This window comes from Schistocerca piceifrons, chromosome 2 (genome assembly GCF_021461385.2).
Source record: "Schistocerca piceifrons isolate TAMUIC-IGC-003096 chromosome 2, iqSchPice1.1, whole genome shotgun sequence".
NCBI lineage: Eukaryota > Metazoa > Arthropoda > Insecta > Orthoptera > Acrididae > Schistocerca > Schistocerca piceifrons.
In genome coordinates, this window is record NC_060139.1 from 174,224,223 (window position 1) to 174,368,401 (window position 144,179).

General features: G+C 40.2%; 1 protein-coding gene across 2 annotated transcripts; it reads left to right on the forward strand.

The window, feature by feature from the left end:
- The first annotated feature begins 24,702 nt into the window (after positions 1 to 24,702).
- On the forward strand, positions 24,703 to 73,710 carry LOC124775082 (DCN1-like protein 1). 2 transcript variants are annotated; one of them, XM_047249888.1, is made up of 5 exons: positions 24,703 to 25,053; positions 25,166 to 25,379; positions 25,463 to 25,631; positions 26,782 to 26,995; positions 68,958 to 73,710. In XM_047249888.1, exons 1-5 carry the CDS (start codon positions 25,051 to 25,053, stop codon positions 69,141 to 69,143), a joined length of 786 nt encoding a protein of 261 aa, XP_047105844.1. In that variant the 5' UTR covers positions 24,703 to 25,050; the 3' UTR covers positions 69,144 to 73,710. The 2 variants fall into 2 exon arrangements, with proteins under 2 accessions (XP_047105844.1, XP_047105845.1); XM_047249889.1 differs by having other exon boundaries at positions 25,301 to 25,379.
- The last annotated feature ends 70,469 nt before the right edge of the window (positions 73,711 to 144,179 follow it).

Below are 144,179 nucleotides of genomic sequence, written 5' to 3' on the forward strand. Positions count from 1 at the left end.
CTGGGCTACGGTCCCGCACACCGTTAGGCCGTCTTCCGCTCACGCCCCAACATCGTGCAGCCCGCCTCCAGTGGTGTCGCGACAGGCGTGAATGGAGGGACGAATGGAGACGTGTCGTCTTCAGCGATGAAAGTCGCTTCTGCCTTGGTGCCAATGATGGTCGTATGCGTGTTTGGCGCCGTGCAGGTGAGCGCCACAATCAGGACTGCATACGACCGAAGCACACAGGGCCAACACCCGCCATCATGGTGTGGGGAGCGATCTCCTACACTGGCCGTACACCACTGGTGATCGTCGAGGGGACACTGAATAGTGCACGGTACATCCAAACCGTCATCGAACCCATCGTTCTACCATTCCTAGACCGGCAAGGGAACTTGCTGTTCCAACAGGACAATGCACGTCCGCATGTATCCCGTGCCACCCAACGTGCTCTAGAAGGTGTAAGTCAACTACCCTGGCCAGCAAGATCTCCGGATCTGTCCCCCATTGAGCATGTTTGGGACTGGATGAAGCGTCGTCTCACGCGGTCTGCACGTCCAGCACGAATGCTGGTCCAACTGAGGCGCCAGGTGGAAATGGCATGGCAAGCCGTTCCACAGGACTACATCCAGCATCTCTACGATCGTCTCCATGGGAGAATAGCAGCCTGCATTGCTGCGAAAGGTGGATATACACTGTAGTAGTGCCGACATTGTGCATGCTCTGTTGCCTGGGTCTATGTGCCTGTGGTTCTGTCAGTGTGATCATGTGATGTATCTGACCCCAGGAATGTGTCAATAAAGTTTCCCCTTCCTGGGACAATGAATTAACGGTGTTCTTATTTCAATTTCCAGGAGTGTATTTGGATTTCGTCCCATCCCATTCGCATATGGAGGGTTGGAAGAATGATTGTTTAAATGCTTCCATGTGTGCTGTAATGAATCTAATCTTGTCCTCAAGATGCGCAAGGGAGTGATACATAGGGGCTTGTGGTATGTTCCTAGACCCATTATCTGAAGCTGCTTATTGAAACTCTGTAAGCAGACTTTCTCGGGATAGTTTACATCTATTTTCAAGAATCTGTCAGTTCACTTTCCTAGTCATGTCATTAACACTCTCACACAGGTTAGACAAACGTGTAAAGATTTGTGCTGTCCTTCTCTGAATACATCCAATACCATCTGTTAGTTCTATTTGGTATGGGTGCCACATACCTGAGCAGTAATATAGGAGTATTGGGACAAAGCGTATTTCTGGCTCAAAGTACCATTATCCAAGATGGTGGCGACGACATCATCCAAGATGGTGGCGGTGACATCATCAAATATGGCAGCCATGACGTCATACAAGATGGCGGATTTTGGCGGGAAGTTCGAATTTTGGTGGGAAGATAGGTCAATTGGGCTACCTCCACTAACCTAACCCCCCTCCCCTCCCCCAGAAAAATGGCGGGAAGTTCAAATTCCAACAAGTTAATGCATCACACCTCTACTAAGCTAAGAAAATCGTGGGATAGGTCACTTGGGCTACCCCCACTAACCTAAGTCCCCCGACCACCACCTCTTCCTAGGAACTGGCGCCAAGATTGAGTTTTGGCGGTAAAGAAAGGTCACTTAGGCTGTCTCTAGTAACCTAAGAAAATGGCGCGAAAGAAAGAATACCTGGAATAACCTCAGTCACCCGATCGCCACCTCCTCCTAGGGATTCGTGGGAAAAAGACTCGACCAGTGCTGGACATAAGTCTTTATTTTGCATGCACCAGTCTTTATTTAAACAATTTCATGCAGCACAGCCATCCAGTGTGTTCACCACAAGGTTTGGACTCCAACTGACCTAGTACACAGTACCAGGAGCAGAGGGCACTCTCATCTGTGATGTAATCCAAGATGGTGCGGGGAATGGAGGGACGTCAGCCAATAGGTTGGCAATATTTGGTGACGTCATTGTAGGAGATATAGGCGAGGCTCAGCAGCTCTGGGACCTCAGTCTTGTCCCGTCAGCAGCAGCAGAAGAAGAACAAGAACAATGAAGTGCCAACAGTAGTAGCATTCCAGCACAGTCATTCTGAACAGGATTAAATGGAAAAGTAAGTACCCCTTATCACATCTTTCTCTCTCTCATTAGCCTTACTATTATTATTACTGTTATTATTCAAAGTTTGCACATCTAGGTCCATGTCTAATCATTCCTCGTCTTTGATCAACAGGGTCGAACGCCAACATGACAAGCTCTGCTGCCATGTCCAGACCTGTATCAACCTCGGCAGCCAACTTCCCGAGACCTGCAGCAACTGCCTCCACTGGGTCTGAACCAGTAGCGGCCATGTGGGATCTGGTAGTGCACATAGCCCACTTGATGGAGCAGGACAAGGAGTTGCTGTTATCCATTCCACTCATCAATTTGTGTGATGAGTACACATGATCTGCCCCCAACTCATTGAATGCTGTCGCTGGAGGTGTTAAAGAACAAGATGGAAGTCAGTACTGGTCACCACCATATGACCCATCCCACCAGAACACCCCTGTGATAGTGAAACCACAGAGTGCAGATACTGTGGATAAGAAGGCGTCGAGTGCACCTACACTTTTCACCTCCACATACAATTTAACTCCCAGTGGATCAAAGCGTGTGAACATTGCTATGGAAGCGCATCATGTCTGGTGGTTGCATGCGAGAATGGAAATATATCCAAGTGTGTTAAAGTGCCAATTTCCGAGTTTGACTGGGATGATATTTTTTGTGCAGAGCGCTACATCAATCAACAAATGACTACTGAGTATTATCCAACTCGTTCTCCCCCAGACATTCACCTTACTGGTGTGACACTTTCTATTACAACAGTGTATGATGACTGTGCATTATGTGTGAAATCGGGTGACAACTGTGTTTATCTAAGACATGCCTCAGTTACGAAGTTATATGATCTGGACACTGCCATATGTCATGCACTGGACAGACTGAACCATTGGTTGCCTAGCATAGACTCTGCATACAATGATGTCGTAAACTGCCTATGTGTGCATAGTGTACATGTTGACAAGCTTAAGCAGCATCTTTGTTCGCACATGAACGCAAAACCTAAAGAGAAACAGAATAAATGTGTGTGTGAGAAACCTGAGTACTGTGAGGCACCTATTGGCTTGAGGGAGATATGTGCTGAATTTATTGCATATCAAAAAGCCTTATTTGGTAAGTACTGTACAGGTGCGAAGAAGAAGAAGATACATACAGATTGTAATGATATTCCTGAAATACTACACCCCGTGTATGATATTTAAATAAATAATTTATGTATATATAATCTCACACCATGTTTGTGTTTTATTTCATACCTCTCTCATTATAATCAAAGTAATACAATTATTAATTTTTTTCAATACCATATGAGTTACTGAGATGATCATTGCTCAAGTTACTCATCATGGGTAAAATATGTAGCTGTTTTCACTGTGTAGTCAATATAGCTCAGTCGGTTAAGTGATGGAGCTATAGTGGCTACACATACTATTAGTATCCTTTCAAGTGTATTTTTCTATATATGTCAACTATTGCCTGTACCTGGCATAGTTATTATCATGGCAGGCTGGGTGAAGCACCCTCGCCACAAGGACTTTGTCAGTGACTGGTCCTGTGAAGATGCAACTGGAGACCTGAAGAAGAACAAGAAGAATGGAATTCTCCTTCCTGATAATATACGAGCAATTATTGTAGGTCCATCCAATTGTGGGAAGACTAATATCCTCATGACTCTGCTAACACAAATAGATGGGGTCCAATTTGAACATGTTTGTGTATTCTCAAAAATACTGTTTCAACCCAAGTATCAGCTATTGCAGGAGATATTCCGTGGTGTAGATGGTGTTACATACATGACATTCAGTGAAAGCGGTGATATTCCTCCACCTGAAAAAGCAAATACAAACACCGTCTTCATATTTGACAATGTTGCTGTGGAAAACCAAGACCAATTTCAAAAACACTTCTGTTTCGGTCGTCATATGGGTGCTGATGTATTTCATCTATTCAAACATATTCCCGAATCCCCTAACAGTTGGTTAGGGATAACGCAAACCTCATTATAGCCTTGAAACAAGACAATCTGAATTTAAAACACATTTACCAGGCACATCTTGGAACGGACATGTCGTTCAATGATTTTGTAAAGATATGTGCTGATTCCTGGAATCATTCTCAGTATGGGTTTCTCGTTATTGATAAAACAAGAAAACTGAGTAATGGTTGGTACAGGCGAAACTTTCAAGAGTTTTTGCATATATAGCACGGTAAGAGAGGTTAGTACATCAGTATACGCTACACCATTGATAAATTCGCGGGTACATCTACTTCTCAACCCAAGAGGATGGGTGTACACAAACAGAACATTCTCCTATACGTGGATGCGAAAATTCAGGATTGCGCATACGTTGCAGGTATGTGCAGGGAAGTAGAGACGTATTAGCAGACTCTTTTGAGAATAGTGAACTCATTAAATGAGTTAGTTAATGAAGTCGGTAAGAAAGTAGCTGACTTAGCTGAAAAGGTTCAGGCTATTGAGGGGAAATTATGGTTACTGATGTTAGGGCATATTGATCGACAGCAAACACTAAAAGAGACCTTTAAGCCAGTTATTGAATCTCTCCGACAGCTCTCAACAAAAACAAAAACACACGATAACGAGGGTGTTGCCATTGACGAAATCATTATTCGTCACACCCCCAGTCAGATAGAACATTCGGCGTTAGCAGGGGAAAACCATACATGTTGGGTACACATCCTTCAACTGTAAATGATGACACAATACAGATTGGTGATAGTCGGTTTGAGAGAACACCCAGCTTAATCAATTTTATTTTCCTAAGACCTACCAAAAAACCTATAAATTATTCAGTTAATGATAGGGAAATGTACCGTGAAATACTGCACATGACTGGTTACATGGGATCACGGAAATCCTGAGCAACAAGAAATATAAAACCATTATAAAACCAATACTTGAAGGCGAAAACAACAACAGCAGCAGCGGTGATGGTATTGATATTGAGCGTAAAGCAGTGAACAATCGAATCCCTGAGTATATATATTGTGATGACACCAACGAGCTAATAGATCGACTATGGCTCATGGCATCAGCTGCTGCAGGTAATACAGCTCATTCGAATGAGGTTGTTTCAGCAATCTCTGAGCTTAGAGCGAGAGGTATCATCGAATAAGTATGGAGACAGTAGTTCGAGAACTGCATAAACCAGCACACGAAACATATCCTTGCAGGCATGTTATGATTAAAGGTTTGGATGACCTGTGGCAAACTGATCTTGTAGATATGAGGGAATATTCACATGTGAATAATGGATTCAAATATATTTTAATGGTTATTGCCTGTCAAAACAAAAACAGGTAGAAACGTCGCGGATGTTTTTGAGCGTTTGATACAGACAGGAACAAATCAATGCCCAGACAACATCCAAACCGATCACGGTGGGGAGTTCTACAATAGGGATTTCCAGACCGTGATGCAGCAGTATGGAATACATCACTACTCGATGTTCACTCACCTGAAGGCAAGTATCATGGAGCGCCTGAACAGAACAATAAAAGGTCGAATGTAGATGCGTTTTGACCTACACGGCTCATACAAATGGACAGATATCCTCACAGAAATAGTTGCTCAGTATAATCGAACCAAACATAGCACAATAAAAATGAGACCAATCAATGTTAGTGATAATGGGCTCTTGGATACGGTGTACTATCGCATTAAGATGTTGGATCCACGCACACAGAAATTTTATGTAGGTGATTTGGCGTGTATCTCAAAACACAAGATGGCATTTGAGAAATCATACCTACCGAACTGATCAACTGAGATATTTAGTTTCAAAGGTGCAACGAACTACCCGGCCGGCGTGGCCGAGCGGTTCTAGGCGCTTCAGTCTGGAACTGCGCGACCGCTAGTTCAAATCCTGCCTCGGGCGTGGATGTGTGTGATGTTCTTAGGTTAGTTAGGTTTAGGTAGTTCTAATTTCTAGGGGACTGATGGCGTCAGATGTTAAGTCCCATAGTGCTCAGAGCTATTTTTGCCATGAACGAATCCTAGAACTTATATATTGAAGGATAGTAAATGTGAAGAAACTGTAGGCTGCTTCTACACCGAGGAGATGCAGAAAAGCTCAGAACCGGATGTTTTTCTCGTGGAGAGAGTCATAAGACATCGGGGAAGTAAAGCACTAGTCAAATGGCTTGATTTCCTGCTACACAAAACAGCTGCATTGATGCCGAGGATTTGCTATATAATGGGCGAGCATAGTCCACAGCCACCACAGTAGCGTAACATGCATGCTAGGAGACACTTTAGAGGAGATGGTGGTATACTAGACAAACTGCCAGTGGAATTACTCATCCCTGGATGTAACTACTGGAACCTGGGACAAAGCTTCAGAAACGCTTGGTGCGAGATGATAAGGGGGTTAATCTGCTCGACGAAGCGTGCATGGAACACGACATTGCATACGCTGCAAATAATGATCTATCAAGTCGTCACATTGCAGATAGGATTTTAGCTGATAAGGCTAAGGCGATTCGGAGAAGAAAGGATATTGGTGTAGGTCAATGCATCACAGCATTTGCAGTTGATAAAACCATGAATGGAAAAATTAAGTTGGGTTTAGGAGTGATGAATTTCAAGTGAGTTATGAATGCTGCATGTTGTGCACTAAACAAGAAGAAGAACAAGAAGGGCAGGAATCAGGGCTGTTTGAAGAACTGTGTCCTGACAGCGATTGAAGTGTACACAGAGGATTCTGGAATAATAGAGACATTCTCTGCAAACATTGCATCACCAAGATCTTTCAAGCAAGTGAGGTGTGCAAAGACAAGGAAGAGCGCAAAGTGGTTAACACATTTCTACCATGGAATTCACTGGGATGATCGTGGCATACCCTATAAAGATATGTTGACTGTGATTAAATTATTCGATCACATGGACACTATCATCTACGTGAAGGGGAAGGAGAAGATCTCCTGGATGCATCAAATCTTTAAATTTGTTTCTATTCAAGACTTGGAATTCTACAGCTGGCCTTCTATCCATCGATTCAAGAACATGTATAAAAAAAAATGCTGTTGTATCTGCTTATGAAAATATAAAATTACTTTTAAGTTGGATGGGAAATATATAATCTTTTCTCCCCTAACAATCCTTGTATACTTTTTTCTTTTTGACACCTATGTCCTTAGCAAGTAAGTTTAATCATGATACCATACCTGCTTCCATCTATACATGCATTCCACTGGAACTGTCTGACTCACAGCTTTTGCGTGCTGTCACCAGGGGAGGTGCACACCTGTGCTATTAATAGGTGCGCCTTCACATTCCTCAGCCCATGCCTGCAGGGAAGTCTCTGAAAATGTATGTGTTAAAGGCGCTCTGTCATGTAGCAGTACATGCAATGCTGATGTAACTGCAGAATGTTCGCAGATATATTTTAGCAAAAACATAATGATTAGGGTTTTTTAAATAAGAACAGTAATCCAGAATGAGATTTTCACTCTGCAGCGGAGTGTGCGCTGATATGAAACTTCCTGGCAGATTAAAACTGTGTGCCCGACCGAGACTCGAACTCGGGACCTTTGCCTTTCGCGGGCAAGTGCTCAAGAACAGTAATGTAGGGTAACGAATTATTTTCCTTTATTGATTTCAATTCAGTTCTTGGGTTTACAATTAGTTAGATAGTGATGTGCAATATATATATATATATATATATATATATATATATATATATATATATATAATTCTGAGATGCATTTCAGTTCAGTGCAGCGATACTCTTAACTTATTATAATTATTATTATTACTAGAACGGAATATTTTTTTCCTTATAGAGCCCTACTGAAAACTAAAAGCGGTATTGACTAACTTACTTACACGCTAAATACTATTACTAATGAAATTCCATCCAAACAGACTATATTGAACCTAGCTCCTCTGTGAATTAATGTTCTCCTACTTAACTAGATGGCTCTAAATTTTTGTTTTGTTTTGAGGTAGACATTTTCTGTGAAATAATTAATTAATTGAGTGACTCCAACATAATAAGACAAGTTTATATATATATATATATATATATATATATATATATATATATATATATAATTGAAATACTTTAATAACATCAACATTTAATTGGATGGTTCCAACTTAACTGCGCAGCTCTAAATATTTTTTGTACTGGGTAGCTCATTTTCCACCATTTCCCATAATAACAACTAATTGGGTGGCTCTAAACTGTCCAACCCAAACAGCTGTACTGAAGAAAAAAATATTTGGTTGGAAATAAAACTACTTTCACTTGATGGCTAGCGGTAGGTGAAGCTTAAACACTATTTACCCCCCTCCCCTCCACACACACACACACACACACACACACACACACACACACACACACACACACACACACACACACACACAAACATACATGAATAATGAGAGAGAGAGACAAAACAATATTTTCTGTCAGCACATTGTATGTATAATTATATATATATATATATATATATATATATATATATATATTAGCAATAATTTTTTTATTTTCCAGCATATATATATATATATATATATATATATATATATATATATATATATATACACCCTCACCTAAGCACACACACTCACACCACGCATAACTCACACAATCAATGATTACACTACGATAAAAGAGCCATACTATTTGATGCATAAACCCCCTCACCCCATTCACACACTCATTCTCTCTCTATCTCTCAATCAGAGTCCCCCACCTGTACTTTTGCTTCAAGTGAATAGCGTGAGTATGGGAGGGTTTCCACCCCATACTCACAAATGACTCTTTTATCGTCGTGAGGAGACAATCCGACTTCAGATTGCAGTACAGTGTACACTTCGTGACCTAGCGATCGAATACTAGTTTGGCGAACGATGTGTGGATGAGCGCCTTGAATTCTGCGACCATACAGGCACTGCAAATAGTCTTCAACCGTGAGAGCTCGAGATGCCGCTTGTCTAAAACCCTTTGCCCGCCTCTGGGTTCCCCTTTCTATTGTCTATTGTACAATATGCATACATTTTGGACCCATCCGTGGGTTATTTGCCTTAGCATGCCTGTGAACGCATTGATGAAGTCCCCCACAGATCCTGCATTCAAAAAATAGAAGCATTGCAGCATCAGTCAAAAGTTCGATGCTGCGGCCCGTTTTTTTGAGCATAGCATCCCAGAACAACCCAGGTTCCGTGTAATAAAAGGCTGGGTCCAGAGAGTACGTGGCCATACATACACTCTGGAACTTCTCGAAAACATATGAAAGCAAACGCACGTCTGTGTCGATGTATAGTCTTACATATACTCCCAAATTGGGGATGTTGAGTTCCCACCAGACATTCACGGTATGCTCATAATCTGCTGTAGTTACGGCATCACCTGTGAGAGTACTGGTAAATGCAGATATGTCAGGAAGCCTGGTTTCATTGAGTTTTGCCATACAATCAACATACTTGCATGGGAAAACTCCTTTCCTAGTCGCAAGCTGAAACTTTTCCTCATTAGGAAATGCAGATCGAGTGATATGCATATCATTCTGAGGTAAAGTTTCAACGAGTTTCTGGGGTGAAGTCTGTATAAAGCGTAAAGAGTCAAGGAAGTGGAGCGTAATTTTTGGCGGCATTCGTTTTGAGAAAGAAATGTACTTCCCAACATCTTCCTGCAGGACACTGACCTGATCATTCTTCATACCGAAATTAGCCAAATGCTCAACGAGAAAATGAGCGTCATACCCACTCAAATTATGAAAAAAGACAGGTATGTGCCATGGTAACAAATTGCATGCGTTATGAGCTGCATCGCAGAACTTTCCTGTAAGATGGCAATGATCTCTACAGGGAGTTTCCGATTTTCTATCTAAATGTAGCCCAAAAATATGAGAATTAATCGCCTTTTCATACAATTCATCATCTTCCTTTGATTTTGTCATGGGAATGCTGGTGCTGAGAGCTTATCAACTTCCCATGAAAGGTTTTCAAGCTGAGTGAGGAGTCAAACTGCAGGATCACCTCCAACATAAGACTCGTAGTGATTAAGTTTAGAATCATATCCACATACAACGTGAAATGCTGCCGCATAAGGTACGTGTTTTTGTGTGAAGGTTGTGTGTGAGGCTAAGGGGTTCCCTTCACAACGAGTGATAGGAACCAGCAGGCATTCAAAGTCGGCGTATATAACAAAAGGGCATCGCTGCTGGTGGTGAGCATTTTGAAATTTAATGAACTTATGTTCTTCTGTGAACATAATGACACATACCGGATCCTTGGAAGCACAATCTAATAGATGTATCACTAATAACTCTTCTGATGAAAAATAATTCAGACACCTTAAAAAAATATGCTTTGGATGATGGCTAGTTGATGTTTGGGAGGAAAGGAGTTGGAACATGTCTTTGATCCAAGCATAGTGATAATTATCACCTTCAGAGAAGAGCAGAATGTTTACATGCAGCTCTCGCTCACCTGCGAATTTTGAGAAATGGAGGGGGCCGACGACGGTGTGCTTGTGTTGCTCATCTGACTTGCTTTTCTTCTCCAGGCCATAAATGTGAACCAATGTGCCGCTTCTGCGCCTCAAGTTTAGGTATGTCCTGGATCTTTACGGGGAACTCTATACCATAAAAGTTATAAGATGTCTTAATATCATGGACTTTGTAACTGTTCAGACACTGCACATGTTTCTCGTAATTTCTCTCACAAGCCAGGATTGACCATGCAAAACTAGCATTATCATACTGATTTTCGACATTAATGCATGCCTTCTTGTTTGCTACATTTTCAGGGAGCTTGATATAGCTAGACCCTCCATTTACTGGATCATAGACATGTATATGGATGTCAATGTGTGGTATATGGCTGACTGCTTTGGCGGACCCATGTACTTCCATCTCGGAAAATCGGGCCATAATAGTGCTCAAAGTGGATTCATGATACCAATCAGCAGTGGATGTGCTCCAAGAAATAACGCCATTATCACCCCATATATAGTGTAGAGTTGTAGCCTCCGTATCACCTGGATGTTTAGATGGTTGGTTCAACTCACAGCATAATAATGCGCTGCATTTAATGGCATTAAATCTCAGATCGTCTAGGAATTTGAGGAGCTCGGTCTCCAAGACAGGGAGGCATGCTTCCAAAAACCCGACGGGTTCGTGGTACCTCCCTCCCGGATTCTCAATCCTTGTGAATGAGATGCGCCCCTCAAAAGCCCTAGCAACTGCTGAGTATTCTAGAGGGGTCATTATACCGTTATTCTGATGCCCTTCAGTATCAGTAGGATGGAGGAGAGCACTACCGCTAGCCATAGGATGATCAATACTACTAGTACTACTACCACAACTAGGAGTCCATCCCATCGATGACTGGGCTGGTGAGGGTGCGTCAGCTGTAGGGAGGGGTATGCGCCTTGGTACACACACCTTTCATTGATGGCAGGGGCGAACTGTCTGAGGAGACGGAGGCGGTGATGGTCGGTGGGAACAACTGGGCTGCAGTGATGGCTCCCGGTGTCTGATGTCCTCATTACCAACTGGTAAGGTGGGGAGACAGATGCCCATCTTCATCTTCTGCCGTCTGAGTTGCCCATGGGCGCCAGAGGGCTTGCGGTGGTGAGGGGGCAGGTGCTGCTGCCACCTCTCACACAGCTGTGATCGGCACTATATACAGCGCTGTGTGTCTCTGTGGTGTGTGGGTAATTCCCGCCTCTGCAACCACCACTCTGGATACACGATGTACTTCGTGTGATATGCCTGTAACATAAATAAGAAAAAAATAAGTTTAATGATCTAGATTTAAAACAGTAAATAATAAGACTAAATAATGGTAATTGTTTGCTGGAATGATAAAGTTCAAAAATATTCACTTTCTCCACTCTGGCTCCATGGCTTGAGCAACTCATCAGCACATCCCACCCACTCAGGTATATCCTCCGCCTCATCTAAAAGGGCCATACACTTGCTCCTTTTGGATTCCTCTTCTTCATCTGCAGTGGCCGCCATCTCATGAACCCAACAGGGATTTCACCACCGCCTTGTTCTGCTTGCACCACACCCTCAGCACCTCCCTCCCTATGCATAGAATCATCTAGAAAGAAAGAAAAGAATATGTCTCAGACAGCTCAATGTAGGCACTTGGAAAACCAATATATATTACACGAAATTATTTTATCTAAGAACTATGTTGTACAAATGTACTTACATCTGCACTGTGCTTCAGCCCTCTCAACCTCTAGCTGATAGGCTAGGTCAGCTAACATGTGAGGGATGAATTCTAGAAAGACGGAAAACACTGGGTATAGTATCCAGTATGGAAAAAAATCTCTGTAGCATACACACACACACACACACACACACACACACACACACATGCACACAATCTGTTAAAGGGCTGTGGCCCAAACAGATATTTGACAAGCAAACACATAACGCAGACATAGAATCTGTTAAAGGGCGCAGCAGTCTGTGGACTGTGACTCAAACAGATATTTGACAAACAAACATATAACACAGACATAGAATCTGTTAAAGGGCGCAGCAATTTGTGGACTGTGGCCCAAACAGTTATTTGACAAACAAGCACATAACACAGACATAGAATCTGTTAAAGGGCGCAGCAGTCTGTGTAGACTGTGGTCCAAAACAGATACAGCAGAAACAAACATTGAATACAGACACAAAATCTGTTAAAGGGCGAAGCAGTCTGTGTACTGTGACTCAAAACAGATATTTGAACACCGAAAAAGTACTCACCAGGTAATTGATATTAATCTCCTCGGTGGCGCTTGAGGCTGCTGCTGCTGCTGTTAGTACGCTTCATGACGTGTGTGACCTGGATGCTGTCCGTCATCCACCTTCGAGACAGGGGGCACAACAGCTTCTCATCTCATTCCTTTAGTAGGCACCAATGCTTCTAGCTCTTGTCTCATAAACAGGGGCTGAGAGCCGACACCTGCACGCCAGAAGGTACTTCAGATGGACCTTAGTGCAAATCTTCAACATCATTGAGTGCACTTTGGAGATTGATACATAGAACTGGATGCCGCTGGAATTCGTGTGGTCAACGACCAACCCGTGATGTAACAGCAGCTACCTGACACTTTACTGTGCTGGTAGTACCGTAAATCGAGTGCACGCCAGCATTCAGCTGCTGATGAGGTGCTGCTCTGCCACCCAGGTTTTGGAAGACAAATCAATGTGTTATTGTCAATGATGTTTTCTTGGTGCATCGGGCATAACTAAGTCCTCACAACCGCCTTCGGCCTGGCTCTCTCCTGACGATTGTAGAAGTCTGGGACCAGCCCCCTATTTATGTCTTTTAGGATATCACGTTGAGAAAAGTGCGAGTTGGGTTTCGCATGATCGCTGTTTTTGGAATAAATGCTGCTTGGCATGAAGAAGGTCATTCTGTTCGAGATACCTTATAATGTTTGAGCTCAAAATATGTTCTAACAGTCTTTAATAAATGGATGTCAAGGATGCTGGACAGTAGTCTTGTGGATCAGTTCTACTACCCATCTTGTAATAGCTGTGACCTGTGCTTTCTACCAATTACCAGACATGGTTATTTATTCAAAGGACCTACAGTAGATTATCGTTAAAACCAGGGATTAACTCAGTGGCAAATTCAGTACAGAATCTGACAGGGATTCCTTTCGGTCATGGAACTTTGTTCAATTTTAACGATTTCAGTTATTTCTCAACGCCATATCTGTTTCACTTAACTTTTCTATGATACGAGAATTAAATTGGGGCACTACTCCTGAGTTTTCGTTTTTAAAGGAAAATTTGAAAGCAGAAATGAACATTTCTGATTTTGATTCGCTACACATTATATAAGTTCCTTTCTCATTCACAAGTGAGGGGACACTTACATTAGCGGCGCTACCAGACTTTACATACAACCAGAGTTTCCTTTGGTTTCTTGAATGATCGTTTGACAATGTTCTGCTACGGTAGTCACTGAAGGCATTGTGCATTATTCTTTATAGCTAAACAAGTTTCACTCAGCATATCTCTATTTATAGCTCCTTGCTTTGTTTCATGCCGATTATGCAGCAGTCTTTGTTTCTTTGGAAGTTAATTTCCTGTGATTGTATGCCATGGAAGTTTCCTCACATCATGAACTGTTCTACTAGATACATATCTATCCAGTACATAGTCAACTCGATCCATAATTCCTCTATGCCCCTTGTCCTGTGCTAAAACTTTCTATTACCTTACTAATATATACCACTACTGCATTTTTTCTACTATTTGATTTAGCTGCACTTCGTACGTTGATAATAATTGTTGCCACAACCACCTCATGGCCACTGATACCAGTTTTGAGATGTACATCCTCGAAGAGACCAGGTCTCTTTATTGTCATTAGATGTAATGCATGTCCATCAAGGCTGGGTTTCCAAACTGCTGCAACACAACCGTTTTTCTCTGAAACTGTCCACTAAAATATTTCGGAGGACGAATGCAAATTTCCTTGATCAATTAATCATCCAGTTACACTGCTCTGAAATTGCAGATCCGGATTAGCATTGCCAGTGACTGTTTCGCTTCACTATTTGCTTTTCTGTCTTTTTATGTGTTTGTTGGAGGTTTTGAAGACCTAAAAGCCTACAAGTTGGATGCACAAGATAAGGTTCCTTTTAAGAGAAATTTGCTGTTATAAAAAATTGTTGGACTCTCGGCAGGCGCCCAGCTGCAGGTAGTGGGGCTGGCCTTGTGTTTCTCCCGGCTCGCTGTCTAGGAGGGTTCCAGAACACGCATTCCCATGTCAAAAGAAACATGGAATTCTTCCCAAGAGCCTCTTAGCCAAAAGAGTTCTCTAGGTAGGTGTGGTCTCTCTCAGGGTTAGTGAATGTTCGTTATGACACTTCAGATATGTTCAGTTTAAACTTTTATGATACAACCTTCTAATTTGGTCATGCTGTCATTTTAGGGAGAGCCCGCACTTTTGTGCTGTGCCTATGTGTAGAACTTTTCATTTGTCAATTTCAGTACCATGTCATGGTATGGGAGATGTCTCCTGGTTCTGGCTACTCGCCTCTCAGCAATTGTGTGAAGTGAAGTGGGATAAAAAAGCGTAGGATATTGTTTAACGCTATTACGTATTTTTCATTCATCGGAACTCCGAATCTCTGTGCTAACTGGTCGACAATTCTCATTTCTGGTACCAAGACTGCCGAGTTTCAGATGGCTTAGTGTTAGAATTTCCTGCAGTAATTAATTTATCTTAGAGTTTTGAAGAGTAAACGCTTCTTTTCAGGTTGTTGTAGAGTAAACTCTTTGCTTTAGGCTTTTATAGAGCAAACAGTTCAGGTTAGGCTGGGAGAGATGACTGATAAGACGAGCCTTGCAAGGATGTCTGCTCTTCAGCATTAAGTTCAAAGAGAGGGCGAAAGTCATATAATCCAGCCGCTGCCGCTACCAGATACCTAATCCATGTTCCTTGTGCTTAGGTAAGATGAGCTATCATTGTACCCGCCAAAGTCGTTCAGACGGACAGCTATTACGCTCCCTTCACGAACCGAGTGTGTGTTGCTAAAGTCGCATATAGAATGTATCGCTCACAATGCATGTTTTGCCAATCTTAAGGTGTTCGTTCCTGTCTTTCCGTGTAATCACTGCTTTTAACTTGAAAGGGTGCCTAGTGGCGGGATGAAACTAATACCCTGATTTGAGTAAAACCTGTATCTTACTGTTGTGAGGATACAGACCACGCCCGGAACTGTCTCTCTCCCTACTACACTCAAGTATGTCTGCATACAAAGGAATATATTTGGCCCTGTCTTTAATGACACTTCATGAATTGACCCTCTCTGCCAAAAATGTGATTAAATTCAGGGTATTCTAATGTGATGCAATAAATGCTCAAATGATAGTGGGATTTATTATCAGAATGAGAGTTGTTGATTTAAACACAAATGAATTCAGTCTTCAGGTATTATGACAAGTTGTGGTTATTCAAACACATGACAAGTACAACAAGTTTCCATGAATAATTAGTTGGCAAATTGAATTGGGAGCCTATCAAATGATTGTAGTCTCTCTCGTCATCTGTGAGTGGGCTGATTACCTTAACAGATAGCCAGTTCGCCAAACTGTAGTAAAGTGAACGATTAACAGATCTCATTCGTAGTATCGCATACGAAAATTAAATCAGTTGTGGACACTGTGTGGGCAAGAGCGATGTCAAGGACGTCAAAATAACTGTGTCCCTACTTTACGGAGCTGTCAAACACTTTACCAAATGCCGTGCTCGATTCGTGTGGAGTCAGCTATCAGTGATGGGGTTGCACTGCAGTCTGCAATCAGGACTGCTGACCACCCTCATGAATTGTGGCCATGGATAATGTTGTAACATATCACGATATCAAACCCAACTTATGCTGACTGGCAGTCCGGATCAGCACTTACAAAAACTCTGTCTGGGCTTCTGAGTGAGTGAATACTCTTAATTCGATCGATCACCAGTCACTACATCATGTCTTCTCTCTCCAGCAGTCTGGAATAGACTTGCTGGAGAAGTTGCAGTCTCTACATAATCCCTGAAAACATTAAGATGCATCAACCCCATCAAGCTACACGGCTGCCAATAATGGCCAATTGCGGATCTCAGTGCCATTCTTAAGTGTACCAATCGCCGCACACAGCCCCTCCAAAACACCATAAATAATCCTTTTCCAATTGAGTGGCGTGTCTCCAAAAAATAGTGGCACCTTCTTACTCCGGCAAGCATCACCAGTTGTCTACCAATCAGCTTGCTCTTGCTCTTTTAAAGTAGATACAGGAAGACCACGGCGTGGGAAGAGTAACTGACACAGCAATATACTACATCTGCATGAGGCACCTGCTTTGCAGATATCCCATTGTCACCAAGCCACGAGTCTAAGAACACAACAGTGCAAAGCTTGATCGCCCTGCCCAGGCACCACGGCGTCGCACTGGCAGATTCCATGGTATCGTTGTTGCCTTCCCTCGAGTCGAGACCGAGTTGAGGTTGCGTTTGAAAGACAGTGTTCCTGAAAACCGCTATTGTCGCCTCAGCCCAGTGGCGGATACAGAAAAACCTCAAGGAGGGGGCGCTAAAAATATTTTGACCTACCTTTACTTTTACTGTAATAAAAAATGATCAAGACACATGCAACGTTGAATAAAGTTTTATTTAAACTGATTATACACGTATACAAGACAATGGCGTCTTATAAAAAAGTTACAATTGTGGCTTTCTTCCTTAAATGATGAAATCTATGCGCCTATTCTTCCTGGAAAATTGGTTAATTACATCGTCAGTAGGACAATCAATGTAAGGGTGAGTGTTCAACAGAGCTAAGCCATTAAGCCGATCCTCCTTCATTGTCGACTCAGCCATGTCTTTGTATACCGCAATGTTGAAAACTTCTTTCTGCTGTAGCAATAGATGCAGGTAGACAAGCGAATATTTTGCACAGCGTTTGCAAAGTAAGATAGTCAGATCTAGGACAAACAGACAGATATTTATAACGCTACATATCGAAGGTTTTCTGTACAAAAAACAGTAGAATATTCGCGACTTTTCTTGAACATATGCCAGAGAGAATAACGTATCGAGAACACTAGAATGGCTGTGACTTTTCTCATAGGTATGGTTGGCTATCTATGTGCCAGGCAGAAACGTATAAAATACGATGATGCGAATGCTCGTGCTACATAGGAAAGTATAGCTACTCCATAACTCGATTCATTCGAGTCGACTGACGAAGAAACGAACGAATAGTATTCGGGTTGACTGGCTGGGGTGGCGAAGGTGGCAATGCAGCCGGCCCCGAAAGGGGGATGGGGGGGGGGATATGTATCCGCCACGGCCTCAGCCTGACCTTCCTGGAACCAGGCGAATGTGGCCACACACAACTCCTCTATCCCACAAGCATCTCCCACGTAGAATGGCTACCAACAGCACTTGGAAACTATATCACATGGTGTAAGACCCATCAACTAATTTAATTCAAGCAAAGAGTAATTAAAGCCCTTGATACCCAATCACCTTCCTATCATCATCCATGAGAGGTCAATTAAAGAAAATAAATGAATGATGACAAGCCAAATGGTTTGGCGTCTCTCAGACTAACAACTTTTACAGTCACTGGTTCTGCCTGAGAATTACTGAGGTAACTGTGCTTCATCCTCCCTACCCACTGGTGTCAAGCTTATACTTTGAGCTGCATTCCCTTTTTCAGATTTCAGTCGGTAATTTTCATACTCGATGTCAATAAAGCTATTAGTTATAGAATCCATTTGTTTCCAATCATAACTAAAAGATCCCTCCTCTCATTAAATATCTATGTGAGTAGTGTGGTACCAATTTTTTTCATACTTACTTTGGCAATTCTTATCAATATTCATTTAAACAAGCCATTTTCAATTGCATGACATTATCCCCATTTTCAATTAATTTTCATGGTCATGTGAGGTGGTCCCCCATTCTGTTGGGCACCAAATTTGGTTTTGTGCATCCTACAATTATGCTTCTACAACAACTGGCATCCCACTCTGTCCATTCTCAGTAGTTTTCCAAGAAGACATTTAGCAATGTTTCACAGGATTTCACGCTCACCACTAACAAAACTGTGTTTTTACCAGTTGATTGTTGGATGACTGAAGTCTCCACTGGTGATTACAGCGTTATTGGTGAACTCATGCACTACTGAACTGAGGTTTTCTTTATAGTTTTTGGTGACATCACGAGGTGAGTCTGGTGATCAATAAATGAATCTGGCAATAATTTTATATCCACCACTGGTACCGAGTTTTGCCCAAACATTCTTGCAAACAGCTTTAATTTCTGTGCAGATTTGAATTTCTTGTCTGTTGAAAAAAACATTGCCTCTATTTCTCATTTGCCTATCCTTTCTGTATACACTTAATTTTTTCCCAGAAATGCCACTGCTTTTTACTTCAGGTTTCAACAAGTTTCCTGTCTTGTGTGAGCTTCTGCAAGTTGACATAACTTGTGAATTCGATTTTCTATGGTTATTTCCACATCAAATAGCTTGCAAAAATAGCTTCTGCAAATGACTAGCTGAAATTTACTTGATAGTGGACACACGCCTTAACTTTCTTTCTATACAGAATGATTTTTTCTACTGCGTACAAACTCTAGAGACTAATCTATGAGAGGATATGGAACAAAAAGGGTCTAATAAACTTATTTCTGGAAATGCATGATTTCCATACTGGAGACCATTTATTCAGTCATACTTTGTTACAGAGACTGCTGTCTAATATGTGCTGTACCATGCAGCCACAGTTACAGTATGCATGGTTTACTTCTAGAGGATGGTACTGTTCCTCATACATAATGCCGCAGCTCCCTTTCCTGCCACAGAAGTTGGTAATGTTCTGTCTGATTCACTTCTCTTGCTGACTCACCTTGTAGAGGTTGTGATATGGCGTTGTACACAATGGTTCTGTATTCGAATCGAGAGCTTGCAGACATGATTTTCACTTACGGAAAGGCGAATGGCAATGGATGACAGGCAGCAAGGTTGTATCAGGAGACTGATCCCCACCGACAACAACGACAGCATTCGATGTTTGCAACAGTGTTTCGCCATATGTTTGAGACAAAGTAGGAAGCAGGAAATCATGAAGGACATAACTGAAATGTTCAGACACCAGACTTGGAGGAAAACGTGATAAACAATGTGGAAGGCGACCACGTTATAAGTACCAGGCAGCCCTCCCACAAGTACAGGGTAAGCAAGACGACTGTGTGGAACATTCTCCTTGACAATTGTTACTACCCTTATCACTTACAGTGTGTGCAGGGCTTACTGGCGACCGGCTTTCTGCATCAGAAGCAGTTTTGTCACTGGTTTCTTCACCAGGCAACCACTATTCTGGGATTTGTGTCATCCATCCTTTTCATAGATGAGGCCACTTTTACATGGAGTGGTATCTTCAGATTTCATAATAGGTATCTGTGGAATAGTATGCAAACACTCATGGTATGATGACAGCTATTCATCAGCATCGATGTAGCCAGAATGTGTGTTCTGGGATAACTGGCGACCATATATTGGGTTCAGTCTTCCTTCCAAGTCGTCTAACAGGCCGGAACTATAGGCTTTTCTTGCAGATGACTTTACCTCACATACTGGAAGACGTGCCATTGATGATTCAAAGGGTTATGTGGCTGCTACATGATAGTGCTCCAGCCCACTTCGCCACTTATGTCTGGATGCATCTCAATCGTGTCTTCGCTGGTTGATGGATAGGACAAGGGGGTCCAGTTCCATAGCCTGCTCATTCACTGGGCTTCAGCCAATGCGATTTCTGGTTATGGGGCCATCTCAAAAGTATTGTGTATGCAGTGCCCATTCCAGATATGGAGACACTGGAGCAGCATACTCATGCAGCCATTGACACTGTTCAGATGCAACCTGGCTGTTGTGAATGTGTGAGACAGAACGTACTATAGCGTATTGAGGCACATGGAAACCATTTTCAGCACATACTGTTATTAACTGTTATAACTAATGAGGAGGTATTGAATAGGATTGGGGAGAAGAGAAGTTTGTGGCACAACTTGACCAGAAGAAGGGATCGGTTGGTAGGACATGTTCTGAGACATCAAGGGATCACCAATTTAGTATTGGAGGGCAGCGTGGAGGGTAAAAATCGTAGAGGGAGACCAAGAGATGAATACACTAAGCAGATTCAGAAGGATGTAGGTTGCAGTAGGTACTGGGAGATGAAAAAGCTTGCACAGGATAGAGTAGCATGGAGAGCTGCATCAAACCAGTCTCAGGACTGAAGACCACAACAACAACAACTGTTATCGTGACTGCATGGTACAGCACATATTAGACTGCAGTCTCTGTAACAATGTATGAGTGAATGAATGGTCTCTAGTGTAGAAACCATGCATTTACAGACATTAGTTCATTAGAACTTTTTTGTTCCAAATCCTCTCATTGATCAATCCCTAGAGTTTGTACATAGTGAAAAAAATCACCCTATATAAGTAAATCAAATTCACTTCTCTCCTATAAAGTGATAAAATGTTACAAAACTCGCAAACTTGAAGAACAATTTGACACTTTCTTTTCTATCCACTGCTATGTCAGTGTCAGCTCCACAACCTTTATCCTGGACCATATCATCACCAGCTTTCTATCTTGCTAACCCAAAACTTTGTACCTACTTCAGACCATTCTATTTAATGTAGTTCTATCCTTCTTCCTGACTTCGCCATTGACTGATGCTCTATGGCTACAGCCTATCTGCCAGTCTGAAATCTGTCATTGATACTATCCTAACTCAGTTTCCACTTCCTTAGCTACTCAGCAAGGTAGTGCTTATTAGGGAGGACCATGCTGAAATCTCCATTCAGTCATCACACTTTAGATTTTGTTGAGGCAAATGCTGCAATAGTTCTCTTGAAAACAACATATCCAATTTCCTTCTATCCCGGATCTAAGCTTATGTTCTGTCTCTTATGACCTTGTCACCAATGAAAATTTGAATTCTAATCTGCTTTCTTCTTACACCCCAATCTTATGGCACCTAATGCTCAACAACCTACACCCCTTCATACAAAGTTATCCCACTACATCATTCTACATCCCACAATGGTATCTTCTCCATTTTACAGGGAAATGGCCTCCATGAAGGCTAACATTTACCAAGTAATTTATCTGTGTAGCATGGCACTGTCAACATGGCCATATTCCGTTTTTTTACATAAAGTTTATCAATTTTATATATCCTTTGCAGCAGTTCAATCTCAAAATTCAGTTCATTCAAATTAGAAATGTAAGCTTATAGTTTTGAAATTAAATTAATCTAAATAGCTGCTACATGATGCTTCCCATGTGTCAAATGATGTTATCAGTAAGAAGAAACTACGAAATACGGGGAACGAAGGAAGTGGAAATGGCGCACACTCTTTTGAGGTATGACTACATGTTAGTTTCACTGAATCCTTTTATATGAGAGAACCATTCCCAGTTCTGCGCTGACAGCTAAGAGTTTCACTGTTATATGAATGAAAAGTTGTACAATGGCCTGGACAAGACATTCAGAGACAAAGGTAGGCACTCCAGTCTCACTTTACAGCATCTATGGACGGGTTTCTTTGCTGATTCATAGTTTAAAACTATGTTTAAAAATGATCCTGTTTTAAGTTTCTAAACATTGTAAGAAATTTATAGCTACCCTGGCACTACAACAAATTCAATGTAGTGAATTATGGACATTAAGAAAAGGAAAGAATGGGAAGCTGATACAGCAAAAAAGTAGTCTCGAGTCATGAAAATAGAAGAAATAGGAACGTTTGTATATATTTTCTCCAAACATTTGGTTATGGAAATATATTTCTGTTTTAGTGTCGAGTACTAAAAAAATCATTAGCAGTTTGTCATAGTTATCATATTGATAAAAAGTACATTCTTTCAGCAAAGCACAGTTTGTTAGAAGAAATTTAATTTGTGCATCTGTGCACGAATATGTTGAGATAATCAAAATATTTCATGCAGTTAATCTAGATCTTTCTACAGTACTGGATTGTCTACATAACTGTTTATCATCTATATGCTGAAGACTACTCCCTACTTCCAAGAGCAACCCAGTACAAAGATACAAGTAACTAAAAGCAGTTCATCAGCTCCAAAATGATCCTAGACTCTATGTGAACAGTCGTTGTGAGTAAAGCAAAAATAATTCTTTATCTCTTTGGAGTAAAGTGTAGCTACTTTGTTTATCAATGTCCTGCCGCAAAGTTTATTCACTATTCTATGGGCTGGGAACCTTAGACACCATAGAGCGTGTCAGTCATAGTTAGTAGTTCACAGCAACGAATGTGTGACTGAGCGATATGTTCCAGATTTGGCAGCAGCTCCAAGAAATGTTCTTTTACAAGGTCAACCATACACAGACATCTCATCTGGCAGATGTAAGTATGTGTTGTAGCTTCGCTGTGACTCCAGTGTCTGACAGGCTGTCTGACCATGATGGGAAACTCCTCACTTTGTATGACGTTACGTGCTTTAAGAGAGCAATCAACACCTTGAAATCTATAAGGTTATTGAACAGACACTCGCTGAAAATTCTCAAACATGAACTGCGTGAGATGGGCTGGAGCCTGGTGTGCAGGATGGACAAAGATGACAATGAATTTAATATGTTCATAAACGAATTCTCCCTCTTTGAAGAAGCTTTTCCAAACAAAAGTTTGTTAGAAACAATAATTCCACATCCCTGAGTCACAACAAGGACTAGACCGTCATTCAAAAAAGGTAAATGAATGTCGAAGCAGCAACAAACTGTTAGCTACAAAATGTACTGTAAATCTTAAAGAAATTGATGCAAAAATTAAAGTCATTATATTTATTTATTTATTCATCCGTGGAACAATAAATATTGTATGGATGTCGTCAGATTACAACACATGAGCACACATTTACATTTACAATTAAACAGGTTTCTCATATTTTGTGTAGTTTTTATAACTAGTCATCCACATATTTATAATTAGGCTACATAATATTTTGGTGATAATGTCATATGTTGCTAATAATCTACATCTATGTTAAATATTCTTTTACAGTATAAAAACTTTTACTTACTAAAAAGGTTTTAAGCTTTTGTCTGAAAGTGAGGGGCTCATTTATTTCTTTAATTTCTTGTGGTAATTTGTTGTACAGTTTTATCCCATTGTAAAATATACTTTTTTGCGTCTTTGCCTTGTTCTTTCTATCTAGATGGATGTGGTGACAAGCTCTTGTTTCATGGTCATGTATTAGGCTATTTGTGTTGTACATGTTAAGATTTTTCTTAATGAACATTATGTTCTGAAAGATATACTCACAAGAAACAGTTAGAATTCCTAGCTTTCTAAATAATTCTAGACAGTGGGCCCTGTTGTTGCTATTTGTTATTATCCTTATGGCTCTTTTTTGTACTTTGAACACAGTTTGTATGTTACTGGCACTTGTTCCCCAAAACATGATCCCATAGCTGAGGACTGAGTGTAGATATCCGTAATATGTTATTTTAAGACAGGTATTATTGCATACCGGTGCAAGGATTATTATGAACAAGGAATTAATAGCTCTAATAATAAAATAAGAACTGCCATAATGTTACATGGGAGATCGGGAAGAAGAAAAGAAACGCAGAATACTTCAAAATCCAGATGAAGAAAATCTCACTTCTCATTATGTCAGAACAAAGAGGCTCTCTTAATAATGTTTTATCGGACCTGGTGTCTACGGTTAACTCATACCTGGAATCCAAACTGTATTTTCTAGGCAGAAAGTAATTAATCCCTGTAACGCATAATGTGGATGTACTTCACATGAAAAGTTGTTAATAAACTGGTAATCGAGAAACTTCGAAATGTGCAATTGTAAGCAGTCGTGAAACTTTTAAAATGTTATACATTTATTGGGTCTCTAAACATATTAAGAACCTTTAATAACGGTAGCTTGGAGATCAATACAAAGACAGATTATGATACTTTGGCTGCAACGTTTCTATCATCGCACATGAATTTCTGTCAAGAGCCCTATCCGTCGTGTTTCTATCGTCGCTCTGCGATTGTTTGTCACTCATCAATCTTTGGCGTGGCTACCATAGATCACAGACATCATCATAGACTAGCTTATTGTCACTAAACCATCTTTGGCGACTGTGAAGTGTTTTGTACCGTAAATCAGTGAAGAGCACGTATTTTCTAATATTTTGTTTGTTAATCAGTATAGTTTCAATTCAACAATGTTCTAGTTAGTAGTATCATTTGTGAAAAAATTATTCTTGTGTTTCTGCCGCCCAAACGAAATTTAGTTTATGTTCATATCGTATTGCATCGAAGACAGTAGATACCAGATTAGTTGGGCTTCCCATTACACTGAGAGTCGAAGACTAAATAAAAATCCATCGTGAGGTAGCTGAAACATGTACACATCCCTGTCAAGATCTGTGTGAAGTCATTGGGTCAGCCGGACCGGAAAGTGAGCAACCATGGTAAGTTCGTTTACAACACTAGCCTAATCATAACAGTAAGTTAGGCGCCACAGAGGGACAGCTATAGACAAGGAATACATTTTTTCGTTTCTTTATCATTCTTGTCTTCCAGCACAAATTGAAATCTTCACAGAGAGACAAAGTCAAGAAATTCATAGCTTTTACTCAAACTGGGGAAAATACAGCTATATTTTGCTTATCGCAAAATGATTGGAAGTTGGATTTGGCCTCCGATAATTATTTTCAGAATCCTGATGTATACTTCAGAGAACCGAAGATATCTGTTGACAAGAAGAAGCTGGAGCAGCTATTCTCCAGATACAGAGGTTGTATGCATTTTCATTTCCTGTAGGTTTGTGCCGACCTATTGTTAAGCATAAGAAGTTTCTAATTATTATTCTGTCACCAGATCCATTGGAGCCAGACAAGATGACTGCCGATGGTATTATGAAGTTTTTGGAGGAACTAAATTTATCACCAGAATCCAAGCTTGTACTAATTATTGCGTGGAAGTTTAAAGCTGCCACACAGTGTGAATTTACAAAGGAAGAATTCATGAATGGCATGACAGAACTGGGGTATGCATTGTGATAATCAGGAAACAGTTCGTTGTATTTAACTACTTTAAGAGCAGATTCACAGGTTTTTGTGTTAGATTAGTGTTCAGTTATTCAGAAAGACTGCGAACTGTCAGGGTAAACGTTCGGAAGTCTGAATTTATTTATAGACATGTGATTTACTTGCTGCAAGCTCCTGTATCAATCTTTTGAAAATATGTATTTATCTACTGGTATTGGTGACCTTTTTGGGTCACATATTATGGTAGACATCGCATCTGTTGCTGCAGTTTGTCTTTAGTATGACTTCATCTGGAGTGACACAAACAAAAATGGCAACTAAGTTTAAATTGTTTTGCTCTGGTATTTATGGATTTTATGTTTAAATTATATAAAGAAAGCAGCCCACAAGTTGTTTTGCCAAAAAAATTCATAGGACAACATGTGACCTTTAGTTTTGTTTAGTAAGGGGTATGTTGTAGGGTACTGGAATTAACTTCGTATATTCCCAGAATGAGATTTTCACTCTGCAGCGGAGTGTGCGCTGATAAGAAACTTCCTGGCAGATTAAAACTGTGTGCCCGACCGAGACTCGAACTCGGGACCTTTGCCTTTCGCGGGCAAGCGCTCTACCATCTGAGCTACCGAAGCACGACTCACGCCCGGTACTCACAGCTTTACTTCTGCCAGTACCTCGTCTCCTACCTTCCAAACTTTAAGGAAGTTTCGATCACCGCACACTCTGCTCCAGAGTGAAAATCTCATTCTGGAAACATCCCCCAGGCTGTGGCTAAGCCATGTCTCCGCTATATCCTTTCTTTCAGGAGTTTTAGTTCTACAAGGTTCGCAGGAGAGCTTCTGTAAAGTTTGGAAGGTAGGAGACGAGGTACTGGCAGAAGTAAAGCTGTGAGTACCGGGCGTGAGTCGTGCTTCGGTAGCTCAGATGGTAGAGCGCTTGCCCGCGAAAGGCAAAGGTCCCGAGTTCGAGTCTCGGTCGGGCACACAGTTTTAATCTGCCAGGAAGTTTCAACTTCGTATATTATTCATGGTCATGTTTTGTGAGGCATTGTGATTAATGGTTAGTGTTCATAATGACACTGAATTGCATTGTATTTTAAGATGTGTGTTGAATTTCAAATTTGACTTTGTAATCTGACTTTTTTATTTGTAGGGTGGATAGTGTGGAGAAACTCAAAGCTAGACTGCCGTCACTTGAAAATGAGCTCAAGGATCCATTAAGGTTTAAAGATTTTTATCATTTTACATTCAACTATGCCAAGAATCCAGGACAGAAAGGCTTAGATCTTGACATGGCTATTGCTTACTGGAATATAGTTCTACAAGGAAAATTTCAATTTTTAGATCTGTGGTGTAAGTTTCTGCAGGTAAGTTTTGTTTTGGCTGCCAGGCTTTGGACGCTTCTGTTTCAAGGGAATTGTGATAGTGTTCTTGGTTAGCTGTTATCATACTAACACCTTGTATACTGTATAATTGTCCTTGTATGGGGATTTTAGTTTTAAATATCCCTTTGCTGATTTGTTGGTCCTAAAGTGGGCTTGACAAAATTTGTGTCTCCAGCTCATCTTTTATTGGTACTGGAAGTGTACTATTCAGTTAGCTGTTGTATGAGATTATTAAAGCATGAAGATATTACTTTTGTGTTAAAGTTGAGTGACAGTTGTAAACTATTTTGATTCTGTTCAACCAGATGAAGTATATAAAAGTGCTCACGATATGACTGATGACATGACAAGTGATACATTGCTGTCCAGTATCGTTTACATGCTCCTTCACTTATGTCTGTAGCATGTTGTTTGATTGTTTTGGGAGTTGTGCATTTATGTTTCATTCAGTCATCTGAAGAATGTGAAGGCAACCAGGTGGAAGTCTTCTGTTTGGTCCTTACCTCAAATAACCTGAAGTGATGATGAAATTGCTGCAAGTGTGGAGAGAGATAACGTTGCAACCCATATGGTAACAGACATAATTATTACAATTCTCGTTATGAGTAATAACTTACGTAGTCCATCGTGGTGATTATGTTGAATTGCACTATTGTGCCATTGTACACATTCCTGTGTTTGTGTGTCAGAGTAGCTCATTTGATACCTTTCCACAATATTCACAAAAGCTGGTTTTACTTTTTGTGCCAATGTTTTATTCACCTTGATGCATGTTCAGATGATGCCTTCCTGCCATTTATGGTAGTAATGCGTGGTACCACAGTCACTATATTGAGGGTCTAAGTCACTGTAGTTATTTGTGTGTCCAGTCAACCATGCAAATTCTGTTTAAAATATGACTATATACAGACCATTTACACAATTGCATTTTATTTAATTTCTCTCTCTCTCTCTCTCTCTCTTTTGTTCAGAAACTTTTCGGTGGTTTAGGAGGAGTTGTCAAGCAACTTTTACTATCAATCATCTTCAGTCTCAAATACTTGCCTTCTTTCATTGAAGGAGAAATGGGTTTTAGCAAAAATTAGTTCTCATTAAATTGTTGAAGTATGTTTTGTCATTTTTAAACTGCTGATAGTGACAAACTGCAATAATTGTTGACAACTCTTTAAATAGGCTAGTCTCACAGTACAAGTGTGTAGAGAGTGAACACTGTGTACATCATAATACACATTTATGTGCAATGAACATTCTCATTCAGTGAAGAATATAATTTCATAATACAGTGGTGAGGGAAAATAATTGACTTTAGAAAGGAAAATGTCACAAAAATTGTCATTCATTCAGTCTCACACTGTTTTCAGTACAGGCACTTTGTAATAAATTTAGAAAATTTTGTTTTATTTATTGACTGAGGCATAATGTCGAATTCTGGTTGATTGCATAACGCACTTTAATATGTAGGTTGCATAACGCACTTTAATATGTAGGTGCAGAAGTGTCCGTATCTTCAAGCAGATGTAAATTTTTATGACTTTTTCAATCAGCCTGAAGTACTTTAGATGGCTTGACAGTTCTGTACAAACTTAAAATTTCTTGTTGATGCCTGTTACTTATCAGTACTGCAAATGCAATGCAAGTTTTTTCTCAAGAAGGGCATATTCAGTTCTCTCCACGATCCTAACACATCTGAGTCAGTCAGAGATGACCTTGAAGCCACTGGAGTGTTTTAACTATAACTTCCTTCTCATTTCTCTTACATTATTACTGCACATTTCATAAAAATTTTGGGTGAGTGATTAATGAGCAGTTAGCTTTTTACAGGGTGTATACAGCTCGGGAGATCCGGGAAAAACCCGGGCATTTTTTCATCTGGGAAAAACCTGGGAATTTTTTAGAATTCCGGGAATGTTTCATTATTTTAGTTTTCAGTTAAATTTTTGTGATTTTTGACTGGTAAGAACCAATACTCCAACAAAGGATATTACTGTATTCCACGTCTGCAGGATAATACTGCAGCAACAAAACATTAACAAGAGGAAGAAAAAACGAAAATAAAACATAAGCTGCAAAGGAAATCTGCCATATACAACAACAAAACATAGTGCTCATACAAGCGTCTGCCAACAGCAAAGTGTGTCAAAGGCTTTAGAAAGACTATGCAATGATTCATAACGACAAGTTGCCTACGATGAGCGTGACATGACAGCTGTTGACATTAGATTCGTTTGAGCAGTTGCGGGCGGGCTCTTGTGCATGCGCAGTTGAGTCGCGTATGGGTAGTACCTTCTCCCACTTCTGGCTACGGATGTGGGGCTGGTCGCCACTACCTAGTATTGCCCCAATTCGGAAATATCGTAGATCCGGAGCTGATGGACAGAGCAGTCTGAGTTGTGGTGGGGAGGTGGGTAGTCACCACATGACCTGTGTTTATGTTTAGTGATTTTGCTGTTTCCTCTTCATTTATTAATCTCACATCAAATGAAAACAATACGGATTTCTGTGGCCGGGAGCTATCAAATGAATTCAAATACGTTCGCATAATTACGGAAGGCTAAAATATGTTATTATTTTCAGGTTTTATTTCCACTTCTGACAGTCAAGCATTAATCACCTTGCAGAACAATGAAGTTATTTTTGTCGGTTTGCTAAAGATATTTGGCTTTTATTAATATTTTGCGCTGAGGCAGTCAATTTATTTGAAACGAAGTGTTTAATTTCACACTGTTGGCTAGATTCAACTGTTCCGTGCATTTCAAGTGCATGTTTTCCATCTTCTAGCTCATGTGACATTATGCCATAATAAAGAACCAAACATGAGATAATACAGTACTTGTACTCAAGAAAATTTACATCTGAATCTGGACATACGAATGTGCACTTTAAGCCCAATTATGCATTTTAGTATAGTTCACGAAATTCTGATGAACTTGAAGTGTCCTCTGATGTCTTGTTTCTTTTGTGACATAGTGCAAGATCTTTTAATGTTTTACTCGTACGAACATATGGGCTTCCTGTGTCGTCATAGCTGCGCAAGAGCAGTGGTGCCTGTTATCGCGCTATCTGGTAACTGCTGAAACGAATCAGTTTCTAACAGGTCATGGGAAAACATTGCGGATGGTGGTTTGAAAAGCGTTACTTTCAAAGCAAATTTCCTTTTCCACAAGGTGAACTATATGCGGAGTGTACAATGAATTTCTAAATCACAGAGCATTTGACTCTCAATTAAAAATCAACTCTTTGAGGGCGACCATCTAGAAGAATTTTGAGCCCAGACGATGACATTTACATAGTTATTAAAAATTTTACTGGCGCATTTGTGTGATATATCTTAAAGTGTAACACGCGCGAAAAAGATCAACATTATATGTGGAAGCTTAGCTTCTCTTGCAGCTTATTAATCTTTGAGACTACAATTATATGTGAAACCTCTGTTTTTCTTGTAGCAACACTGTATATTAATTTAAATCATCAACTTTTCTTATTTGTGAGTTCGCGATACTTAAGAGTGATCTTGCTATTGGCTGACTACATCACGTGTCCTATGCTGTCATCAGCTGGCGAGATCATATGACATGAGCTACGACTGGCTCACAAAAGCTCGCTGCAATCTTGATTTCAATACCTTGGAAAGTAACATGCGGTGTTTGGTGGAATTTGAATTTATATCTTCGTAACACGAAAATATGCAGCGTGCATGTTGAACTCTGATCAAGTGATGTTCTTTTCGACAGGTATATGATCATATTCAGCAAATAGCTTTTGTTTTCGCTCTCTAGCTCTTGCAGACTGTGTCAAATGGAAAGCGAGCACAGATTTGTGTTCCAGTGTGGCTCCATCTGCTGGATGGAATGGTGGTTGATAGGAGACCATGAAGATGGCTGCTCTAAAGACCAAAGTGGCTGTGGTACAGTCTTCGAACAGCAGGAATATGCACTGGGGAGATAGTGGATCATATCACTAGACTGGTACACCAGGCTGCCACCAATTCCGTTCCACTGTCTATAACAACTATCTCAGATGACAACCTGTTCCTTGGTTGAATGAAGTATGTCACTCAGCCACCAGAGCCAGGCACACAGTTTTGCACAAATTCAAACACCGTCCATCTGCACCAAACTTTCATGCCTTCAAGACTCCAAAAGCCCAAGAAAGACAAATGATAAAAGAACAGAAGAGAAACATCTGGAAGGAATTCATAACTTGCATTAAGTGGTCCACTTCCACTACACTAGTTTGGGTATCAGTGAGGACTACTGCTGGTAAGGGTGTTATCACCTTCCTCTGCAGCCTGGCAGGGAAAAGGGGTCTTGATGATGTGCCTAGATATGTAGCTCAGGTTTTAGCTCAACATTTTTTACCATTGCTGCATCCTTTGGTCAAACTCCCGAATTCCAGGTGTTCTGTCAAAGTATGGAAATGTGAAGGCCCCACTTCTTTGCATGGATTGAGGAGAACTACAATTATCCATTTTGCGTATGGGAATTGGCGTCAGCTCTGTCCACGACCAAAGACACTCTCCAGAACTGGATCAGATTCATTATACTATGCTCCATCATGTGTTATTTAGAGCCAAAGGCAAGCTCCTACCTTCTTTCAGTCAGATCCGCATTGATGGACCATACCCCGTTACTTGAGAGGCAGTATTAATTCCCGTATGGAAACCAGCCAAGGATTTACCAACCCTAACAGCTACCAGAGTGTAGCTCTTACCAGCGGTAGGCAGAAGGCTAGAGTGCTGCCTCTTCTGGCTCCTCAAATCCCTAAGTGACTTGTATTGCTCCCAGTGCAGTTTCAGGCACTATCATTGTGCCCTTGACAATTTAATTCTACTTTTTTTTGAAGGTGTAACATCCTTTCCCAACTTCTAGAATGGCAGATATGTGAATGCCTATTGCTTCTTAGTCAATCCTTCCTCGATGACAGGCTTTTTAAATATTGCATTGGTGATACCATGTCGGACTGCCTTGTTCAGGAGGATGCCCCCCCCTCCTCCCCCCAATGCAGTATGCACAGTGTTGTCTGTTGACAATCACTGTCAGTGGCATTGTTTGTGGATAACTTCACAGTGTTCTACTCTTCCTTCGATCTTGCAGTGACAACAAGGCAACTATAGTTGAGCATCAGATGGCTGGAAACTAGCCCGGTGAAACTAGTTTTAGGTTCTCACTAGAGAAAACTACTGCATCTACTTAACCATGCTCTTGAAGTTTTAACCAATCAGGGCTCACTATGGGTACAGTACTTTAAATTTTAAGGACAATATGCAGTTTTGGGCCTATTGACAAGAAATTGTGGCTCCTGCACCTGAAAGATCTATGATCCAAGAGCATCAGGTTATTGAATGTTATGAAATGCCTCAACAGAAAGGTGTGGGAAATTGGCAAGTCCTGCCTCCTGCAGTTTTATGTGGCAGCATGGTTTATGTATCATCACATACTTCCTACCCCAAGATGTTAGACACTGTCCACCATGAGGGCATTTGGATATCGAATGGAGCCTGGTGGACCAACTCTGGAGCCTGCGTGCAGAGGCTGGTGATCCACCACTTCAGATTCGACAGTGCTATGTCCTTGCTCAAAAAGCCTTGAAAATATTAGTATAGCCTCATCAGTCTTTGGCATTTAGTGTGGTGGTTCAACCTAACTTTGCGCATTGGCCACACCTGGATGACACACAGCTTTTTATTGCACCGCGAGGACCCACCTTTTTGTCGCTGCGGGTCAGCTTTGATGGTGGTCCACATCTTGTTGGACTGCCCGCTTTTAACTCCGCTCAGGCAGTCGTTTGCGCTGCCTGATACGCTTCCTGCACTTTTATCAGATGATGTTGCGATGGCAGATTTAGTTTTGAGTTTTATTCATGCAGGTTTTTTTTTTATTGTTGATCTAAGTGTGTTTCCTTTTTTGTGTCGAGTCTGGCCTTTGGCCTACTATTTTAGACTGGGGTTTTTAGTGTGTTTCTTGGTTGTTGGCTTTTCCTTTTTTGTTTCTGTGGTCAGCCAACCACTGTCACACTCGGTGTGATTTTAATTCCTTTTTTCTGGTCTGTGTCTTTCTTGTCCTGTGTCGTCTCTTGTCATCTCCATTGTTTGTTTTTATTCCTTGTGGGTGTTTAAAGTTCTTGGAAAAAGGACCGATGGCCCTAGTAGTCTGGTCCCTTCAATCCCACAAACAAACCAGCCAACCAACCAACTTTCCCACTAATACTCTAATGTATAGGATATAGAGATTCATAAAATATTGTATTTTCTCAAGCATTCAATTTGCATCCATACCCTGGGATAATTCCAGGTGTTTCCAATAAAAACTTGCTTATATTGGTTTCAAACTTTTATTAGGTGCTGGCTCTGTACTGGTTCTAAGTCTTCACACTCCTTAAGCATTGTTGAGTACTATTGTCTATGGTTTTATCTTCTACAAGATGTTCTTCCATCCGGCTTACCACATCATTTTGCTGGTCAATTGATGCTACAGTGGCTTGCCACACCTCTGTCTGAAACTTTCTACTCCTCTGTCAGCTGATCACCCCAAACTTTTACTTTCCTTCTCACTCCCTTGCAACACACTCATTTTCCATTTCTCAATATAAAAACATTGACTTGGCTTTCACTAAGCCAGTTCATTCCCAGCATGATTTTCACTCTTTATCCCAGTTTTGCTGGGAATTTATCCTTTAGATACAAAATTTTATGTCACCATTTTCCTTTACAGTCCCATTGCTAACTCTCATCACCCAATGCAAAATCAGTAGAGTCACTGCCTCTCCATGTTTAATACCTCCATACATGTTGGATCAGTTAAACTAATAGGGTTCGGGCAGGTAGGTTTGAGTGGTAAGGTGCTATACAATGACTAAACACAATTATTAGCACAAACAGTATTATTAGGTTGGCCTTCTACAAAAATAACAAAATTCATCAACATAGAATTTCTTGAAAAACAGATCTGAACATATACAACATTTATCCAGTTCATTTGTTATACAATATTTTGAAATTAATGAGCAGCGAAGGGATAGGAGAACTAATTAAATAACGTATTTATATCAACACAATTAAATAAATATACTTCTGAATTAATTAGTTTCACAAACCCACTGGGGCCTTGGGACAGTAATACCATTTCACAAATGATACGTAACTATAACACGAAGATAGGAACAAAATTAAAAGGAGTGTGCACGTAATTAAAACACCAATTTAGACAACTACCAAAAATTGGCAATAGGAAAACACAGGGGGCGCCAATTATACTTCATTAAGTAACCAAGGCTTAATATGCCAGGCATTGATTTGATTTGAACTAGGAGGTAAAAACAAAAATGGCCCCAGCCCACTACTGCCCACACCAGAGCAGAATTCATTGTGCAGTTTCACTCCCTGTGACTCTAGCAAGGCCAATCAGTACGACATAATTTCTTCAAGACTAGATGATCTGAATACCCTGCATCTTTTGATCTCCAACACTTCACATTGGAAGATAGGTGTGGTGCAGTTTCATCACCCTCACCACGTAGCCTGCCCTTAAGGGCTTCCCTCTCTCCACCCATTGTGTGTTGGTGTTTCTTAAAGTTCCCTTGGGCTGTTGTTAGTTCTATGCTACGATCTTTGTAGTGCTTACACAAATTCTTCTCTGTGCACTCCCTGATAGCGGATATTTGTGCTTGGAATACCGTGTGCAGCTACCCTAGTGTGTCTGATCTCTCTATTCGAGGCTGGACAAACACTGTAAACCCCACCCCCAATGCCTTTGTCTCTAGGCCCTCAGTAAACCAGACTATGTTTCCTGTATAGTGTTCATGATTCGTTCTTCCAATGGACCGTACTTCCAGTTGTTACATTGAAACATTTATTGAAGCAGCTGGAAGTTATTGTATAGTCAGCGAGCATTTCCCCAACTGTTCCTATGTTCTCCACATTCCTGATATGTGTGGAATTCTCGATACCCTAAAGGTATCTAGTTACTTCCAGTTCTTAGCCTGTATGCCTCTGCCACTGCCTCCATTGTAATCCAAAGGTGTAATAGGGGCATGTGTAGTGTGGTCTCCATTCCAGCAGTGGGTTTGCTGCTAATTCCACCTGTTGGGGCTAAGCAGGCCAATCGTTGCAACTTGCCAAGCTCCTAAGCAGACGTCTGTCCTACTTCATGCCACCATACTGTAGCCACATAAATTATCATAGGTTTTATTACAGTGGTTTAAGTCCAGTACATAATCTTGGGGTTTAGACCAGAGTGGCTTCCACAGGCCATTCTAGTGCTCATAAGAGTAACTTTCACCTTCATTTGAGGGGTCCATGGCAGTTTCCCATCCAGGCTTACTCCTAGATACTTCACTACCCACTCTACAGGTAAAGTTCATCAAGAAGTCTAAGATTCCTGTACTTGTGCTGGATATACTTTGTCATGAATGGTACTACAGTAGTTTTCTTGGGACTGAGTCTTAGATCCTGTTTCCTGCACCAATTTTGCACAATGTTCAGTGAACATTGTGCCATTGTTCTAAGAGTACTACCAAATTTGCTAAGTATTACTGTGACTAAGCCATCTACTTAACCCTGCCAAAAGTAGCCTTCTAGTATTTAGCTCTTCAATAAGTTCATTCACTACTATGTTCCTCAGTGGGGGGAGGGGTGGCGACAAAGCCCCTCCTTGATGTTGATCACCATTTTTTCATTCATCATGGTGGATTCTTCCTTTTTTCAATTTAACATTGTCTTAAACCTCCTACATATGGTGGTCGTAATTCCTTGCTCTGCTACAGTTCTAACCATGAATCTGAAGGTTGTATTGCTAAAAGTCCCAGCAATATCCAGGAAGATGCAGAGACCAGTTCCTGAAAGTGTTGTACTTTTTCCACCTTCCCAATAAGTTGGAGAAGTACTGTTTCACATGGTTTGCCTGGTTGATATGCTTGTTGGTTTACATGTAAAGGAACCTCTGTTAGCATCCTTTCCCTAACATCAACTTCAACCAGTTTTTCTAATGTCTTTAGAAGGAAGGAGCCCAGATGATCAGGTCTCGTATCCTCAGCCTTGGTATATGACGATTCTCCCTGTCCAAAATTACTTCAGGATTGACACTTCAACAGGAGAAAGTGGAAGCACAGCACAGAGTTGACAAATGCCATGCAGAACACACTCATAATCTTATATTCATTCAACACGTGCAAAGAGGCAAACTTATTCACTTAATAAGTATGGAAATTGCATCAATGCATTCTGCGAGAGTTACAATGTGTTTTGATTTTAGTTTTATTCCCCCTGCGGGTCTGGAGGTTAGAATAGGCCTGAGGTATACCTGCCTGTTGTAAGAGGCGATTAAAAGGAGTTTCACACATTTTGGCCTTCATATGATGGTCCCCTGTAGGCTTTGACCTCCATTCTTCAACATTTTCCCGAAGAGCGAGCCAATTGGGGAAGGGTGCCTTACATGGTGCATAGTGCCCATCGTGCATTGAGATCTTTAGCCCACTTTCTCATCGTCACATTTTCCTGCTCATTCTCCACCTCTTGGGCGAGAACACCTTCCTGGGTGCATTTTCCACCATGCACTATGCAGTGTCGCTTTCTGCATCAACGATGAACATGGACTTCTTTGCAGCTGATATCCAGCATGGTAGCCAGTCGGTTATGGTGGGGCCGCCATGTACCCTGTTGGTTGTAGCCCCCTGACCAGACAGGGATCACTCTGCTGATGCCTTTGCCATTAATTCCACATGTATGCCATGGGGTAGATGCCCATCCCCCTGGGGCATCAGGACTTCTGGCAATGGCCATCCTGCCAGGTGGCCTTTGTTGCGGCTGGTGGCGCCCATGGGGAGGTCCCCTTGGTCGGAGTGGGTGGCATCAGGGCGGATGACACGCGATGAAGTGAAGTCCATCATCTCTTGCTGGTGGTGAAACACCAGCAGTCTCTTAAGCGTTCACGAGCTCAATTCAACACACAGAAGTATGACCCCAAATCATTCCCCTCCCTGGCCTCACCATGGGAGGAACGTCAGGCTAAGGATGGCAGCGGATCTTATTAGCCCCAGTACCTTGTACCTTCGAGAGCTGATGGCAAATCTTTCATGATGATGAAGCCTCAGTTTTTTGTTGAGCATTTAGAGGACAAGTTTGGGGAGGTGGAGGGATTGTCCAAAATGAGATCTGGGTCGTCTTGATCAAAACAGCTTCCTCTGCCCAGTCACGGATGTTACTCGCTTGTGACAAGCTGGGGAATATTTCTGTAACCATCACACCCCACAAGAGCTTAAATATGGTCCATAGTATCATATTTCACAGGGACCTTCTTTTGCAGTCTGGCCGCCGATTTAGAGCGGCGAGGTGTACATTTTGTCCGGCTTGTCCACTGGGGTCTGAGGGATAATCAGGTTGCCACCAGTGCCTTCATCTTGGCCTTTGAGGGTGATATTGCTCAGGAAGGTCAAGGTGATGGTCTATTGATGTGATGTAAAGCCCTATATCTCTCCCTCGATGTGGTGCTTGAAGTGCTGGAAGTTCAGCCATATGTCTTCCCGCTGTACTTCCAGCGTCATGTCGAGGTTGTGAACATCCATCACATCCCAATACTCCATGTGCCCCGCCTTCCATCTGTGTCAACTGCGGAGAGCACGATTCGCCTTGGTCACCAGACTGCAGGATTCTCCGGAAAGAAAGGAAAATCATTTAGTACAAGACCCTGGACCGACTGACCTATACTGAGGCTAAGAGAAATTTTGAACGCCTGCATCCTTTTCGTGTGACATCGTGTCACGCTGCTGCTACAACAGTTCTGGCACCATCAGCTCTGCCAACCTCTGTCACCTCTCAGAGCCGGAAGACTACACCTACCCCCTTGATTGAGGGGCGGGTAGGGGGGAGCATTTCCCTCCCTGTTGCTCCTGCACCACCTACTTCGGTAGCAACACCCCCTCCCCGACCATCAGGGACACCCGTCCCCACTTCTAAGCTGGAGAAGCGAAAATCTTCAGCTTCTCTCGCTAGGAAGGGACCCCTTGGGTCACTCCCTTCCCAGGTTTCTGCTAGTGGGAAAGATGACACCCACCAGAGGCTGAAGAACTCAAAAGCAGCTGGTCATAGAGCTTCTTGCTCATCCTCAGTCCAGGAGACTGAGCCAGTGAAGTTCTCCCAGACAGGGAAACCCAAGGAGCAGCACGAGAAATCCGAAAAGAAGACCTCTAAGACCAAGGAAATTGCGGTGGCACCCACACCATCACTACCTACAATCTCTGCATCTGAGGATGGGGTGGAGATTCTGGCGTCTGCTGAGGACCTAGATCTCACCAAACCCTCAGACACAATGGATATAGGCTGCTCAGACAAAAATTCAGTGGCAGCAGGTGACTCTGAGGTGTAAACTGCCTCATTGAATGTTCCACGCCTTCCCAGTCTCACAATGATGTCATTGTGTCATCCTCCAGTGGAATTGCGGTGGTTTTCCACCGCGTGGCTGAGCTACGGCAACTGTTAAGCTTTACACCTGCTGTCTGCTTTGCCCTCCAGGAAACCTGGTTCCTGGCAATGCGGACCCCTGCCCTCCGTGGCTATAAGGGATATTACATGAACTGTAGCGACTATTATTGAGTGTCAGGTGGAGTTTGCGTTTATGTCCTAAACTCAGTCTGTAGTGACACTGTGCGCCTTCAAACCCCTCTTGAAGCTGTGGCTGTCAGAATGATGACGCAGGAAATAACTGTCTGCAATGTATATCTTCCACCAGTTGGTGCAGTACCCCTGAATGTATTAGCTGCACTGATTGATCAACTCCCTAAACCTTTCCTACTTTTGGGAGATTTTAATGCCCATAACCCCTGTGGGGTGGCATCTTGCTTACTGGCCGAGGCAGAGATGTCGAAACTTTACTGTCTCATTTTGACCTCCGCCTTTTAAATACTGGGGCCACCACACATTTCATTGTGGCTCATGGTAGTTACTCAGCCATTGATTTATCAATTAGCAGCCCAGGATTTCTCCCATCTATTCACTGGAGAGCACATGACAACCTGTGTTAGTGACCATTTCCCCATCTTCCTGTCACTGCCCCGGTGTCAGGCTCACGGACGCATGACCAGATGGGCTTCAACCCTGTGGTGCACAGCATCCACTACAGTGGACAGCTGTTAATGGTCGCTTCTTTGGCATTTTCAATCAGTCCTGAGGCTACAAATGCACACAGTTCACTGCAGTGGGCACTCCCTACTGGTGTTGTGTCCTGCATGCGTTTGCAGCCTCGTGACTGAAACTGCCAGAGAATTGACCATTAAAAGTTGTCCACTGCAGTGAAATTCATGCATCACGGGGTTAAGCAAGGCGGACTGGGAAACTTTCACCTCTGCTGTCACCGTTCTCCCCCACACAGTAACATCAATATCATGTTTGGGCAGGTGACTACAGTAATTGTTTCTGCGGCAGAAAACGCGATCCCTTGCTCTTTAGGGTGCTCAGGCATAACACAGTCCCTTGGTGGTCGCCGGAAGCCGCTGAAGCAATTAAGGAGTGTCGGCAAGCTCTGTATCGGCATAAGTGGCACCCTTCCCTGGAGCACCTCATAGCCTTTAAATGGCTCCGTGCCCGCGTTCGCAAACTCATCAAACGATGGAAGCAGGAGTGTTGGGAGACATACGTCTTGACCATTGGGTGCCATACGTCACCTTCCTGAGTCTGGGCAAGGATCAAAAGTCTTTTCGGGTACCAGACCCCAACAAGTTTTCCCGGTGTTACCATAAGGGTCGTGTTATCTACCAACGCAAACGCGATTGCCGAGCACTTTGCTCGAGCCTCTGCGTCGGAGAATTACCCCTCAGCCTTTTGCATGCTCAAATGGCAGCTGGAAGGGAAAGTCCTCTCATTCACTACATGCCACAGTGAATCCTATAATGCCCAATTTACAGAGTGGGATCTCCTCAGTGCCCTTGCACGTTGTCCCGACACAGCTCCTGGGCCTGATCGGATCCACAGCCAGATGATTAAATATATCTCATCTGACTACAAGTGACATATCCTCATCATCTTCAACCAGGTGTGGTGCAAAGGCGTCTTTCCATTGCAATGGCTGGAGAGCATGATCATTCCGGTGCTCAAACCCGGTAAAAACCTGCTTGATATTGGATAGCTATCAGCCCATCAGCCTCACCAACGTTCTTTGTAAACTGCTGAAACGTATGGTGTGTCGACATTTGGGTGGGGTCCTGGAGTCACGTGGCCTACTGACTCCATGTCAGGGCAGCTTCCGCCAGGGTTGCTCTACTACTAATAATCTTTTCTCCCATGAGTCTGCCATCTGAACAGCCTTTTCCAGACGCCAGCACCTGGTTGCCATCTTTTTTGACTTACGTAAAGCATATGACACAACCTGGCGACATCATATCCTTGCCACATTGTATGAGTGGGGTCTCCGGGACCTTCTTTCAATTTTTATCCAAAACTTCCTGTCACTCCATACTTTCCATGTCCAAGTTGGTGCCTCCCATAGTTCCATCCATATCCAGGAGAATTGAGTCCCTCGGGGCTCTGTATTGAGTGTCTCTGCAGTTTTCTGCCATGAAGATGTGTGTCATGCATTTTCCTCTCCCTGAGGTCCATTCACATACACCTCCATGGTGTAGCTGTAGGCCGAAGCTTCGCCTGGACCTTTCGTGTGGCGCTAAGGACTCCATTAACCCTGCAGCTCTCCGCTGTCACTTCCTCTCGATTCTTGGAGTGTTCCGGGGCTCTGAAGTGGTTTACACCGACGGCTCGGTGGCTAATGGTAATGCTGGCTTCGCCTTTGTCCACAGAGGCCGTATTGAACAGCATTCCTTGCCCGATGGCTGCAGTGTATTCACTGCAGAGCTGTTGGCCATATCTCGTGCACTTCAGTATATCCGTTCATGCCCCTAGGAATCGTTTCTTCTGTGTACTGACTTCTTGAGCAGTCTACAAGCTATGGACCAGTGCTACCCTCGCCCTCTTTTGGTGACGTCCATCCAGGAGTCCATCTATGCCCTGGACCGGTCCCGGTGTTCAGTGGTGTTTGTGTGGACCCCAGGACATGTCGACATCCCAGGCAATGAACTTGCCGACAGGCTGGCCAAACAGGCTATGCGGAAACTGCATCTGGAGATGGGCATCTTTGAACCTGACCTGTATTCTGACTTACACCACAGTGTTTTTCGGCTTTGGGAGACAGAGTGGCATAACAGTACGCACAACCAACTGCGTGTCATTAAGGAGACTACGAATATATGGAAGTCATCCTTGCGAGCCTGTAGCAGGGAATCTGTTGTCCTCTGCTGGAGCCACATTGGCCACACTTGGACAACCCATGGTTACCTTTCGTGCCGTGAAGAGCTGCCTCAGTGTCGGTGCGACGCCTAGTTGACAGTGGCCCATATTCTGGTACACTGTCCCACTTTGACTGCCCAGCTACGAAATCTTGGGTTACTGGACTCGTTGCCACTCATTTTATCTGACAATGCCTCACTGGCTGATTCAGTTTCACGTTTTATTCGTGAGGGTGGGTTTTATCACTTGATCTAAGTCTTAGCGCATGTCCTTTGTCCCTCTGTGTCCTCCACCCTAGTGCTTTTAGGGTGGACGTTTTAATGTGTTGCAGAGCGGCTGGCTTTTCCTTTTTATTCTTGTGGTTGGCCAGCCACTGTAATCTGCTTTCTTGTTTCTAGCATCTCTCTGTTGTTTTCTTGTCCTCTTTTGTTACTTTTAGTGTTTGTTGTCTTTCCTTCGTTCTTGTGGTTTTTCCTTTCTTTCTGTTTTCTGTTATATGTCTTGTCTGTTTTATTCTCACACTTGTGGCATTGTTTTATCAGGAACAAGGGACTGATGATGTCTTAGTTTGGTCTCCCCCCCTCTTTTAAACCAACCAACCAACTTTAGTTTTATCTGCAGCAACAAATTATTAAAGCAATAAAAGAACAGTTTATGAAAATGCATTTTTTCATGATGTAATTGAATTTTCAACATGCAGAAAGAATACATCATATTTTCATTTGTTAAAAATTAGAAATCTGTCGGAGACCTCTAATGCGAGATAATTTGAGTTAAATGTGACACGCAGTGGTCCCCTTGCGCATCAACTACTAATCAGGCGCCCACACTGTTTCACCACAAGAAACAGATCGCTATAGGATTGTAATAAAACTATTATTAATGTTTCTGATCTGCCTACTTAGTTCTAACACAACAAAAAATAAAGAGTAACCATGTTTATGATGGTGGGAAATATATGTTGAATAGGCCAACCTCTGTTGTTCAGAAAGAACAAAAACAATACAAATAATAGGGCCTCTGTGTTACAGCAGTTATATTGTAAACAGTAATACTGATTTTATATCCATGCCAGTGGATCATTGGATGTCATTTTTAACTCAAATTATCTGAAGCTAGAGATCTCCAACAGAGTTCTGGTTTTGGACATATGAAAATTTGATTTACTCTTAAGATTTTATTTGCTTCAGGGTAATCAAAGGTATTGGAAGTGTTCATGACAGCAAGATGGAGACTGCAAGTATTGCATCATTTTCTGGGGAGACAGGAGGTGGCCCGGATCCACGAATGTCTGTCTATATAAAGTAGCCATTTTGGCCCCCTGTAGGAACCAGAGCTAAGTTGATTTATGTTAGATATCTAAGAAACTCAAGGACATGCATTTATGTCAAAAATAAATTTCATTCATTCTAGGAACTTGGTGACAATCAGGATGAATCATTGTGAGGAAGGAAGCACAACAGAATTTCATTGGCTTCGGCTTACTTTCATTATGGGGACAGTGCTGATCTCTCCCAGAAAAGGAAGAGACGGGTAAACAGCTGCTGGTTGGTTGAGAAGTCAGTGCCCACAACCTGGTGTGAGGAAGCACTGACACCTACAGCTAAGGTGAGTACCTCCTTGAATATCTACTTGAAAGCAACCTGGATATCATGAATAGGACAGGGGAACTATGTTCAGGAATATAAGAAGAGAGGAAGCAATTGTCATAACTTTTCGCCCATTCTGATGGGTAACTGTGTCAGACAATGGTAGGTGGCAAGGAGCAGTCCTTATCTGACTACATGTGTATTCACAAAACTTTGATAAGAAATCCAATAGATTTCGAGACAATGTCAGATGGAGTGACATCTGCCAGTATAACCTTGTATTTAGAAAATGCCCAATCACCAAGAAGGGCACAAACAAGAATATACCTTGGTGGAACAATAACCTGGAATTGCAAAAGAAAGCAGGTAAGAAGGCTGTTCAACCTTGCAGGAAAGAAATGACAAAGTACCAAATACAACCTTGCATTTAAGCAAGCAAAACTATCATCCTGGAAGGCATTCTGTGAAGAAGTGGGAGGTAATGCTGCTTATACCAGACTTTAAAAAATCCTCATCAGTATACCAAGTAATTCAGGTGGTACTCTGAGGAGGGAGAATCTTGAATGTATGAGGACAGCAAATGAGACAGTGGATGCACTCCTTAAGAATCATTTCCCTCAGTGCACTCTTGCAGATAACATGGACCAAGATTCAGTTCCTAAGAGGCATTAGCTTACAGGCAACCAAAGGAGAAATGGGCAAGAGAAATGGGCAACCAAAGGAGAAATGGGCACCTACCAGATATTGTGGTGATTTCAAAAAGATCCAGTGGTTGGTGGAATGTTTTAACCATTCGAGTCACCAGACTCAGATGGAATCTTACCAGCTCTTCTGCAACAAGCTTAATTATATAGTCTATCCACTTTCCGCCAATACCACGCAACCTGCTGCCTCATCATATCCCCAAAGTTGCTAAACCTTTACCCACACCACAACACTTCCTGTTTACAGTGGCCCTCAGTTGCAGCCAGCTTGCTGCCCTGTGCAATCATTGCACTCTGTGACTGTGTGTGTTTTGGTTTTATTCGTTGTTACCATTATTAATTGTTTCTGTTATTAATTGTTTTTGATATTTTGGTATTCATTGTTACTGTTATTCATTGTTTACATTATTTGTTGTTTGGTGCTGAACAATGTTAGTCGACGTTCATCGAAAGTTATATGTGGAGAAGTTCGACATTGTTATCTAGGCAAGGGGTTTGTCATATTGAGGGAAGTCAAGAGAAATGGTTTGCGTGTTATGTGCCTTCTTTGAGAATGAAAAATGTAATGGTGGTGCACTGCTCTCCTTTAGCATAGTGATGACAGTATCGCCCTAGCTTTGAATATAGACAAAAACACTGTTGTGAAGTTTGGGAAGGAAATGTTCAAGAAAGAAAAGGAAGCTGATTAACCATCGAAACTTAACACTCCAGTAAAGAACATTGTGTGGACGAGTGGATTACCAACATGGATTCATTTGCAGAGGATGTGATTTGTCATCATGTTTGATTATTATTGCATTAAGGAACATCCGATGCTTAGGAAGTTACTGGTCTCACTGAGAAAATCAGGATTTTTTTCAAGGCAGTTGCAAAACCTTGTCCAGAACTTTAGACAACCTTGGCTTTCATTTTGCTCTTTTTTGTGGCTGTAAGTTGTTGATGGAGAGGGAGAATATTGCTGCATGCTGGTGCTGATTTTTAAGGGACTCCATAGCATAAATACTGAGGAAGTGGTATGGCTCTACAAAATGTGGGACAGTTCTGGTCACAATGTGAAGCAGGGCTGATCAGATGACACCACTAAAGGAATGATGGCAATGCCGTCTCACAAGGGGGGGGGGGGGGGCATGATTATTCTTCTTCGTGCAAGCACCTCGCAAGGTTTTCCCCCAAACACACTCTCACTTTTTGAATTGAAGAAAACAGGAGATTATCAAGAAGAAATGAACCATGTTAATTTACAAAGTGGTTCAAAAATTCATGAATACCAAATCTTGGAAAACTGACAACAGTTGTTCCTCACCATTCAACTGTTGTTGATCAGGCACCTACCATGGCAAACTGAAAGGAGGAAATGATTGATTGGATTCAGTGTCAAAATGTTGATTACCTTAAAAAGGTGGAGGTTATGCAAAAATATCTCTCCACATGCCACAGTTCCCCTATACAAAATCGATGAACTGGCAGAACAGTGAGGGCATACAGTTGTTTGGTTACCACCTTACCACTGCCATTTCAACCCAATAGAGTTAATATGGGCCCATATTATAGGTTATGTTGCCAGAAATTAATAATAATAAATTTACTCTCTGCAGCCAAAACACTTAAAAGCGAAGCTGTTTGGAACATGACTGCTGAAGAGTGGAAGAAAGCTGTTGAACATATGCAGAACATCATGGAAAGTGCTTATCAGAATAAAGTTCTTTTGAAAAGTCCAATAGAGGAGATGATAATTTTATCAAATGACAGTAGTGACAGTGATAATGATAGTGACACTTAAGAATCTGCAATAGCGACAAAAGTGATATCAGTGAAGTTTTTCCATTATTCTTGTAGAAATATATCATAGGAGGATCCAGCTACATGGTTGGCGTGTGCAGTTTACATCTGGTAATACCTACATAACAAAATTGTATCATTGTAAGGTTTGAAATTAATAGGAAGGCCTTAATAACTAGTAATTCCAAATGAAGTTCATCTCAGAGAATGATGTTGAACTTTCGTATGTATAACTTTCGGCAGACTTCCCACTGACATTGTTCAGTACCCCACAATAAATAATGGAAACAATGGATAACAGTAACAACAAATAAAAGAATACCTCCTATAACCATAAAAACGAATACACAGAAGGTCATGAGGCAGAATGATTATACAAGACAGCAAGCTGGCTGCAACTGAAGCCCACTGTAAACAGGAAGTGTTGTGGTGTGGGTAAAGATTTGGCAACTTTGGGGATTTGATGCAGCTGCAGGTAGCATGGTAATGACGGAAAGTGGCCCAGCCCTGCCACATAGGCTTTCCACTCTACCACTTCTGTCCTTCCTGCCAATCCTAAAATTTTGAATAGACTGTAATTAAAATGTATCCTTCTTGTTGCAGAAGAGCAGGGAAGATTCCATCTGGTTCTGGTGACTCGAATGGTTAAAATGTTCCACCATCCACAGGATTTTTTTGAAATCACTACAATATCCGGGAGATGCCCAGTTCTCCTTTTGGTTACCTGTAAGCGAATGCCTCTCAGGAAGTGACTCTTGGTCCATGTTATCTGCCATAGTGCAATGGGGGAAATATTTCTTAAGGAATGCATCCAGTGTCTCGTTTGCTGTCCTTGTACACTTGAAGATTCCCCCTCCTTAGAGTACCTCCTGAATTGGTATACTGGTGAAGATTTTTTGAAGTCTGGATTGCTCCTTGCCACCTACCATTGTTTGACACAGTTATCCATCAGAATGGGCCAAAAGTTACGACAATTGCTTCCTCTCTTATTATATTCCTGAACATGGGTCCCCTGTTCTATTCATGATCTCTATGTTGCTTTCGAGTAAATATTCAAGGAGGTACTCACCTCAGCTGTCGGTGTCACTGCTTCCACACACCAGGTTGTGGGCACTGGCGTCACACTCAACCAGCAGCTAGTTTATTCTGCTCTTCCGTTCGTGGGAGGGATAAGCACTGTCCTTGTAACAAAGGTACCGAAGCCAATACAATTCCCTTGTACTTCCTTCCTCACAGTGATTCAGCCTGATAGTCACCAAGTCCTTAGAATGAATGAAATTCCGTTTTTGACATAAATGCATGTCCTAGAGTTTCTTAGATATCTAGCATAAATCAACTTAGCTCTGGTTCCTCCACGGCCCGAAATAGCTACTTTATATAGGCAGACATTCGTGGATCGGGGCCACCTCCTGTCTTCCCAGAAGATGAATCAGGGCGGCAGTTGTCCCTTTACTGTGTCACAGGTTTATCTGCAATACTTGCAGTTCCATCTTAAGATATCTTTGATTACCCTGACATTAACTTATGAGAACTGAAAATACAGTCTCAGGTCCTGTTCCCGTGCTGTCATCAGGGGTTTTTCAGTAATTTGTGTCATGAGAGTTTGTTCTCTGGTACAACTTCTCAATTGATAAGCTTTCATTCTCCTCCGGTACAATTTTTCAGTTGATTACCCTCCAATCTCCTCCGGTACAACTTTTCAGTTGATTACCCTCCAATCCTCTTTAGAGACCTTGTGGTTGTACACCCTTTTTTCTCAAACAGTCTTTGGTGGAGTATCCTTAAAAAGTTTCAGTACCCAAATTGATACCTTTACTGTCTTGAAGAGCTCAGCAGCTTCAGCTCCACCCACGGAGATACCTTGTCTCTGTCTCCTTCAGTGAATTCACTCATCGTATCCTCTCACAGATAAAGATAAGAACTCCTGGATTTGGGACCTGGACTAAAGTCCTCCCCAATCTTTCTTGGCACTATCTGAAAAAGCTCCACTTGCTGCAAGGGGATGGTGACCAGTTAGTATACCTGTTGGATAATTGCCACTCTGAAAACTGTGATTGCAGCACTGTAGGGTTGCTTCTCTGTTTCTTCCCTCTTCTTATTTTGCATATGATTGTCCTGAGGAGTGGAAACATTAGACTCCTCTCTTGTTCTTGTGTTTCCTGTCTTAGCTTTAGCTTCACCTTCCTTTTGTTTTTGTTGTTGGAGAAGTTTTCTCATTTGAACCCCAAGACAAGGATTTAATCTTGACATGGTCCAAATTCTCTGTGACAATTGGTCTGTCGCAGAAACAGCTTCTGTTGGTTCCAACCCTTATGGATACTTGAGGTCGCATCATGTTTCTCAGTTTTTGTTTTTCCTTGTTCCATGTTCTTCATTTTGTTCCATGAGAATTGAATATATGAGAGATGGGGGTGTTATGCAATACCCTTCATCTGGTACATCCACTGAGGCCTCTCTGATGTGGGAGACCCTCCAATGGGTATGCTGCTATTGCTGGCATAGCCCTTATCTTGTGAACATGCATCTCTGCCCACACAGTAAGTGCTTCAAGGTGGTGTTCCCAGTGGAGGATGCCCGTAATACTCTGATAACATTTAAATAGGTTCCACCCGAATATAATTAATCCCCAGGGGAGGATGCCCACTATACTCTGATATCATTTAAATAGGTTATAGTTGAATATAAGTAAAGTGTAGTTGTGGTTAAGTGCTGCTAAAACTATGTTCTGCTTTGGCTCTTCCTGAATTATGTCAGTAACTTAAGGGGGGAAAAGCTATAGTTGTAGAAGGTCCCCAGCTGAGATAATAAATTAAAAACATTAAATAAAATACTAAACAGTTCATAACTGGCCCAGAGGAAGATGAGGCGTATCCTGCAATTGTGGGTAACTGTCAATCACTCACACTAAAATTTACATGATATTGATAAACACACAAGTAGAATACTAAAAATGGCAAGTAGAGAAGGAAAATGTCAATACCAAGTTTTGGGTGAGATCCGAAGCAATGACAGCAACAAGTTTAACACAGAGTTCTCATCAAATAATTTTCTTATGTCATAATCCTGGAGTAACTGATTCATAGCCTTTAGTGTCATGTGTCAAACTTAATTCACTTAGGCGAAATTCCTTTAGGAGGCACATCATCAGTTTAACAGCTAGGCCTGGACTGCAAGAATGCAGTGGAATTAGAAAGCTGTCAAGAATAAATCTCTCACTCTCACTCATGCACACACGCACACCACTCACTCACTCACTCACAGCATAGAGTAATGTGGCAATGTGCCATGCCTAGCCCATTAGCAGTGATAATTTCACAAATCACTCTCGCAGAGAACATGTTCACCTATCCGCATTGAGGGAGGACGCCTATCTTGGTTAAATCTGTGAGCCTTTTGCCAATATGCTGAGTAAATGCTATTAACTGCTCTCTTCCAATGCTGCTTGAGCGTATTGGGATCTACATTCTCAGGAAGGCGATTGTCAATAGACAAGAGATTAGGTATTGCTGAATTTACTGCATAAGCAAACATGAGGTTGACTGGTTTAGTTTTGAGACTTGGTCTTGTGAGACTCAAGCACAGCTGAACTGAAGGCAACATTTAACCAATTAACATAGTTATCTTAGTTACATTGATTTAGGCAGCATTTAAGCAATTAACGTAGTTATTGTAGTTACCTTGAGCTTGACTGCGATAGATGATGAGTGAGACTTCCAGATTTATGTTAATTCGCTCAGCAAGACAGTTGAGTGTAATGTGAGTTATGGGATTCCCAAAACAAATATTTTTGAATTGTCATGGTGTAAAAGTAGGTGCATTATCATTATTGGCCCAGAATAGAAAATTGTCTACTCGAATGGAAAGTGGTTAAACCAGTCACCACATCCTGGGTTAGCACAAGCCACACAAAGCATGTAAAGGCATAAACTGTTATCAACATGTACCTATTGCCACATTTAATCCATAGAAACAGTTCCAAGTAATCTATAAAAAGCTTGTCCATTGGCTGCTCTTCGCAACTGGACTGTAAAAGACCACTCCCAACACTGTCCAACCAGTCTTCTGATGTCAAATCTTAAACTGAACCAAGTAAGATGCTTCTTAGCTTTAGCGTTCTCTAACTGACCATCACAAAGAGGAGGATTGAAGTAATGAGAAACTGTGGGAGTAAGAAGACAGATTTCAAGTGCCCATTGTATTTAGTGCGATCACATAATATATCCTTATTCAAATAATTTCCTTGAACATACTGATTGACGGAGCTGATTTTTAATATCACCAATCCTGTGATCCTTCTCTTGCCTACTCGATAAGATTTTGAAGAAGATAGGCCATCTCTGTCAGAATGACATTAGTGAACCCAGTATCCATCTTGCTGCAACAGTTCATCTCCCTCTAGGCCTTCATGGAAGACTTGACTCAACACATCTGTTGGTTGTTGCTCTCTTTTATCTGACTAACAGCGAAATGGAAGGCTGAAACCCGCAGCACCCAGTGAGCAATCCATTCTGTTTTGTGAGGATGAGCCAAAACCCAACTGAGGACCTGATTGTTGATCTCTAGATGAAATTTCCTGTGCTGTAGATAGAATTTAAATTTTTTTTAAGCCAAAGAGAGCAACCAACGCAAAGAGCACATACACTGAATCTTTAAGGTCATCAGTGGAAGGAGCTCTAAAGATGTACATTATTGATCGGCAGTCTCCTTGATAATCTTACAACAAAATGACAGCAGTATCTGAATTGGATGTGTCTATCAGCAAAATGAATTCATGCTGAAAATCAACAAACCCAGAAATAAATTTTGTAAAAAAATTAACCATGCCAGTAGAACGTGCTATTGCTTTCTTATCTGCTGGAGGGAAAAATTATAAATAGCTCTAATGCATTCATTATCAATCTTTATTCCTTGAGCAAACATGAGATAATCAAGAAAAGTATTTCTGTATAAGCAAAATCGATCTTGCCAGGTTTTACAGTCAATCCTGCATCCCTAAGGCAGGTTAAAATCTTACGGAGGTGTTCCAAATGTTCAGGAATAGATTGACAATAAATTGTGTTATTATCTATGTTGTTGTAGGTCTGCTTGAATTTGTTTCCCAAGAATTGTCCAACAAACGGGACAATACAAAACCTTTTGTGGCAGCGTTCGTAGCGACAAACAATTCGCTGTAGAAACGGCTTACGAAGTCACCGCCACACTTTTAATAGTGGGCCGACCGGTCCGCTGGAACAGTGAACAGAAAGATGAAAACCCAAACACTTGGATTAAATAAAAGTCGGTACTTATCTTTATTGACGAAGATACAGTAACACAGTAGTGAACTCCGTGTCTACAGAAATCTGTCTAGTTCGAGTCGGAGCGGCTAGATCAGCGTCGGCTGACGACAACAACTCTGCTGCGATGAACACACAACTGACTAGCAAGTACACAATTCGGTGGCGAGTATACAACTGAGCAGCGAATACAGAACTGTCCTATCGCTCGCGACTCCAGCGCTTAAGAAGCCAGAAGCCAGCGGTGGCGCGCGCAGACTTGCGGCGATTTGCTGTCTCGCTGGCGCTGCTTATGCGGACGGCGTCCGGACTTTGATGCTGCCAACCTTTTGGCAGCGGGCTCGGGTGGCGTTACTGGCTAGGACATAACACTCCTCCCCCCCAAATCGCCGCACCGTCGTTGAATAATGACGTGGCGAGCGTCGACGACGGGGGAGGGGTCTGGCCGCAGGCGTAGCAGAAGAGACCGGGGCGGAGACTGTTGTCGGTGGCAGTCCCCGGTCCGCACCCCAGCATTGGCTGCGCGGGGCCTCGGGAAACACCGACTGAAAACCGAGGTCAGGGTGCATGCCTGTGACCACGGGCGCAGCTTCTGGTACTGGACGCGACAGGGCGTTGGGACACACGAAGAGAGGCAGCGGCTCCTGACGCTGCGTCGACGGCTGCTGAGTGGGCGCCGGACAAGGCGCTGCGGTGTCAGACTCCTTGGGGGTGCCCAAGGAAAGCGGCTGCAGGACAGGCTGCACAGCCACCGCTTGGGAAGGCGGCCCGGCTGAGGGGTCGACGTCCATCAGCTCCGAAGGCGGTAGCGACTGAAGAGGGACCGCAGGCGCCGGAGCGACCACCTGGGGCGCTCCCGGAGGAAGCTGCACGGGAGGCATCAACGGGACGGGCTGTCGGCGTGGTAGCGGCGACGGCGGCTGCTGCTGCCCCGGGGGCGGCAGCGAAGTCGGAAGGCGCGGCTGGAACCCGCCGCGGACCAAATCTGTGGACAAAGAACGAGCGGCAGAATCCGGGCGGCCAGCGCGGCGCAACTGGTTCTGATGCCTCTTGTGCACCCCAGTAGCACCTTGAACAGTATAAAAACCGCGACCCTGGACACTTATCACGGTACCATGTTCCCAACGACGGCGACCGTGATAAACTCTGAAAAAAACGGCGTCGTTGCGCTGAAAACGCGTGCGATGCTCAGAAGCGGCGGGTCGATCCGGGGGGGTGCAACAACCGCAGTAGGGTGCGATGACGACGGCCGTGGAGAAGCTCCGCAGGCGAAGGGCCGTCGCGTGGCGTGGTCCGGTACGACAACAGGAACGTGATGAGGGCCTGCTGACGAGAGTGCGTAGCACGAAGGCGGTCCATATGATCCTTGAATGTGCGTACAAAACGTTCCGCTGCACCATTCGATTGAGGGTGGAACGGCGGAGTAAGAACATGGCGAATGCCATTGGCAGAACAAAAACTTTCAAATTCACCAGAGGTAAATTGTGGACCATTGTCAGACACTAAAACTTCTGGAAGACCCTCAATACAAAAAATTGAAGTCAACGCCTGTATAGTTTGTGCAGACGTTGTAGACTGCATGGGCACAACAAACGGAAAATTACTAAATGCATCTATCACGATGAGCCAACGAGAATTCCAATATGGACCAGCGAAATCAATATGTACTCGCTGCCAGGGACCGGCAGGGCGTGCCCACTCAAAATAGCGTTGAGGCGGAGCAGCTTGGTGTTCGGCACACGTCGAACAATCTGTAGACACCTGCGTAATCTGCTTATCAATGCCGATCCATGTACAATGACGGCGGGCAAGCTGCTTGGTGCGGACCACTCCCCAATGACCTTGATGCAGCAAGTCGAGGACCTTGGATTGGAGCACTTGGGGAACCACTACACGAAGCTGGTCATTCTCGGTGCGTAACAGCAAAACTCCGTGCGAAACAGACAACAGATGACGTTGCGGATAATAGCGAAGAACCACAGGATCCGATATGTCCTTTGCCTTGGACGGCCAACCACATTGAACAAAACGTAATAGTAAACTCAGATGAGGATCCGTAGCTGTCTCACGTGCCACCTGACGATAATCAATCGGAAAATCCCGGAGGGATTGATGCTCATCGGCGTCAATCTGATGGCAAGAGTCTTCAGAGGAATCGAAGACATCATCCGCAGCAATCGGCAATCGAGAAAGCGCGTCAGCGTTTGCATGCTGAGCTGTAGGGCGATACAGTATCTCATACTGGTATTGTGATAACAAAAGAGCCCAACGTTGTAGTCTCTGAGCTGTCCGCTGAGGAACTGGTTTAGACGGATGAAACAGTGACGTCAGGGGCTTGTGATCCGTGACTAAATAGAATGGTCTACCATAGAGGTAGTGATGGAATTTTGTGACACCGAACACAATAGTCAACGCTTCCTTGTCCAATTGGCTATAATTACACTGAGCTTTGTTTAGCAATTTAGGTGCGAACGCAATAGGACGTTCGGTGTTACCGACTCGGTGAGACAACACAGCACCGAGGCCGAAAGAAGAGGCGTCACAAGCTAACACCAGAGGCTTGTTAGGGTCGTAATGGACCAGACAACGATCATTCAATAAAGCCTCTTTAAGCTGCTGAAAGGCTGATTGGCAATCAGCTGACCACACAAACGGAACATTCTTACGGCGGAGACGATGCAACGGTGCAGCAATCTGTGACGCATTAGGTATAAACCTAATATAATACGTCAATTTGCCAAGAACTGCTTGCAATTCATGCAGATTGCGAGGGGCGGGCAAATCACGAATAGCTGCTAAATGTGACTGGGAGGGATGAATGCCTTGAGCATTAATAACATGTCCCAGATACTCCAGCTCCGTAAGGAAAAATGAACATTTATCGATGTTGCAACGTAGGCCTGCCTGAGACAACACTTTAAACAAACACTCCAAATTACGGAAATGTTCAGCAGGCGTCCGACCGGACACAACAATATCGTCTAAATAGTTGCAACACGATGGCACATTAGCCAGAAGTTGTGACAAAAAACGCTGAAAAACAGCTGGAGCTGACGCACAACCAAAAGGCAAACGCAGAAAACGGAACAACCCCAACGACGTGTTTATGACAAAATACTGTTGTGATTGCTCGTCGAGGGGCAATTGCAAATATGCTTCACGGAGATCAATTTTGGAAAAGAAACGAGCTTCCCCTAACTTATCCATCAGCTCGTCCAGTCTAGGCAAAGGAAAAGAATCAATGACAGTCTGAGGATTAACTGTCGACTTAAAATCAGCACACAAACGTAACTTGCCAGACGGTTTCTTTATAATAACTAAGGGAGAAGCCCACTGGCTCGCTGAAACGGGTTGAATAACACCGTTGTTTTGCCAACGACGAAGTTCATCTTCTACAGGTGCCCGGAGGGCGTGAGGCACTGGACGAGCACGACAAAATCGAGGCTGAGCATTATCTTTTAACGTAATATGAGCGGCAAAGTTCGCAGCACAACCTAGTTCGTCTTTAAATATGTCACTGTATCGTTTACACAAATCGGTTATGCTGTCTTGAGGAACAACAACAGAATTAATTTGCAACACATTGTCTTGGATAGACAGGCCAAACAAGTCAAAACAGTCCAATCCGAAAATGTTTATACTGTCTGTAGCGCGGAGCACTGTGAATGAAACTGTTTTTGTATTGCCACGGAATGTGGCTGGCACGCTACATACACCTAACACAGGAATTCGTTCTCCACTATAAGTAGCCAATGTTTTGCCGCTGAAAGTTTAGGGCGGCCGATAGCCGCATACGTAGCACTATTTATGAGAGTCACAGACGCACCAGTGTCTAATTGAAAATTGAAGGTCTTATCTTGGATGCGTAGCTTCACAAATAGTTTATTACACAGTCTCTGGATCGGTGCAGTGGAGGCGGAAGACACAAAATCAGCGCGTTTAGCGCGTGTTCGCTGCTTACGACAACTCGTGGGTTGGGCGGGTGGAACAACAACTCCTGCTTCACTTGCAGTCTGGACATTACTTTTTACAGCGTTGGAATTATGCTTGGGTCGCATAGCAGAGGGCTGGGTGGGTGGCTTATTGCGAACAAGTTTATTACCCACACGAACCGTGGAAGAGTCTTTAAACGCGACCTTCTGGGCGGGCTGGCTTTGAAGTACATGAATATCCATGGGCTGGGCAGCACTAGAATTGTTCTTGCGTTTACGCAAACAAACAGTCTGGATGTGTCCTTTCCTTTGACAAAAGTGACAAACCGCGTTTCTTAACGGGCAACGTTCACGAGGATGAGCAAGAACACACTTAGGGCAAGACTTAACTCTATCATTTTGCACACGCGGCTGACGAATGTGTTTAACATGACGCGGCCGGCTAGTGTTTACAGTCTGACTCTGCCGGTGGGGCCGCGGGCGTGACATAACTTGCTTAGCACAGGCAATTTGAGAAATACATGGCTGGTCTAACTCACACTCAGCATAGTCAAAAGTATCTTGGGCTTCAGTGATGTTCATCACAGTCTCTAATGACGGGTCAGGCAACTTTAAGATAGCAGCACGAATACGAGAATCTGCAATGTTTTGAGTAATAGCATCTCGTAACATGACATCACTGTAGGAAGCTCCACACACACACAATTAAATCGGCACTGACGGGTGAGGCCCCATAAATCTGTTAACCACTGTTTATTAGATTGATGTGGCAGTTTCTTTAATCTGAAGAACTTGAATCTGGCTGCTGCCACATGAACTCGCGACTCGAAATACTCAGCAAGCTTGTTAACAACAACGTCATAGTCTAAAGCTTCTGGCTGGGATTCCGGGAACAACTTACAAAGTAGTCGATAGATTTCCATGCCTGCAGTGGAAATTAAATAAAGCTGCCGCTCAGTACCTGTGATTTTGTAGACTGTCATGTGCGCCTGCAACTGCGCGAAATATTCTCGCCATTCTTCTCTGAATGCATCAAAAGCACGGAAATGTGGTGCTGCCTGTGCTTGTTCCTTTTGTGTTGGAGGATTAGCCGCTTGTTTGGCGATTGCTTCCACCAGACTTTGTATTTGCTGACTCTGTAACGAGATCAACTGTTGTAATTCGGCAGACATAGTGAACACAAATTAAACCAGCCCCCAAAAGTTTATCTCTATAATTAGTATAACAAGAACAAGTTGAACCAGACCTGCACACGAGTTCGGAAGACCTCGTCGCCAGTTTTGTGGCGGTGTTCGTAGCGACAAACACTTGGCTGTAGAAATGGCTTACGAAGTCACCGCCACACTTTAATAGCGGGCCGACCGGTCCGCTGGAACAGTGAACAGAAAGATGAAAACCCAAACACTTGGATTAAATAAAAGTTGGTACTTATCTTTATTGACGAAGATACAGTAACACAGTAGTGAACTCCGTGTCTACAGAAATCTGTCTAGTTCGAGTCGGAGCGGCTAGGTCAGCGTCGGCTGACGACAACAACTCTGCTGCGATGAACACACAACTGACTAGCAAGTACACAATTCGGTGGCGAGTATACAACTGAGCGGCGAATACAGAAATGTCCTATCGCTCGCGACTCCAGCGCTTAAGAAGCCAGAAGCCAGCGGTGGCGCGCGCAGACTTGCGGCGATTTGCTGTCTCGCTGGCGCTGCTTATGCGGACGGCGTCCGGACTTTGATGCTGCCAACCTTTTGGCAGCGGGCTCGGGTGGCATTACTAGCTAGGACATAACAAAACCGAAGAACACCGCCTTATATTCAAATAATTTATAACCAGTGCAGAAGGCAAGCAAAGGCTTAGATTGTTGTGCAAGCTGACATTAAAGGTAAGCCTAATTAAGATCAGGAACTAACGTGCCCCAGAAAACAAGGTGAAAGAGATGTAGAGTTTGGATGAGGGCACAGACTGCAAGACAATTTTTTGGTTGAGGACAATGTAGTGAACTACCTACTGGCTTATAACCTTCTCCCCTCTATTTCGGCACCAAAAACACGGAAGATGAATAGGAATATGCATTTGATGTGTTGACGCATGGTAGGTGGAATACCTGACAGGGATTCAGCTGATACGCTGAATTTCACATTCAGTTTCACCAGTAAGCTACAAAAGATCAGTCAAAAAATCATGGAACTGGTTAAGCAAATTCAGCAAATGGTTAGCCTGATCTCAAGGTAAACATCCCACTTCAAATTGAGATTTACTGCCATTAAGATGAATAATTTGAGGAAAGAAAAAATGCAAAGTGATTCATGGTTAACAGCCAGGCAAACCCTAGGCAAGGAAGATCTAGTAACACCACCTAGTCGAGTCACACCCCGTGGGTGGTCAGTTCCTTTGGCTACTGTGCTTCTGAAACTGTCAGCTGTTCCCAGGTGCCTGGTGTCTTGTTTTAGCCATGTGCAAAATGCCTGATTACATCAGCAGGTGTCTCTTTCCCAATTTACTTGCTAATTCCCCTGATTTTTGGAAATCACTCTTATCAGGTGGTTTATTTTAGACGCTTATGATCTTCTTTGTTGACTGGAAAAACTAGTACTCTCAACATAATGAATAATTTCACTGAGTTCGAGAAGGATCTCAGGTTTGTTACTGAAAATTACCCTAGATTTATCCTAGGGTTGCATACCATGAATTGTTTTCAACGACCTCTCTTTCAATAGCTTCAACACAAAAGGCAAGTTGTGCCATCTTAAAGAGTTTCAGCATAATCAAAGGAAGGTTCCTACTGGCCTTGCACTAGAAAATAATTCTCATTAATAAGTTGATCTTTCAATCTATTGGATTGCTAAATATTCTCCTTCTTAAATATCTCAAGATGTCCCCTTCCTCAGTAACCTGTTCTAAAGTGCTTCAGAAATGACCCTTGGCCAAGGGAACCACAATTTGAATAATCAGAAGCAGGATGACAGATTGTTGCATCTCAACTGATAAGTGGAGGTACTGTGCAATCTGGGTACTGTTATCCATGGGTAATTCAGGAATACCTTGCAGAATGGCCCTAACTTAATTAGGCAAAAGATTAAAAGCTACCAAATATTCACATTATCACCCTCCAGCAATCCAACCCCCATCTTGCTGGCCTGCTTGAAGAGCAGAGATTTCCATGCACTGCAGCAATTGTTGTAACATTTTCCTGCAGTTCTTCTATTAAAGAAATTTTCTTGGCCTCCAAATTAATCTGCAATACATTGCATATTGAATTATTTAATGGGCATTTACTCTAATCAATTGAGAAAGTGATAGGGAGCTACTTTGCAAAATGTGCAAATTAACTCTGAAGCCTGGCAAGAGACTTAAGACAAATAAGGACTGTCTCTTACCTCATAGAGGTTAGTGGAACTGAGCTGTATCAAGCAGTTGAATGTGCCCCTCAAGAACTCACCCTGTTTCATTAACATTTCGTCCTGTATGGCATCTATAAATGTAAGTTCATAGGCCAGCTGCTCCTTTTTGGAGTGCCCAAGGTTTAAAACTGAGCGAGGCCCCTACAAGGATATTACCTGTGAATCAAAAGCAAAAGACAGTACACAAAATTGATACAATTGTTAAACACTTTAAATTAACTTTGCACCTTGCCTGGTATGGCCACTTACTTGCCTCTCTGCTATCATTGATAGGAAGCAGGAAGTAGGTTTGAGTGGTAAGGTGCCACAACATGAATAAACACAATTCTCAGCACAATTTTATTAGGGTGGCATGTAAAAATAAGAAAATTTCTCAACATATAATGTCTCGGAAAATGGATCCCAACATTTGAGAAAGGAATGTCATTTACTCACATCATGTGTCATACAATATTCATGAAATTAATAAGAAATGAAGACTAGTAGAATTAATGTAACTTTTACTTTGGCAAAATTAAAGAAACATGCTTTTGAAAAAAATAGGTTAACATAACAAGCTTTGGAATGTAATAACATTTATTCAGGATAGTAAATGATGCAAAATTATAAAAATCCAGAAAAACCCTCCATCAATCCACAGGAAGTCAGTCCTGCTGTAAAATATTAAAAAGCAAAGAATAAGTACATCTTTTATAATTACATTGATGCCGCTTCGTATTTAAATCTTGCTGATCCAGTGTAAATTTTTTCACTTACTCACTCACTGATGTAAACTCTGATTGTCAGTCAGTGGTTTCTCTCTCAAATTATCATTCCCAATAGATGACAATACCCATATCTGTCATGGTTCGTCCCACATCTGCATGTTACCAACATTCTTTGTGGCATGAAAAACAAAGTAAAACCACAATTAACACCAACTGTCTCTTTTCATACTATTTGAAAAAAAAACAAGCAAGGAAAAATCTGGGATGGAATAATGACAATGTTATGAAAAGGATCGAGTGCTACTCACCATACACTGGAAATGTTGAGTCACGAATTAGGGGAGGGATGGCAGGATAGGTATGGGGGATGCTGAAGTGCTGCTTGTAGGAGCATGAAGCGGCGAGGGTGGAGAGAGAGGGTATGCGGCTAGGTGCAGTCAGGAGGTTGGATGGAATTTCAGGTAGTTTTGTGTCTGTGTGTGTTTTATGTATTGACATCAGGGCAACCATTGGTTTGGCTGGAGACCTGCCCCCTATTCTTTCTGACCAGCATACCATGTATTTTGATATTTTGGGCTGTGTCAAATCTCATCCTTAGGTTGCTGTATTGGTGATGTCGGCATGCTTTGAATAAATAGCTTGCCCAGACAGCATAACATTTTTATTACTCCATTTTCAATGTCATAGTTCAGTGCTGTGGCTCCCAACTAATTAAATTTTCTGACAGCTAAGAATGAAAGCATGCAATTGTGTTTCAGTCACTAAATTATTTTTAAAAGTCATGACTATTATTCGAAATTTTGCAAGACTTTAATAGCGATTACATAAGTTATCAGCAGTTTCTTTCAATTACTAGTGTTAAAACATATCACAGTGCGGAGGAGGTTAGAGCTTGTGAAAGGAATGTATGAAAATCACCTTCCTCACATAGTCCAACCAGTACTCTCATACACTGTATCATGCGTCTATGATAAAGAGACTTATATTCATAAACATTACATATGCTTAAATATCTCTTAAAAATGTCTTATCGAGTCTAGGTAGATCCCAAAATAGACAAGAAATTGCTTCCTTATCCACATCAAAACAGTCAATGAACTAATTGACAGTTTAGCTTGGACATTACAGCGGTGTAGTGGCATTTAAATAGGTAGAGTGTACAAGTATTATTATTATTATTATTATTATTATTATTATTATTATTATTATTATTGGAAGGAAGGAATGCAGCGATCAAAGGAGTGCAGTGAACTGATGTACAGACAGTAAGCACAGGGCTACTATAAATGATTAGTTCATTTTAGGAGTTGTATATTTTCCAAAATATTACATATGCAAATTTTATTGATGCAAGAATAGAACTGTAAACTTGCTGAGTTTGCATTGTGACTGCTGGTTGGCAAGAAAATAGTTTTTGTGACTTGGAATATGTAATATGTTTCTCTGGTGCAACAGTGCAGTGTGCCTTCGGTAGGAATGATGGAAAATCAAAGAATTCTGATGTAAACAGAACATTGTGCTTTGGTACCGACAATTTAGGGACACTGTTTGTCTCAGCAAACGGAAAAGTACTGGTCGACCAAGTGTGCCAGGTGCAATCGTGGAGAAGGTAAGGGAAAGTTTTTGTGGGGGGGGAGACCAATAGTCGGTGCTAGCCTTGAACTTGGAACACCACAGCAAATTGTGTGGTATATTCTGCGATGGGATTACCTTCCAAACCATACCATCTGCAGCTCATGCTGGAATATTGCAGCAAATTGTGTGGTAGATTAGGCTTTGGAGGCTACCTTCCAAACCATACCATCTGCAACTCATGCAACAATTAAAACCAGAAGATTATGGCTTGTGCCTTCAATTTTGCATCACAGTATGAGAAGAAAGTTGTTGATCAGTGATGAAGCAACCTACCATTTATCTGGCAAGGTTAATCGCCATAATGTGAATGTGTAGGACACTGAAAATTCTCAGGAAATAGTGATGCATGAATGAGATTGTCCAAAGACTACTGTTTACTGTGCTTTGCCGCAGATGATGCTGTATTGACTGTTTTTCCTCTATGAGAAGACTGTGGCAGATACCTCATACCTTGCTACATTACAGTTTTGGTTGATACCACAACTAACCGCTGATTCTGAGAATTTCATCTTCCAACAAGACCCTCTCACTGAAGCAACTTAAACAGTGTACATTGTTCGATTGGGTGTAATGTTGAAAGTGAGGTGAGGCTGGGGGTTTATAAAGGACCATGTTTATGACCCCCCCCCCCCCCCCCCCCACTGCCAAGAAAACTAGAACAGCTCAGAAAACACATCAATGCTGGTATGATGAAAAGTGATAGGGTGTTGCTAACATAAGGTCTGGAACAAACTTGACTACTGCTTGGACATGGGTCATATGATCAGAGGGGCAATCATAGAATATTTTTAGAGTGCAAAATGTAAACTTGGTAAGTTTACAGTTCTAGTCAGGCAAGAACCATATTTTTACTTGTAATACTTTTTAAAATATACAGCTTTGAAAATGAATGAATAATTTATAGCCACCCATAATAGTGCTCGTGCTTTAACTTGTTTGAATATATGGGTTGGGCTCCATTGTGTGGGTGTGAAGCAGATGTCAGAAGGGAGAGGAGTGGTGCAGAGGAACCATGTTTTGTGACAAGTGATGACCCTAAATGTGGATAGTTCACTTCCTTTTCTGAGAAGGAGTTGTAGGTATTTCCAGCAGTGCACCAAGAATTGCTTCATCATTGTAAAAGAGGTTGTTAGAAGTAGGCAGTACCAATTACATCACTGACTCATTAGTTCATGGTTTAATAAAACACCTACAAAAGCTATATATCATTTACCTTTTGCCATTAATTTTGTTGGGCACTTGTGGTGGTGGTGATGGAGCGGGTTTACTAGCAAATACCTGATTGCACTCATGGCTAATGGTCTCAGAAAAGTTGGTGGGAACCACTGGTTTAGTGTATCTTGATGGCAGTTTTTATAATTGATAGGTGGATGTAAATGCATTTTAGGTAACTCTGCCAGTGAGGACAGCCTTCATCCCCCTCACGAGAATGCATACTGAGACTTCACAAGGTCACTGATGACCATGCTGCACCCATCGTTCCTGATCATCAGATATTGCATTACATGAAAACTGTATTTTTGAGCTCATCTCAGTACAAAGCAGAGTGCTCTTAGCAACAGTTATAAATGGAAACCCTCAAACACAACACATTATAAAAATGACTAATTCTTTTGTGAGCAATCACTAGATCAAGTAAGATCAGTGTGATATTTTTGGATCCAACAACTATTAGTGCAAAAAAAAAAAAAAAAATTGTAATAGGGAACACATAAGAAAACTGCCAAATGAAAAATGATCTCTTCATGAGGGTTGGGAGATCTAGAAAGTATTTTATTTTAGAGGATATTGCTTCAGTGTCCCTGCCTTGCTCCTGTAATAATGTTAATTAGGTCTTCAGACTCAGCTGTTTTGTTATATTTCTGTTTACTACTTCACTTCTTGTTGCAGCTACTGAATAGAAGATTATTAAACTTCTACATTTGTGGATTACATGATTGTATCTGTCTGTCCAAAAAGGAAACACTGTATAATGGGACTGATTTGTAGTTCATTAAATGCCTAACATTTTAGCATCTGTCTGGTCTGTAGTGATATGATGTGCATTGCCTATTCTGTGCAAATCATTATTATTCTTCTTAAAACAGCACTGTACAAAATTAACTACCTGTTTTGTTCTTCTGTGTCTTTTGATGCAGTTGTAATCAAATGCCCTGATAGTGCAGTGGTCAGCACACTGGACATGCATTTGGGAGGACAACTGTTCAAACTAGTGTCCAGCCACCCTGATTTAGATTTCTCTAAAAAGCTTAAGGCAATGCTGGGATGATTCCTTCGAAAGGACATAGCTGCTTTCCTTCTATAATCTAGCTTGTGCTCTGTCTCTAATGACATTTTTGTCTACGAGACATCTCCTCCTCCTCCTCCTCCTCCTCCATCTCCATGTTGAATGCTATGCTCTTGCCATTAAGTCTGTCATATAGAGCTAAACGTTTCCATATTACTAGTTAGAACAAAGATTTGTGTTGTTTGAAAAGGAAGATTCACTTAAGAGAACTACAGAATTACACGGAAGCAAAATAGCTGCCCCGTACTTGCCTTTAAGAGACAAAATTCCAAGCATATTAAAAAGTGGGAAAAAAATATTCGTAGGTTTCAGAACTATAAGTGCCTTCCTTAGGGAGGTAAGAAGAATAGGATGGGAAAGATTAGAAAAAGGGCTGTTCACTCAGATCCGAGGATGAGAGAGACTCCTCTATCTGTGGTTAGGACAGTGGGAACAGAAGTTGTTGTAAGAGTTGTCTGTGAGTGTAGGACAATACTGGTAAACCCTCTGCCAGTTTTTCACTTCATAGATGATGTAAGAATAAGGTGAGACAATGATGGATAGAGGGAGAGAGATTAGACATGAGATGAACAGAGCAATGCAAAACTGAATAGAACATGAGGAAAAAACAGATGGTGGATAGAGCATTCCTAGTTTCACAGTACAGAAAAACAACTTGTCAGAACATCAGCCACTTTATCTTGTTTTCTCAAGAGTCAATATTAAAATATTAAATGAAACTACATGCTTCCAAAGACCTGTATCAATTCTCAAACATCACCCTGGCACAGTGACTTGCACAATCGTTTGGCCTACCTGAGCATGCTTCGTTCCTCATTCCAAATTCTCGTTCATGCCTCAGGGCACTTGGTAATCCCCCTAAAATCGAACAGCTTGCAGAAGTCTCAGCAATTGTGCAAAGTCACCATGATGGTGTGGCTTAGTGGCTAGCGCATCTGTCTAGTAAGCAGGAGATCCAGGTTAGAGTCCTGGGCTTGGTACAGATTTTCATTTGTTGCTTCACTCTGCATATACACAATAAAATGTCATCTGTTCACTTTTATAAACCCCTGTTTTCTATGCATTATTATCAAGATTCGCATCGGATTTTGATATGTTATACAAACAGGAATATCAGAGCTTGTAATTTTGTCAGCGGAGGAAATGACATATTAAACATCTTGTGGATGATGTGGAACTTAGGCTGAAATTTTTGTTCACCAGCTTCTCTTACAGCAGTGAAGAATATCTTCACGCAAATCCTTAAAATCAGTGTCTTAGATTGTAATATAATTAATACTAGTGCTGTATACCATACTCTTTCATGAAGTAAGTCATTTTGTTTCATCTTAGATAAATGAAACAACCACTTTTGACTTACTTCTGCAAGGTGGGGCTATGAAATAACCTGATTAATGCTGTAAAGCATTGGTTTTTGTATGTGAGCTACTTGATGGCATTTGCAGCTTCTTTTTTCCTTGCTTCAATGGACCAAAATCTTGTTCCATTTATTGGAGGTATGACGTTGAGGAATAGGTAAGTTGCATGGTGCTAGGTCAGGTGAAGAAGCTGGGTTGTCTAACACTGGGATGCTGCACTTAATTAGAAACCTCTTATCAGACAATGCAATATGAGCCAGTGCATTGTCTTCATGAAGAACCCATGACTTGATCTTCCACAGGTCAAGGTGTCCCCCCCCCCCCCCCCCCCCCCCTCTCATAGAGTTGAGCAAGAAACTCAAGGTTGTAATGTTGATTAATTGTCTGACCTTCAGGAATCCAATGAAGATACACAATTCCATGAATATATATATATATATATATATATATATATATATATATATATATATATATATATATATAAAAAGAAAGATGATGAAACTTACCAAACAAAAGCGCTGGCAGGTCGATAGACACACAAACAAACACAAACATACACACAAAATTCTAGCTTTCGCAACCAATGGTTGCCTCGTCAGGAAAGAGGGAAGGAGAAGGAAAGACAAAAGGATATGGGTTTTAAGGGAGAAGGTAAGGAGTCATTCCAATCCCGGGAGCGGAAAGACTTACCTTAGGGGGAAAAAAGGACAGGTATACACTCGCACACACACACATATCCATCCACACTTACACAGACACAAGCAGACATGTCTGCTTGTGTCTGTGTATGTGTGGATGGATATGTGTGTGTGTGCGAGTGTATACCTGTCCTTTTTTCCCCCTAAGGTAAGTCTTTCCGCTCCCGGGATTGGAATGACTCCTTACCCTCTCCCTTAAAACCCATATCCTTTTGTCTTTCCTTCTCCTTCCCTCTTTCCTGACGAGGCAACCATTGGTTGCGAAAGCTAGAATTTTGTGTGTATGTTTGTGTTTGTTTGTGTGTCTATCGACCTGCCAGCGCTTTTGTTTGGTAAGTTTCATCATCTTTCTTTTTAGATATATTTTTCCCACGTGGAATATTTCCCTCTATTTTATATATATATATATATATATATATATATATATATATATATATAAAAAAATAATGGCAATCAACATCGCTTTGAATATTGATTTACTCAAATGAGTTTTTTTTTTGCTCTTGGTGAATTTAGCCCTTTCCAATACACACAGTTTTCGGATCATACGCAAAAAAAACCAAGATTGGTCACATGTTATCACTCTTTCCAAGAAATTACGATCATTTTCAGTGGTATTCAAAGTGTCGGTACAAACATTTTCACAAGTTTCTTGCTGTTCAATTGTGAGAATCTTCAGCACCAGTTTTGTACACTTTTCTCGTGTAAAACTGGTTATGTAAAATTTGCCGTACACAATCTGTCAATTCCTACAATTTCAGCAATCAACATGATCAACTGTCAGATCGAATCAGATGACCTACGTTTTTGATATTTCCATCAGTTTTTGATGTTGAAGGGCATCCCGGGCATGAGCTGTCGTCGTATTCTTGGCCATCTGAAAATCTGCTCGACTCACTCAGTAATAAGCAGTTTTCTCAATGCAATTTTTTTTTACTAAAAGTTCAATTTTCTTTACTAAAAGTTAGGTTTCAGTTGCAGTTTTTCCAGGTGTCAAGTGAATCTTCGTGACAATTCTTTGCTCTGTTATTACACTTATGATTTTTTTCTGGCAAAACAAAATAACTGCTCCTACACAAAGGAAAGCCATGACCACACAGATTTGTCTACAAACAGCAGATGTGCCATATTCAACTGAAAAGGCTTCACGCTTAACAGCTATTGGTCATTCATGTTTGGTGCATGCGTACATACTCTGTGACAGTAACAATCCCATTATTTTATGGCCACAATTCATACACTGCAGAGACTCTTCTTCATGGAATCTATGTAATGTAATTGTACACCTCATGGTTTTAAACTTCAGACAAACCAATGATTCCTCCTTGTTGACACATCTCCCTTCCTCCCCCCCACCCTCCCTGACATGAGACCTACTTAATTGTTTGAATATTATGAGAAGGAAAGTTGCTACTCACCATATAGCGGAGGTGCTGAGTCACAGATAGGCACAACAAAAAGGCAACTGGTTTCAGTTGCCTGAGACTGCAGTCATGTGTGTGAGTTGCATTTGCATGAGTGTTTATCTGTGTATGTCTGTCTCTTGTTGACAAAGGCCATTGGCCGAAAGCTTTAAGTGTGAAAATCTTTTTGTTGTGCCTATCTGCAACACAGCTTCTCCGCTATATGGTGAGTAGCAACTTTCGTTCTCATAGTATTGTTACATTCCATCCTGGATTTTCCATTGTTTGATATCTACTTAATTGTTTCATTTTGCAATAGAAATTGAAAAAAAAAAACTGGTAGTGAAAAGTCTAGTCATTTAAACAGTTTCACCTTTTAGCAAGTAGGCAGCAAGCAACTTCTGAGTGTGTCACCATGGATTTACTATGTATTCACTTTTAATCCTAGAACGTTACCAACCTTAGACTCTCAAAAATAAAATCTTTATTTCTTATTTAGGAGGAATGTTTTAATATACGTCTGAAACATAACACTTACACTAAATCCACACGTTTTCATTGGTGGCGCAGATTTCATATGAGTTAAATCATTTTCTTAAACTCTTTCAATAAATTACCAAAGAAATGAATATCAAATTATCAAAGAATATGATGACTTGGAGGTATGTAGATCACATTCTAATTCAAATGCAAACTTGACACAGTGGCCTTAAAGCTGTTTCTAGTCTTTACAGAAACTGGGAACGGGGTTGGAATGAACCTCGAACAGACCACTAATTTGTCAATTTAGGTTTCTTAATAAGACACATGTGCATAATTACAGTGAGAAATAAATAGATTTTATGTAGCTTAGTTTTGCCCACAGGTGCTAAACCCTCCGAGGCTGCTTTTTCTAGCTTGTTTCCAATCTTCAGCTAGTAACTAGAATAGTCGTCATATTGTGTTGTGTTCAGGCTTGGTTTCCAGGGAGCTGAATGTAAGCCTCTCTGCAATATGAGGGGTGTTCAAACTAAAAGATGTAAAACAACAGTGTGGGTATAATTGAAGTCTTTTTTCAAAAGTAATCACCAGAAATGTGAGCATAACTATCCCATTGTTTCACAAGCAAAAGGATTTCCTGTTCCCAGAAATCCTGTGCCTGTAATGAGAGTGTTGTTCACAGTGTCAGTCAGTTCGTTGTCAGAGTCAAAGCATTTCCGTATGATAAGTTTTTTAGCAGACCAAACACACGGAAGTCACAGGGTGACATGTCTGGGCTGTAGGATAGGTGCTCAAGCTATTCCCAGTTAAATTTGGCCATTACACTTCGTGTGGTCTTGGAAACATGTGGACGCATGTTAACATGGAGCAGAATCATTCCGTTTACGAGCATCCAAGGCCATTTGCTCTTGATGTACTTTCATAGATAGTCTGACATTATGTCAGCTTATAGTTTTTGTTGTGTGACCCATATCAATGAGGGATTTGTCCATGACCGAGTAAATAATATCCTTATGAGTAAAAGATTCCCATTCGGATAATTCTACAATACAATGAAATAAGCAAAACTTGGCAATATTTGAAATTATAATAGGAAAAAAAAACAATTTTTAATGCAACTAGTATGCTATTTCTTCACCATTCTTCAAAAACAGTTGCTGAAAATGATGAACAAAAATCTAAATGACAAGATTGGTCGTTGCGGAAGGCGGAGACGTGTGTGGGGAAATGCTAACATAATAAGCACTCTGCACTGCCAACAGAAACTGTGATGTTTAGCTTCACGATGCAGTTTTGACACTACAGCTGTTAGGTTACTGGCATTTGCAGAAATGAAAAAAGCATGGATGTAGACATGAAGTGTTCCAGACAAATCAGATATGTGATGAAACTGAATGACAGACACGTCGGACACCTTTTATTGTACCAGTTACATGCAGTTACCAATGTTAGCAAAGTGGTTACCACCAGGTGTGAACATGCATCATTTTCAATTCTTGCTCCAAGGGGGTGAGCAGGCTGCTGGCTTGTTGATGTACAGAATATCTAATAGTAAATCAATACTTAAACATATAGCTCTAAAACTGGCAGTATATTTACGGTGTGCAGCTGATATTTTGATAGGCCAGTACATTGATATCTTTTCTGTTGATATAACAATATATTGCTACTTTTTTCTTTATTTTTTTTTCTTTATTTTTTTTCTTTGATATATCTAGGGCCAAAATGATATTTCTTTTAATATCAATAAATGGGATTCCGAATATTTTTTAAAATGTCAACAGTCCTAATTTGAAGCACTGTGCCAGCTTCAGTCCAGAGGTCCTGGATCAGGGTGCCTCCCCAACACCTTTGGTGTCACATGGAGTACTTCTTGGAGCCATTTTCAGGGTGTAAGGGGTTGTTACACGCTACTATACAGATGTCTGTAATTCAATTGCTATAGAGTTAGTTACTTTTGTGTGTGTTCGTCAAGCTCAGCCACACAGTGGAGCAATATTCTTTTGTGGGGAAGAAATCGGAAGATAGAATTCATTGTTTTATACACCATTTTGCCAACATTTCATTTCTTTTTACATTTGTTAATTGGAAATATTATTCAGCTATTTCACGATATTTCTGCCAGCCCCTGTAAACACTAAAACCACTGTTACTTTATTGTTGCTTTTTTCTTATTCGATATCATTTTTGTCAAAAGTTTGGTCCTCTTAGGGGGGAAGTTTGGCTATTCAGGGACAAGTACCTATGATATGCAATTCCTATAAACATCACAGCCTGCCACAAAATATGTTTTAGACTTTTAAAAGCTGGCATTCATTTTACAGTTGTTTCAGTCACATACTACTGCTGACAATGCAGGCCAATTTCTCTCTCTCTTTCTCACTTTGTGTACATGTAATTTTACAGATGGATTGTTTTTTTATTTGCTTCAGGAACATCATAAACGTTCAATACCTAAAGATACTTGGAATTTACTTCTGGATTTTGCAATGATGATAAATGATGATATGTCCAACTATGACGAAGAAGGTGCGTGGCCCGTACTTATTGATGACTTCGTGGAATATGCACAGCCGTTGGTATCAGCGGGCACTGCTCCACAGAACACTCAAGTTTAACACTGCTTTTGTTTATAGTGTTAACAAAAAAAAAAAGTGTGCATCGTGCTATGTTTCATCTTAACATTGTTCAGATTGTCTCCCAAAAACTTGAGAATAGGATTGTCAAGAAGGACATGTGTTTTGTGTAGTCACATAGCAAATTCATGCTGTGCAAGTACCTGCCATAAACGAAGTGCTTCATATTTTCTGACTTGATACATTTGTTAAAATGTTGTCAGTGCTTTCTGTTGTTTTGCAGTTTTATCTTTGTTTCATGTATTGTAAAAAAACGAAAATTAGAAATATATATAATTTTTTAAAAATTATACAAATGACTTTGATGCTTGTTGGAAAGTACGGGACTAATTTTCAGCCAAAAATTGCTACTTATAGTTTAAACTTGCCCTGTCATGAAGGCTCAGAGCATGAGAAAAAAAAAGTAAATGCTTAACAAAAGTGTTTGCGAGGATCAGATACTTACCTTATGTTAGTTATTTGATACAATGTGTATGATAATTTAGCAGAAATGTGATATATATTTTGAGAGAACCCCCTTGTTTTTTAAGTTGGTATGTTTTGAGAGATTATGTGGTATTAAAAATTTGATCTCCAGTGTTTTGTAACTGGCATTTTTGCTTCCTAGAATGGGGGAAAATAAAAGGGCCATACTCATAAAGCAGTCCAGTCGCTGCACCAGCAGATATGCTTTATTATGTTTACAGTATAGGGAAAGTGCAAACTCTGAAAGAATTATCTTTCCATTTGTGACTTCTTGTCTCTCATAAACATTATAAATTTAAATAACGTTTTCCTTAGTTATCTTAAGGAGCTCTTTTGTTAGTTAATCTTCCTGAGCTTATGTGACGAAGGTTTTACAAATCAGGCACGCTCTGTTAATTTATTCTGCTATGTCCCAGTTTTCTCATTTGCTCAAAACATTTTTGTGTCTCCCGGTGACAAAAATTTATTACATTATTAGCCACTCCGTTCTGCTTTTGTAGAATGTAATGTTTATGTGAAAAACAATATTGTATATGAGAGGAGGATAGAGTTCATTCAGGTAGTATTGAGTGAACATTATGTTAACATAATGTTGGACTGTTATGCTCTATGATTGCTTCGTTTAGAATCATCCATGGTTCCCACTATTGATTTTTCGCACAGCTAGTGGAATTGATTGGATAATAGCATTAATGACTATGGTAGAAAATACAATTGTGCCTGCAATTTTCTGTGTAAGATGTTGGCTGGTTGTGTCTGTCTTAAAATGTGGAAGTTCTCTAGTATTTAAACACTTTTTTGTGCCTTTGGAAATTTCTGTTCCATAGCGTAATTATTTTGTTAGGGGCTCTGGTATCCATATAATATAGAAACTATTAAAAACAGAAGATGAAATGTCAAGTATGATGAATTTACAACAATTGCATATTAGTGTTTATGTATAGTTTGATTGTTCTGGACCTAGTGCCTTTTAGTTGCTATTCCTACGCACATCACAGCCTGATACAGAGTACATTGTTGACGCTTAACAGCAGGTGTTCATTGTACAGTTTTTTTTCTGTCATATGGTATTTCAAGAAAAAAGAACATTACCCATTGATTTGATTACTGTTCGTTATCCAAGTGCAATCAAGAATCTTTTATATGGGAATCTGAACTATGCATAACAGTACTTTTTACTGGCCATCATCTAGTGAAATTGCTTAATATTTGGAGTTTAATGATTGTTATCTCAGTTTTTATGCATGCACATTTTTTTATAGCATTGATGTTTATTAATTAAACCCATCATTGAGAGCAATAGTTTGTTTTCTGAACTTATGTGCAAAAGTCAAAATAACATGTCCTTCAAAACTTACCTTAAAGTAATGAAAGTTTTTAAACTTCAGGCCATAAATTAGTGAAAAATGATTATTTAATTTTATCCCCCCCCCCCCCTCCCTCTCCCACCCAGACAGAATTCCCCCTTCCCCTCTCACTGTATGTTTATCTTAACTGTTATTTGACATTGTTTTGTATTTCTGGTGAACTGTGGTACTGTTATACACTAAATAGTGTGTAATAAATAAACTGCATTGAAAAATAATTAAGAAATGGAATGGTTGATGAAAAGAAATTCATAAGGAAATGTTTAATCAGATACCACAAAAGTCAACAGAAAACTTTCAAACAATTGAAAAAAAAAAGCATTGAATTTCACTTCCTTGGAAATGAAAGATCTTTCTTTACGAGCAACCACACTTAAGATTTTTCCTATCTCAGCTTTAAAAAAAGAGGTATTTTTAGCTCCAGGAGATACATGTCACTGTTTACTTATAGGTACTTCTGCTAGGCTGTGATGTCAGTTGGTAGTGAATGAAACATTTTGTCATGCAATATTATGTTAAATAACTTGATTTCAATTCACATTAAGGGGGAAAACACCAACAATTTCATATTTGTACCGTAGCATATTTATGGAATCTGTAATAATGATTTAGTTTTTATCACTTGCAACATAGTTCCAAATTATTGCCCATATGATCCACATGATGAATGTTCTTGATTTTCTGTTGATAGTAACTGGATATGTGAACATGTGACTTACAAGAAATGGTATATTTTGCTCGAGGAAAGCTTATATCAATTTCACCTGCTTTTAATTGTACTGTAGCTGAGAATGTTTCCCTAGTAGGTTATTGTTAACTGTCTTTGCTTTTGATTAAGTCTAGGTTAATTGAATGACAGTTAACATTTTGAACTGATGGTAAAATAATATGTAGTCAAGAATTTTCAACCTTCTGGCAGAAGCAGAGCATTTGATTCTAATAGTCAGTCAGAAAGTACATTTATGTGCACAAAAGTATTCCTTTGGAATCTAGTACAACTTCAGTAAAAGTTTTTGGCAAGCGCATTTTTCTATAGATTTGTGCACAGCACTTCTTTATCAATGTTGTAAAATGTAAAGCGAATCCATTACCAGTTGTATCTAATTAAGTTGGTCCCTCTGTCACATAATGGTCTGCAAAAGTTCTGTACTGTATACAAGATATCTATATTACTCAAGCTAATTATATGTGATAAGTTATTGTTCTGGTCATTTCTTCTCCAGTTGTTGTTTAATTTTATTCCAGAAAGGATCATAATTGTGTTTGCTTGCCCTTTGATTATGTTTGTTTTGTATAGTGTTGTAATGTGTCTTTTGACAATGTATCATGTTGCACCATTGCCTAGTGTTTTCAAGAACTATATGCAAACAAAGTAATGTGGTATTTGATTGTATCATGTATCTGTCGAGTGAAATAATTCATTGTAAAGCTTAGAAAGTCTTCTGTTTTATTCAGTTCCCTTGGAAGAGACTGAATTTGCTCATGTCTTATGAATCGTTGTATTTTACTGTTGTAATCGTTTTCACAATATCACTATTTTTGGTAATGTATCACTATGAGATTACAAATTTTTTTCAAGTCTTGTACCCTACATTTCATCTAGATACCTCAATTTTTTAGCTTGATATAATTAAAACTAACAGTGTGGTGTACGAAGAATTCATTTAACAGTTGGCATATTGTTATGAAGAACAATATGGAGAGAGAATTTAATGTTGTAGATTTCTTTGTATTCTGACAGAGGCATGTTTCAGTAGATTACTCGTGTACATAGTGCAGGGCTTAAACAACATTAAAAATAGTTAATTTTCACACTAATGATGTACAGGCAGAGTGTTACCGTGTGCATTACGTTTGAGATAAATTTTTGTACTTGCAATGTACAATGGCAGTCTTATGTATATTATTTCATTGTTACTCCGCAAACCACTGAATATTCTCTTTGAATTGGGGGAGTACAGGCTTTTGTAGAAGGCGTTTAAAAAAAATTGTTTTGCTGTATTAACTAACTCGTGTGGGAGAGAAAGTTGGACTTGATAATGGCTCACTGAAAATTTGAAGGGTGCTAAATATTTATTCAGTTATTTGTTACTTAAAGCTTAAAGCATTGCACTGCATGCATTTTTGCAATTGCCTTACATTTTTATGTTTGTATGATGTAAAATCTTATGAGAAGTTGTGGATAAAGAATAGTTTTATTTGGATCCTAAATAATCAATTTTTGTTGATTGTCAGTACAAAAATTTTATTACTTCACCACTGTATTATGGCAGTACTTAAACACCACCAAATAAAAGCTCAAGTTTCTTGATAAGTAGAGCAGCCACATGAAAATTAATGTTTCATGTGTGTGTGGTGGCAGCATCAGTGTTAAAAATGTGCCTCGTGTTGTACACCATAACATGAAGAGACTATATTGAATCTTTGAGTAGGTACAGTGTAGACTGAATTTGCAAGTGCTTCTTAACAGTTCCACCTTTTTTCACAATGGCTGTTGACCCTGGTATTCATGACATACTTAATTAGTGCTGAATCATGAAATTGTTCATCTCGAAGTGTTTCACCAATAAGAGTTGTGATATAATTTATATTTTCCATTGCACATGGAAATGGTTTGTTATAACAAATATGTAGAACAAATCATGAAATTGTATATATTGTACAGACTACTGGAATGATTCAGTAATTAATAAAATGATCCTGTTGTTTTTCATGTTCGTATGTATTACATTCTTACTGTATATTAACATTTCAGTGATCCCCACTCTACATCAACCCCACAGCTCTATTGTATAAATTTTTGACAATCTGTAGTGAGATATTGAATTTGTCTCTCAATGGAGAGAGAGAGTATCAAAATACCTATACTGAAACGAAGCCAGGATCCAAAAAATAGAAATAGCTACAGACCGATCAACCTTACAAACAACTTATCAAAGTATTAGAAAAGATAGTTAATATGCAGTCCTGTTAATGTTTGGAATCTGAAAAATCTCCTTTCCCAATTCCAGTGCAGATTCCGAAGATCTCAGACTACCATGGATCATCTGATATGGTTGGAGTTTGTGAATCAAGAGGCCTTTTTGCACCATAAGCATAGTATTTTTTGACCTACGCAAAGCATATGATACAATGTGACAGCGTCACATTTTATCAACTCTGCAAAAACGGGGTTTTTGAGGAAATTTACCGGTCTTTATACAACATTTTTTCTTTAGTCAGATTAGAAGCAGGATTGGTTCGACCCTTAGTAATTGATACATGCGGAAGAATCTAGTTGCACGAGGATCAGTTTAAAGTGCCACCCATTTGCAATTAAAATAGGCGTAGTAGACATAGGTCATACAGTCTCACCAGCGTTATATATCAGTGATCTTTCTTTTCTTACCAACCAAATTGTGTGTCATACACTTTGGTAGAATATCTACATCTTTCAGACACCACGAGAAAATTAAGGGGCTAATAACCACGTAGTTCAGTCTGTGTATATTTACAGTCATCATCATCATCATCATCATCAACAGCAGCAACAACACAGGTCGACCACCTTCAAACTCCAGCAGCAGAAAAGCAATTTGTTGTACCTCGAGGTCCTTGGACCTGCCTTTGTATTAAAACTTTTGCTGCTACAGACGTGCTCTTAGAAAGACGACATTCCGATCGATATGGAATCCTTATCATTCAATTTTTCAAAAACTATTAGGTGGAAAAATTGGATTTTTGCGCATATTACAGTCTGATATCTACACTCAATAAAGAATTTTATTGTTTTTGTTTTCCATCGTACTTACTGTGCTGCATCAAATTAAGTAAAATATTGCATGAAATTTTAAAGAGTTTGAGCAGATGTAAAGCTACATTGTGTAAACTTTGTGTATATTTGATTTTAGCTCATACATTATAGTGGATGAAATTTAGATAAGATATTGAAATTTTATTTGAAATTGGGAGCAGAATGATATCTCATTTCATTCTCTGGTTTTTGGGTTTTATACATGTCACACGCATGCGTTCTCATCCTTGTGCAGCATGAACCATGGCCGTGACAATCTTCATATCTCGTAAACAATTCAAGATACTGAAACAAATATTTTTTGTAAATGATAACATGCAATGAGATATGTATGTTGTATGATAAAATACTCAAAACGTTTTGATTCACAGAGATACGGTAGTAACTTGCCCTTAGCATTGAGAGGTTGGTGGCTTATGACACATTCTGATATCCATAACATTTTTGGAACACCCAAGTGGCATGCATGTACGTGTTTACAACATGTGAGGAACAGTGTAGTGGGATATGTATACATGCCCACAGGCGCAAAAGGGTTAAACTTACACCATTCTGGAAGAAGCCTTTAAAATTAATAAGTTTTATTCACTGTGGGTTCCACACTGCTTGATTTAAGGGCAGATGTCCCATTGCACCTTGTCACACAAAGAAAATCTTTGACAAAAAAAATTTGAAGTGAAAATCTTGTAGTTATTGGGGTTGCTCCAGGTGACAAAATCTGTTTTTAGTGTGTCCTATAGAGATGCAAAAGGAAAGAGGAATATGGATAGAATGAGGATAACACAAGCATAGACAGATAGGAGTGAGATTAAAACACCTGTGAACATTACCATCTAACATGGTAAGTAGTGCCATCTGATGGGTTATATTTCCATGAATATAATGGATGACATTTAGTTAAATCAAAAAGAAATTAATGAGCACCTGTATAGAATAGGTTTTTATGTAACATGAGCACAGTGCAAGTGGAGCTACAAAAGTATAACTGCTCATTTAGAGTCCATTATTGAGTAAGTTTTACTGTGAAAGCAGAGAGTCTAATTGTTCTCTCTTCAATTCTAATCTGTTACACTAAAGTATGTTATGGCAGGATGTCACAAAACACCTTTTGTTATGCTAAACACTCTGGAAATATTCAGAAGTAAATGAGTGATCAATACACTGGAATCAAAAAATGTAGTGAGTTTTTAAAGTTCACAGTAAGTGGGTTGAGTGAATCTCAATCCAACAGTTTTCTCAAGGAAAAAAGTTAAACAGTTTGGGTGTAATAGTCATGAAGTTACTGTTAATGTGTACACGTTTGCTAAAAGATGACATCTGAGTTTTACTGTCTGCAGAATGCAGAATTATTAAAGTTCTGTTGTATTTTCTGTCTTGGGTGGGGGTATGCTAGTGTGATACCACTGAACTTGCATTTATGACACTAGACTTGCTCATTCTCATTTAGGTTTTCTGTAAATAAGTTCGGACAAGTAATACACGGATCATTCTTTTGAAAAGGGCGTAGACAGTTACCTTCTTCTTCCCTTTTCAAGCTGACTGACTGCTCTTATGTCTAATAATCTTGCCATTGATGAGATCCTAAATTCTAACCTTCCTTCTGAGCCACATCTATACCTGCACTCTACAACATATCACTGGCCAAGGGCACGTCCAATACCTCTCTCATTTCCTTCATTTAGTGATCCTTTGCCTGGGAATAATGACTGTTGGTAAGCCACTTTATGAACTCTTAATTCTCTGCTTATCTTGTCACGATCATTTGATTAGTTATATATAGGATTCAAATCAGGCAATCTAAAAATGAATTTTCTGTGGTTCCCTTGAAAAGTCAAATTTCCTTCCCCGTTCTTTCCCTGTCTCAACTTACGTTTAGTCTCTAAGACCCTGTTGACTGAACAATAAAACCTAATCAGCTTCCTTACTCCAAAAGCAGTGCATGTCATAGGTTCTTGTTTTGAGTAAGAGGTCAATGGTCTTTTAGGAGCTGTATTTATGATACATTATCTCTCAACTCAGTTGCTGCTACATGTTCAGATAATTCTTAGCTCTACCATCAGAAATTTGTCATCCCTCTCTTTCAGCGACTCATCATTTCACTGACGTGTGACCTTGTGCCTCAACAAAAATTTCGTTGTAAAAGTATGGAACCAGCAAATTGTGCATTTTATGGTTCATCCAGGTTTCCTTAGCTGATACATTTTATAATCTGTCCTGAATTCCCACAGGGCATGCAGCCAACAAAGTAACATTTTTGGCCGTGGCTTCCTTTTATATATGACATGTTTCTCTGCTCCTTAGGTGAACTTGGTTGTGTGATCTGCATTCAGTGCATCACAACAGATGAACAATTTTGTAGTTAAAATATATCTATGTGAGCATAGTGTTTAATCGATCATACACACCTGGTTTCATTGACATGGAACACAGTCATTATGTGGGTCTTAAGGACACATTTATGGAAAGCCACAGAGCAGTCTAGGCTCATCAGTGTATGCTATCGTAAAATTGTGTTATTGTTATGGAGACTTCACTTTCTGAGTGACTACTTATCTATACTGCTGATTGTTGACAAATTGTTGCTTAACATTGAACTAAAAATTTGGAAAAGAACTTGACCAGTTTACTGCAATTTTTTTACATGATACTCTAATATGCCTTTGGATGGGCATATGGTACATATATTTTTTTAAAAAATATGTGGTACATAAGTATGTATATCCATCCATACAAAAATGGATGTTGTATGTATGTTTCACATCTCCAGAACCAGTAGACTGATTTCACCCAAAGGTACACATATACCTTACTGTCAGGCGACAATTGCTCTATGGGAAAAACCACCTACCTATGAAAAGCGTGGGGTTAGGCAGGAGAAAGAAACTTGGATCGCTACGTGTAAATTCCCAGACTTTATTTATCCAATTTGAGAATGAGAGCACTTAGCAACCTGCAACAAACATTACACACACTTTCAAACCTTTACAAAAATTTTTCTTGTTGGCATCTCCTACAAAAGATTGGAAAAACGTTTATTACTAACTACTTTTCCGTTGTTCATGCAGTAAAAGTACCACATGAGACACGACATTATTGTTTGTTACTTCTTTACTACTAACTGTATTAGTGTCACATTTTACAGACAGTCTGACTATATACCACTGAATATAAGTGCAAATTTGTAGCAGTGTTTGACTCACATTTCAGGAGATAGGGTGTCATAAACAATAAGATGCATTAAAAACTGCTGCATCACGCTTGACGTTTAAATTAATTATTTCTTTCCAAGTAATTCTATTCACAGTGAATTTTGCAGACAGTATTCACATATGCCATTTAATGCAGCTACAATATTGTATCCTTGTATGACATATAGTTAAGGAGGTATGATGCCATAAACAGTGAGGTGGGTGAAAAACTGCTACATCGTGCATGATGTTTAAATTTATTGCTTCATTGCTACTAACTCCATTTGCAACAAATTTTTCACACAAACATTTGTGTATGTCATTGAATGTACCTACAGAATATCCTTGCTTGACTCATGTTTCAGGAGATATGACATCATAAGCAACAAGCACAAGGCTAGACACTGTGTGGTATTACCAACCACGATATTATTGCACTTGGCCTCCCAAGGCCATTGTCGGAAACACATGACGACATTACAATAAATAAGTAAAGTTACGACAGGAGAACGCATTGTATTATGAAGGATTTCGAGACAGTTGCGCATATACTATTTACTGGTTCTGTGAGTCTTCATGAAATGTCATGGTATAAACTCACGGTAAGCTGACCAAAGTGCCTTCACTCCCAGGTGCAATATTATTGTGGTTGACTAATGAAGGTGTGGCTGCAAAGCTGTAAATAAATTCAGTACCTGTACCTGGGAAACAGGTAATTGATGAAAGGAGAAAATATAAAAATGCAGTAAATGAAGCAGGCAAAAAGGAATACAAATGTCTCAAAAATGATATCGACAGAAAGTGCAAAATGGCTAAGCAGGGATGGCTAGAGGACAAATGTAAGGATGTAAAGGCTAATCTCACTAGGGGCAAGATAGGTACTGCCTACAGGAAAATTAAAGAGACCTTTGGAGAAAAGAGAGCCACTTGTATTAATATCAAGAGCTGAGATGGAAACCCAGTTCTAAGCAAAGAAGGGAAAGCAGAAAGGTGGAAGGAGTATATAGAGGGGCTATACAAGGGCAATGTACTTGAGAACAATATTATGGAAATGGAAGAGGATGTAGATGAAGATGAAGTGGGAGAAAACTCTACCATCTGATGAGAAAGATGTATGAGACAGGCGAAATACCCTCAGACTTCAAGAAGAATATAGTAATTCCAATCCCAAGGAAAGCAGGTGTTGACAGATGTGAAAATTACTGAACTATCAGCTGCAAAATACTAGCGCGGATTCTTTACAGACGAAGGGAAAAATTGGTAGAAGCCGACTTCGGGGAAGATCAGTTTGGATTCCATAGAAATGTTGGAACACATGAGGCAATACTGACCTTATGACTTATCTTAGAAGAAAGATTAAGGAAAGGCAAACCTACGTTTCTAGCATTTGTAGACTTAGAGAAAGCTTTTGACAATGTTGACTGGAATACTCCCTTTCAAATTCTAAAGGTGGCAGGGGTAAAATACAGAGGGCGAAAGGCTATTTACAATTTGTACAGAAACCGAATGACAGTTATAAGAGTCGAGGGGCACAAAAGGGAAGCAGTGGTTGGGAAGGGAGTGAGACAGGGTTGTAGCCTCTCCCCGATGTTATTCAATCTGTATATTGAGCAAGCAGTAAAGGAAACAAAAGAAAAATTTGGAATAGGTATTAAAATCCATGGAGAAGAAATAAAATCATTGAGGTTTGCCGATGACAGTGTAATTCTGTCAGAGACAGCAAAGGACTTGGAAGAGCAGTTGAACGGAATGGACAGTGTCTTGAAAGGAGAATATAAGATGAAGATCAACAAAAGGAAAGCGAGGATAATGGAATGTATTCGAATTAAATTGGGTGATGCTGAGGGAATTAGATTAGGAAATGAGACACTTACAGTAGTAAAGGAGTTTTGCTATTTGGGGAGCAAAATAACTGATATGGTCGAAGTAGAGAGGATATAAAATGTAGACTGGCAATGGCAAGGAAAGCATTTCTGAAGAAGAGAAATTTGTTAACATCGAGTATAGATTTAAGTGTCAGGAAGTCGTTTCTGAAAGTGTTTGTATGGAGTGTAGCCATGTATGCAAGTGAAAAATGGACGATAAATAGTTTGGACAAGAAGAGAATAGAAGATTTCAAAATGTGGTGCTACAGAAGAATGCGGAAGATTGGATGGGTAGGTCACATAACTAATGAGGAGGTAAAGAATAGAATTGGGGAGAAGAGGAGTTTGTGGCACAACTTGACAAGAAGAAGGGACCATTTGGTAGGACATGTTCTGAGGCATCAGGGGATCACAAATTTAGCATTGGAGGGCAGTGTGGAAGGTAAAAATCATAGAGGGAGACCAAGAGATTAATAAACTAAGCAGATTCAGAAGGATGTAGGTTGCAGTAAGTACTGGGAGATGAAGAAGCTTGCACAGGATAGAGTAGCATGGAGAGCTTCATCAAACCAGTCTCAGGATTGAAGACCACAACAACAACAACAACAACAACCTGGGAAACACTGGGTATCTCAAATGGGACGGGGGACGGAGGTGGTGAGCATCGAACATGAGCCAAAGGCTGAGCGGTCTCATGCACTATCATCTACGCTATGAGGGAGGAAGATCTCTCTCATACCATGTATACCAATGATCCCAACAAATTTATCCATTCATTTTAAGTGATTTTGATTCCCAGTGATTAAATGAAGCCAAAGGTCAGAGAGAGGGGCGAATAGGTGATGGACGGCGGGCGAGGGGGGGGGGGGGGCAAATGTACACCTGCAAGTGTCGTATCTGCTGCCTGCCTACCTGTAATATGCAGTGGGTTGAACTGATGAAAAATTGAAATTTAAAAGTAAAGTTATAGCACAATCGTACTTGTGTTCCAGTAAATATAAAATAATTTTGAGTATTTTAAGTAATCAATGCACTAGTCAGCTACAGCTTTATCAGATTCAAATTTTGTTCGACCAGATGACATTATGTCATGTTTTGCACAGATTCCAAAAGGCATATTAACTTGTAAATGATCTGTGAATATCATTTCCATGGTAAGGCATCCTACAAGATGTTATATCAGAGTTAGTAGAATGCACAGGAACCTGTTTTCCTAATGTTCCAACAAATGGGTAATTGCATCTCATCTGACTCACCAAAGAGCCTGGCTGTGGAATGTTCCCATAGGTATATGTTCGTAACATAATCCTCACATGGTGGAGAGAAAGTTGCTGATCCTACAACTGGCACATCTATGCAGCCAGGATTACGAAAACCTAATAGAACTGAATCAGATCCATTCTTGTCTGCTTTCTAATACTTTTGGCCAATGCACTTAGGATATTCAGTACCTTAAGACCTATGGTCTTGAAATCCATATCAAAAACCAGGCCAAAAACACCAATGAATCTTTGAAACTGGAGCACTGTTCATCATTCGTTGTAGAGGTGTGTTAAATAGGCTATGTGAACAAGTATAATTGAAAAATAGTTTTCTTTAATGTAAATTGAAATCAAATTATCCCTGCATCCCGCAGTTTCCTTATTCTTAGAATCAACAGATGAGTGGTCACTGGAAGACTGAAGGTTGAGTAGAAAATGCAAGAGTTATTCACAAATTATGAGAATTGGACTAAGGTCTAGCTCTATACAGTGAGTTATAAATTATTAACATTGTAGAGAGTGTAGTAACACTTAAAAGCAGGCTTAATCTACACAGTTTTCTTGTTTGTTCTGTTTACATAGAACCATGAGCTCAATACATGAAAATATGTGGGAGCAAAAGTCGCATGAAGATATCCATGAAAAAGCTCTCCAAGGTCATAATTGTGCCTTCAAGTACTTCCATAGGCCTTGTCAGGATTGAAAGGTGTATCAGTAAGGTGTTTTCTGTATAGGAACATTTCTTGTATTGCTGGTCTAATTGAGGAGTGATATTACCTCAACTCTTACTGAAAGAAAGACAAGAAGTTTCATTGATGAATTCTTCTTGGGTGACCAGCTGAGTGGTACCCATCATCCTCACTTGGGGATGATGGGTACAAAACTTATGGAAACATTGCGACAAGACATCGCCACCACTCAGCTGATCACCCGAGAAGAGTTCTTCTTCTTCTTCTTCTTCTTCTTCTTCTACTGTAGTGGTCAATCCAAGGATTGGTTTGCAACAGCTACAATGGCAGCTTGTCTCCATTCTGTGCGTCTTTCAGCTTTTCTCTTCATTTCTTTATAAGTGTCACATCCCACATCTTTCATGATTTGATCCATGTACCTCAGTCGTGGTCTTCCTCTTGCTCTTTTTCCCTCGACATATCCCTCTATGATTGTGTTCAGGAGTCCTTTATGTCTTAATAGATGGCCTGTAAATTGCACTCTTCTTTTAACAATGAAACTCTAGAAGCTTCTCTTCTCACCTGCTCTTTCCAGAAGCACTTCGTTGGTGACCTTGTTGATCCATTTTATTTTGAGCATGCGTCTATAGCACCACATTTCAAAAGAATTTAGCTTCTGCTGTTCCTCTGTCCCGAGAGTCCATGTTTCACACCCATAGCATGCCACACTCCATACATATGATTTCAAAAATCTTTTCCTGGTTTCAAGGCTGATGCTCTTAGATGTTAATATGTTTTTTTTCTTGTTAAAAGCAGCCTTTGCTTGAGCTATTCTACTTCTCACTTCTGCCTTACTCCTTCCATCCCTGGTAATATTACTGCCCAGATAAGTAAATTTATCAACTTGTTCAGCAGTTCATTGCCTACATGAACTTGGACTTTCACTTGATCTTCTTTGTCGCATGCCATGGCATGAGGAGAGTTCATCACTGGAATATGCTGAGAAAGCCTGCAATCGTATTTAAGAAGTTTCATTAATTTTAAGATACTGTCTATATAGTTGTTAACTAAGCACATCCACATCTTCCCTCTCTGTTAATGAGGGCATCTCTGTGATGACTACTGGGTTTGAGGATGGAGCCAAGATTGGTCGCTGACCATGAATGGGGGAACATTTGCAGACACACAAATATTATTAAAATGCACCAGAGCATTTCCTTCTTCCTTTGTTGCAGATGCTTTAACATCATCAACTGAATTTTACTGTTTTAGCTGCCTGGACCTCAGAAAGTGCAGATGTCAGCTCTGACACAAAGAAAATAGAATTTTTGTTCCTCATTGTTGGATGGAAATTTCAACTTTTCTTTCCATAAACACTCAAGTGCTGAGGAAAGCTGTATGCTTTGTTTCGGTGACAGTGACTGAAAGAAAACAGTTCCTTTGTCTGAGATGTGTCTGACTTTGAGCAGTACCCAATAAGGAAGGATAACAGACAGATCAATACTAGAATGTGTCTATACTGAATCTCTACAGTTTGTGTTACAAATTGTGTCTGAGTACAGCAGCTACAGGTAACCAGAAATGTCTGCCAAAAATCTTCTTCATGGGTTCTCACACAGTTGTAAAACTAGTGGAATTATATCTTTTATCACTTTCTGTGAGCATGTCACTCTCTCTAATTGTTCTTTGTGACTTTGCCCTCGTGACCTAAAAGGCAACATGGTTCTCTGCATGTGGAATTTCAATTATTGCAAGGTAGTATGACTAACACTAGTTGTAGACAAAACTCATCATTCTGCTACTGTTCCTCCTGTTAAGTTGATTCAGAGAATTTGGGTTAAATACTTCTGTGGTGTTGTAATGTGTTTCTCCAAGTCCTGGATTCATCTTGTTTACCAACTGCCTGAACAGTAAGATGGGTGACTTGTCATCCATCATGGTGGCTTCCTGTTAGTAGACCACTCTATCTGATAGTGGGGTCTACATCAGGGCTGGCCAAATGCTGCACACTGTGCAAAAGTATGGCACACATGTGCACATCTCAGCCAGTGTGCAAAGTGGAACAGTGACACCTGTGACTAGACATGTATACCAAATGAGCGGTGAGAGTTTCACTTCCTTGTTTACGCGGTACCAGGACAAAGCATGCCCAGTCTTGCTTCCCTCTGGTGACTGTGGTCTTAAGGGAGACACACTGAGAAATGGCAAGTACTGCAAAAAAGCAAAGAACAGAAAATCAGCGTTTTCAGTCATTAAAACACGACTGGGAACTGCAATTCTTCTTTACAGAAGTAGGTGAAAACTCACAGTGTTTACTGTGCTGCTCAATAATAGGTGGCCAGCACAAGTACATGATTACGAAAAGGAATGTTGCCACTCACCTTATAGTGGAGATGCTGAGTCACAGATAGACACAAAAAAAAGACTGTCACAAATAAAGCTTTCGGCCAGTAAGGCCTTACTCAAAAATAGACCACACACACACACACACACACACACACACACACACACAAATGCAATTAAACTTGTACTCACATGACTGCAGTCTCAGGCAACTGAAGCCTCACTGCAAGCAGCAGTACCAGTGCATGATGGGAGTGGTGACTGGGTAGGGGTAAGGAGGAGGCTGGGGCTGGGAGGGGGAGGGATAGTAGGGTAGGGATGGTGGACAGTGCAGTACTGCTGGGGAGCGCGCAGGGACGAGGTGGTGACAAGGTAGTGCAGTTATGTGCAGTCAGGAGGTTAGATGGTGGGCAGGGGAGAGGTGGGGAAGGGAGGGGGTAGCAGAAAAGAAGATAAGTAAAAAGGCTAGCTGTGATGGTGGAATGAGGGCTGTGTAGTGCTATAATGTTGCTCCAGTCCTGGGTGGTACAGAGTTACGAGAGGAATGCTCCGCTGTGGTCTAACGGTGGGACTTTGGGAGGTGGTGGAAGACTGGAAAGATAAGGCACAGGAGATTTGTTTTTGTATAAAGTTGGGAGGATAATTACAGTCTGTGGAGGTTTCAGTGAGACCCTCGGTATATTTTGAGAGGGACCACACATCACTGCAGATGCACTGACCATGGGAGGCTACGCTGTATGGAAGGGACTTCTTGGTATGAAACAGGTGGCAGCTGTCAGAATGGAGGTACTCCTGGTGGTTAGTAGGTTTGATATTGACAGAGGTACTGATGTAGTCATCTTTGAGGTTGAGGTCAAAATCTAGGAAGGTGGTTTGTTGAGTTGAATATGACAATATGAAGCAAATGGGCAGGGGGGGGGGGGGGGGGAGGTTTTGAGGTTCTGGAGGAATGTGTGGACTGGATGTCCTCATCCTCAATCCAGATCATAAAGATGTCATAAATGAATCTGAACCAGGTGAGGGGTTTAGGATTTGGTTGTTTAGGAAGGATTCCTTTAGATGGCCCATGAATGGGTTGCCATGTGGGTGCCCATAGCCGTACCTCGGATTTGTTTGTAGGTAATGCCCTTGTTTGCGTTCCTTTCCTTTTCATAATATTGTTACATTCCGTCCCGGATTTTACAAGTTCATGATTGAAAGACGCTATATCACATTTTGCAAAGTTGAGTGTAATGTACTGAACAGTAAGAATGACAAGCCAAATTCAGTGCATTTAAGAACATGGGTGAAGCACATCAACAGATTTTTAATGTAAGTCGTAATAATTGATACCTCTTGAACTCTTCGTTTCTTGTGTTACATTCATATCTATTTTACTGTACAACCTACTGTCTTCAGTTTTCCAGAGTGATGATAACAGTACATCTGCAATGCGAACAAGTTTCAAAATTGCATTAAGAACAGCAAGATCTGGTAAACCATTTTCTGTAGGGGAGTTCATAAAAGACTGTCTCATTGATGCTGCAGAACTGTGTCCCATAAATGTTAGCAGGTTTCAAGAATCAGCCTTTCCAAACAAACAGTGACACAATATATAAATGTTATGGCTGGCAATGTGCACAAGCACTTAATAAATAAGGCTAAAGACTTTGCTGTTTTCTCTGTTGTATTGGATGAAGCAACAGATTTTACAGATATAGCACAGGTAGTAATATACAACGAGGTGTCGATAACGCTCTGCATGTAACAGGACCCTTTCAAAGGGTCTACGACAGGTGCAGACTTACTCCAAGCTCTCGAGCAAGTGATTAATGATGTCAGTATGGATTGGAATTGGTTAATCTCAGTGACCATGGATAATGCACTGGCAATGCATGGCCTTCAGAGAGGACTCATAGCACTGATGCACAAAAAACTAGGACACACAGAAGGGATTTTGTATGGAATTCACTGCAGTCTATGTCGAGAGACACTTTGTGCAAAATCAGTAATGTTAGAAAATGTCACGCAAATTGTTGTGCGTACTGTAAACTGTCTGAAGACACATTGGCTTATGCATCACCAGTTTTGGTTGTTCTTGGAGGAATTAGTAGTAGTACGTGGCTGTAGGATAAGTTCTTTGCTGTACAAAGTACAGAAGAATTCTGTGAAAACTTTCAACTGCAAAATTTCCAAGCCTGCATAACAAAGCTGCAAGAGTTACGTCCATGTATGGATCTACTTATGTGTGTGAAATATTTTTCACCATAATGACAATGAATAAATCAGGGTTTCAATCAAGTATTAGTGATGAAAATCTTTGCAACTGCTTGTGTTTAATGTGTGCCGTGCTTTATCATTTCTTGTCCTCAATGGTAAACATGTTTCGGATTTCTTTCTTTTTCTACTTTAAAATTGTTATTTACTAGCTGTGACTCATCCTGCTCCATGTTACATAGGCAAACATTATTATTTGAAAAATTTGGTATTAAACCGGATGTTCAAGCTATACTTACATGCTTAAAAATTATTGTTTAATTATTGAGAGACATGTTTGATATCCTTGCCATGAAGTATATTCAGGTATCTAAAGTGGGGATAAAACCAATCCGGCATATTTATGCACCTTCTGTTTTTATGTCATGTTTTAGAACTGTGATGTTTTCTTGCTAAGGCGATGGAAAAATGCGATACCTTCCTGGCGATGAAATAATGCACTACCTTCCTCTGATTGCACTGCACAGTGTGAAAAGAGCACCCCACGTACAGTGTACCCCAGCTAGTGGGCAGACTGAAGTGGCAACATCTGTGCTGAGAGACATAAACTAAATGAGCAGTGACGGTTCTGTTTCCGTGTTTACACATCTGATAAGTATGCACACTATAACCAGGAAGTTGCATATGTGTAGCGGCTCCGCAATTGTGTAGAATTTATGGCTGGTCCTGGTCTACATAGATTGAGATGGGGAAGCAGTCATCTGAATGTAAATTGTCAGCCAATTCCTAGTGAACAGTATCTAAGAAGATGGGGAAGCAAGATTAAAGTGAGATCACCGAAGTCCTCCAAAACATGTCGCCACTGTTATTTAGTTGCAACTGATGTGAAATAATGATTTTTCTCAATAATAGTACCCTTTAAGTTCTACACTTTTAATTTATTTTTGATTTGATGAAGTGCTTCCCCATCTATGGATATGAAGGAGTAGATTTAGTAAGAGAAATGTTATTCTCTCCTGATGGTGTGTGTGACACTGGTGTTGATCTTATCATTTAGGAGGTCTCAAGTTTTTTTATTGATACACATGTACATCTGTGTTTCCAAGTAAAGATATATTGGAAGATTTCACACAACTGGGTTTGTGCTGAGGTATCTTTGTACTGTACTGTTGTCTTCAGACCTGCAGCAAATGATTTATTTCATCTGTCCTTTTCTACTTGATAAAAGTTGTAAATCTGCATCTATATACCGCAAGCCACCTTACTACATGTGATGGAGAGCATGCTTGGTGCTATTATAATTTCCTCATTTCCTGTTTCATCTATAAAAAGTGTCTATGAAACACTGAAAGCAAGGGGAAACTGCAGCTGTTATATATTCCAATGAGAGGAACCTCTGCTGCATCGTTTGAAGATGATAGCATCTTCTTGTATGAAATACAGATGTTGTGAGAATCAGTGAAGTGTAGTGGCAGGAAGAATGGAGTTTCTGGTCAGGTAAGTGATGAGAACAACCAAATGAAAACAGTCAATTCATTTGGTTGTTGAAAAACAATAGACTCATTCGGTTGTAGTTAAATGTATGTTGAATTATTCATTTGTTCTTTTGAGTGAAACTAGTCTGCAGGAGCAACTGAAAGAAAACAATTGATTCAGTTGGTTCAATTACTCATTCATTCTTTTGAGTGAAAACAGACTGTGGGAGCAACCAAATAAAAACAGTCATTCAGTTGGTTGGACTATGCAGTCATTCTTTTGAATGAAACCAGTATGTGGGAGCAACCGAATGAAAACACTTACGTGATAGCTGGCTGTAGTGTTATCTATCAATATTGTATTATTATTATTATCATTATTATTATTATTATTATTATTATTATTATTATTAGAGTGAAAGTAGTTAGTGGTAGCAATCAATTGAATGTAATAAATGCAAACTGTCACTTTAATTTGTTACAAAAAGTACATTAATATGTATTTTATTAGTTCCTTCTAAGATGAAGGAGTGTGAGCAGACATACAGCATCCATCAGTGCTGTAAATTTTCTTCAGCGTGTCTGTATTCTTCAACAGTATTATGAAAACATTCAATTCACATTTCACCATAATTTACTCTAATCACTAACATTGCTTTTGTAGTTTCTACAACAAATTGTGTTTTGTCACTGCTCCATACATTACTCATTTGGGAAAATACCCTTCCAGCAACAGCATAGTGATAGAGGTGAAATGAACATATAATTTGAGCTAAATCATTCCATAATTGTTGAATCCAGGACAAATAGGTGTCCTGAATTACTTTCGAAAAAATTTGGGAAAGAGCTAGGAAAATTGTGACTGTCATGAAAAACAGGGTGGACAGAGGGATGGATGGTAACCTCAACTGTGTGCGCTGTCTGTAGCACACAAGTTATCTAAGCGATATTCCAATTCTGTGTCTGGTCTATTATTTCGTCATGAAAGTGCGCCATTGTTGCTCTGATGCAAGCTCACAGTTCATGCAAGTTCTGCAGAACTTGGGTGTTGGAGGAGTCTGTGCCAACCATTCCACATATTGTGCCAACTGCTGGACGGTGGCCAGTCAGTAACTAACATGGAAAAATAAGGGGCAAAAAACTAGCTTTAGGTGTGTGTGAACATTATGCTGGAAACTGCACCATTCTACCATTTCCATTTCTAAAATATATGTGGTCAAAGTTGTGTAGATCATTTTGGAACATACTGTATGTTACAGAAGATCATCTAATTGTACCTGCTGCTGCATTTTCAATAGACTAAAATGAAGAAACTGTCTATGATTTGGTCCACCTTTAATGAATTTTAACTAAGGTTTATTACAATCTATTTTCAATCAATCAAATTTACACAGACATGAAAAAAGGTCCAGGTTTTCTCCAGACAGTTGTATAAAAATTACTCCAGCACACCTATGGATGCCCTCAAAATTAGGACCAATCTGGAAAAATCCAGATGTTTTGCAGCCCTAATTGGGGGTGCAAAGATGAGCACAATGGTTCCCTTAATGATCTATAAAGCAGAAAGGAGTCTTAAGTGACCGTTTGCATTCCATTTTATAGGCAATGTTTGATGATGTCCGCAAATCAAAATCATTTGAACATTCAGCCATAATTTGTGTGGAAAGTGAATATTTTGTACAGAAAATTACGTCCCTGCTACATACGTGCTGCTGATGTTTTGTTTTACATGTCGTGTCATAGCTATTAAAAATTCACAAGCATAATTTGTCAGGACTACCTGTATGATGTTAGGAATCTGTAAGGGACTAGGAGAGATTATTTAACATTTATTAGTCAATTTTAAAACTGTTCTATATTAAAAAGTTTCTCTATTTAAATAGCTATGTTTGCGTTTTAGTCTTGTGTGTATTGAGAAATTTTTTAACTGACGTAAAACATTTTAATGAGATTACAACAGAGTCATGTGGTAAACTTCAGGTTCATTTCAGTTCTCTTGAAATGAGTCAACCAATGTATTGTTCCCACTTAGGCATATCTTGCAAAAAGACCACAAATGTAAAAATAAGAGAGAATCGAGCTCATAGAGAAGCATAGCAGCAGTTGTTCTTAACAGCAAAACATTTGTGACTGGAACAAGAAAACGGGGAAACAGCACTGGTACAGCAAGTACCTACTTTCTGCCACACGCCAGAAGAGAAGCTGTGTTAATATTGCATTGTCATTCAGTTTTGAGCTAAGTTGAAAGTTTCAAGCCTATAGCTTATCGGGAAGTTAGTTCAAAATCAATTGTAAAATCTGTACTGAACAGACAGATGGTAAAACAAAGTACCTTCCTTTACACACCAGACTCGAAAGCAAGTTAATTTGCAGTATCATCAGTTCTTACACCAAGTACCTACCCTCCACCATACACCAGACAAGAAAGCAAGTTAATATTGCATTGCCATCCAGTTCTAGGTCAAGTTGAAAGTTTCAAGTCTTTAGCTTATAGGGAAGTTAGTTGAAAATCAATTGCAAAATTCGTACCAAACAGACAGACAGACCAAAAACAAAGTACTCTCCACCACACACAAGACTTGAAATTGAGTTAATATTACAGTGTCATCCACTTCTGAACTATGTTGAAAGTTTCAAGTCTCTTATCAGGAAGCTAGTTCAAAATCAATTTAAAAATTTGTACAAAAAAAGACAAGAAACTAACCTAACAAAAACTTGTTAAAAATGGTTGTTCATTTATATATACACAAATCTACAGTGCAGCACCAGATATTTAACTTCTAAAACCAACAAAAAATTGGTATTTAATGCCACAAGTACAAAAATTCGTATTTCAGTAAGTAAACACGTACATTTTTAATATATTTTACCTAAAAAAATGTTTAAAAAACTTTTCATTCACATCTCCTTAAAATAAGAAATTTTATTTGTCTCTAAAAAAGTTGTCAACTGTGGTCATGGTTCAAGTACACACAAAAAATTTTTTTGGATCACCCCGATTCCCAGAACTCCTGAAGACAGACATTGACTGTGGATATTGCAACAGAGACACAGTCCCTTTGACTGTTCAGAGATACCACTAAATCCAACCAGAGATGTAAACAAACAAGCATGAGCAGCACCTATTAGACGGAGGGGGTCCGACAACTGATCATTTCCAGTCATGCCACCAGGAAGTAGGTACACAGTTCATGTTGTCTGTAGTTCAACCATGCCTAGACAGTCAATACTGTGGTTCAATCGCGTTCGCATTGTTACTTTGTGCCAGGAAGGGCTCTCAACAAGGGAAGTGTCCAGGCATCTAGGCGTGAACCAAAGCGATGTTGTTCGGACATGGAGGAGATACAGGAGACAGGAACTGTTGATGACATGCATCACTCAGGCCGCCCAAGGGCTACTATTGCAGTGGATGACTGACACCTATGGGTTATGGCTTGGAGGAACCCTGACAGCAGTGCCACCATCTTGAATAATGCTTTTTGTGCAGCCACAGGATGTCATGTTATGACTCAAACTGTGCGCAATAGGCTGCATGATGCGCAACTTCGCTCCCGACGTCCATGGCGAGGTCCATCATTGTAACCACAACACCCTGCAGCATGGTGCTGTTGGGCCCAACAACATGCCGAATGGACCACTCAGGATTGGCATCACATTCTCTTCACCGATGAGTGTTGCAGATGCCTTCAACCAGACAATTGTCGGAGATGTGTTTGGAGGCAACCCGGTCAGGCTGAACACTTTAGATACACTGTCCATTGAGTGCACCTAGGTGGAGGTTCCCATCTATTTTGGAGTGGCATTATGTGGGGTCGACATAAGCCACTGGTGGTCATGGAAGGCACCGTAACAGCTGTATGTTACATGAATGGCATCCTCTGATCGATAGTGCAACCATATCAGCAGCACACTGGCGAGGCATTCGTCTTCATGTACAACAATTCGCGCCCCCCATCGTGCACATCTTGTGAACGATTTCCTTCAGAATAATGACATTGCTCGACTAGAGTGGCCAGCATGTTCTCCAGACATGAACCCTATCAAACATGCCTGGGATAGATTGAAACGGGCTGTTTATGGACAATGTGACACACCAACCACTCTGAGGGATCTACGCTGAATCGCCGTTGAGGAGTGGGACAATCTGGACCAATAGTGCCTTGATGAACTTGTGGATAGTATGCCACGACAAATACAGGCATGCATCAATGCAAGATGACATGCTACTGGGTATTAAAGGTACCAGTGTGTACAGCAATCTGGACCACCACCTCTGAAGGTCTCGCTATATGATGGTATAACATGCAATGTGTTGTTTTCATGAGCAATAAAAATGGCAGAAATGATGTTTATGTTGATCTCTATTCCAATTTTCTGTACAGGTTCTGGAACTTTTGGAACCGAGGTGATGCAAAACTTTTTTTATGTGTGTATAACCGAAAAGTGGGAAAAAGATGTAATTAAAATCATTCAGACACAGTGAGTGAATGGAAACATTCATATAATGGCCACAACCAACAGAGACGTGTTTCAGTTGGTTGTCTCACATTGTGTGAAACCACTCAAATCTGATGAGTGAGTGAAAACATTCATATAGCTGACATAGCTGTAGAGATTAGTTTCATTCAGTTGTTTCATTTGATGGAGAAACTGACAGAACAAAAAAACAATGGACTGACCAATTGATTGTTAAAACCGTCAATTGTGCCATCACTAGTTATCAATACAAAATCAAATAGGGGTAATAGTGGAGTAAATGTAATTATGAATAAGAAAATACAGATGCAGGTGAGCTGCTATGAAGAGCATAGTGAATGCATTACCATAACCAGTCTAAACACAAAACCAACTCCTGTTACAGTAGCCAAGTTCATCTGCTGCAGATGATGCAAAAAGTGAAAAACCATAGAAGAACATGGACTCAAGAAAAGGTAGCATTTTGCGCAGAGCACAATTTAATCATTACTACAAATTGTTTTAAGACTACTGTGGAAACCTGTATAAGAGGAAGAGACCTGGACACACTGGAATGTTACAATAGATTATATAATTACAAGACAAAGTTTTGAAACCTGATTTTATCTGAACACCATTTACATGGGCAGATGTGGACTGTGACTACAATTTATTGGTTAAGAAGTGCAGATTGAAGGTGGAGAAATTGCAGAAAGATTGAAAATTAAGGAAATGGGACCTGGATAAGCTAAAAGAACTGGAGGTTGTCAAGAGTTTCAAAGTGAATGTTAGGCAACAATTGCCTGAAACAGGGGAAAGGAATACAATAGAAGACAAGTGTGTAGCTTTCAGAAACATAATAGTGAAAGCAACAGAGAATCAAATAGACAATACCAGGTCCAATAGAAATCCTTACATAATACACAAGGTATTGATTTAACTGAAGAAAGGAGAAAATGTAGGAACACAGCAAGCAAAAGGGAATAGAGACACACATAAATTAGACCGACAGGCGTTCCAAAATGGCAAAGCAAGGACAAGTAGAGCAGCAACACAGACCTGTATAAGTATGCATGACTATGGGAAAGATAGACACCACCTACAGGAAAATTAAAGAGACCTTTGGAGAACGGAGAAACAGCTGTTTCAATATGGAGAGTTTAACTGTCAAGCCAATACTACACAGAGAAGGGAAGACTGAGAGATGGATGGATTATGTAGAAGGGATATACAAAGCACACAAACTTAAAGACCATAATATGGAAACAGAAGAGGAAGTAGATAAATGTGAGATGAGAGATTTGATACTATGAGAAGAAATTAACAGACCAGTGTCTTCAGACTGATTTGATGTGGCCCACAAAAAATTCCTTGCTTGTGCCAACCTCTTCATCTCAGAGTAACATTTATATTCTATTTGTTCAATGTATTCCAATCCCTGTCTTCCCACATAGTTTTTAGATTCTACAGCTCCCTGAGTCTTAACACATGTCCTATCATCTTGTACCTTCTTCTTTTCAGTATTCTCATATTTTCTTTTCCTCCTGATTCTGGCAAGAACCTTATCATTCTTTATCTTTACATTCCACAGAATGTTCAGTTTCCTTCTATAGCACCACATCTCCAATGCTTCGATTCTATTCTTTTCCAGTTTTCCCACATTCCATAATTCACTACCACATAATGCCATGCTCCAAATGCACTGTCTTAGAAATTCATTTCCCAAATTAAGCCTGATGTCTAATAATAACAACAGTATTGCATATAGGACAGACTGCTACGCACCATAAAGAGGAGCTGTTGAGTTACACACACACACACACACACACACACACACACACACACACACACACACACACGATCACTGCCTCTGTCATGGTCATGTGTGCATGAACTGTGCTTGCTTAAATGTGTGTGTGTTTCCCACTTTAGAAGAAGGCTTTCAGACCAAAAGCTCACACACATAGCAGTCTTTTTGTTGAGCTTGTCTGTGACTCAACAACTCCTGTATGTAGTGAGTAGCAATCTATCCTTTTCACAATATTGTCACTATTCCATCCTGGATTTTCCATTGTTTGATTGTCTAATACTAATAGACTTCACTTGACAATGAATGCCCTCTTTCCCATAATGTCCTCCTCGCTTTATCCGTCATGTCTAAGGTCTCAAGTCTACAATTTTGATTTGAGTTTATCACTTATCTGTTGTCTGCTACTCCTCCTGCCACTCATCTTTTTTCGGTTTGCCATGAGTCCATATTCTGTTCTCATTAGACTGTTTATTCCATTCAACATGTCCCATAATTCTGTTTAACTTTCACTGAGGACAGCAATTTCATCAGCAAATCTTTTCATTGATATCCTTTCATCCTGAATTTTACCCCTCTGTTGACCCTTTCTTTTATCTCAATCATTGCTTCTTTGGCCTACAGATTGAATGGCAGGGCTGAGAGACTACATCCCTGTCTTACACTCTTCTTTGTCATCTATGTTTATTGTTCCTTCTTGGTTGTTGTACATTTTACTTATCAACTGTCTTTCCCTATAGCTTACTTCTATTTTAATCAGAATTTCGAACAATTTGCACCATTTTACACTGTCAAACAGTTTTTCCATGTCGACAAATCCTATGGCCATATCTTGATTTTTATTAAGTTTTGCTTCCATTGTCAGTTAAAATGTCTGAACTGCCTCTGTGGTGCCTTTACCCTTCCAAAACCCAAACTAATCATCTTCTAACGTATCCTCAGTTTTCTAGTCCATTTTTCTGTATGTTATTCTTGTTACCAACTTGGATGTGTGAACTGTTATTCTGATTGTATGACAATTCTTGCATCTATCTGCCCTTGCTCTCTTTGGGATTTTTGGGTATAATAATTATCCCTAAACAGTATGTGTGGCGCCTCATAAAATCTGCACACCTACTTGAACAATGGCCTGCTTACCTCTTTCCCTGTTGATTTCAGAAATTTGAAAGAAATGTTATCAATCCTTTCTGCCTTATTTGATTGCAAATCTTCCAAAGCTCTATTAAACTTTGACTTTTAACACTGGATCCCCAATGTCTCCTATAGCAACTCCAATTTCATTCTGTGTTATGTCATCAGAGAAGTCCTTACTCTCATAGTGGAATTCAGTGCACTCTTTCCACCCATCTACTGTCTCCTTTGTATTTAACAGTGGTATTCCCATTGCACTCTTAATGTTGATGCCCTTGCTTTTAATTTCATTGAAGGTTGTTTTGACTTTTCTATATGCTGAATAAGTAATTCCGAAGACCATTTCTTTTTCTATTTCTTCACATTTTTCCTGAAACCATTTCATTTTGGCTTCCCTATACTGTATGTTTATTTCATTTCTAAGTGACTTAGATGTATTCTTGAATTTCCGTGAACTTTTTTGTACTTCCCTCTTTCACTGATTGGTTAAAGTATTTGTTGTGGTACCCAAGATTTCTTCGCAGTTACCATCCATGTACCTGTGTTTGTCTGCTCAACTTTTGTAGACAGTCATTTTTAGAGATGTACATTCCTCTTCATCTGCAATGCCTACAGTGGTATTCATCATCACAGTATCTAGGGCTTCAGATAACTTTAAACACATTTCATGATTCCTCAGTACTTCTATATCCCCTTTTTTGAACACCAATTCTTCCAGACAATTTTCATTAACTTCATATTTTTCTTCATCACTACTAAATTGTGATCCTATATCTGCTCCTGGGTATGCATTTTAGTCCAATATCTTATTTTGGAATCTGTGTCTGACCATAATCCACCTGGAATGTTCCTGTGTCTCTAGGCTTTTTCCAAGTATAGGTCTTCCACTTGAGATTTTTGAATAATTTATTTACTGTTAGTAGCTGACTGCCATTGATCATTGATGATTCTTGCCTTTTAGGGTCATTTTCCCACCCCAAGAGCAAGAGGTTGCCCTGAAACTCTGTCCATTTCTCTGCCTTCTTTGACAAGGCCATTGGCAGAATGCAGGTGACTTCGTATACTGGGAGTCTTCATCCACAATTGCTAACAATTTTTATTCAGTATTTAATGTGTGACTGGGTTTGAACCTGGCACTACAGCATTTTGACTATTAGTCAAAGACAGTACCTCTATGCCATGGGTCACATGCTTTGTGGCACTACTTTGTTAGAAGAAGAGACTGTTTGAAAGGGCAAGGCATCAAGGATTTAACACTTTGGTAATGGAGATAAGTACAAGGGTTAAAAATTTCAGGGGGAGACTGAAGCTTGACTACATTTAGCAGATTTAGACAGAAGACCTAACACAAAGCAAAGCACTTGAAGTAGGTGACAGTCCAAAGAATTATTGAGGTCCTTGATAGAACATACCATAGCAAAACCACCTGGTATGCACGATATTTGAGACAGGCAAAATACAATAGAACCTCACATAGTGAGCATAATTTGTTCCATATCTTACTCATAGTGTGAAATACTCATTACGTGAAACAATTTATCCCGTATAAATTAATGTATAATATGATAATGTGTTCAATGCAAAAAAAGTTCTAAATGTTTTATCTTATTCATGCCATTTATTCAAATAAAATTATACATGCAGTATCATGTACCTTATTGTTCACAGTACCTAAATAACTGTATTTTACTAGGAAGCTGTCTATAGTCATTTGTTTCTGTTCATACTTCAACAATTTGCAAAAATGCGACACAGCATTATCATCAAATAAATTTGTAGTGCACGTAGCCACTGCTTTATTTGGGTGATGATTTTCAGTGTATGATACAACTGAATCCCATGCTCTCAGCATTTCTCTTGTTGCACCAGCAAATTGCTGTTTGCTGTTACTGCCTCTTCCTCCTCCTCTGAAAAACTCCTCTCTACAACTTCATGCTGTGAAACACACTGCAACTCCATAAGCTCCTTGGTGGTCATTTCTTTCTGTAATCTCCCACAAGCTCATCGATATCATTGTTATACACTTCTAGCCCATGCCCTTGGCCAAAGACGCAATCTCGTTTGCTATAGGCTCCATAGGTACTGACTCAAATACCCCAGAGTCACATTCAACAACGCATTGCTGCCAAAGCTTCTTCCAAGCAGAAGTGAGAGTTCTCTTAGTAACCCCTTCCCACACCTTTTTGACCATCTTGACACAGGCAACTACCATGTACTTCTTGTATTCTTAGCATTGAGAATGGCTAGCTTCTAGCTGAAATCTAGATCTGCATAAGAAATTTAAAAAAGGATGATTGATTGCTGCAATCTGTAATTTACAAATAATCTACTGGTCCATGGGCTTGAGTAACAGAGTGGTTTTGTGAGGCAGAAACTGGATCTTGATGAATTGAAATTCTTTGAGGAGGCGGTCTTGTAGGCCTGGAGAATTGATGGGAGCATTGTCCATAACAAACAAGACATGGAGTGGGCAGATTCATCTCAAGCAAATACTTTTTTCACTGAAGGACCAAACGCTTCATTGATCCAATCACAAAAATGATTACATGTCACCCAAACATTGTTGTTGGACTGCCACATCACATTTAACCTGCCCTTCTGGACTTTACAATTCTTGAAGGCTCTTGGAGATTCTGAGTGGTAAACAAGCAGTGGTTTAATTTTCAAATCACCACTTGCATTGGTACAAAATAGCAGTGTGAGACGATCTTTCATTGACTTGTGACCAGGCAATTCATTCTCCTCTACAGTTATAAATATACACTTTGGCACCTTTTCCTGAATATACCAACCTCACCACAATTAAAAACCTGTTGTGGCACATAACCCTCAGAAACTACAAGCACCTTGAAGTTCATGATGATGTCCTCTGTTGACTTTGTGTTGGAGCTGGCTGCTTCACCATGCCTTGCAATGCTGTGGGTGCCTGTTCTTCTTTTAAACTTCTTGAACCACCCACAGCTTTGCTTAAACACTTCTTTGGTCACTGGTGATCATGGCAGCTTCTTGACGAGGTCAGCAAAAATCATTCTTACCTCCTCAGAAATGATATTCTCATTAATAGTGTCACCTCGCAATTGCTTTTCATTTATCCATGTAAGGAGCAACCTTCTGAGATCATTCAGAATACGAAATTGTTTTTTAGATACTCTTGTCACTTCCTTTGAAGCATCTACCTCCTTAATTTTGTGCTTGTTCTTGAGGATAGCATGAGTAGCTGATGTAAGCTGATTGTATGTTCATGCTAAATCAGTAATATTCACACAATGTTAGGATTTTGCAATGATTCTATGCTTCATTTCTGAGGTATTTTTTTTTCTCTTGTGATTGTCTTCTTGCAGCTTTATCTTTGGGGACAGTTCTATGAAGGTTATTAAAATTATCACACAGAAAAACACAAGTTTAGAAAAATGTGTTATCACAAGCTGCAGTAAGATGGTAGCAGAAAGAGCACTAAACACAGGTTGCAGTATGTACTAAAGACATTGTTCATGCGCCACTGCTGACAATGAAAGGTGTTCATATTGTTGAATGTTTCCCCTGACATGCACAAATGGCTGGTGATACCACACTAAATCGTCATCACTCATTATGTGAAATGTTGCTCATTAGGCGAGTAATTTTTTTACAATTTGTTTTGGTCATTATGCAATTTTAACATTATGAGAAGTGCTAGTTAAGTGAGGTTCCACTGCACCCTCAGACTTAAAGAAGAAGAACACGATAATTCCAGCTCCAAAAAAGACAGGTTGTGACAGATGTGAACATTATTGAACCACCATTTTAACAGGCAATGGTTGCAAAATACAGACACCAATTATGTACAGAAGCTGACCTTGAGGACAATCAGTTAGGGAGACTAAGGCTTGACTACAGTTAACAGATTCAAACAGAAGTTGGCTGCATTAGTTGTGATAAGATGAAGATGCTTACACTGGGTAATCCACCTGGAGAGTTTCAGACCGAAGACTGCAACAACAACATATGCAATGTCATCATCTGTAAGAGTTCCATGGAGCTTCCAATATTATCCACGAGATAAATTATCATGAACTGGAATATTCATGTAAGATTCCCTCTGGGCACACAAGAAATTACTGTCAAAGCTGATGATTTCTTGCCATTAAAGGCAACATGCTATTTTCTGTGTGCTAATAAGCCTTCTGTACAATCACTAAACTGTTCCAATATACTTTAAGCTCACAGTTTGTTTACTAGCCAACAATCTTTATCTACACTTAAAGCCTTCCAGAATAGCAACAAACTGGGCACCAAAATCTACACCTTCTGGATCTCATGGATGAGTAGAATGAACTTAATTTCACAAGATCTCTGTTTGTTGGAAGCCATGTTGATTCCTATAGAAGAGATTGTCATTCACCAAAAAAGTCATATCAAGAAAGCATAAAATGTGTTCTATGATCCTACATTAAATTATTGGTGGTATCGTCATGTGGCAACTATCAACCAAGTCGCGTATAACATCTTTGCTTTTCAAGCTCTTTTTGTGAGCAGTCTGTGGTCGCGAGCGATACAGTAAACATGTGTGTACAAGAATCAGCAGAAATGTATATACATGAATATTGGTGCTTCGGTCCAATAAAATAGTGCGTATTACATGTGGTATAGTGTACATCTTTGGATCTGGCAATCCTACAACATGAAACCCATAGACATATAGTATTGCCTTTCACTCTGGTAACCCCCCCATGAACCATGGACCTTGCCGTTGGTGGGGAGGCTTGCGTGCCTCAGCGATACAGATAGCCGTACCGTAGGTGCAACCACAACGGAGGGGTATCTGTTGAGAGGCCAGACAAACGTGTGGTTCCTGAAGAGGGGCAGCAGCCTTTTCAGTAGTTGCAAGGGCAACAGTCTGGATGATTGACTGATCTGGCCTTGTAACAATAACCAAAACGGCCTTGCTGTGCTGGTACTGCGAACGGCTGAAAGCAAGGGGAAACTACAGCCGTAATTTTTCCCGAGGGCATGCAGCTTTACTGTATGATTACATGATGATGGCGTCCTCTTGGGTAAAATATTCCGGAGGTAAAATAGTCCCCCATTCGGATCTCCGGGCGGGGACTACTCAAGAGGATGTCGTTATCAGGAGAAAGAAAACTGGCGTTCTACGGATCGGAGCGTGGAATGTCAAATCCCTTAATCGGGCAGGTAGGTTAGAAAATTTAAAAAGGGAAATGGATAGGTTGAAGTTAGATATAGTGGGAATTAGTGAAGTTCGGTGGCAGGAGGAACAAGACTTCTGGTCAGGTGACTACAGGGTTATAAACACCAAATCAAATAGGGGTAATGCAGGAGTAGGTTTAATAATGAATAGGAAAATAGGAATGCAGGTAAACTACTACAAACAGCATAGTGAACGCATTATTGTGGCCAAGATAGATACGAAGCCCACACCTACTACAGTAGTACAAGTTTATATGCCAACTAGCTCTGCAGATGACGAAGAAATTGAAGAAATGTATGATGAAATAAAAGAAATTATTCAGATTGTGAAGGGAGACGAAAATTTAATAGTCATGGGTGACTGCAATTCGAGTGTAGGAAAAGGGAGAGAAGGAAACATAGTAGGTGAATATGGACTGGGGGACAGAAATGAAAGAGGAAGCCGCCTGGTAGAATTTTGCACAGAGCACAACATAATCATAACTAACACTTGGTTTAAGAATCATGAAAGAAGGTTGTATACATGGAAGAACCCTGGAGATACTAAAAGGTATCAGATAGATTATATAATGGTAAGACAGAGATTTAGGAACCAGGTTTTAAATTGTAAGACATTTCCAGGGACAGATGTGGACTCTGACCACAATCTATTGGTTATGACCTGTAGATTAAAACTGAAGAAACTGCAAAAAGGTGGGAATTTAAGGAGATGGGACCTGGATAAACTAAAAGAACCAGAGGTTGTACAGAGATTCAGGGAGAGCATAAGGGAGCAATTGACAGGAATGGGGGAAATAAATACAGTAGAAGAAGAATGGGTAGCTTTGAGGGATGAAGTAGTGAAGGCAGCAGAGGATCAAGTAGGTAAAAAGACGAGGGCTAGTAGAAATCCTTGGGTAACAGAAGAAATACTGAATTTAATTGATGAAAGGAGAAAATATAAAAATGCAGTAACTGAAACAGGCAAAAAGGAATACAAACGTCTCAAAAATGAGATCGACAGGAAGTGCAAAATGGCTAAGCAGGGATGGCTAGAGGACAAATGTACGGATGTAGAGGCCTATCTCACTAGGGGTAAGATAGATACCGCCTACAGGAAAATTAAAGAGACCTTTGGAGATAAGAGAACGACTTGTATGAATATCAAGAGCTCAGATGGAAACCCAGTTCTAAGCAAAGAAGGGAAAGCAGAAAGGTGGAAGGAGTATATAGAGGGTCTATACAAGGGCGATGTACTTGAGGACAATATTATGGAAATGGAAGAGGATGTAGATGAAGATGAAATGGGAGATATGATACTGCGTGAAGAGTTTGACAGAGCACTGAAAGACCTGAGTCGAAACAAGGCCCCCGGAGGAGACAATATTCCATTGGAGCTACTGACGGCCGTGGGAGAGCCAGTCCTGACAAAACTCTACCATCTGGTGAGCAAGATGTATGAAACAGGCGAAATACCCTCAGACTTTAAGAAGAATATAATAATTCCAATCCCAAAGAAAGCAGGTGTTGACAGATGTGAAAATTACCGAACTATCAGCTTAATAAGTCACAGCTGCAAAATACTAACACGAATTCTTTACAGACGAATGGAAAAAGTAGTAGAAGCCAACCTCGGGGAAGATCAGTTTGGATTCCGTAGAAACACTGGAACACGTGAGGCAATACTGACCTTACGACTTATCTTAGAAGAAAGATTAAGGAAAGGTAAACCTACGTTTCTAGCATTTGTAGACTTAGAGAAAGCTTTTGGCAATGTTGACTGGAATACTCTCTTTCAAATTCTAAAGGTGGCAGGGGTAAAATACAGGGAGCGAAAGGCTATTTACAATTTGTACAGAAACCAGATGGCAGTTATAAGAGTCGAGGGACATGAAAGGGAAGCAGTGGTCGGGAAGGGAGTAAGACAAGGTTGTAGCCTCTCCCCGATGTTGTTCAATCTGTATATTGAGCAAGCAGTAAAGGAAACAAAAGAAAAATTAGGAGTAGGTATTAAAATTCATGGAGAAGAAATAAAAACTTTGAGGTTCGCCGATGGCATTGTAATTCTGTCAGAGACAGCAAAGGACTTGGAAGAGCAGTTGAATGGAATGGACAGTGTCTTGAAAGGAGGATATAAGATGAACATCAACAAAAGCAAAACAAGGATAATGGAATGTAGTCTAATTAAGTCGGGTGATGCTGAGGGAATTAGATTAGGAAATGAGGCACTTAAAGTAGTAAAGGAGTTTTGCTATTTGGGGAGCAAAATAACTGATGATGGTCGAAGTAGAGAGGATATAAAATGTAGGCTGGCAATGGCAAGGAAAGCGTTTCTGAAGAAGAGAAATTTGTTAATATCCAGTATTGATTTAAGTGTCAGGAAGTCATTTCTGAAAGTATTCGTATGGAGTGTAGCCATGTATGGAAGTGAAACATGGACGATAAATAGTTTGGACAAGAAGAGAATAGAAGCTTTTGAAATGTGGTGCTACAGAAGAATGCTGAAGATTAGATGGGTAGATCACATAACTAATGAGGAAGTATTGAATAGGATTGGGGAGAAGAGAAGTTTGTGGCACAACTTGACCAGAAGAAGGGATCGGTTGGTAGGACATGTTCTGAGGCATCAAGAGATCACCAAGTTAGTATTGGAGGGCAGCGTGGAGGGTAAAAATCGCAGAGGGAGACCAAGAGATGAATACACTAAGCAGATTCAGAAGGATGTAGGTTGCAGTAGGTACTGGGAGATGAAAAAGCTTGCACAGGATAGAGTAGCATGGAGAGCTGCATCAAACCAGTCTCAGGACTGAAGACCACAACAACAACAGCAATTATTTGTTTCTGCAGCAAATAATGGCAAACAGGTGATAGGAAGAGGAAGAAAAGTCTTTCCTACAATCTCTACAGGTATCTCATAAGGTCCAGCTGCATTTCCTTTGTAGAGCAATATAGTTTTTGTTCTTGTTCTCTAATCTTTTGTCTCAATATCTGTCATTTTAGCATTCATGTGTTGATTGAAAGGCAGAATAGTATTATAATACTCTGCACTGAAACAGCTGTGAAAGAACAAATTCAGTACTCTGTCCTTCCTTCTGTCAGCCACCTTTTTCAGTGCCAGTGTGATCACTGAGCAACTGCACACATGATTTTTGTCTGTTTAGAGACTTCACATAAGGCCAAAGCTTCTTAGGGTTTTTGTCTGGTTGCTAGGCAATATTTTATTTTCAGATCATTGAATGTTCCACACAATGGTCTGCTTATGTTCATTCAGGTTTCTTTCAGCTTTTGTTTGTCAAGATAATTTTGACTTTCTTTAAATTTATTATGAAGCTTTGTCTGTTTTTGTAGTAACCCTTAAATGCAATTACTGAAATGCAGCATTTCTTTCCTATCACTCACAACCTTGCTTGGTGCAGAAGTGTGTAAAATGTGTAAAACTTCATCCACTGATATTCCAAATTTTCATCATCACTATAGATGAGCGTATGATGCTTAGATAATCTGCAGTTTCCTGTTGCACTTACCAATGAAAAATATTGCCTCCCTTTCTAAAATTTGTTTTAAAAGCAAGTCACTGATATTAGAACAGTGTTTAATCCATACCGGATGATAAGCTGACCTACTGAGAATGAGTTTCCAGTTACTGATTTAGCTGTATTTTTCTTTCTTCTTTTACATACTGCCTGACTTCTTCATGTCCCAGTGTTGTGGTCACATCCCGGTAGTTAAAGTGGTTCATAAGACTGGTCTTCTGGTGGATATATCCTGCCTTAATATTTTTCCCAAATCAATGCAGGCATTCTTCTTCTTCAATTCTGCCTTTCTTTCAAGCACTGAGGTAACCTCACTCCATCAATTTCTTCCATTCTACTCTGTTCTTGCACAATCTCTTCATTTCCATAACTCTTTTTCCACATCTTTGTCCCACTTTCTCGACCCTGTCCTCCCATACGATGCAGTGTCTTTCTTGTCCATCTCCACCCTGCACATGCATTTCAAATACTTGTTTTGCTTTTCTTTCCTCTCCCATTCTCTTAACATGTCCATACCATCTCAGCTGAAGCTCTTCAGCCACCATACTCGTTACTTTCTTCTTCACAGTCTTTCTCTAATTCTTTCACTTCTTACACAGTCTGTGCTGTTCTCTCCCACTGATTTCCTTATAAACTCCATTTTGGTGGCAGAAACCCTACTTATGTGTTTCGCTTGTAGAGCCAAACTCTCTGTGCCATACGCTGTAATTGATGCCATAATTGAATTTTGGATTTTTGATCTGATAGTTCACTGAAACTGTGTTCGTAGTGCTATTTAGCACCTCTTGTTCTATTCTCCCATTGCTACTTAGTAGGGTGCCAAGATATTCAAAACTGTGTACTTTTCCAAGAAGCCTTCCATTACACTATGACCTGTTGAAGTCTTTCTGGTATGTCAGCCACCAATACTGTATTATCTACATAGAGCAGTGTTTCAAGATAGACTGGTTGTAGCTTCCACAGTTCAAACTCTTTTTCTGTGGGTTTGTCACTCGTGTAGTTTTGCTACTTTATCCAGAAAGATGTTTGAGAGTAAAGGGCTGAGCATATCTCCTTCTTCGACTCCTTTCCCCATTGAGAAATCTCCTGATCAATATGAACCACTCTCATTGGTTGTTCATACGCACTCTTTATGGCATTCATAAAGTTCATTGGTACCATCTTTGCTACTAATGCTTCCCACACACACTGCCTTGGAATGGTGTCAAATGCAGCTTTAAAATTGAGAAACATGAGATAAAGATCCTATTTCTTGACTATGCTTTTCTCCATGACTGTTCAGACAGTTTAGATGTGGTCGCGTGTCTGCTGCACTAGCCTAAAAGCAGCCTGCTTCTCCTCCATGTCCTCTTCTACCACCCTTCTCAGTTGCCGCACCAATACTTGAGTATGAACTACTAATGATAGACAAGTAACCCTGTAGTTATCAGTGTCAGTTGTTCTCCCATTATTCTGGGTCATTATTCTTATCCCACACTTTCTGTAACAGCTCAGTAAGTTCCTTTACCACCTCTGCTCCACCATACTTCATTAGTTCCGGAGCTGTCCCATTGTGTCCTGCAGTCTTCTCTGTTCGAAATTGGACAACATCATTTACACGAGTACCTCTTGTATTTTTTTCTCTCCTCCAGTGTCTTGAATAATTACATACTGTCTGAAGATAATTCCTCCTTATTGTACTCACTGTTTTTTTTCTTATTTTTATTTGTAGTGTCTTCTCCACACTTCAGACATTACTGCTTTCTCTGATGCTAGCTTATTCCCACCCTTAACTGTCCTTGTGTGCATTTCTTTTAGAGCTTTTATGGTTTTTCAGAAGCTCATTGTGTTCTTCTGCCTTGCCCTGCCCTCACCCATGTTTCCAAATTCATCTCAAGATTTCCTTTCAGTTTTCTTCACTATTTGCTGTAATCCATTCTTTCTTTTTCTATACTCTTTCCTGTCTTCTTCCTCCTGAGATACTATGTATCTTTTCCAGGCTTTCCTTTTATCCTTCACTGCCTGCTTCATTTCCTCATTCCATCAACTTGTTCTTTTCTTCCTTGTATCTACCAGTACATCCCCACATATGTCTTCTGCTGACTAGTAATACTGATTTCAACCTACTACTGATTTCAGCCTACTCACCATGACGTTAATATCTTCATACTCATTAGTTTTGCATTGCAGCCTTGTTGTAACCTATTCTGCATACTGAGTCTTTATTTCTCCCTTCTGAAATTCCTTTAGTTTAATTGACTTGAATTTCTTGGTTTTAGGATCAGCTGGTTTCTTGAACTTATTATCCATCACCAACGGTCTATGATCTGTATTATGCTCTGTTCCTGGAAAAATCTTCGCATTCATGATATTATTCTGTATACCCCAGGGATATATAAGGTTATCAACAATGCTTTTGTCATTTATACTTTTCTGGTTCACAGGTAATGTTTGTGAGGGAAAATGTAGTTACCCAGTAATAATTAATTATCCATACAGAATTCTATTAGACACCTGCCACTATAGTTTAGAGTTTTCTCTCTTCCATGACTGCCCATGCATCCCTGTGCTGGTCTTTTGTTCTGGTCTGTTCTACCATTCCTCCTATTCTTCATAGCTCATAACTGATACTTTTTATACTTGCGATGGAAATATATTAGACCTAATGGCAACAAATAGACCTAATCTCATTGAGGCTGTCCATATTGTAATGGGTATCAGTGACCACAAAATTGTTGTAGCAACAATGATCACTGAAGTACAAGGGGCAGCTAAAACAAGTTGGAAGATTTGCATGTACGGGAAGTTGAATAAAAAGGTCATCATGTCATATCTCAAAGAAGAAATTGAAATATTTAACTCTGGACGGGAGCATATTGAACAATTTTGTCTCAAATTTAAAAGAATACTTGGCAATGCACTGGATAGATATGTATCTAGTAGAACAATTCATAATGGGAGGAACTCACCAATATATACATTCACCATAAATAACATCTGACAAAACACCAAATTCTGCATAATAGTGTCATAGATAAAGAGATTTGACTGTTAAGAGGGCAATGCCTGAAGACTTCAATGACTACTTTAGCAGAATGTCATCAAAAGATCCCTTACAAAACACAAAGTTAGTGTCCAGACACTCATGTATGCCACAGGAACTGAAATTGAGGATGAAAAAACAAAATTAGAAATACTGAGCTCTATTCTCAAATGTTGTTTTACCAAGGAAGATATGGATATACTGCCTCAATTTATTTCTCATTCCATTGAAAAGATGAGTTATAAAGATATTAATGCCAGTGGCTTTGAGAAGCAGTTAAAATCACTAAAATTAAGCAATGCTTCAGGTTCCAATGGAATCCCTGTGAGATTCCATACAGAATTTTCTGCTGAGTTCGCTCTCATTTTAACCACAATATACTGTAGGTCATTGAATGAAAAACTATGCCCAGCAATGGAAAAAAATCACAGGTCCCATCTTCCTACAAAAAGGATAACAGAAATGATCAGCAGAACTAGCACCTAATGTCATTGGTATCCACCTATTGAAAAATCCTGGAACATATTCTGAATTAAAATGTAATGAGGTATCTTGAACAGAATGACCACCATGCCTACCAGAATGTATTCTGAAAACATCAGTCATGCAAAACCTAACTTGGACTTTTCTCACATAACACAATACAAAGATTGGCAATTTGCTTTAAATGCTCATAAATATAAAACTGTGTGTTTCACAAAATGTAAAAAGGTAATACCATGTAACTACAATATCAACAAGTCACAATTGGAAGTCAGCTCATAAAAATACCTTGGTGTGGGGATATGAAATGGAATGATGAAAAAGGGTCAGTAATAGATAAGGCAAGTTGCAGACTTAAGTTCATTTACAAAATACTGGCAAATTGTAGTCAGTCTACAAAAGGGACTGCTTACAAATCACATGTGTGTCCCATCCTAATTTATTACTCAGGTGTGTGGAACCTGTACCAGATAGGACTAACAGGGGATACTGATTGTAAACAAAGAAGGGTGGCACTACTGGTCTCAGGATTGTTTGCCTCATGGGTGAACATTATGGAAATGTTGAAAAACCTGAAATGGCGGGCTCTTGAGGGTAGATGCAAGTTATCCTTTGAAAGCCTACTTACAAAATTTCAAGAACCAGTGTTAAGTGAAGAATTTAAAGATATTCTTCAGCTCCATATATACTACTCTCATCGGGTCATTAAGACAAAATTACATTTATTACAGCATGCATAGAGTCATTTTAGCAGTCACTCTTCTTGTGCTCCGTATGCGATTGGTACAGGGAGAAACCCTAACCTGTGGTATCATGCTAAGTACCCTCTGCCTTGCACTTACCAGTTGTTTGTGTAGTATACACTGATAAGCCAAAACATTATGACAACTGCCCCCTGTGATATTGGATGACGCCTGGTGGCGTTGTGGGCATGTGACACGGTAACAAAAGTATGTAATCAGAGCAAACACGGACGGGGGATTACCCTAGTGAAGATATGGGCTGCAAATGGGTAAATACATTGACGTAAACAACTTTACAAAGGGCAGATTATTATTACACAGAGCCTGTGAACTGGTTGAATATTCATGTGTTACTGTTGTGAGAATCTATGGAAAGAGATAAGACAGTGAAACTACCACTAGGTGCTAAGTGATTGGACGTCAACAACTCTTCACAGATTGTGGGGTTTGCAGGCTTTTCTGCTCTGTAAATTAGGATAGATGATGATTTGTGGCATCTCTTCCAAAAGAGCACAATGCTGGTGCATGCACAAGTGTTTTGGAGCTCACAGTTCATTATACATTATTGAACATGGATTCCACAGCAGACCGCCAATACGTGTTCACGTGTGGACCTAATGACATCATCAGGCATGAATGCAGTGGGCTTGGGACCTTTGGGATACAACTGTTGATCAATGGAAATGTGTTGGCTGTTTGGGTGAATCATGTTTTTGCTACACTAGGTCACTGGTTGTTTGCACAAACATCACCACTGAGGTGACTGGCAGCTTGAAACAAAAAATGCAGCGCACCATGGATGCAGGGTGGTGGGAACAGTATTATGTGCTATAGGAGACACTTTCCTGCACTTGCTTAGGATATGTGGTAGTAATAGAACACACACTGACAGCTGTGAACCACATGCATCCCTTCTTGCTTGATGTCTTCCCTTAGAGTGAAGTCATCTAACAGCAGTATAACTGTCTTTCAGCAGTATAACTGTCCATGTCTCAGAGCCAGACTTTGCTACAGTAATTTGAGGAGCATTATAGTAAACTCACATTGTTGTTGGTTGGTTGGTTTAAATGGAAAGGGTGGGGGGGCACTCGGTGACCAAATGCCCTGGTGTAAATCCTATTGGACCCACCTGGGTTGCTATCAGACAGCATCATTGTGTATCATTATTTACACAAATTACGTGATCTGTGCATAGAATCTAATGCCACATACCTTCACAAACCTGCCAACTAACTGTTGGATCCCTGATATGCAGAATCAGTTATGTATTTGATTCCAAAGATGGACAAACATCAGTTCAGTTGTTTGTGCAGTATATATGCAGATGTAGATTCATTCATTTACTTCAGGTGGATATATCCTGCATTAATATTTTCACCAAATCAGTGTGCAGGCATCCTTCACAGCTTGCAATTGACTCATTTTGCATTATTCATGCAGTTACCATTTCCTAATGTTGGAACATGGCACCAAGATGAGATCCATGCTCCATTCTGCCTCGTTCACTGATTTTTGAATAAGTGATTTTATGAGGTAACGTAATTTTGATTTAGTCCTGGCCACGAGCTGGATGGCTACAAAGCCTGCTGAATGTGATACCAAGTTATCGACAAGCTCCAGTGTACTCGGTACCATCCACCTGTCCCATGCAAAAGAACATTGCATATTACTAACAGATGAATGACTTGGACACTGCTGTGCACAGTGTTTTGATGTACGATTCCCTCATGGACCGCAATCTTTTTCTGTTAAGTATTTGCTTCCATCCAGAGAGCCGAGTGGCCAGGCTGTGTTCAGCCAAGAGCTGGATTACCACGAAGCCTGCCGAGTGTGATACCAAGTTGTCAACAACCCTCAGTAGACTCAGTACCATCCATCTGTCCCATGCAGAAGAACTTTGCATTTTACTAACAAATCAGTGACTTGGACACTCCTGTGTGCAGTGTTTTGATGTATGACTCCCTCATGGGTCACAATGTTTTGCAAATTGTCTTAAATAACAAAATCTACATAGTTAAGATCGTGTCAACATTAATTGCTATTCAGTGACTGTCTGTTCATACCCCCAAGCCATGAGCCAACAAAAAGACAACTCCTTCCCAAGAATGGGACCATTCAGGGAGTGACAGTGCAGAGCTTTTCTAGATCTAACAATTGTACATTTTTGAGTTGGAGAGCAGGACCCAAGTCAAGCTGCAGGAATTAACACTATATAGCACCACAGGGACTGACAGGAAAAGTTCTAGTAAAAATAATAGTTACTGTCACTGAACTGAGGTTATAAGTAAGAGTGCAGTCTGGATTTTGGGGAGAAGGTGCAGGGACTGAGCATTCAGTGGAAGCCTGTGTGACTGCTTAATAAAAACAATGATGTGATTGTAAAGATGTTGTGCCACTAGCCATGGCAAGAGCTACAGAGCAACTACCAGACACTCTTCATGCTGTAGTACACATTGTTGATGGCATTTCATCCCAGCAGCAACTGTAAACCATCCCTTGGTGATAACAAGGTAACACAGTTGCACAGTTAAGTCTCAAGTAAGACTCCAAAATTCTAGCACCTTGTATTTGTAAATTCCTGATAACAGTTGAAATCACTGAGGGCTGCTGGGTCCTGGTAGGTAAAATAAAGTTTCGAGTTGTGAAAAAATGTGTAAGATCCACATGGATCTTTTGTCTTGGTTCCAGGCGTTGTAGTAATTCAAGAAGAGCTTTGTTCTACATATTGTTTTAAGAAGCCTCAACACTTCCAAATAAATGGTTTCCTATCAGAAAAGTTATATTTCTTCTGATTGCCTAATTGACTGAAACCTATTCCTAATTCAAGTAACTATTTTTCCCATCTAGGCGAGTATTTTACTCTCTCTGCTTCCTCTATGGTGCAGTTTGGAACATCAGCTGGGAAACATATTTAGGTCATTGTTCTAGAATTTTATACTGTTCCACACTGTTTGGATGTAATATTTGATGTCAGAATGGACACTTCATACAGTAACTGACTTGCATATTGCCACTGAACTACAGATCATTTGCCATGTAATCAGAAAAACCATGGAGAGCACTTAAGTTATTGTTGGAAAGTAAAGCACAAGGGGGGGAGTGACAGACTTTTAATGAGAGTGAAACCAGAGGCAGCTGTGTCACAAGAAACAAGCAGTTCCAGTTTACTACACAGTGGGGAGTCCATTCCATCTGGTGGTGTCTCTCTCCTGCATCCCTTAGTGAACAGCTATGGAAGTTTCCTTGTGCAGTGTCAGAGAAAGCCCCCAGTTCCTCTGCAGCAGATGGAGCAAGTGTGAGCAGTCATCATGCCACTACATACATTTTTGCCATGCAGCTCACCACGGCATCTTTCTTCTTGGCATTTCAAGACATCAAAGCTGTTTTTCTGTTCTGTTACAATTTGTTGCTAAAGTAGTTCAGCATGGCAGGTAGTCAAGTAGATTCAGATTTTTTTTTTTTTTGGAATGAAAACCTCCAACAGCTGTATATAAGATCCTTTATTTGATTCAGAGTTGTCAGCTTTAGAAGATGCAGGCACACAAGGGCCATCACTTCCAAGATTGTCAATGTAGAAAGACCTTACAGTAACAGATCCTTTAGATGAATATTCTGAAGCAAAATGAGGTGATACACATGTTCTCAATGAGGAAGTAGAACAAAAACTATCACAGAAGGCAGATTCTGGTGATCTGAAAGTTAAGTTGATTGAAATGTTAAGCAATTTGCTGTCTGAAGCTAGGACCAGTGCAGAACATTATTTCAGACAGTGGCTGCATTTAAAAATGAAGTTTCGCAGTCAGTTATAAAATTAACAGAAAAGACATATAAGTTGTTTTCAGAACACAAAGAGCAGTTTGGAAGCCTGATTTCTGACAAGTTTGTTGATCTGGAAGACAAATGACCTTCTCGAATTACTAAAATAGATGTGATAATCCTTACACATGAAAGTATCAAAAGGTCTGGAGCCATCCAGTAACGATTACCAAGCTTATTTATCAAAAAGCTAAACATGACAATCTTATCATGATTTATATTTTGCTAGTTCTATTAACAAATTGCTTGGTCTGTTTTTGCATGATCATTGTGATAAGCTGAGTTGATGAGTGACAGGCTGTCAATCATTTCAAAACAAGCAGCTAGAATTTAAAGAAGATGTGGACAAGAAGATTACTGATTCTTCCAAAAATACTGCACAAGAATTTACAAACATTTTCAAAAGGATTTCACAGAAGACTCCTGTCATTGCAGCAGAGAGAGGCTGCATTCATTAAGTTTAAGAAATTTAATTCATCAGAACCTCAGGGTCTGGTATATCTGAAAAGAGTTTGATTATGTGTTACCTGAATTGTGGAGTCAAAACGAAGAAATTGCTTTTGATAGTGGTAATATGTAGAGGGTGCAACCAGATGGGCACAGGAGGTTGTGGAACTGTGTACTGATGTGTGTGAGTTTCAAGAAACAATTTTGCAAGAGTACTTACTCATTGCATGAAATACAACAGGAACTATCAGTGGATTTCTGGAATGGGGAATGGTAACAACAGCGGCAAGGCTCTGTGAAATGTTTTTGTGAATATTGGTGGTCCAAACTGAAGTATTTTTAGAAGTTAAAAGATATTCAAATTTTTATAATGGGCCTGGAACAAAAGATTCTGTTTGATGTGAGGCATATTACAGTATCAGCACCCAGTGGTAGCTATGATGAATTTGTGAAATTTTCAGAGTGAGTTATGCATTAACTGAAAAGTAACAGCCGAGGTCATTCAAATAGGAAAGCCCTGGAGAGACTCCTTAGGTTCATGCACATGAGGTTCAATGAGGGGTCAGATTAGTCTTGGATATCCACAGGTTAAGACCAGGTGCCATGGAGTAATGGATGCACAGGTAAAACTGAACAAAATTCTCAGAATTGTCATTCTGATTATGAGAAGCATCCTTTAAATCTGAGTCACTCTGAGCTAGGAATTGAGCAGAGACAGGATCATTACAGGTTCCAGCACATTAAAGAGTAGCAAATATGACAATTTGAGCAGAAGATGGAATAATGGCTGATATACTAAGAGAGGTAGACACATAATGCTGGAAGCTCATGTGGTTTTTTCACATTGCAATAGGGAGTGCGCTAGATGAATTTTTGAATCAAAGAAAGGTAACTAACTAATGATGAAGTGACATTAAATTCTAATGAAGTTCTCATGGCTGTGGGCATTTCCAAAAAGAAGAAGATGTATCTCAGGAGGAAAGCAAGTAGAACAAATTTAGTGTTTTGTAGAGGGTGCCAAACAGTCAAGGAATATTTAGGGATTCAGTTTAAAATTTTTTATTTCAAAGGTATCAGCCACATCTTTCAAACACTTTTCCTATGACATTCTGTACACCTATACTGGGCTTGAGTGACCTGGGTTGCCTGCCTTTCAGAACTGAGGCAGTTCTCTCCCGTTCAAACCACTGAAAAGAGATGCCTTCAACCCTCTGCTAAATCTTATAGCAAATCCATGCCATTGGTTTAGCCAATAGCATGTGTGGGAGGTGGGTCATGTGTGTGGTCATTGGAGCATTCTGGAGTGCTGAATGCAGTTGCTTCACAATCTTGTAATCCAGACTTCATCTTAGTTTTCAGACTTCAGAGCAGACAGCCTATTGTGGTCTACCACTGTCACAACTTGCCAGGACTGGCTATCAGCCCTATAGATATGAACTACCATCTATCTCACTTCCTATTCCTTTAGTCAGGTCCAAGTCCTAGACTGCAAGCCACCCTGTAGCTTCCACTTGCCAGGCCAAGCCATTGTGTACCCCGTCTTTCAGTACATAGATCCCAAGTTCATTGAATCTCTCTCTTTCTTTAAATACCCTTCTGACACCCTCTCTGCCATCTTTGACACAGCTTTGCTCCACTTACCGGCGGGTGGGCCTGTACAGATTTTGTGTTGTAAGTTCAGTTCACCTACTGTTCAGCCTGAAGGGTGGCTATGAAACTTTGGTTCATGTCAATGTTTTATGGCTGGTCAGAAGTACTCACCACTGTTATTTTGTCATGTGATGTATGCTGCAGCACACCATACAGTTAGCTGAAGTGACCTGTGTTGATCCGTTCCAGGGCCCAAGGGAATCCCACTCACTGACTGTTACCATGCCAAATGCTGGGCTGTCGCAAAGTCGTCCACATACTCAGGGCATGCAAAAACACATTTGCATTCATCCTGCACCCATGATGTCACCAAGTGCATGGGTATGCTATCTACGGTCGGCACAGCTCACCTGCCACTGCCACCGCCCAGAGGCATTTCCCATGTGTGTCACCCACCAAGTGCCTGCCTGCCTGGGAGTGTACTCATGGCCTCATCATGATGAAAGGAAGCCTGCTGGCCAAGACATCCGTACTACAGAGCATACTGTTGCTGTCACCTAGCTGTGTGGCCCATCTGTTGCCAAGCTGCCCATCCAATGGGCAGCCTTTTGTTACCCCTGTCTGTGGTAGCCCTACTGCTGACAGTGCAGCCCCTGCTGCCAGTTCCAAGAGTCCTGTCCTGTATGCTGGTGCATATATCTTCGCACCATGTTGCTGTCCATCCTCACAGCCCATGTCTCTGTCATGGGGGCATCATGTATGTATAGGCCTCGACCTACTGCACTGGCTGACTTCCTTTGTGTGCCACACCGCTCCACCATCACCTGCCACCCAACATGCATCATACTTACACTATGCCATGTGGATCTGTGATTTGCAAAGTCCCCTTGAACTTTTGAGTTACTTTCATACAGCCATGGAGAGTGTTAGACTAGAATTTCCTGTCTTCAATTTCATTTGTAATTTTTTGAGGAGATTTAAGTGTGGACTAGAAGACAGACATCATAGAGTTTATGATAACAGAAACAGACTGGCACATACTTTTATTCTATGATAGGTACATGTTTCCTACGTGTTACTTTTTAAAAACTTTGTAGTGTGGGGGGACTTTTACAGTTAATATTAAGTCAATTTTCATAAGTCAAAATAGAATATAATTTTGTCTCTCCAGAGAATAGTTTTGTATGTATTGTGTACAGTGAGTTTCTTATTCCAGTTTTAAATTTCACTGATGTTGAAGTAGTACTTTTAAGTTGATTTCTGATATCCATTTTCATGCTTTGTTAAATGATGAGGAGAAGTTTATAGATGTAAATTGTTGAATACTTCTTCCTGCAGTGCCATGTGCCCAAGTCGATGTTCATGAGTAATATAATTGCAAAGGAAATATGGGAGATGATGTAAAGCAAACATTTAATTGTAACGTGTTGAGATAATTCCAGGATAGAGTTTTCATTAAATCTCCAGGGACTTGTAGCTGACAAGATGTGATTGCCACCTACAGAGTATACCAGCCATCCATGGCATCTCACTCTCATGCCATGATCCATTCAACTTTCCTTAATGTTTCCTATAAGCACCATTTGTGTGCACCTTGTCAAAAGTAGGTTCCTGCCCCTCGCTCCAAGACTTGAAGGCCTCAAGGGCTCTGCAAGCCCCTGTGGCTCCGTGCCGCATATGCAAGGCCTCTAAAAGTGTTGGTGCACCGAATCCTTGAATCTTGATAAGAGTATGTTTCTGTTTCAAGCCTAGACATAGATGCAACATCCACATCTAGTTTTTGAAGTAAAACTGCAAACCATAGTGTTTTTCACTTGTGTTTGTGTGTGTCAGATTGCTAATGGGATTAGGCAGCTTGATTCCTGAAGATGCCCATACAGTTGCTGTAAGCAATTAGCATCTGCTGCCACCAAAACTGCTAGAATGATAGTTCACCTACCTGATTGTAAAATGAAAGTATTAAACTTTCCTTGCCCTCAAAAGGAAACTAAAGGAAAACCCTACAATCAAGGCCTGAAGACCACATGATAGGCAGCCAACCTCTGTGTCATCCTCAGTGATTCATCATCAGATTGGTTGGTGCTTACGGGCACTCAATGCCGAGATTATCAGCACCATCATCGGATGCAGTATGGAGCAGCGTAGGGGTTAGCACAGTGCACACTCAGCCATTGTCGACATTTCAACCTTGGAGCCACTACCTCTCAATCGGGTAGCTCCTCAATTAGAATTATGAGGCAGATTGCACCCAGGTCCAGTCTTCCCACCAAGGAAAAACCTCTGGCAGTACTGGGATCGAACCCCAGTCTCTCACATGAGAGTCTCTCATGTTGACTGCTTGACTACAGATCTCATCTCTCTACCCTCAGTTCTAATTATTTTCCTCTTTCTTGCTGTCTGCATTCAGTTCAATTACTGCATTTCAATTACTCTTTTCCCTTCTACCTTCTATTTGTCAGTGGTAGTAGCTGCCTTTACTATGAATTAAGCGATCTGACATGGGATAAATAATGAATTGTATATTTGAAGATGATGTAGCTAATATAATTTATGTGATGTATGATGAGAGAATATTCAGTGCACCAACTTTTTTTTAGAGTACACTGTCTTATGTCAAGTGACTAATAAGACTGGTTATTTTGGGTTACTTTCATATGTTACCCCCCAGAGTACAGCGAAGTTTGATTGACTAATGATGTAGTATGGTATCCAGGAGAGAAATTGATGATACTGAGGGCAGTTTGATTAATAAGAAGACCTTTTCTGATAATTTGAACATAAGTGATTGATGTTAAATGGTCTATTTTATGGTGCAGACCCCAGAGGTCATTGTAGAACAAATGAAGTGAGCACATTTTATTTTATTATGCAACAAATTTCCAGTTGAGCAACAGTGTGCTCTTGGAGTCATTTTAAGTTGCAGCTTCTGTGATCTGTGAATGTTTGCTATAAGCAACAGGCCACATGGTGCAAATTCATGGCCTTCCACAGCTGTTGCCATGCAATAAGCCAGACACACAAACACACACTACTATTTCTCTTTTCTTTCTTTGCTTGTCAGCCATAATTAAATCTAGTTTTCACATGATGAACCAGTTCATAAGTATGAGAGTGCACACTTTTAGGCTCAGTAATTGTGTAGGACTTTTAGATTTGAGTATACTAGGCAATTTTCATTATTCAGTCTTTTTGCAGAATTTTGATGTCATACAGTGTTTCTCTTGAAGAGGCTAGGATGTGGATGTGCTGCCAGACTTTCTTCATTGACAAGTATTTTGTATTGTCTATCTTGGGGTTTATGTTGAAAGAATGCGTGAAATCTACCTTGCTATCTGAGTTTATGTACAATGCTACTTTTGAAAGTTCTGCGTTATTGATCTGAAGTCTGAACTGCAATATTCCTTCTCACATGCTGGACCTTCCATATTGAAGTTTTTGTCATCTTTGCACTTCTCTGCTGTGTGTTAATGCAAACAATGAATTCCATAAATGGTGGCGAGGATTTCCTGAGTTTAAGGTTACTGTGATTACACACAGAAACTTCCTATGGCACCATCAAAATTTTAAAGTGCATACACACTGTTGTTTTATTCATGTTATTTAATTTCCAAATTGATATAAAATACATACTGCTGACCTGAGTTAAAACAACATGAAAATTCAACACATAGATGCACTCTGTTACCTTATTTCTGTTTCAGATTAATACAGGATCTGTACTACCTGAACTATGCCTCCCTAAAACTCATTTGCCCGTTTGAGCCACTGCTCCTTGCCGTATTGTAAAGACAAAATCTTGCTGTGCCTGACCCACTGAGTTTAGCCTTAGTATAATTTGTCTTGCTGCTACAGTTGCTACTCTTGAAACACGTATGTTCTGTAGCAGCGATGGCGAGGCATGACAGAATCTCTGACCAGAGAGTTATTTATCATTGCTAGTCTGCGCTTGACCGCGCGAGAGTTCAGTTGCATGTAGGGAGTCGGCAGTTGCAGTTGCGGTCAAGTTGCGAGAGAGTTCAGTTGTACGTAGCGAGTCGCGAGAGCATGTAGTAGCACACGAGAGACAGTCGCTGTTGTGTGTGAGGAGTCGGCGGGCGTCGACAAGGGGCTCTGGTCAAGATTCACGACGAGGTATATTTTTTAAATAAGGTAATGAAGCAGCATTGCGCACATCTGATAATGTAATGTATCTTAACTGTAATTAATTTGTTCAAGAATTGCCCCAATAATAATTTTGTTTTCAAACCAAGCATTTTTAAGAAAATAATCATTTGAATTGAAAGAAAGTTTCCCATGCACTTCCTTAAAGAAAAGTTTCACTTAAATTCAAAGTTGCACAGGGCCTAAGATCGACATTTCGGTCTATTTGCGTTTTCATTGTCACTGAGATTTCATTTTTATTGAATTGACTTTCATTTTTGTGGGGAGCTTACACATGGCTCAGATTGCTAGTTCTCATTTAATTGTCATTGTCGATAAATTATTTATATTGCTGGGAGGTTACACTTAGCTCTATGTCCATAAGCATTTGAATAAGAATACTTTATACAAATTTTTTGTGGGGAGGTTACACTTGGCGACATCCGGCCAGGATTGTATTTCTTTGGGAATCTTCTAAGAAACAGTCAGATATCTGCTTTTCACAGGATTTGGACTGACTGAACAAAAGATTAATTATGTGACAGGATATACAGCATGAGGTCACAGTATGGGCAAACAATACAATGGATAAATGTTTCAACTACAAACAGTTTGAATGTGCTTTCCTGAACAAATTTTGGTCAAGCTCAGTTCAGAAGAGACTCATATAACAGTCTTTTGAGCCAGAGTTGTCCAGTCCACATCAAGACAGCTTAAGACATAATTTGGAAAAGTACCTAAATATGACGCATTACTGGGGTAATCCTGTCTCAAAACGTGATGTACTGCAGATACGGAAAGCAAAATTACTAGTTGAAATATGCAAAAAGCTTATTCAAGTTCCAGAAACAGATATACAAGGGTTCAAAAAGTCTTTGGGGTGCTCAAGTGTGTGTCTTCCATGTTGTTGTTGTTGTGGTCTTCAGTCCTGAGACTGGTTTGATGCAGCTCTCCATGCTACTCTATCCTGTGCAAGCTTCTTCATCTCCCAGTACCTACTGCAACCTACATCCCTCTGAATCTGTTTAATGTATTCATCTCTTGGTCTCCCTCTATGATTTTTACCCTCCATGCTGCCCTCCAATACTAAATTGGTGATCCCTTGATACACTTTAGTATTTTGTCATTTGATCAAAGAGTCAAGCCACTCTTTCCCTTCATTTATGTGTAGTTTTATAGCTAATTAACAAGCTCCAGAATATTTTAAATATTTTTGTTGTTGTGGACTCTCATAGTTTATTTAATTTTTCTTGAGTTTTGCTTGTGTGTATTTCTCTGTGCCTTTAGTTTTACATTTTGTACTTTCCTGATGTATCTGGCTGGTTTCATAAGAGGCACAATATCAGTTGATGTCATGATGTCTTCATGAATAATTGGTTGCATTGGAATCTTTTCTATGTTTGCCCATATTATGTATGAATTATATTTCACTCTACTGCCATGTATCTAAGTTTTATTCTGTTGCCTTGATCAACACCAACTAGTGTTCCTATGCATGGTAATTGTGGTCTGAAGCTGACCTCTTGTGTAATAATTTCTTATGGATCTCTACTTACGAAACCTCTATCAAATGTTACATAGACTTTGTAGTACCCTATGTGAGAATGCAGGGTTTCTTGGCAAATCTTGATGATAAAATGTTCTCAAGTTGACAACCAAGTCAATGCATTGTTCTCCAGCAACATTTCAGCAAGTTTCTTACTTGCCATCTTCAGGTGAAGTGTCAGGTTCACATCTTGTCTGGATCTTTATAGCTGCTGGACCACAGGCTTCTCTGCATCCTTGGCACTGGTTGCGCCAATGAGACACAAGCGGAATTCGCGTGTTGATGTGTGATGGGAGGGAGCCACAGGTTGTGGTGTCTCACCTCAGTGCAGCCTATATATTCCACCACCACTAACCTACCTCCATCGGTGCACTCTCATCTTATTCTGGATAGGCCAGCCGAAGTGGCCGTGCGGTTCTAGGCGCTGCAGTCTGGAACCGCGAGACCGCTATGGTCGCAGGTTCGAATCCTGCCTCGGGCATGGATGTGTGTGATGTCCTTAGGTTAGATAGGTTTACCTAGGTCTAAGTTCTAGGGGACTAATGACCTCAGAAGTTAAGTCCCATAGTGCTCAGAACCAGCCAGAGCTGCTATTCTGGATAATGTTGTTCTCTTCTTCCTGAAGGTCCGTCTTCTTCTTCTGGAATGTTTTGTTCAGGTGTTGAATCTCAGTAGATAAACTGTCCATGTCACATGGCATGAGCACTGCTACTGGGTGATGGCAGCTGTTGGCGTTGAGGTACAGGTCTGTGTGTGTTTTCTTTCAGTAGATTGAGTGTCCCAGTGTGCTGTCCATTTTCTTCTTTATTAGGATATTGAGGAATGGTAGGCACCCCATAGTGGCTTCCAACTCACCACTGCGTGGAACACAACCAGAATGGCTACACTGAAACACAGATTAGACATGCTCTCAAGATGAGCAAGAAGAAGAAGAAGGACCTTCAGGAAGAAGAGAACAACAAAGGTCTGGCATTCTTCCCATATGCAGGGCAACCCACGGCCAAGATTGCCAGTATACTGGAGAAGCACAAGATAAAAACCAAAAACCATCTTCCGTCCTGCAGCAAAAATCAGGAATATGCTGGGCTCAATGGAGGACAGTTTGGGTCTAGGAACAGTGGGTGTCTACAGCATTTCCTGTGAATGTGGGAAACTATATTTGATAGACATTATGTCACACAACACATTTCTGAACGTGTGAGAAGTGTTCGCCTTGGACAAAAGGAAAACTCCATGATAGCAGAGCACAGCCTCAGTGAAGTACATGCATTTAAATTTGAAGAAACAAAGAGACTTTGTAGAGCAAAAGGTTTCTGGGACTCTATTATTAAAGAGGTAGTGGAGATACGGGTCAGTGATAACCTGGTCAACTGGGATAGTGGCTTCCAACTCAGTACCGTGTGGAACACAAAATTATCAAGAATAAGATGAGAGTGCACCAATGGAGGTGGGCCAGTGGCAGTGGATGGAATAAACAGGCTACACCGAGATGAGATGTCAGGACCTGGTGCCCGCATCTCCCCTCCACCATGCACCACTGCGCCGATTCCGCTTGCGCCTCATTGGCTCGACAGGTGCCGAGGATGCAGAGAAGCCATGGTCGAGTGGCTATAAAGATCCAGACAAGACGTGGACCCAACACTTCGCCTGAAGATGGCAAGTAAGAAACTTGCTGAAATGCTGCCTGAGAACAATGCATTGACTTGACTGTCAACCCGAGAAGATATTATCATTTGTAATATCTCTTTCTGAAAAATTAATTTTCTGTATGTGTGTATCAATATTTGTATCCATGTAAATACTAACAATTTTGTATGTAAATCTTTCAGTAGTAAATGGAAGGCACAGCCTTGAAAGTTTTTAATGAGCATCTAGGAGAAGCCTGGCTGTCTGCATTTTTCTTTTGCTTTACCCTATCACAACATAAGTTTCGTGGGCTGCAGCTGTAAATAATCTCCTAATATACAAGCTTATTTTGAAATATTAATATTTTTATTTCTTATTAATCCATAAGATCACATATTTATATGAATATTTATTGCATTACAAGTTCTATTTTTCAGCATTTCTAGCAGGAAAGACACAACACTTTCAAGTGGCACCAATCGCAACGGGCGTGATCTCATTACTAATTTACAATGTTCATTTATATGTATTGTGTGCATGAGACCTGCAGTCTTTCAGAAAAGAAGTCTGAGTTTTTCAAATCATTCATACAGCATAGAATGATTACAAACTGTAATACGCAGAGTACACTTTTTAAAAATTCAGTTGGTCCATATCCTCTGTTGCACTGCTCCCACCACCAATCTGGGACTACAATTTCCGATCTGTTAAAAACATTTTGAAATATTTGAGTTGGTGGAGGTGGAAGCCAGTTCACACTGGTTACAGTGCAAACACAATTATTAAACAATGCCTGTTTTATGTAATTGGTATTGTTTTCATTGTACTAATTGTTTGTCTTTTTCATAGTTGAGCAATTGCTGAAAGTACTACTGTTTAAATATAAAATCAACAAAAAGCTGAACTTGAAACAACTAGACAAAGGTGAAATACAAACGAAATATTAAAAGAAACTAAGAATAATCCACAACCAGAATGAAAGCATTTTACTGCACTTTTCTGCTTGGAGTAGTGAGCACTAGGCTGTGATTTTGTGCTTATTTATTTAAACAGATCAGGAGACTGTAACTTTTGTAGCTTCCTTAGAAACATCCTGTCATACAACATAACACAATTAGTTAACAAAGTTAACAATATGCAGTTTAGCTGGTAGAAGATGGATGATGATCTTGCTGCATCCTGCACGTAATGGTGTGTTCCATTGCTCAGACAAATGCAGTCTGTAATGTGGCCATTCAGCAATGGTGTTAAAATTTTCATTGTCAGTTTATGCCATTTGCTTTATAATGATGTATTGCAATTCATCAAACTTTCATTACTATGGTGTAAACTGGGAAAAAACCAAACATGTCAGAAACAAATTATAGTATCTCGTATTCTGACAAAGAAAGTGTGTTTGTTTGTGTGTCTATCGACCTGCCAGCGCTTTCGTTTGGTAAGTCACATCATCTTTGTTTTTATATATAAAAACAGAGATGAGGTGACTTACCGAACGAAAGCGCTGGCAGGTCGATAGACACACAAACAAACACAAACATACACACAAAATTCAAGCTTTCGCAACAAACTGTGGCCTCATCAGGAAAGAGGGAAGGAGGGGGGAAGACGAAAGGAAGTGGGTTTTAAGGGAGAGGGTAAGGAGTCATTCCAATCCCGGGAGCGGAAAGACTTACCTTAGGGGGAAAAAAGGACAGGTATACACTCGCACACACGCACATATCCATCCACACATACAGACTAAGACTAAGGTAAGTCTTTCCGCTCCCGGGATTGGAATGACTCCTTACCCTCTCCCTTAAAACCCACTTCCTTTCGTCTTCCCCTCTCCTTCCCTCTTTCCTGATGAGGCAACAGTTTGTTGCGAAAGCTTGAATTTTGTGTGTATGTTTGTGTTTATTTGTATGTCTATCGACCTGCCAGCGCTTTCGTTCGGTAAGTCACCTCATCTCTGTTTTTATATATAATTTTTCCCACGTGGAATGTTTCCTTCTATTATATTGATATCATCTTTGTTTTTAGATATATAAAGAAAGTAGTGAGGTAGAAATGAATGAAAATATGGAATATATTAGCACTGTTGTGAGTGAAAGCAATTCTCGAGCTGAAGGTAACATATTAAAACCACGTGTGCAACCATCCACAAGTAATGCACAGATCACGAACACAATGGCTGGTCCTTCACCCGAACTTGAATTCCTGCCAGCATTAGTGAACTAGAGATAGGACCATTGTTGCAAAAGATAATAAAAGGTGAGATGTCCTCTCTTGATACTAAAATTACCACTCTATACTAAAATTACCATTTAAAAATGACATAAATGATGATGTATTCACTTTGGCTAATAAAAATGAAATATCCACTCTGAGTACAAAGGATGATATGATACTTTCAAAATGAAATAAAAACTGATACAATCACTTTCAAAGATTAAATCAGAAGTGAAATTGCTGTGATAGTATCAACTGAAATGATGATAAAGTTTGATGAGGCAACACAAAATATCACAACACAAATTTCAGAATTTTCATCAAGTGTAGCTAATCTGCAGAGACAGTTTAGAATGATTTCACCAGAGGTAGCACAAATATCAGAATAAAATAACAATTTGAAACAACAGCAAGATACATTAGCCAACAATGTAACAAAACTATCAAATATTTGTCAAAATTTGTCTAAAAATATAGATAAGCTTGCGAGAGAAAACACTACACTCAATGAAATGGTACATATACTTCAAACTAAAGTACAGCATTTCACCAGATAGCAGGAAAATAGTCTAAAGTGGCAATTTGATGACCAGTGCTAATTATTCTGAATGAATTGACAACAAAAACAAACACACTGACAAGTGTATTAGCAAAGAGTTACTATGAGCAGTGCAACAGCTGGTGGGTGAATATTTTACAAACAGTGAGGCTGCAAAACCAGAACAGTTTCATGAATTGAAACAACTGAAAGAGACTTCCAATAAAGATTTGCAGCTTTGGCAACAAAATGTGTCCTCACAGTTGTCCAGTTTACAAGAGGAATTAAGGCAAGTACAGGAAAATGTGACACATTCATCACCCTTGGTTGTAACCACCCATGGAAATTCCCATCACATGCAAGCTGCACAGAATTATGGTAATGGAAATCTGTATGGTATTAGTTTGCCATTGATGACCTGTTGTATAATGTGGGGACGGTTCCTAACTTGTTCACTGTAATACTTGATGAGACGTTATTAAAACACCGTCAATTTCAGGTATATACCCCAGAGAAAAAGACTGTCAACCTTGTCATATTTATAAAATCATTCACAACAGCTTTTCACAGGATTTGGACTGACTGAACAAAAGATTAATTATGTGACAGGTTATACAGCATGAGGTCACAGTATGGGCAAACAATACAATGGATAAATGTTTCAACTACAAACAGTTTGAATGTGCTTTCCTGAACAAATTTTGGTCAAGCTCAGTTCAGAAGAGACTCATATAACAGTCTTTTGAGCCAGAGTTGTCCAGTCCACATCAAGACAGCTTAAGACATAATTTGGAAAAGTACCTAAATATGACGCATCACTGGGGTAATCCTGTCTCAAAACGTGATGTACTGCAGATATGGAAAGCAAAATTACTAGTTGAAATATGCAAAAAGCTTATTCAAGTTCCAGAAACAGATATACAAGGGTTCAAAAAGTCTTTGGGGTGCTCAAGTGTGTGTCTTCCATGTTGTTGTTGTTGTGGTCTTCAGTCCTGAGACTGGTTTGATGCAGCTCTCCATGCTACTCTATCCTGTGCAAGCTTCTTCATCTCCCAGTACCTGAATCTGTTTAGTGTATTCATCTCCTGGTCTCCCTCTATAATTTTTACCCTCCATGCTGCCCTCCAATGCTAAATTGGTGATCCCTTGATGCCTCAGAACATGTCCTACCAACCGATCCCTTCTTCTGGTCAAGCTGTGCCACAAACTTCTCTTCTCCCCAATCCTATTCAATACTTCCTCATTAGTTATGTGATCTACCCATCTAATCTTCAGCATTCTTCTGTAGCACCACATTTCAAAAGCTTCTATTCTCTTCTTGTCCAAACTATTTATTGTCCATGTTTCACTTCCATACATGGCTACACTCCATACAAATACTTTCAGAAATGACTTCCTGATACCTAAATCTATACTCGATGTTAACAAATTTCTCTTCTTCAGAAAGGCTTTCCTTGCCATTGGCAGTCTACATTTTATATCCTCTCTACTTCGACCATCATCAGTTATTTTGCTCCCTAAATAGCAAAACTCCTTTACTACTTTAAGTGCCTCATTTCCTAATCTAATTCCCTCAGCATCACCTGAGTTAATTCGGCTACATTCCATGATCCTCATTTTGCTTTTGTTGGTGTTCATCTTATATCCTCCTTTCAAGATGCTATCCATTCCATTCAACTGCTCTTCCAAGTCCTTTGCTGTCTCTGACAGAATTACAATGTCATCGGCGAACCTTAAAGTTTTTATTTCTTCTCCATGGATTTTAATACCTACTCCGAATTTTTCTTTTGTTTCCTTTACTGCTTGCTCAATATACAGATTGAATAACATCGGGGAGAGGCTACAACCCTGTCTTACTACCTTCCCAACAACTGCTTCCCTTTCATGTCCCTCGACTCTTATAACTGCCATCTGGTTTCTGTACAAATTGTAAATAGCCTTTCGCTCCCTGTATTTTACCCCCGCCACCTTTAGAGTTTGAAAGGGAGTATTCCAGTCAACATTGTCAAAAGCTTTCTCTAAGTCTACAAATGCTAGAAACGTAGGTTTGCCTTTCCTTAATCTTTCTTCTAAGATAAGTTGTAAGGTCAGTATTGCCTCACGTGTTCCAGTATTTCTACGGAATCCAAACTGATCTTCCCCGAGGTCAGCTTCTACCAGATTTTCCATTCGTCTGTAAAGAATTCGTGTTAGTATTTTGCAGCTGTGGCTTATTAAACTGATTGTTCAGTAATTTTCACATCTGTCAACACCTGCCTTCTTTGGGATTGGGATTATTATATGCTTCTTGAAGTCTGAGGGTATTTCACCTGTCTCATACATCTTGCTCACCAGATGGTAGAGTTTTGTCAGGAGTGGCTCTCCCAACGCCGTCAGTAGTTCCAATGGAATGTTGTCTACTCCAGGGGCCTTGTTTCGACTCAGGTCTTTCAGTGCTCTGTCAAACTCTTCACGCAGTATTGTATCTCCCATTTCATCTTCATCTACATCCTGTCCTCAAGTGCATCGCCGTTGTATAGACCCTCTATATACTCCTTCCACCTTTCTGCTTTCCCTTCTTTGCTTAGAACTGGGTTTCCATCTGAGCTCTTGATGTTCATACAAGTGGTTCTCTTATCTCCAAAGGTCTCTTTAATTTTCCTGTAGGCAGTATCTATCTTACCCCTAGTGAGATAAGCCACTACATCTTTACATTTGTCCTCTACCCATCCCTGCTTAGCCATTTGCACTTCCTGCCGATCTCATTTTTGAGACATTTGTATTCCTTTTTGCCTGCTTCATTTACTGCATTTTTATATTTTCTCCTTTCATCAAAAAAATTCAATATTTCTTCTGTTACCCTAGGATTTCTACTAGCCCTCGTCTTTTTACCTACTTGATCCTCTGCTGCCTTCACTACTTCATCCCTCAAAGCTACCCATTCTTCTTCTACTGTATTTCTTTCCCCCATTCCTGTCAATTGTTCCCTTATGCTCTTCCTGAAACTCTGTACAACCTCTGGTTCTTTCAGTTTATCCAGGTCCCATCTCCTTAAGTTCCCACCTTTTTGCAGTTTCTTCAGTTTTAATCTACAGGTCATAACCAATAGATTGTGGTCAGAGTCCACATCTGCCCCTGGAAATGTCTTACAATTTAAAACCTGGTTCCTAAATCTCTGTCTTACCATTATATAATCTATCTGATACCTTTTAGTATCTCCAGGGTTCTTCCATGTATACAACCTTCTTTCATGATTCTTAAACCAAGTGTTAGCTATGATTAAGTTGTGCTCTGTGCAAAATTCTACCAGGTGGCTTCCTCTTTCATTTCTTAGCCCCAATCCATATTCACCTACTATGTTTCCTTCTCTCCCTTTTCCTACTACCGAATTCCAGTCACCAATGACTATTAAATTTTCGTCACCCTTCACTATCTGAATAATTTCTTTTATTTCATCATACATTTCTTCAATTTCTTCGTCATCTGCAGAGCTAGTTGGCATATAAACTTGTACTATTGTAGTAGGTGTGGGCTTCGTATATATCTTGGCCACAATAATGCATTCACTATGCTGTTTGTAGTAGCTTACCCGCATTCCTATTTTCCTATTCATTATTAAACCTACTCTTACATTACCCCTATTTGATTTTGTGTTTATAATGCTGTAGTCACCTGATCAGAAGTCTTGTTCCCCCTGCCACCGAACTTCACTAATTCCCGCTATATCTAACTTTAACCTATCCATTTCCCTTTTTAAATTTTCTATCCTACCTGCCCGATTAAGTGATCTGACATTCCACGCCCCGATCCGTAGAACGTCAGTTTTCTTTCTCCTGATAACGACATCCTCTTGAGTAGTCCCCGCCTGGAGATCCGAATGGGGGACTATTTTACCTCCGGAATATTTTACCCAAGAGGACGCCATCATCATTTATCCATACAGTAAAGCTGCATGCCCTCGGGAAAAATTATGGCCGTAGCTTCCCCTTGCTTTCAGCCGTTCGCAGTACCAGCACAGCAAGGCCGTTTTGGTTATTGTTACAAGGCCAGATCAGTCAATCATCCAGACTGTTGCCCTTGCAACTACTGAAAAGGCTGCTGCCCCTCTTCAGGAGCCACACGTTTGTCTGGCCTCTCAACAGATACCCCTCCGTTGTGGTTGCACCTACGGTATGGCTATCTGTATCACTGAGGCACGCAGGCCTCCCCACCAACGGCAAGGTCCACGGTTCATGGGTTCCATAGCAACCTGTAAAAGACAGTGGTGTTTGATGTTGTTGTTATTGCAAATCATAGCAAAAAACTTTCACTTTGTCAGCATTAGGCAATGTGATCTGTGCTCAATTCACTGGCTTTAATCCAGGAAGACATGCACGGTTCAGAACATAACAATAGTAATATGGCCCATATGATGCAGCTGTGACAGTACAGTCAACCTAATTTGCCTGGGCAAAACTTTGTTGGCTATGTAGGATCAGGTATACTTGAGGATAGGGAAAGTTACAGATTAAATGTTGTACTCTTTAATAATAATTTAGCTCGTGTCAAATCTAACATTAAGAAACCTGTCAGAAGTACAACGGATCACCTGAATAGCTTAAAAATATTTCACCAAAATGTAAGAAGTCTTTTAAATAAAGAAGAGGAACAAGGGCTTTCTCACCAAGAAACAGCTGACACAGATGAAGCTATTGCCGATGTGCTCTGCCTAACTGAACATACCTGGAAGCTACAGAAATCAATAAAATGCATTTAAATAGTTATAGAATTGTTTCTCACTACTGGAGGACCAAGTTAAGGCAAGGTGGACTGGCAATTTATATGCACAATACTCCTAGAACACAAACCGTAGATGTAGATCAGTACTGCATTGAGCAACATTTTGAATGCTGTGCTGTCAAATTAGAACTGGAAACTTAATTGCAGTTTACAGGACACCTGTGGCAAACATTAAAAAGTTCCTCTCGCAGTTAGAATTAGTTCTTACAAAACTTTACAGGAATAAATGTCAGTTTATGGTTTGTGGTGATTTAAACATAAATTTTCTTTCAAATAATAACAGTCTTAAACAACAGGAATCATTGTTCTCAATTTTCGACTCACTCCAAATGGTTTCATTCCCAACAAGAGTATATGGGAACGGGATGCATATAGAGGTATACTGAACCCTGGTTCGTGGTGTGGTGGCTGGACAACTGAACCTAGCAATCCATGAGTAGATGAAACCCTTGGCCACAGACTCGACTGTGATGTTAGGTAGGTAGGTTGTCAACAGAATGTATCTGTGGCCCTCCAATGGTGGAAGAGGACTGATAAGATTGATATGTACATGGTGAAATCGACCTGGGGGAATGTCGAACTTGCCCAGTAGTGGGGTGGTGTGGCGGTCGATTTTGTTGCATTGCCAGGGGACGCAGCAGCGTGCCCAGGTCTGACAGTCCCATTTTATATTTTTCCAAATGAAACGCTCGGAGATGAGCCATGTAGTGGTGTGGACTCCAAGGTGAGCGAGGTTATGCAGTGTGTTGAAGGCCTGCCAGTGCAGGGGGAGGCAGGAGCAACGGGCGGAAGGTACCGGTAAAAGAGTCAACCACACCTCGTCCACAACGCCGGGCAATTTAGCTTTGGTAAATACAAGGAATGTTTGAGGGTCTGCGTGGAGAGCTTGAGGTTCCTCATCAGAGTCTTGTAGGGCGGTCAAGTTGGATAAGTCTGTGATGCACGGATCCACAGATCCTCGTGGTGGGGAGGGGGGGGGGGGGGGTTGCAGGTTGAAGAAAGTGTCTGCGAGTGGTTTGTGATCTGTGAGGATGAAGAACGAGTGACCCTCCACATCGGGGCGGAAGAGTTTGACAGCCTCGTAGACTGCAAGGAGTTCTCTATTGAAAGTGGAGTATTTCTTCTGAGCTGTTGATAGTTTTTTAGAGAAGAAATGAAGAGGGGAAACCATGTCTGCCATGTGTTGCTGTATTACTGCTCCCTCTGTGATGTCACTGGCATCTGCAGTGATGAACAACTCGGCCGAGGGGTCAGGGTGAGCGAGCATCACGACGTGAGCTAAAGAAGTCTTTAGTGCATTGAAGGCCTCCAGCATAGGTGCAGTCCAGTGAGTGGGTTTGAGTCCTGAAGTCTGTTTACCCAACTGCGAGCCTGTCAGCGGGGCCTGCACAGTGGCGGAAGAGGGCAGGTGATGATGGTAGTAATTTATTGTGCCCAGGAAACATCAGCATTCTTTGTAAGTAGCATGATGGCCTCCACGTAAGATTTGGGAGGCTGTATTCCATCGGTGGAGATGTTGTAACCCAAGAAAGTGACAGAAGGGTGGCACAATTGGAATCTGTCTTTGTTGACCTCGACGCCATTGGTGTTCAAGGTCTGGATAAATGATCTCTATGTTCCTCAGCCGACTTGCTGAAAATGAGTACGTCATCCAGATATGCAAAGCAAATCTTGAATGTCGTAAGATGGAGTCAATGAAATGCTGCTATGTTTGCACCACATTTTTCAGGCCCAATGGCATGAAGTTGTGTTGGAACAAACCAAGCGGCATGATAATAGCTGTTTTAGGGATATCTTCTGGCGCTACGGGAATCTGGTGGTAGGCACATTTACAGTCAATAACACTGAAGATTGTAGTGCCCAATAATATATGAGTGAAATCATGTATGTTAGGCATGGGGTAATTGTCCATGATGATATGAGTGTTTAGACGTCTGTAATCACCACACATTCAGAAAGAACCATCGTGTTTGAGGGCAAGGTGAATTGGTGAAGACCAGTTGCTGTCTGACGGTTGCAGGATGCCTGCCTCCAAAAGTTCATTAATTTGCTGCTGGGCTGCATACAACGTAACCTTGTGCCTAACTGGAGGGCCGGCAGTGGTAACTATCTTGTGCATCGTTCTGTCAGTGGCAGAAGAAACTGAAAACTGCACATGAGACTGATCATTGCCCTGACGCAAAGTTTTTGGACATGTAGGGCGCAACAAGGCATAGCCATTAGCGCGGGTGGGAAAGGGCAGCCTGAAAGTCACGTGCCTAGCACGTGAGCACGACGTGTGCTTGTGTGGAGAGGGCAGCTGCGTGTGCAGCGCGGAGTGGGTCGGAATGCACGGTGAATGTCTGCTGTCAACCTTGCACTTGATAACTGGTGGGGGCGAGAGCAGCATTGGTGTCGCGCGTGGAACAGTGGTGGCCACCAAGTCAAGTGGCTGGCGCGTGAGTGAGGGGGAACGTTTATCAACACCATGGGCGGCTGCTTGCATGGTGTGTGTGGTCGTATCACACACACAATTGTCGTTAGAAGCACTGTTTGAAACACAAGGAAAGTGAGCCATGACGAAATGTCAGTCATGTACAAACCACCACTCAGCAGGGCAGATGAGTGGACAGAATGCAATGTATGAGGACACCCGTGATGTTCCCAGCAGGAATCGGCGTCTTTTAGGTACTGCGGTCGGCATTTGGGTGCTGGCAAGGTAACCGGCAATTCTTAGTATCCTCGCCGAAAACCTTGCATTACCAGCTGTACAGATGAGCCGGATGTGGTGGTGGGGGTGACTGCGGCAATGGAGGAGGCTTGCCCTCGTCGATTTGTTCTGGCATGGATACCAGCACGTATGGTGCATGGGCGGTGCTGGAGTGCTCAGACTGTGGAGAGAATGAGCAGATGCTGCCAGGTGATGTAGGAGGCACGGAGGCATAGCAAGCTCTGCCTCTGCCAACAGACGGCCAGTAAGTGGGAGCAGTTGTGCCAACTAGCGGTGGGTGGTGAGCTGGCTGACATTGTCGTAGCAATGACTACAATTGGTCAGCGATGCGGAGATGAGAGCTGATTGCCTCAAAGGAGTGCAGTAGCAGGTGGAGACACTGGGAACAGGATGCTTGTAGAGGTATACTGAATGAACTCTCCCACAAATATCTGCACAGAAATATATATTTCCACAGTAGTCGTACACATGTACACAGTAAGAGACACAAATGCAGTCTGCTAGAATAACATGGCGGCTTGAATGTCTGATCTCAGTCAAAGATCATGTTGTTCTTGGTCAATATGACCTATTGACTCCACAAATATATGGGCACAGCAAGACCTTGATTGATAATCTGTTGCTAGAGCCCACAAATTACAATGATGTAAAAACACAAGTAGCTGGTCACAATGCTCAATTGAGAACATTAAAACTCACCAGTACATAAACAGTAAATGATCATACCCAGGTTACACATGTTAGAATAATAAATACAGAACCTTCTAGCTTATTTAGAAACAGTTTAGACCACGAATAATTGGAGGAAGTGTACCAGGCAGTTACAATGAATGAGAAATTCAATTCATTTCTGGACTTATTTCTCAAACATTTTGAAGCCTGCTTCCCCCAAAGACAGAGTAAAATGAAATCAGTCAAAGAGTGGATAACAAGTAGCATCAAAATATCATGTGCTAAAAACGGAGACTTGTATATGGAACAAAGGGCTAGCACAAACCTAGCAGTGAAACTACATTACAAAAAATACTGTAAAATTCTAACAAGTGCAATCAGGAAGGCCAAACGAATGCATTATTATTATTATTATTATTATTATTATTAGTCGTAAAGCTCCCAACATGGAAGACGCTAAGTAAAGATGGTTCACTTCTGGGGCTTCTTATTCTTCTTGTTTGCCCACCAGGTCTTCATTCTTTGCGAGAATTCAGCTTTTCTTTCTTCGCTCCATTTTGTTCCAGTCCTCGGCGCTTTTGTCTCTGGTTTGACCTCCCATTTGTCAACTTTAAGTTTGAAATTGTTTCTTTTGTTCATGTCTTCAGTAGTAATGTTGGCTAATTCCAGATCTTTCTTTACATTTTTGATCCATTCTCCTCCATTAACAAGGCATGCTATGTATCTTACTATTTTTTGTTGTTGTAAGTCTGTGATCGGGAAGTCTCATTATGTGGCCATAGAATTTTAGATGCCTCTTCCTCATGTCTATCTCTATGTTAGAATATTCTTCAATTTTAGAATTTTTCTGTAATCTATACCCCTCTTTGGTCCATCTTGGTCCCAGAATTTTCCTAATGATTTTCCTTTCCTCTTTCTTTAGGTTTTCCATATCTGTTTTCCTTTTAAGTGTCAAGGTTTGGCTGGCATATAGCATTATTGGTTTAATTACCAACTTATAATGTTTAATTTTTGTATTTATAGATAGACATTTTTTATTGTAAATGTTTTGGACCAGCCCTAGACCCCTACGAGCTTTTAATATTCTTTCTTGTTGTGAGTATTTTTCAGAAATTATCTCTCCTAAATATTTAAAGTATGGTACCCTCTTAATTTCTCCATATTTGGTTTGTAACTTAGAAATTTCTAGATTTGTTGTTGTAAACACCGTTTTCTCAAAAGATATTTGTAGGCCAACTTTTTCTGCACACTCTTTTAAGGTTTCTATCTGTTTGACTGCCATTTCACTAGAATCTGCCATTATTGCAAGATCGTCTGCGTAGACTGCATTATGCAGAAAAAATCAGCAATTCAAACAATAAAGTAAAAACAGTCTGGAACATCATAAAAAGTGAGACAAATGGGAATATAAAATCAGAACAAGCAGTGACTCCACAGTCTTCTGATAGTGGTTCAGATAAGAGTGATCAAAAATTTGCAGCCCCTGATTTTAATAACTTTTTGCTCATTGTAGCTGAAAGAACAGGGAACTATAATAAACAGTCTCCCACAGAAGCCATACAGCTACTAAATCACATGCAAATGATATCAAATACAGTGCTTCATTTCAAAAGCACAGCTGCTAAAGAAACTGAAAAAAATCATAAAATTACTTAAAAGCTCTAGATCTTGATATGATGGAATATCAAATAGGATTCTAAAATCATGTGCAGACTTCATCAGGCAATACTATGCTATTTATCCAACCAGTCAAAGAAAACTGGGACATTTCCAGACAGACTGAAACATTCAATAGTGATGCCCATCCACAAAAGTGAGCCAAGGAATGTACTATCCAATTATCGGCCCATGTCTTAGCTGGCAGTGATCTCAAAGGTGTTGAGAGAGTAGTTTATGATAGGATTTATGGCCATACAGCACAAAATAGCTTACTGACATCTACACAGTTTGGCTTTTGTAAGGGATTCTCCACAGAGAGAGCTATATTTAGCCTAACAGATGAAACTCTAGGTGAATTAAATCTGAGAAGGTGTCCAATAGGGATCTTTTGTGACCTTGCTAAAGCTTTTGACTGTGTAGATTGTAACACATTGCTAAAATAGCTTCTACACTATGGCATCAAAGACAAACCTTTGATGTGGATAGTATCTTATCTACACAACAGGAAGAAAAGACTTATCTTAATGGTGGCAGGTGTAACATTAAACTCAGACTGGGGAAATATGAAATACCAATTCCCCAGGGCACAATCCTTGGGCCACTGATTTTCCTGATCTACATTACTGATCTACCAGTTTCAATTAATGACAGAGCAAAAATAACCATATTTGCAGATCAAGGGTCCCAACTCCGCAATGCAGGATACAGCCATGATAGTCACTAACCAAGTACACAAATGGCTCATAGCAAATTGCCTAACCCTAAAATTTTTCAAAAACTAACATTAGACAGTTTCAGACAGTAAATAAAATATGACAAGTTTCTGAAATGGAGATCAACAACCAAAAAACTTAGAAAACCACACATACAAATTTCCTAAGCATCTAGATAGACAGCCAGCTAAGATGGGCAGAGCGAGTTCATCAGCTGGTCAAAAAACTTAAAACAGTGTATTTTGCCCTGAGAGCTATTTTTCACCTTGTTAACAGGGAAACCTTGATTTTGTCATATTTTTCATATTTCCAATCTGTACTCCCCTATGGTATATAATATGGCGTCTCTAACACAATATCCTGCAGAGGTCTCTCTTTAAGGTTCTCAGGATATACACTGTTGCAAATCAATATATATACTTAACTGATGATGTTTGTGGCCAGCAACAAGGAATTATCCCAGAAAAACTGACATTCACAAGCATAACACAAGACAGGGAAAAAATTCCCACAGGGCTCTGCAACTCTTACAGAAGTACATAGGGGAGTAACTGAGTCAGGAATAAAAGTATATAGAGAGCTTCCCATCAGTATAAAAAAAGAAACTGATAACATGCAAGTATTCAAAAGGAAACTAAAATTCCTCAAGAACAAACTTATTACAAAATGAATAAATTCCTAGAGTAATAAGGCAACCTTTTAAGTAAACACAGAGGAAAGAAAATCTTTGCTTATGTCGTGAAGACAAAATTGTGTACATCTAACATAAATTTTAGTGATAAAATGTAAATTTATTTATATCATACGTTAAAATGTGTACTACCATTTATTCAACACTGTTAACTATTCTCTTGAACTTACTTATGTGATGAAGATAAAAAAATTTATTTTAGTTTAAATCATAATGACAAAATGTAAATTTCATTACTTATTTGTAGCTTCAGTATAAAAATGTGTACTTCCAATCATTCAACTATTTTACGCATTCACTTGAACTTATACCAGTAAAATGCAGGTTGTAATACTGCCCACAATCAGTCATTCATAGGAAATAAGTATTTGTTTGATATATAAAATGTTTTCATAATTTTGTATTATTTCACTTGACTTGTCCTACATTACTAGTACGTCCTTTGTACAATATGTAATCAACAGGACCAAGTAAAAAAAATAAAATAAAATCAGGTAATCACTGACCAATGTGAATCTGGCTCTACAAAACTATGGACAAAATTTATCTAACAAGAAAAGGAAGAATGGGAACTATTTCTCCGGGATACAATGGCAATCAGAAAAGACAAAACAGCTGGAATGGGAACCGCAATGACAATGGAAACTGTAATTACGGTATCCACTATAATAATGGTCATAACAATAATTACAGAAGCAGACAATGGCAATGATAACTGTCCTGCGAACCCGCCTGCCTTTAATAAAAATAGCAGCCACTAAAGATGTTCACAAAACAGGGTGACTGGAGGATACAGCATACTGATGTGAATACAGCTGAAGTGGCGAATGAACCTAGATTGTCAAATGATGGCCCACTAAACTAGATTTGGTCTTTTATCACCCCCAGGTAAGGACTGGATATCATATTACAGGCAACACCCTGTTGCAAGATACTAACCAGAACCATAATGAACCAGACAGATCTGTATTCTTATTAAGGTACAACAAAAACATAAAATCAAACAATGGATAATCCAGGATGGAAAGTAACAACATTATGAAAAAGAAATTTGCTACTCGACATATAGCAGAGACACCGAGCTGCAGAAAGGCACAATGAAAAGACTGTAACACAATTAGCTAATGGCCAACAAGGCCTTTGTCAAAATTAGACTGGCTCCAGCTGCCAGAATCTGTCGTCAAGCGTGTGTGAATTTCATCTGTGTGAGTTGTACGTGTGTATATGTTGTCTAATTTTGACAAAGGCCTTATTGGCCCAAAGCTAATTGTGTGACTGTCTTTTGTTGTGCCTTTCTAATCAGCATCTCTGCTGTATGGTGAGTAGCAACTATCCTTTTCATTATATTGTTACAACAAAAAGTAGATCTTCACAACAAGTTAATGGAAGAAAACAAAAAATGTTGTGGTCCAAAGAATGAAGTGATACAGGCCACAAAACAAACTGTTGTGGGTGTTATGCATATGAGGGCAACATAATTTGTATAAGAGGATGAGGAAACTTGGCCCTGTTCTGTATTTTCCTGTCCAGAAACGCCAAATCATGAGTGAAGTTGACATTAAGTCACATAGGGTTAGAATGTAGCTTTATGTGACAGTTAAGCTGCTTAATGGAGAGAGAGAATGCCTATTCCCAGTAATTGATCATTTAATTACTGACTGCCTGATAGGCATAGATTTTCTAAGAAAGAAAGGTGCAATAATTGATTTTTCCTTAGGAAAATGTTTCTTGGTGCACAATGACAATAAGGTTGAAGTAATTCTGGACAGACAAATGGTAAATAACAGCAAATACTGTGAGAGCTATCATATACCATTCTTGGGCAATGATGACAGGCAAAACATTAGCCTCCTCTTAACAAAAGATGAAATATCAGATTTAAGGAAACTCATAGGTGATAAAGTGACTGACTCCACAACAATTACAAAAAAGAACAAGGTAAGCTGTATGATTTATTACCACATTATTTACAGGTATTTACACAAAACCAGTTGTCATTAAAACCTATATTTACAGTACAAGAAGTTCACCCTCAAGAAGTATTTTGCCACAACACATTATGATTCCCTGGTCAAAGAAAACAGCAGTGAAAGATGAAGTCAAGCAGATGCTAGAATGAACAAAATTGAACCATAAATATCACCAAACCATAGTCCTTTGTTAGCAGTAACCAAACCTAATGGAAGTATTTGTCTCCTGTTAGATGCATGAGCTATAAATCAAATAATTGTACCTGTACACACAAGATCCAAAAACCTTGATGCACAGTTATAAGAATTCCATGGCATCAAATACCTTGCAAGTATTGATTTAAAAAGTTCATATTGGCTGATTAAACTTACACAAGAGTTTAAAAAGTACATTTCATTTTTGGTGTTCAAAGTTATCAGTTTTATGTGCTATCTTCCAGACTGAATGTTTATTCTGGAGTGTTCATCACTGCTTTAAACACAGTACTAGGTCCAGAACTATTAGAAAATGTGAAAGAACACTTATACATTCTGGAAAGAACACAAGATAAGTTTTCACAAGAAGTTTTCAAGAGAGGAGATAAAATTCTTAGTCCACACAATATCATCACAAGAAATATGACCAGGTCCTGATAAAATTAACACAGTCAAGAGTTTCCTACATCCAAACACCAAGAAGCAGCTAAAAGGCATTCTTTGTACTCTGCTTGTGCTTCTGATGTTTTGTTCCAAACCAATTATTAAATAGTACAACATTATGAATTTTACTTTAGAAGAATGCTTTATGGCTTTGGATACAGGAATGAATCCATGATTTTAATGCAATTAAAGAAGCATTACTTTATTCAGATATCTTATGGCACCATGATATGATTTTTGTGTTGTTACAGGTTTGGACTCGTGTCTGTTTCCAACTGATCAAAGATGGTGTAAGTATGAAGCAAAAGTGATTATCTTTGCAAGCAGAACACTCATGGAATGCAAGTGTTCTTATTCAATGACAGAATTACAAACACTAGCTACTGTGTGGGCATTCAAAGAGTTCAAGTATATATTGATCACTAAGCTTTAGATTTCTGATGTCATGCAGTCTATTGCACCATCTCTTAGTACATTGGACATTATTTTTACAAGAACAGTTGTATGAAGTAATTCACATAGTGGGGAAGCAAAACACTGTACCTGATGCACTGCATAGATGACCACCAGGTCTTTTACTCATGAAAGACAAACACTGCAAACAATACTATACCAATATTTTTTATTTATTTACATTTTCTTTGCGTGGAGCCATCATAATGATGGCTTTTGGAAATGTCAGACTTAGTACTATGGTTATATTTACACTTATAAAATACACTATATTCTGTAGCTGTTGCTTCTTATTTTTTACATTTATCACATTACAACTGATATGCTAACGCCTCATGTTACAATCACTATCTTAAAATTCATTGAAAGAATATAAACATTTTTCTATTAGAAAGATTTTAATTTTGTTTTAAAAACATTTCCCATGTACGTTCTTAGAGAGTTTGGTAGCTTGTTATACCAAATCAAACCACTGATATCAGTCATTTTTGACGTTGTTCTGTTACAGAAATAGTTACACTTTGTTCTAGTGTTGTGATCATGTACATCACTGCCCTTGATAGCTTCTGTTGGTTGACTTATAAAAAATACAACTATTTTAAAGATGTACAGAGAGTATATTGTCAGATACCTGTGCTGCACAAAAACTTCATGGCATGAATCTCTATGTCACATCCTATGTGTATGTCTTATTGCTATTTTCTGTAGTAGTAGTAGTAGTATTTTTAAATATACAACAGCTACCCAGCCCCATAGTTCAGTTCCGTAATTGAGAAAGGGGTAAAGTGTCCCATAATATACTAATTTCAGTGCTTGGCTAGGAACTATCTTTGTGAGCTGGTTGAGGAGATATATGGCACTACTGACTTTTCTGCATACGAAATTAATGTGGTATGTCCACCGCAGATTTTCATCAACATACACACCCAGGAATTTACAGTTACCATTTTCTGTTGGAGAGATATTACACACACTATTCATACTGTTGTGGTGAGAACTGCCTGTTTTAAATGTCAGTAGTTGAGATTTGGTGACATTCACCTTGAGTCCCTGATCATTGAAGTATTTTGTTACTTCTGTTACACCACTAGTAGCAAGAGATTCTAGCTCATTAGATTCACTCCCATAGAATAAGATTGATGTGTCATCTGCATAGCTTACAATATGGGAGTTAATGGGTTGTGCAATGTCGTTAATATATATCAGGAAGAGGAAGGGTCCAAGGATTGAGCCCTGTGGTACACCTTGTAATACAGGTTCATTGGTGGACTGGGAGTTCATGATTTTATTATCTAGTTTGTATGACAATTTAGTGCTTTGCTTATGATTCAGCAGGTATGTGATAGAAGATTCATGGCTTGATCCCAAATACTATAAGATTTTAGCTTTTTAAGAAGTACTCTATGGTTTACTGTATCAAGTGCTCTTGTCAGGTCCAAAAATATACCTGCAGTCTGCATCTTCTGGTCCAATGGACAGTAAAATTCATGGATGAACTGTGTAACTGCTGTGGTTGTACTTAGATCTTTTCTGAAGCAATGCTGCGAATCTACAAGCAATTTATGTTTTGTGAAAAAGGCACTTAGCAGAGAAAGGATAATGCTTTCAAATATCTTACTGAAAGTGGGAATTAATGATATTGGTCTATAGTTGGAGACATCTTCCTTACTTCCCTTTTTATACACTGGTTTCACTTCACACATTTTTAGAACTGTTGGATACATGTTTTCACTAATGCTGCAATGAATCAGGTGAGTAAGAGGTTTAGAGATTTCTTTTAAGCATGCTTTAGTACTAGCACTGGATAAGCCATCCCATCCAGATGAAAATTTTTTCTTTAGTATGTATATTGCCCTGCGAACCTCCTGCTCATTCACTTCCACAAATTCAAATTCCGTACACTGGGTGAGATGGCATCGGGTCTCTACCTGTGAACCTATACTATTGGTTGATTGTTCACCAGAAATGTAGTAGTTATTAAAAATATTACATATAGTATCTGGGTTTTTAACAATGTTACCATCATGTCTTCTGCTGAGTGGTTCCATGTTCATCTTGTTGGGACCTTTTCGGTATTTGTCAATCAGCTTCCAAGATGCTTTGCTTATGTTGTCAGAATGTTCTATTGTTTTGCTGTTAATCTGCTTCCTTAGGTTAACAATTTCAGTTTTAAAAGTTTGCTTGGCCCTATTGTATTTTTCCTTGGAAACCTGCATAGTAGTAGCTTTATAAAGCTGGTTTAGATCATGTACTTGCTGCCTGAGCCTAATCAGATTTGTTGGGAGTTTTAGTGTAGGATTACGTCCATTTTGACCGTGTTTAACTACTTTCTGGATTTGTCTGACTGAACAACTATATTCCTAATGATGCAATAGGGTTGAGTAGAGTTCACTCCATTTCTCATCTGAACCTTTTACCTGGTACACAGAGACCCATTTCTCATTCGCTAGTTTGTCTTTAAGAGCATTAATATTTGAGGTCTTCAGCATTCGTTTCTGTAGCACAATTTTTGTTATTTTAGGCACAACTGAATTTCTGTATTCTATCACCTGACAGAAGTGGCCAGAATAAAGAAAATCTAAGTTATTGTACTTTACCTTATCTATTACATCTTTGTTGATTATAGCATAATCTATTCTAGTGGAACATGTGTCCATCACTCTGGTGTCAGAGTTCACTATATTTACAAGATTGTATGAGGTCAGTACATCATTGAGTTTCAAGTTTACGATACTATTTGAGTTTGCATCTATATTAAAGTCACTTAATATAGTAAGGTCATTAGAACCGGCCTGACCAACAACTCTACTAAGTTTATCCATAAACAGCATTACATCAGCATTTGGTGGCCTATATACTCCAATCACTTTATGCTTTGGTAACTTAAGATCATTACTGTGGAGTACAATACCTGTCATTTCAATTGATCCTTTTTTGGTGTGGTGTTCAAGAAAGGATTTTTTTTAGCTTCTACATCCTTATACAACATAAACTGCCACACCACCATCTTTATGGTTTTGCCTACAATAACTGTTTGCTAGTATGTAACCTTCTAATCTATAATATATCATTTCACTGCATTTTAGCCCATGTTCCGTTATTACTAGTACATGTGGCAAGTGTTCCTCTATGAATATTTGTAGAAACATGAAAGAATTAAAAGAAGCAGATCCACATTGGCATAAGATGAGAACACAGTTAACCCTAGAGCAGTCATGCCAGTTGACTGAGTTAACCAGAGTTAATTGTTATTCTCTGATTATTAATTACTCATTATTGGACTGCTGGTGACTCCATCTGTCTTCAGTTTGGACCTCTGTTACTCATCTGTTTTGTTGCCGGAGTTTTACTGAGAAGGTGTTGGCAGTAATTGCAGCATCTTTTTGTCCTTGCTCTGTTTGGTGTACACAGTCAACCACATGACTGATAATGTAAGTAAATTTTTTATATTAATTATTTACACCATTGTTTTCATGGGTTAAAATCTTTCATCATCATAAGTTTCATTTTTGTTTGTACTTTAAGGGCTCATTCCAGAAAAGCAATGTCAGAAGAGAAAACTGAAAAGCTCTAAATGATGATTCTGATGACAGCAAATTTGGCTGGTCCAATGGGGAGAAAGAACAAATAGGAGTTTTTGATCACAATTGTAAATCAGAAACAGAAATGGGTCCTTTAAAGAAAAATGAAGATATACATCTTGAAGAAGAGGAAATGCAATGTCATGCAGAAGAAGATGTTGGTGATGACAATTCTGATATTGTTTGTGGGTCTTTCAGCAGTAAATATCGTGAAACTAAGTAGTCCACAGAAGGTGTTAAACCCAAAGCAGCAAAAACATCCTAAAATATATAGTAAAAATCCTTCCTGGTTCAGAGAGGTCTGTTAAGGATAATATACAGGAAGTGATGGCACTCAGCAAGATTATTAGTGAGATTATTATTGATTCACTTACTGAACACATCAGCTTGTTTATTAAAAACCTGATATCACAAAAGAACTACTCTGGAGGGATGTGAAGGAGATTGAGGGAAGAGATCTGTGATCTTATAGGAACACTTATTTCAGCTGGCTTGAAGTGTACAAATAAAACAAATGCTGAAGAACTTTGGAGTAATGATGGCACTGGGTACAGTGATTCTCACTGCTTGTATGTCATATACATGCTTCTTATTTCTCCTCAGAATGTGAGATTTGATGATACAGTGACAAGATCACAAAGTCATGAGAAAGATTAATTAGCTGCAGTCAGGTCATGTTGCTGTTGTGGTCTTCAGTATGAAGACTGGTTTGATACAATTCTCCATTTTACTCTATCCTGCATGAGCTTCTTCATCTCTGAGTAACTATTGTATCCTACATCCTTCTGAATCTGCTTACTGTATTCCTCTCTTGGTCTCCCTCTAAGATTTTTACCTCCTGCACTTCCCTCCACTACTAAGTTGGTGATCACAAGATAACTCAGAATGTGTCTTCTCGACTGATCCATTCTTTTGGTCAAGTTGTGCCACAAATTTCTTGTGTCCCCAATTCTATTCAGTACCTTCTCTTTGGTTACATGACCTACCCATCTCATCTTCAACATTCTTCTGTAGCACCACATTTCAAAAGCTTCTATTCTCTTTTTATCTAAACTGTTTATCACCCATGTTTCACTTCCACATGTCTACACTCCAGACAAGCACTTTCAGAAAAGACTTCCTAACACTTAAATCTATATTCAGTGTTAACGCATTCTTCTTCTTCAGAAATACTTTTCTTGCCATTGCCAGTCTACATTTTATATCCTCTCTACTTCTTACCATTGCCAGTCTACATTTTATATCCTCTCTACTTCGGCCATCATGTTATTTTGCTGTCCAAATAGGAAAACTCATCTACTACTTTAAGTGTCCCATTTCCTAATGTCATTCCCTTAGCATCATCTGCTTTAATTTGACTACATTCCATTATCCTCGTTTTGCTTTTGTTGGTGTTCACCGTACATCCTTCTTTCAAGACACTGTTCATTCTGTTCAACTGCTCTTCCAAGTTCCCTGCTGTCTCTAACAGAACTACAATGTCATCAGAAAACCTCAACAATTTTATTTCTTTTCCCTGAACTTTAATTCCTACTCAAAATTTTTCTTTGGCTTCCATTACTGCTTGCTCAATACAGAGATTGAACAACATCAGGTAAAGGCTACAACCCTATCTCATTCCCTTTTCAACCATTGCTTCCCTTTAATGCCCCTCAATTATTGTAACTGCAATCTGGTTTCTGTACAAATTGTAAATAACCTTTTTTGCCCTGTATTTTACCCCTGCCACCTTTAGAATTTGACTGAACTGTCTTCTAAGATAAGTAATAAGGTTAGTATTGCCTCATGTTTTCTTACATTTCTCTGGAACCCAAACTCATTTTCCCCGAGGTCAGTTCCTATTAGTTTTCCCATTCTTCTGTAAAGAAATTGTATTAGTATTTTGCAACCATGACTTATTAAACTGCTAGTTTGATAATTGTTATACCTGTCAGCACCCACTTTCTTTGGAATTGAGATTATTACATCTTCTTCAAGTCTGAGGCTATTTCACCTGTCTCATACATCTTACACACCAGATGGAAGAGTTTTGTCATGGTTGGCTCTCCCAGGGCTATCAGTAGTTCTGATTCCTATCATCTACTCCCAAGGTCTTGTTTTGACTTAAATCTTTTAGAGCTCTGTCAACTTCTTCTCACCGTGTCATATCTCCCATCTTATCTTCATCTGCATCCACTTCCCTTTCTATAATAATGCCTTCAAGTTTAGCTCCCTTGTACAGACCCTCTACCATATCTCATTCCACCTTTCAGCTTTCCCTTCTTTGCATAGGTTTGGTTTACTGTCTGAGCTCTTGATA

Bases quoted from the DNA above. Each gene is read 5' to 3' on its own strand.
- LOC124775082 (XM_047249888.1), top strand. The intron at 25,632-26,781 runs GTATGCATTGTG...TTTTATTTGTAG, and splicing joins AATGGCATGACAGAACTGGG to GGTGGATAGTGTGGAGAAAC. The intron at 26,996-68,957 runs GTAAGTTTTGTT...TATTTGCTTCAG, and splicing joins TGTGGTGTAAGTTTCTGCAG to GAACATCATAAACGTTCAAT.